This window comes from Lontra canadensis, unplaced genomic scaffold, assembly GCF_010015895.1.
Source record: "Lontra canadensis isolate GAN:19392208 unplaced genomic scaffold, GSC_riverotter_1.0 scaffold99, whole genome shotgun sequence".
In the NCBI taxonomy this organism is placed as follows: Eukaryota; Metazoa; Chordata; class Mammalia; order Carnivora; family Mustelidae; genus Lontra; species Lontra canadensis.
The window spans coordinates 5,019,572-5,162,641 of record NW_022631093.1 but is presented as its reverse complement, the minus strand read 5'-3'; the positions used below and the strand labels follow the sequence as shown (position 1 = coordinate 5,162,641).

The 143,070-nt window shown below is 46.2% G+C and overlaps 4 protein-coding genes across 16 annotated transcripts in view; 1 reads left to right on the top strand and 3 right to left on the bottom strand.

Moving 5' to 3' along the window:
- The window catches only part of LOC116855170 (F-box/LRR-repeat protein 21), an 11,820-nt gene extending 102 nt beyond the window's left edge, over positions 1–11,718 (bottom strand). Inside the window, exons 1-6 of one of the 6 annotated variants that reach the window (XM_032837642.1) lie at positions 11,670–11,718; positions 11,248–11,303; positions 5,676–6,042; positions 5,104–5,226; positions 1,639–1,810; positions 1–563 (exon numbers count right to left, since the gene is read on the bottom strand). The exon at positions 1–563 is cut by the window's left edge and continues 102 nt beyond it. In XM_032837642.1, coding sequence (XP_032693533.1) covers positions 1–563; positions 1,639–1,810; positions 5,104–5,226; positions 5,676–6,041 — 1,224 coding nt within the window. In that variant the 5' untranslated portion in view covers position 6,042; positions 11,248–11,303; positions 11,670–11,718. Of the gene's footprint in view, positions 564–1,638; positions 1,811–5,103; positions 5,227–5,675; positions 6,375–8,113; positions 8,450–9,263; positions 9,768–9,812; positions 9,916–11,247; positions 11,304–11,669 lie in introns of those variants that run through there. The other 5 variants (XM_032837641.1, XM_032837643.1, XM_032837640.1 and 2 more) reach the window with 5 other exon arrangements.
- A 33,850-nt stretch (positions 11,719–45,568) lies between these two features.
- On the top strand, positions 45,569–48,626 carry IL9 (interleukin 9). The gene is made up of 5 exons (XM_032837719.1): positions 45,569–45,685; positions 45,800–45,838; positions 46,145–46,177; positions 47,338–47,469; positions 48,516–48,626. Exons 1-5 carry the CDS (start codon positions 45,569–45,571, stop codon positions 48,624–48,626), a joined length of 432 nt encoding a protein of 143 aa, XP_032693610.1.
- A 12,927-nt stretch (positions 48,627–61,553) lies between these two features.
- SLC25A48 (solute carrier family 25 member 48) lies at positions 61,554–100,497 on the bottom strand. Of its 8 annotated transcripts, none has more exons than XM_032837607.1 (8): positions 100,376–100,497; positions 95,799–95,842; positions 91,122–91,193; positions 88,817–89,075; positions 72,593–72,850; positions 70,101–70,234; positions 62,553–62,682; positions 61,554–61,785 (listed from the first exon to the last, which is right to left on the bottom strand). In XM_032837607.1, exons 1-7 carry the CDS (start codon positions 100,419–100,421, stop codon positions 62,560–62,562), a joined length of 936 nt encoding a protein of 311 aa, XP_032693498.1. In that variant the 5' UTR covers positions 100,422–100,497; the 3' UTR covers positions 61,554–61,785; positions 62,553–62,559. The 8 variants fall into 8 exon arrangements, 5 of the variants coding, with proteins under 5 accessions (XP_032693498.1, XP_032693497.1, XP_032693499.1 ...); XM_032837606.1 differs by having other exon boundaries at positions 61,554–61,630; XM_032837608.1 differs by having other exon boundaries at positions 61,561–61,626.
- A 10,348-nt stretch (positions 100,498–110,845) lies between these two features.
- Positions 110,846–115,050, bottom strand: LOC116855156. Its single transcript, XM_032837612.1, has 3 exons — positions 114,850–115,050; positions 112,223–112,666; positions 110,846–111,426 (listed from the first exon to the last, which is right to left on the bottom strand). Exons 1-3 carry the CDS (start codon positions 114,859–114,861, stop codon positions 111,145–111,147), a joined length of 738 nt encoding a protein of 245 aa, XP_032693503.1. The 5' UTR covers positions 114,862–115,050; the 3' UTR covers positions 110,846–111,144.
- Between the last annotated feature and the right edge of the window lie 28,020 nt (positions 115,051–143,070).

The following is a 143,070-nucleotide window of genomic DNA, read 5'->3' as shown; positions in this document are numbered from 1 at the left end:
CTCATCATCAGGGATCAAAACGTCTTCCATTACAGAGAGCTGGGTTAGTCTTTTCCCACACAGTCTTACAAATTCAATGAACGCACTGCAGCTAACTTCACATTCACTGAGGCCCAAGGCTGTTAAGTTTTTACAGTGTTCAGCAATACAAATAAGTTCAGTATCAAGAGTCTGAAGACCATTAGTACATACCACTAACTCAATTAGTCGTGGACAGTTAAGACCTATCCGTCCTAGAATCGCTTTACTTACTGAGCGACCAAAATAAAGGTGAGTAACAGGGGTTTCTTCTTTGAAGAATGCCTCAAATTCTTCTTCATATAAAAAGAAATACATAACAACATTCACTCCAGGGGAGTGTTTGATAAGTGCATCCCAACTTTGTTTTTTAATAGAATGAAATTCAATTTGCCCAGGATTTTCACTCACAACATCAATTCGAAGATGCTCTAGGTTAACATGAGTTTCACTTGAAAGTGCTAGGAGAAGTTCATCACTTAGAATGTAATAATTCAATGCCAGTTCTCTAAGGCCTTGACAGCGATCAGCTACACAAAGGATTCCTGTGGGAAATGGTGAAAAATTCTTAAGAACAAAGAATCACACTGATTACCAATATGATAGCTTATAAACTTAAATTTGACATCAGTTATTCATTATTTACTAAAATAGATATCAAACAGGCTGCCTGGGTGGCTTGGTCAGTCAAGTGACCCACTCTAGATTTCATAGATTTCAGCTCATGTCATGATCTCAGGGTCCTGGGATTGAGTCCCATGTTGGGCTCTGCACTCAGCAGGGAGTCTGTTTGAGGATTCTCTCTTCCTCTCTTTCTCCCCGTCCCCACCCCACACTCACTAGCTTTCTCCCTCTGGCTCTCTCTCTCTCTCTCTCTCTCTGAAATAAATAAATAAATCTTTTTAAAAAAAGATAATTCAAAATAAAATATAATAAAATAGACATCAAATGACTTCTGAGGAGATGGATGTCAAGATATGTATATAATTACATATAAAAGTAAAAAACATATGTATAATAAAATATACATATGACTAAAATATCTTTAGAAGCAATTTAAACTGGGAAACCTGTGTGGCTCAGTCAGTTAAGCGTCTGCCTTTGGCTCAGGTCATGATCCCAGAGTCCTAAGATTGAGTCCCACATTGGGCTCCTTGCTTGGTGGGGAGCCTATTTCACCCTCCGCCTGCCGCTCCCCCTGCTTGTGCCCTCTCTCCCCACCTCCCTCTGACAAATAATAAATAAAAAAATAAATAAAATCCTTAAAAATATTAAAAAAAGCAATTTAAACTATGTCTACCTTACAGATTAAGATTTCTTTAGAAAAAAGATTACTTTTTTCAATTATGTTTCATAAGCTTGTAGTATTCTATGTGAAATTGCATTGTTACACATAATATAACATAAAGAATACAGCAGAATATACATACATATAGTATATACGTATAATACATATAGTATATTATACATACATATAGTATATATTATATATACTATTCTACTATATATTATATAGCATATAAGAATACAAAAGTATATATTATATGGATTACATATGATATATATTATGCTAATAGTAGAACAAAAACATCATGCTTGCTTAAAAAAGATATAACTTACCATCAGAGGAAACATGCGGATAGCTACTCATTTTTAGGAGTCTTAGGGTATCACTATTATTGGCCACAAGAATTTTCAATGAAGGATCATCCACTGGTGTGTCTTCAATTTTGATCGATGATAATGATTTTGAGTTGACAAAGACAACTGTAAGTGCTGACACAAAATGAGACTTGCACAGCAATAAAAAAAGAATTAGGAAAACGTTATTTAAAATCTACAGATTCAATCAAATAGTTCATTGAAACTATATCAACAGATACTAACAATAACATAGTAAAAACAATCAACATATTAGCATTTTAATGACACCATTAGTCAAAAATCCACCTCAAAGATTTCATATACATACCTTCCAATTACTTCAATCCTAAGGATTTGATTTTCAGTATTAAAAGGATATAATTGCATTTATTTCCTAGAACAGGGGTTGACAAATTGTGACCTGCCAGCCAAATCCAGCCTAGTCTGTTACCATATTGCTCTTGAGTTCAGAATAGCTATTATATTTATAAACAGTTGAAAGAAATTTTGTCCAGAATATTTTATAACATGTGAAAATTACAAGAAACGTCCAGTGTCCACAATTAATGTTTGACTGGAACACAACCTCGCTCCTCCATCTACATACTATGTCTGCTTTCACACTACGATGCTGGAGGGGAGGAGCTCCAGAATCACAGCCTGTGAAGCCCATAATACTTACTGTCTGAACCTTTTCCACCCCTGCCATAGAATAAAGAGAACTTTCATGTTTTATTCTCTCCTATATTTCCAGCACCTAAAATAATATCTGGCACACTGCAAGAGATCAGTAAATATTTCTCAATGAATAAACAAATGATCTTATTCTTCAGTGATAAGCATTTTGCTAGAAAGTCATCTAAATAAATGTTTTAAGATTTTAAAAAAGATTTTTAAATTTTTAATTTTTAACTTTTTTAAGACTTTTAATTTATTCGAGAGAGAGGAGGGAGAGCATGAACAAGAGGAAGGAAGGAGCAGGGGAGAAGGAGAAGCAGACTCTCCACTGCGCAGAGAGCCCAATGAGGGGCTCAATTCCAGGACTCTGAGATCATGACCCGAGCTGAAGGCAGATGTTTAACCCACTGAGCCACCCAGGCATCCCAATAAAGATACATTTTTAAAACTATGTTTTAAAAATTGACAAACGGGTGCCTGGGCGGCTCAGTGGGTTAAAGCCTCTGCCTTCAGCTCAGGTCATGATCTCAGGGTCCTGGGATCAAACCCCGTGTTGGGCTCTCTGCTCAGCAGGGAGCCTGCTTTCCTTCCTCTCTCTCTGGCTGCCTCTCTGCCTACTTGGGATCTCTGTCTGTCAAATGAATAAGTAAAATCTTTTAAAAAATTATAAAAATTGACAAACAAAAGCCTATTTATATTTTGACTCCAAAATGGAAAAAAATTTCACAAGGTTCAGATCTAGTATTTTTTGACACAGATAGAAAATCTGAAAACCAAATACAGGCATGATCATTTTTCTCTTTTCAAAGTCAATGTGGATTCTGCCAAAGATACTAATGCTCCTATGACAATGACCAATTGGTTATAACTCTCATTCATTTATTAGAAACCATACTGATTTATACTAATTATATATTAATATAAATTTTTAAATGGTGGATGGCTAGATCTCTTTGCTAAATTTTATTGTGCCAAAAATCATGAGAGAAATACATTATTTTTTCCTTAAGAAATACAAGGCTTATTTTCCCTTTAATCAATTCTCACTGGACTCTTAGCCCTGCAGGATGTATTTCAGCATTACAGGACCTACAACATCATGGTGTCCACATAATTCCTTTAGCACTCCTTACGCCTAGCAAAATACTCTATTTTTACCCTATCCTTTCCTCAGTTCACAGGTGAAAAAACTGAAATTCAGAGAGATGCTCGACTTTGCCATAAGCTACTCAGTCATTTGACTGTCGAGGCAGAGCCTGCAAGGACATGTGCTCATCATGGCTGCCTAACCCTGGCGACTGCACCGGCTCCCCAGAACCAAAGCTGATGTGTGACATCTGAGATAGCTGAGAATCTAAGAATTTCAGGCTAAGCTGACTCCATCACTCATACACAAGGAAATAACTATTGAGAAGTAGTAAGTTTCCATCTGATTGCTTATATTACACTAATCCCCAAATGACCCATTTTCCCTATCTCTCAAAAAGATAAACAGGCTGGTGGAAATGCTTGAGAGCCATGACCCAGTTTATGAGCGAGAAGATGCTACTATTCCCCTATCGTCTTCCACAGGAAGAGGATAACCTTACTACAGGAAGGTTTCCATCAGACAGTTTTACTGACAACCAGAATTAATGTTTATTATGTATCAGGCACTACTCTAACTCTTGGCTTGTAACGGTAAATAAACAAACAGAGTCTCTGCCTTCAAAGAGCGTATACTTTGTTGTAGGGGATGAGAATAAACGTGTTAAAGAATGACATAAAGAAAATACTGTAACACATCAGAGTGTAATTGGAAGAAGGGGTACTGCTTTAGCAAAGCGGTCAAGGAAGGCCTGCCTGAGGAGATAGGACCCAAGCTGAAGCCTGAATGAAGACAGTTATTAGTTTATGCTTCTGGCAAAGTCGTGCATCTCTCTGAGTGTCAGAAACAGCTGGTGACTTCCTAACACCCATTCATCCTTTCTTTCTTTGCTAATCAGGTCACAATTTTGAGCTGAGCATGTTACCAGTCAGCTAAAAAATGGTTCCTTGTCACCCAGAAACCTAGTGTGGCCACACAGTTAAGTGCTCGTCAGTGAGATATCAACAAAAGCATTACACAGTACTCATGGCTAGGGTTCTTGAAAAACAGTGGGCATACCCTTCTTTCCCCCTTTCCTCCAGCTTCTTGCTGTGATGGCTGGAGCTCAGAAAGCCACCTGAAACACCTACAAGAACATGAGATGCCTCAAAAGAACTTGGAGTCCTAACAACTTCATACAGGCTCTGCTCATGCATGGATTTCTTTAATGTAAAAGAAAGAAACTCCAGCCATGTCATTGAAGCTACTATTGTTTTGGAGTTTCTATTACACAGAATCTGACGTCATCCTAACTGGTATAGTTCATTTAGTATTATGTTGTTCTAAGCTCCAATGGAGAGGCTACAGAATTACAAGAAAAAATCCACTACTGGTCATACATGCTCTATATTCAAAGAAACTAACTGGCACTTGAAAATTCCAAGTATAACATCTAAATTTTATATTAATGATAGCTACTGTAGAAACAATAATTAGAATTACAAAATATGTCGAAAGGATGAAGCCATATATAAGCTATTTCAGTAAAAGTAAGTGCTAATCAATAGGAAACTGCTTTAAGTAATTGTTTGAAGATAAGGAGGATGTGGCCTGTTTTATGGAAAATAATTCTTTTTGCCTAGATTGAAATATTTGAGAATTTTTGTGTCTCTCACAAAAAAGCCTGGCATCTTTACCTTTGACACATTCATAAAACTTGGCTTGGCCGTTGAAATCAAGCCCAAGGTCTGGATAGAACAATTTACCAGCTGAGAAAGTATATCGCAGGCAGCTTCCGCTGATTCAGTACTACTATCCACCTATAAAAACAATTTTAAATCTTCATTTCCCAAAGGTGAATTATCAGAAACTTACTGGCAATTTAACTATGTAAAAGAATCCCAATGCAAAACTGTATTTATTCCATCAAACTATACAACAAATTAGTATTTCTTCTTTCCACAAAAGGTCTCAGACAAAAAGTGAGGAATAGAGCTGATGATAGCATAACTTCCTAAGTGCTCCATACTTCCCAATCCCTTACAATGACCTGAATTTTAGTAGTACCATCCAGATGAAGGAAACTGACGTTTAAGTCACAGCTCAAGTTCCTCACTTCAATCTGTGCAAACGATTACAGAAAAACAGGACATAGGTTGGAGTAAAAATTCTGCAAAATTTACTGACTGCCTCAGCATAAGGATCTAGATACATGAAAATGACACTAACAAAACCTAAGTTGTTTCTATTTAATGTTTATTTTTCTTACCTTAAAGCTGACATACTGGAGATGGGTAGCATGCTTTTTAATGATCTGCTGAATGAGATCAGGATGTGTGGACTTAAAATAGGAAGTCGCTGACTGGTTCAGTTCAAATTCAAACTTTCTCCAAAGGTCAGGAATATGAAAAACTTCATTCCATTTCCTACATACTGAAGACGCCCGGGCCCGATCTATTAAAGGAAGATACTGAAAAATGCGTAATACTACATAGTGAGGCAAACTCCCCCAGTCTAGAAGGACAGTGTGCCTGTGGGTGTAATTGAGAGAAGAGAAGAAGCCAACTTTTGGTTGTTTCACTGCTGGTGAAGACTGGATGATTTTATTCACAAGAGATAAATTGTTCCTCTTCATTCTGTAAACATTAAAAGATTTTGTGATCATATTTTCCACATTTCCATCAGACACCTGTACTCCAACCGCACAGAGTAACATTAGAAAATGAAAACCAGTTAAGCAGATTTTAATAGTAATCTTCCACTATCATGCACTGATAGGTACTCCCACAGGCTATGGATACAGAGGTAAGAGGGAGCCTGCTCTCCAAGAGCTATGGTCAAATGATGGAAGACCATGATAAATGCCTGCCCTGACATTGGGACAAGTCGCACTGGAAGAATAAAGCAATGACATGTGACTGAGTTTGTGTATGGGAGGGAGTGGTTGGGGAGGCTTCCACGAGGGAATGTCCACCGAAGCAGTGTGTCTCGCAGGTTTATTCCTGGTCAATTACTGTATTCTTACTATCTCCTACAGAGAAGAAAGCATCTCCATGCAATTCTGCTAACAACTCCTGAGGTCCTGAAAGACAGTAAAACATTATCAAAAGCAGAGGCCTGGAAAAGCCCCAGCTCAGCCATTTACTAACCATGTGATCTTGTCTGCATAAATTTAAGCCTCAGGTTCCTCATCTGAAAAGCATGGAAAACAGCAGTACCTAATTTCACAAGGCAGTTGGGAGGATTAAAGTCTATAAGTATCAGAACACAGTAAAGGCTTAAGAAATGTTACAGTCATTCTTGTTGTACTAAATTGTCCAGTGAATTTTTCTAAACTAATTTCGTTAATTAATTTGAAGCACAATTTCCAGGTGACACCCAGGACACAGCAGCTCTAGAGAAACTGGGCGTAGCAACACACCTGACCCTCAGTAGCAAATGTAAAACAGCAAAGGGATGAGCATTCTTCCCCAACAAAAAGGCAGGATGACTGTCCAGGGAGGAGCCAGCTTGAGACACACCTAAGTTACAACAAATTTCAAGTCCAAGTATGTAGGGTTACTATGTACATATAGTCTACATAAGAATGCAAAGTGCTTTATATATACAATTATTTGAGAGGCAGAATAATGGTAGGAATGGCTCTCAACTTTATTTAACTTTGCTTGACTACTTAACTCTCTTTTCATCCTTGAATGTTAGAAATATATATATATCTGCCTGACGTGAAATACTTCTTAGCCATAATAGAGAGCTGGATCCCAAAGCAGGGCTGACCTATAATTATAGTTGCTAAACAAAATGAAAGGACATCTTTAGGGTTTAGAAAACTAAAATAGGTGCAAAGTAATACAATGTAGTTGTATCTCAAGCATGAGGCAAAGAGCTACCACACACATTAAATATGACTCAACTAGTTATACACACAACTGAGAAGTGGCCCAATAATATAGAATATATCAAACTGCTGAAACCAGTAATTCAAAGCATATTTAAAACATGCTTATTTTGGCAAAATATGCTTATTTTGAAAGGGCTGCCCTACTCTTTAATTTTAATTCGCTAAAATGAAATACATTGGCCCAGGTAAGGTAAAAGAATGAACAATGGATCCTAAATTCTGATATGAAGCACATTAATGGGCATTTTGCTTGTATGTGTTTCATTTGGTACACTTACAGAATGGATTGTTAAAATTTCACTAAGTGATCACAAAAAGAGTTATCCCTAATATAATCCCTTACTGGAAAAGCATCACAGCCAAAAGGAAAATAAGATTTCAATGAAAGGTCAGGTTAGCAAACTGCCTTGCAGTTGTAAACAAAAGGACTGTGCTGTACATTCAAGTGACTCCATGTAACCTGGACAGATTGTTTCCTTTATTCAGCAAAATATTAAATTGCCAGTTCACTGACAGAATCACCATAAACGACAGACATTCAATGAATACCAGTCATCCTATTAAAATAACATTTTAATTTTCTTTTTCTTTGTGAACATTCATCTTCAGAGTCTAAGGCTCGTCTAAAAGTCAAATGTTTTATATTTAAGTCAGTATCGACGAACATCAGTTAAATATATCTTAGAATGAAAGGCAAATTCATCTTTATTAGCTTGAAAACCTTTATATAAAAAACTCCAACCTAAACATACAAGATCGTTTAAAAAAAACGGACGGTTGCTTTTTCAAACTGCCAACTTTCTTACCTAAAGAAGGCTTCCAAGTTATAGTTCACTCTGAGCAAACAAAATGCTGCCATGGGGTACTCACCAACATCCATTTGATCTCACTTCCTTGCTTGGCAAAATACCACAAAAAGACATTCATCAGAATGTATAAGTAAAAATCCAGTGACTTTTATGCTTAGGACATTTACCTATCATCGCCTTATGTTGAAGGATTTTGTTACGAAATTGTTGATTCCCAAACAACTGTTTTCTACTCGGGAGGAAACTGGTCCATCCAAACAACTGGCTAGGTGAGTGGCAATATGGTAACCTTTGTCAGGAATCAGGCTAGAAGATCTACTAAGAAAGCCATGGATCAAAGGGCTCTGAATATTTCTATTTTAATGAACATGTATGGAGAGATTTTACAAAGCGTCTAAGTAGTTCAAGCTTACATTTATTTGTAGGCTGTGTAAATCTTTCAGTTCCAGATTTTAAGAGCACATAATGCCACTACAGGTACAATAATTAAATAAGAAGACATAAAAATTTAATTGAATATTGTTTGACTCATCTAATAACTATAGATTTCTTAAAAGTTTTTCACTTATGTTGACAGATGTAATTGATTCATTCATACTCAATCCATTCATTCATACTGTCTTTGAGGTCTGACCAATTTCAGGTCAGTTAACTTGCGAGAGTTGTGAGCAGTCTATGGACATGGAAGAAAATAGTGATGGGTCTACACCAGGATAATACTCACTGCCTTGGCATCATGAATAAATGTTGTAAAGTCATAGATAAATAAATGCACTCTACTACCTTCATAAGCCAAATTCAACGGTACAGGGGAGGTGGAGGAAACAACCCATCAACGCACTAAAATCTTGACTGCTGTGTGCTACCTGCCAGGTCTCAATTTCTCTCTGAATCTTACTCCTAACAGAGCTCTGGTAAACAAATAGGGAGAAAGAATTTGAGCTCCAACATCCACAGTTTAATTTCTTCCACTACCTGTATTTACAAGGTAATGTCAAGGTTGGTTCTCCCGTTTTATATTCCACTCCAGAAGTAGGCAGAAAAGGAGCTACTGGCGCCATTTTCAAAAGAACATCACAAATAAGGGAAGGAACAAGTCACATGACTCGTGTTTCCTTCATCAGATGTCACACACAAGTTTACTTACTGCAGAAACTTTTCTACTGGGTAATCGAGACAGCTCTGTGTTTGCAGGCCCTCCTGTATGCTGGAGAATACAGCAGTAATGTACTAATGGTACATAAACAGTAAATCACTAGAAGCCTAAGAAGATGGCGAGCAAGCACCTATCTCAGATCAATTCACTGGAGTTTTCAGGACCAGATGAACTACTTCCCTGGGTACTGAAGAAACTTGATTGCTGTTTCTGAGTCACTATCAGAATTCTGAGCAACAGGAGAACTTAAAACCAGAATATGAGACCTCATCAAGTGAGGAGACAAACTTAGAACTGCAATATTTTAGAGCCTGAAAAAGGTTTATTAGCATTTGGGAGAGAATGTAACAATGACTCAAAGTCCACTCAGTGACTTCGCTAACCATCCTAACCCGATTTTCCTTTTTATTATGTTTACTAAGTTGGTGGAACAGGTGATCATGTGAATTGGATCTTCTGAGTATCTAAGAAACCTCCAAAAGTTTTCTTTAGAATAACATTTTCAAAGAGGAAATGAAAGATGGAACACCCAAAGCCCACCTGGTGCCTGTGGTGGAAACAACCACCTTCTGCAGCATCGCCAGATTCTTCCAGATTGGTTAAATGAAGACAAAGGAAGTACTTTTGAAAAGTTTCAAGTATTCAATCGTCACAACGCTAGAAATGTTGTGCAAATATTACAGATAAGAGAATAAAGATTCAAAGCTACCTAAAAGGCTAGACAAATTTGTTGGAAGCACCAAGATGAAAATGAACAGAAATAATTACCAAATGTCCTTTATTTAAGTTGCTTTCTAAACCAGCACGCTAAAAATCTTAGTGCGGCTACCAAAATCAGAAAGTGTGGCCTGGGCAGGAGAACTGAAGATCTGCTTCAAAATACAGCTTTCAAACACACAACTTTCTAATAATAGAGCCAATCATGTTAAAGGCCAACACTTTCTCCCAATAAATATCACTCAAGGACAGAGAAAAACATTTTTTTTAGAGATACTGTAAAATAAACATTTACATTCTTTGCAGCCGACGTCACCTTAGTTGCCAATCTAAATCTAAAACTGCATTTTTTTAAGAATACAAAAGTCAAATTACAATATCATCAAGGATTCAACAAGACAAACAGAATAAGTGTTATATCAAGTAAATCTTTTCTAAAGCACTGATTTCCAGAATTTTGGCGTTCTCATATTTCACCACTGATTTAGCAATTTTCTATACTGTCTCCAAAGTCTCTCTGTGGTATTAAGTATACTCATTTAAAAAAGTAAAATGAAAAATTTAAATTTTAAAATAGGCGTCTTTCCTTTTAGTGACTCATAGGAAAACTGAAGTTTTCAAAATATACGTAGACTTAAAGCACCTGTAATCCTCTATTACAGAGAATCTGAACCAGGCAATCTGTGAGAATCCCTGAACTGGGGAGGGGAGGCTGTTAGGCTGCTTTTCACTCTCCATTCCCGCTCCCCACCCTCTCCCACTCCCAACCTCACAGGCCAGACTCTGAAAAAGAAAAGGCAGTGAGGACACCAAGCCAGGCCCTCTACAGGGAAACCTTCGGAACTGGGGAGGAGGGTCCCAATCCTAGGGTTGGTCACATTAAGGGATCTAACATTAATACAAGGGATTCAAGAAAGCATTCTGCAACATTTTTCTGAGAATATAATCAATTCATTCAACTTCACATTTTTGGAAGAATGTCTGAGCAGGTGCCAAGGCAAAACTAGTCCACCTTTGAGTGCAGACTCTCCCAAGCCACGGGAAAGGCTGGTGTCTGCCTCTCTCTGGCTATTTCTTTGTGGCAGACATAAACGCCCCGCTACCCTCCTGTTACCTAAAACCCTTCCAGATGTTCTGCAAAAGCGACCCCGTCTATCAGTGACCACCGCTCACTATCCCCAACTACCCTTATTCAAAATATCCGCGAGGGAGCGTTCGAGGGCCGCGTTACGATGCAGACAATCCCCTCAAAGCTTACCCTCCAAAGACGGAAAAAAATGACCGAATTCAGGAAGGTGGGTCCCGCGCAGGCCCCTGTTGGAAAAACGCACACGGTGAGAAGCGAACCACGCGCAGCCATAAAACCGGCTAGATGACACCCCCGCCCCGGGCAAATCAAATGCCGGCTTTGCCAGGCTGCCCGGCCCGCGGTCTGGAGTGGGGCCGCGCCACCGGGCTCCCACCACCCCCATCCTAGGGCCGCGCCCGGGTCCGCAGCGGCCCCGCGAGGAGGCCAGGTCACGCCTCCTCGTGCCCAGAGCGGGCGCGGGGACCGACGGCGCCTCCCCATCCCCACATCGCCACCAGCCTGAGCCAGGCAGGACGCGGGCTCCGACCCCCTCAAAGTCTGCGGAGGTGCACCCCTCTAAGACCACTGCGACCCCCACAAGGAACTGCTACCTTCAAGCCTGTAACCGCGGGAGTTCCGCGGGCACCTGTGTGCGTCCGCCTGTGTGCGTCCACGGGCCGGGCTACTCGGGAGAGACCGCCCACCCCGCCGGGGCTCCAGTGGCTGTTAGGGTGCTGGAGGCGCGGGGACGCAGACCGAGACCCCGGGCAGTGGCCGTAATCCCTTGGGCCGGCCTTGCCTCGGCCCCGCCCCGGCCCCGCCTCGCATGCGCCCGGCTCCCCCTTCCTCGGGAGGTCCAAGTGCGCGGACGCACACCTGCTCCGTGGCCCCGGGGGCGCCTCCTCCGGGCGTGAGTGGGAGGGCTTCTGCCTGCTGGTCTTCAGCTACACCTCTGTGACCCCCTGCGCTGTCAAACTGAGGGCCAAAGGAGAGTGAACTTAGAGTTTCAGTTCCTAGAAATGAGCCTCCCCGGGGAAAGGTCACGATTTATTAATATGCAAATAGATGAAACTTAAAATATCAAAAGTGGTAACAGGTCAGTGTTAAATATGTATATATTACCTCTCTGTCCTGTGCCCCATCTCTTTCCCTGGGGCTAACTACCGCAATAGTTCATTGTGTAAACTACCAGACCATCAATATATACACACACAAAAAGTGTACCTTCATAGGGTAAGGATTTTATTACTTTTTCTTAAACATTAGTTCTTTTAAAATCTGAAATCAAACTATATGTAATGTTCTGGAACTTCTGTTTTTGCTTGGCATGGACATAGTTCCATATCAACACAGATGGTGCCCCACAGACTTTTTTTCTTCTTTAGATGGCTTTATTAAGGTATAATGAACAAACTGCACACTTAAAGCATAGAATTTGGTAAATTTTGACACCGTTGAGACAGTCACTGCAATCAAGATAATGAATATATGTACATCTTCCAAAGTTTCTTTACATCCTTCTGTAATCCCTCCTTCAACTCCTCCCGCATCAGCTTTCTGACACTACTATAAATTAGTTGGCATTTTCTCAAATTTTATGTGAACTGAGTCAGAGAGCACTCAGCATAATTGTGTCCAGATTCATCCAGGTTACTGGTTGTTATACTTTGTTTCTTTTTATTGCCAAGCAGTATTCCATCGTATGGATATGCCACAGTGTGTGTATCCATTCACCTCAAGGCGGACTCTACGGTTATTTCTAGTTTGGGGCCACTGCAAAATTAAGGTGCTGTGAGCATAACTGTATGCATCATTATGTACAATTATGCTTTCATTTCTCTTGGTTAAATACCCAGGAGTGCAATAGTTGCATTGCATATAAGGCATAGGCTTAACTTCTAAAGAAGACTGCCAATGTGTTTCCATCAACGCTATTTTATATTGCTGCCAGAAGTTTACTGGAGATCCATTTCTTCCACATTCTCACCCACACTTTTTAATCCAATAAGTATCTGGGAGATAACAGTGCAGTTTTAATTTACATTTCCCTAGTGAATAATGATGTTGAGCATTTTTTTTTTCATGTAGTTATTTACTATCTGTATAACTTCTTTGGTGAAGTTTATTTAAATATTTTGCCTAATTTTAATTGGTTCATTTTTCTCATTATTGCGTTTGGAAAAATATTTAGATATTTAGATAAAATTCCTCTATTAGACATACAACTGTTAGAAGGTGGGGGAGGGACTAGAAAGTATTCCCCAAATCAAGAAGGCACTTTGAGACTGAAAAATGAAGCAGGCCACTCCATACAGTTTTAATACAGAGTTACTTTCAGGGTAACATACTCACAGGGAAGATTTGGTGGGTGACAATCCAGCTGTGCAATTATTCTCCATAAAGTCTGGACCTTGGTCGACAGATTTGATAGTGCAAGGGGACTGGCAGAAGGGCAGTGTAGTGAGACAGAAGGGTTCAGGTACACCTACTTGACATCAAACATTCCATTAGATCTTGTGGCACCACCTGTACTAGGAAGGCGAGAGATTAGGTTATCTTTAACAAATTTACAGAGGGCCAAAGCAAGCCTCCCCCATATTCTGACCTTGGCTGGGATTTCTAAGATGTGTCTATTAATCCCCAAGGGGTCCCAGAAATCTGCAGTGGTGATGGTGGGAGGAGGGGGCTATCAGTGATCAGACTTGAAGGAACAGACGGATAAAGGTGGAGAGATGGAGTCAGTAGGGTTGGATCTCCTACATATGACTTATAACGTTTCTTCCCAGTCTTTGGATTTCCTTTCTATTCTTCCTTTGAAGACCATAAGTTTTCATTTTGATAAAGTTCAGTTTATCAATTTATTCCTTTATGCATCATGATGTCAAATCCAAGAAATCCTTTCCTAAGCCAAGTTCACAAAGATTTTCTCCCATACAGTTTATAACTTCATGTCTTACATTTAGACATATGATTCATTTGAGTTAATATTTGTGCGTGGTGCAAGGTAGGAATCAAAGTTCACTATTTTTGTATACATATATCCAATTATTCCATCTCCAGCTTTTGAAGAGACATTTTTCTTCACGTAATTGCCCTTGCACCTTTGTGGAAAACCCATTGTTCATGTATGTGTTGATCTATTTTTAAACCATTTATTCTGTGTGATAGATTTGCCTATCTTTATGCTATTATCACACTGCCTTGATTTCTATAGCTTTATATTATTATTGAAATCAGGTAGTTTTCACTCTCCAAGTCTTTCTTTTTTCAAAGTTGTTTGGCTATTCTATATTCATTCTATATGAATTTTAGAATCATCTTGTCAATATCTACAAAATGTCTTGCTGGGATATTGCTAGAGATGACCTGCAATTTAGAAATCTGTATGAGGAGAACTGACTTAAAAATATTGAATCTTTGGGGCGCCTGGGTGGCTCAGTAGGTTAAAGCCTCTGCCTTCGGCCCAGGTCATGATCCCAGGGTCCTGGGATCGAGCCCCGCATTGGGCTCTCTGCTCAGCGGTGAGCCTGCTCCTTCCCCCTTCCCTGCCTGCCTCTCTGCCTACTTGTGATCTCTGTCTGTCAAATAAATAAAATCTTTTTTAAAAAATATTGAATCTTCAAACCCATGAACACAATATATCTCTCTATTTATTTAGATCTTTAATTTCTCTCAGCAGGGTCTATAGTTTTCATACAGGTCTCGTAGAGATCTCTCCTTGTATGGCACATTTTTAAAAAATGTAAATTGTGTTATTTTTAAAATTTTAATTTCTAATTATTGTTGCCAGAAATAGTTAATATTTCAATATTGATCTTGTATATTGCAACCTTGCTAAAATCACTTATTAGTTCTAAGAGCTTCCATTGGAATCTAGTACACTCCATTGGATTTTCTACATAGACAATCAAGTTGTCTGTGAATGAAAGGCTTAACTTCCTCCTTTCCAGTATAAGTGCTTTTTATTTCTTTTCCTTGCCTGATTGTACTGTACTTGCAATACAGTGTTGAATACTAGTGGTGAGCGCAGACATCCTTGGCTTGTTTCTGATCTTAGGGGGAAAGCATTCACTCTTTAACCAGTAAGAACATGGTTACCTATAGGTTTTTCATAATGCTCTTCGTCAGGTTGAGGAGATTCCCTTCTACTCCTACTTTGCTGAGAAGTTTTTTGATTAATAAAAAATAGATTTTTGTCAAATGCTTTTCCTCATAACTACTGAGATGGTCTTATGATTTTATTTTTTCATTTGTTAAAATGGAGAATTACATTGATTGCTTTTCAAATGTTAATCAAACCTTGTTTTCCTGGGATAAAACTCATTCAGTCGTAATTCATTATCTTTTTACCAATTGTTAAATTCAGTTTGCTAAAATTTTGTTTAGAGTTTCAGCATCTATATTCATGGGGAGATATCGGTTTGTAACTTCCTTTTCTTGTAATATCTTTGGCAGAGTTTGATATCAAGTAATGCTGGTTCCATAGAACAAGTCTAGAAGTACTTCCTCCTCTTCAGTATTTGAGAGCAGTGTGTAATAATGGTACTATTTATTCATTAAATGCTTGGTAGAATCAGCTAACGAAGCCATCTGGGACTGGAGTTTCTTTTGCAGGACAGTTTTTATCTACAAATTCAGGTATCTACTTTAGTAGATATACTCAGGTTATATACTCTTTCTTGAATGAGCTTTGGAAATTTGTCTTTTAAGAAATTTCTCTACTTGGGGCGCCTGGGTGGCTCAGTGGGTTAAAGCCTCTGCCTTCGGCTCAGGTCATGATCCCAGGGTCCTGGGATCGAGCCCCATATAGGGCTCTCTGCTCAGCGGGGAGCCTGCTTCCTCCTCTCTCTCTGCCTGCCTCTCTGCCTACTTGTGATCTCTGTCTGTCAAATAAATAAATAAATAAATAAAATCTTTTAAAAAAAAGAAATTTCTCTACTTCATTTAAGTGGTTAAATTGGTTGGCATAACATTGTTCCTAATATTATCCTATTACCCTTTTGTGTCTATCGTATCTGTGAGGATGTCACCTCTCTCATTCCTGATGCTGGTACACTCTTCTTTAGTCATCAGTTTAGCTAAAGAATTATCAATTTTATTGATCTTCTCCGGGAACCGGTTTTGGTTCACTGATTTCTGGAACTGTTTTTTCTGTTTTATATTTCACTGACTTCAGTTCTGACTTTTATTTCTTCTCTTTTGTTCACTTTGGAATTAATTTAATATTCTCTTTCTAGTTTCTTAAGGTAGAAGCAAAGTACATTGATCTAAGACATTTTCTTCTATTCTCAATGGGCTTTAGTGCTTTAAGTATTCCCCTCAATACTCCCTTAGTGGCCTATCACTTATGCCTAAATTTAGGGAGTCTACTAAACAGAGTCTGGGTTCCTTCTCTTCCTAGATGGCAGCCTATAACTCTCTCAAGGCAGTAAAATGGGGGCACTTGTAAGGTCTCAGATCACTTGTGTCTTGAAAGCTCCTATATCATATATTGTGTGCTTTTGGGTGGGTATTTACACAGAGGAACAATCTAGTCCTTGTTTCTCTATCCTGGTTGGAATGAGAGGTTGCCAAACTTTGTAATGGCTGAATGAGAAGTTCCCTGTATGTGGTCACATCACAAGTTCTCTAAGTATTGCTGGACATTTAGTTTTTGTTATTATGAAGTATGCTGTGAAGATGATGTATCTTGCATTTCTATGAATATTACTGAAGAACATTAATAGAAATGGAATTGCTGGTTAAAATATTTTAGATTTTGATAGATATGGTAATATCTAAAATAGCACTGGTCCGATAATTGTGATACACTTCCTTTCAAACTATGGAGCACAGAATTACGCCAGTAATAATTTTTTAAAAACAGCATCTCTGTATAGTCATTTTGTCATGCTTTCAACAAATAGTGATTCTGGTCATTTGAATCAGGATAGTTTATGCTGCAAGAAGGAACAGCTGCAAATCACAGCGATTTTGTACAACAAAGGTTTATTTCTCAGTCATACTACATTTCTCTCCAAATGCAGCTGATAGCTCTGGTCCCTGTTGTCTTCATTCTGGGACCAAGGGTGATGGAGAAGCTACTAGCTAGTAAATTGTCAATTTGTGACAGAGGGAAAGCAAGTGGGATGAATACACTGCAAATTCTGCTTCTAACCACATGTTAATTCCATTCTCCTTGGCCAAAAGCTAGTCAAAATGGCCACATCTACCTTTAAGGGGGTGAGAAAATGCAATCATACCACGTACCTGAAAGGAGAAGCCTGGACTGTTTGAGAACCCCCATAATGACTGCCAAATAGTAAGTTTGCAACCAAAATTTCACCAAAAATATTCAAGCATAAAACAATATCTCATGGGGGCAGTGGTTATATAAAGTTGAAAGAGAGGAAGTTCCTCAGACTGCAGTCACTCCTGATACCAACAGCAGATACCAGGGATCTCCAAGACCCCCTTCAGATTGATAATTCACTGTAAGGACTCACAGGACTCATCAAAAGCTGGTATACTCACGGTTATGATTTATTACAATGAAAGGATACAGATTAAGGTCAGTGAAGGAAAGGGATGTAGGGGCTGAGTTCCAGACAGTTTCAGATGTGAGCTACCAGTTGTCATCTCCCACTGAAGTCATGGACAATACTAAATTGTATTTAGAAGAGCATGCATGGAGTATTGCCACACAGGGAAGCTCACCTGAGCCTTTGTGTCCAGAGTTTTTACTGGGGCTTGTTCACAAGACATGGTTGACTGCCTGCCTACGTGGCTGACTTTCATTCTCTAGCCCCTCCAGAGGTTGAGATGATACCTCCTGGCCCAAACCCCTCACCATAAATCATACTGTTTGACTATTTGGTGTGACCCAAAGCCCCAGATAAATAGATACTCTTATCAGGCAGAACATTCCAAGGACTTAGATTATAACACAGGAGATGAGGGTAAAGATCAGACCTCTCTTTGAGTAAGGATAATTTCTGACTACACAGAGTTAAATCATATTTGATTCAACATGATTTCAGAGCTCTATAATGAAATGGCCTGTGAGTCCTATTGGAAAGAAACATGCCTTCGAATTGTATCAGTAATATTTGCTACCTAATATAAAGTCTTTATTTTTGACAGTGTGACAGGGGAAAAAAATGCCTTATTTTCCTTAATATATAAACTGTCCACTTGGCAGAGAAAAATTCGGGTATGTTTCCCACTTTTTTTTTCCTCTTGCACATTGCCAAACTCAACACCTACATAAAAAGATACTCTAAGATTTGCTTTGTTACAGTTTGTCCCAGTTGACCTCTACAATACATTTAAATATGCTCTGAAGATCTATCCTGCCTTTCTTTTAAGAATTTATTTTCTTACCTACTTTCTTATCTATTTTCTAAATACTCTCAGTATTTTTCTGAAGATTCAGCTTTCACTTCATATTCTTTTAGAATAAGTTTCCCCAAAGGAAAGAAGGGGGCATTTAATTTTAGAGAAACCTTAAGGCAATTCATTTTAAATCATGAACACCAGCTATTGTGTCTATAAACGTGGATGAACTTGCTGCTGTTTGCACTGTATTCAAACACAGTAGGAAGCCCCTGTAAATAGGGGGAATTATGAAATAAGCATTTCTAAATGGGTCAAGGTTAGTCATCACTGACAACATTGATTCTAAGCCATCACCCTGTTTTGAAAAGTGAATAAAATCAAGAGGATTGCGTGGATCCCAACATTTCATTAACATCACATTCTACCTGGTGTGAAGTAGCTTTGTCTTATATGCTTTCATGGGTCTGACCTTTTCATTTATTAAAGCAAAGAAGAAAAATTATTTTTGACCTGTTACTTTTCACTAATGCTTTTCTAACCAGGCCCTTATAAGGCAGTCTTTATAATGAAAGGTAACACTGAATTATGTTTTCCAATTTAGTAGATTACTTAGTTTTAGGAGCTGTAACTAAGTAAAAAATTCTGCAAATACATTTTGCTTCAAAAAAAAAAAAACAAACAGCAAATGGGGGTGCCTGGGTGGCACAGTCAGGTAAGCATCTGACCCTTGATCTCAGCTCAGGTCATGAGTTCAAGCCCTGCACACTGGGCATGGACCCTACTTAAAAAAAAAAAAAATAGAAAAGAAAGAAAGAAAAGAAAAAAAGGTGAATACATTTATTTTCTTGATTAACTAAACAACATATCATGTAAATACTTCATCAAAATCTAGAGATAATTTATTTGCAATTGTTTTATTTATGAAAGGCAAAACCTGTTATTAATTTGATTGTCAGCACAAATCTGGGATCACTGAGAGAAACAGGATGGTCATTCTAGATCATTTAATAAAACAGGTTAGTAGGTCATGTTTTATAGCTGTTGTGGTGATCAGCCATTTCTGAGGGCATTTCAAAAAAGGAGTCGTTAACAAAAATGAAAATTTCTTAGTTTTTTGAACAAAAGAACATTTTAACACTGAGCTATTTTTCTTATACAAAACAGTAAATTCAAGATACAAATTTAAATTTCCTCGTTCATGGCAAGTTTTCCTGTGTTACTTCAAAATCTTTGAAAAATTAATGTCTCTTAAAATTGAAAATTAAGTACACAGATATTTAATTCAACTTAGGGGTTTTAGAAAGAAACTGCTTCAGTGTTTTTTAATGATTACTATTCATTAACATAAGGAATATACTCTCTTGCCAGTCCATTACAATGAGATCATAAAGCAGAACTGTCAGAGGACACAGAAAACAATACTATGATATTTAATAGAAGTAATATTTAAAATGCCACAGGAGAGCAGTAAACTGCCTGCAACACACTAATCAAGCCCCCAAACAGAAACAGGACAGCTCTCTGTTACTGAATTATTAAGGAGACTGTGAACAACAAACAGGTTCACGAACAGAAACAAGGTTTGCCCATCAACAAATATGGTAACCAATCCAGGACAGAGAACAGTGCAAAAGAACCAACAGTGAGTCACACAGACATCTGTCCACCCTATCCAGGTGCGTGCAACCATACAGGAAACTCACATGGCTGTAGAACACACACACACACACACACACACGCATACCTGAGGCTGCTTGACAGTGGTGGTAACTGCATTTATTACAATAGTAGAAGTTACAACAGAGCACAGCACGTCTGACTTTTCCATTTCCCTATACTGAGTGAAAGTATAAAGCTCAACATTCACAGGGAGAATTACATCTTCAAATCTTTCACATGAATATTCTTATTTGAGCCTTCCAAAAACAGGATGAGGTATGCAAAACATGTACAAATAAAAATCAAGTAAAACCATTTTCTTGACCACACATCTTTCTAGTACTTAGGGTGGCATGGGATCTAAGAAGGGCTTTTGTGAAAAGCCTAGTCTTTTGAGAATGCACTAAATTCTAGGTTTGGGGGAATGACTTTCGTCCTGAAGGAAGGAGCAGATCTCATGTGTGAGAGCTGGAGCTGTTTTCTTTCCACAACGATGTGTCCTAGCATATAACATCCCTTTGGGTTGAATCATAGTAAGAGTATATTTAGATCCCTAAATCCTTATTAAGCATCTTTGACATTATGTTTCATAAAAGAGGTTTTCTCTTCAGAGAAAATTTTGTTACCCATCTTCCTTTATCTACGTCAATCACACCATTTTACCTCTAGGGAACTTTTCAAATCTTTGAGAGGATATCACGACACCGTCCACTATTGAATGGAGGGTGTTTCATTAAGAGCAAATTGCTACTGAGTCATATCCTGAAAGTGAATCGTTACTTTTAGCAGGATAATTATACAGATGCTTCAGAAGAGAACCCAGTCAAACTCTTACTAGATTGATGTATTTCCCTTGGAACAGAGTTTTCATTTTCAATCCAGGAAAATTCACAAATACTAAACTTGTAGAATGCCATATATAGATCGCTTTTTAAAAAAAAATATTTTATTTATTTATTTGACAGAGAGATATCACAAGTAAGCAGAGGCAGGCAGAGAGAGAGAAGAGGAAGCAGGCTCCCCACTGAGCAGAGAACCCGATGTGGGGCTCGATCCCAGGACCCTGAGATCATGACCTGAGCCAAAGGCAGAGGCTTTAACCCACTGAGCCACCCAGGCGCCCCCATAGGTCACTTTTTATAAGGGAGTGGTGATGATATGCATCTCCTTCATTGACTCCTACATTTAATTCAGTTACGTTTCCTTAAATTAACTACAGAAATACCTTGGAGATAGTACAGGTTCAATTCTGGACCACAGTGATACAACAGATCCCACAATAAATGGGAGTCAAATGAGTTTTTTGGTTTCCCAGTGCAGATTATTGAGGAAGACACTGAAAAAAATGGGGCTCCCAAACCTGAACATAAAGGTTGGCCATCAGTGATGATGGTCCCCAATCCAGGACAGAGAAGAGCACAAAAGAACAAGCCATGAGCCACACAAGCATCTGTACAACACAGCGAGGTGCTCACGACAATAACGTCCACTACTGCTCACATTGTTTAGAAGTCCTGTTTATACTACCTTGTAGTCTATTAAGTATGTAACAGCCTTATGTCCAAAAAATGTACATGCATTAATTTAAAGATGCTTTATTGCTAGAAAATGCTACCCACCATCTGAGCTTTCTGCGAGTTGTCATCTTTTTGCTGGTGGAGGGTCTTGCCTCAGTGCTGGGTGGCTGCTGACTCATCAGGGCAGTGGTTGCTGAAGGCTGCTGGGGCTGTGGCAATTTCTTAAAAGAAAACAACAGTGATGTTTGCCACAGTAATGGACTCTTCTTCTCATGAACAATTTCCTCTGTATCATCCCATAGATGTATTTCGATAGCATTGAACCTACTAGCAAAACTTATCTCAAAACCGGAGTCAGTCCTCTCAAAGCTTCCACTGCCTCATCAGCGGGACTTCTGTAGTATTCTAAAACCCCTAAGTCATCTCAACAATCTTCACAGCATCTTCACCAGGAATAGATTCTATCGGAAGAAGCCACTTTGAACATCCACGAGAAGCAACATTTCGCTCATTTAAGTTTTATCATCCTATTTCAACAGTTCAGTCACATCCTCAGGCCCCACTCCTAATTCTGTTCTCTTGCTATTTCTACCACATCTGCAGTGGCTTCCTCCACTGAAGTCTGGAAACCGTCCAAGTCATCCATAAGGGCTGGAATCAACTTCTGCCAAACTCCTGTACATGTCAGTAGTTTAACCTATCCCATGAATCACCGATGTTCTTAATGGAATCTAGAACACTGAATACTTTCTGGAAGGTTTTCAATTTGCTTTGTCCAGATCCATCAGAGGAATCACTATCTGTGGCAGCTATAGTCTTACAAAATAATTTTTTTCTAAGATTTTATTTATTCAACTGACGGAGAGAGAGAGTGAGGGCAAATGAGTGCACAATTGGGGGGCGGGGAAGAGAGAGAGAAAAGCAGATTCCCTGCTGAGCAGGGAGCCAGATGTGGAGCTTGATCCCAGGACCCCTGAGCTAAAGGCAAGCGCTTAATTGACTGAGCCACCCAGGCGCCCCATGAAATGTATTTCTTAAAGAATAAGACTTGGAAGTCAAAATGACTCCTTGACCCATGGGCTGCGGAATGGAGGTTGTGTTAGCAGGCATGAAAATCATATTAATCTCGCACATCTCCTTCAGAGCTCTTGCATGGCCAGGTGCACTCTCAATGAATGGTAGTATTTTTAAAGGAATCTCTTTTCTGAGCAGTACATCTCAGCAGTGGAGCATGCGGGAAACAGTCATGCTGACATCCAGGCTTTGTTATTCCACTTAGAGATCACAAGCAGAGTACATTTAGCATCTTTCTTGAGGGTGCTAGGATTTTGAGCATTAGCTTCCACCTAAAGTCACCCGCTGCGTTAGCCCCTAACAAGATAATCAGCCTGTCCTTTGAAGCCGGGCATTGACTTCTCCTCTCTAGCTATGAAAGTCCTGGATGGCATCTTTTTCCAGCTGAAGGCTATTTTGCCTACATTGAAAACCTGCTGTTTGGTGAATCATCTTAGCTGGATCTTCTGGATAACTTGCTGCAGCTTCTCCATCAGCCCTTGCTGCTTCACCTTGCACTTCTACGTTCTGGAGATGGCTTTTTTCCTTAAACGTCGTGAACCAACATTTGCCAGCTTCAAACTTTTCTTCTGCAGCTTCCTCACCTCTTTCAGCCTTCATAGAATTGAAGAGAGTGAGGGCTTTGCTCTGGAGGAGGCTTTGACTTAAGGGAATGCTCTGGCTGGTTTGATTTTCTATCCAGGCCAATAAAGCTTTCTCCATATGAGCAGTAAGACTACTTTGCTTTCCTATCATTTGTTTATGCAGCAGAGTAGCACTTTTAATTTCCTTCAGGAACTTTTCCTTTGCATTCATAATTTGGCCAACTGATGCCAGAGGCATAATTTTGGGCCTCTCTGAGCTTTCAATAGGACTTCCTCACTAAGCTTAATCATTTCCAGCATTTGATTTAAAGTGAGATGCATGACTCTTTTCACTTGAACACTTTCAGACCCTTATAAGGTTATCAATGGGCCTGATTTCAATATTGCTGTGCCTTAGGGAATAGGGAGGCTCGAGGAGAGGGAGACATACAGGGGAGCAGTTAGTTGACAGAGCAGTCAGAACACATACATTTACCAGTTACGTTTTCCATTTTATATGAGCACTGTTCATGGCCCCCCAAAACAATTACAATAGTAACATCAAAGATCAATGATCAGAGATCATGTAACAAATATAATAATAATGAGAAAGTTTGAAATATTTCAAGAATTACCAAAAAGGGAGAGACACGAAGTGAGTAAATGCTGTTGGGAAAATGGCACCCGTAGACTTGCTCAACACAGTGTTGCCACAAATCTTCAATTTGTAAAAACAAAAACAAAACAAAAAACCCCACAATATCTATAGAGCCCAATAACTTGAAGCACAATAAAATGAGGTAGAAAATTGTGATAAAAACATCAATCAATAAATCTCAGAATTTCTTACCCAACATGAATAGCATCTCTAGTACTTTTCCTGATTGTTCTTAGTATAGAGCTAGAACATGATCCAACCATAAAATGGTATGAATTTGACCATGAGGTCAATGGATTTGACCAAGCTTTCTTTTCACAAAACCCCAATTCCCCTATATTCTGGAAGTCATATAAAACCTATTTTCAAATAGCCTAAATTTACTTTTTTTGTTGTTATTACACAGAGATATGTTGAGAATGGTAATGACTTCTTCTGAATTATGCAGAAAAATATACCCAAATAGTTTTTAAATAAAATGCTTCAACTTTAAAACTTCAGTGTGCTATAAAATAGGAAGAATAATGGGAAGGCATCCCTAGTTAGATTTCTCTGAACTGATGACATCATATTATTCTATTCCTATAGCTTTAGTGTATCGGAATCCCAGCCCAAATCCAACATTTTCCTAGAAAGAGGACAATAATATAAAATGAACTTTTGAGTGCACCATTTAATTATGTCCTGTCCCATGGTGAAAGACTGTGGATGCAATATCTAGTCTTTCCCCAGTTGCTCTGGCCACTTCTTTCTTTCTTGTGTCTTTAAGCTCAATCTATATTTTACTGACTCCTAAATGTGTATCTCCAGTCCTGACCTCTCTCTTAAACTCCAGACTTTTATATCCAATGTTCTATTTGACTTCCCTTGGATTTCCAAAGGCCATCAGAAACTTACATCCAAAGCAACTTCCAACTCTTCTCCTTCAAAACCTGCTTCTTTTGTGGTTTTCCTATCTCAGTGAATAGCAATGCCATGTTTTCTGTTGCTAAGGCACACTTCGCAATCATTCTTTACTCCCTTATTTCCATTCATACTCTCTGTACAATCTGTCAGCAAATCTTCTCAGTTAGACCTTCAAAACATGTCCAGAATCTGAATACTTCTCACCACCCCTACTACCACCATCTTGGTCCAAGCCCTATCATCTCTCACCTAGAGGGCACAATGGCCTCCTAACTGCCCCCCTTGCCTCCTTTCTCACTCGTACAATAAAATCTTAATGCACTAGCCAGAGTCATCCTGTTCAGATGTTAGCTCATGACATTTCTTTGTTCAAAAACATCCAGAGGGATCCTTGCCCTCAAAGTAAAAGGCAATCCTTACAGTACCTATAAAATCTCCCTTTAATCTGTTCTGCCCACAGCATCTCTTTGACTTCATCTTCTCCCACCTCCTCCCTCCCTCCTTCCTTCAGCTCTAGTCACAAGGGCCTCCTCCTCCCTGTCCCCCAAGCCCTCAAGGCACCCTCTTGTCTTGGGGCCTTCGTGCTCACTTTTCCCTCTATGCGGAATGCTCTTTCTAAAGGTACTGACAAGACTCACTCCCTCTTTCTCTTTCAGGGTTGTTTTGTTTTCTCACTAACCACTATATGACATACTACGTGTTTTTTTATGTGTCACTCACATTGAAATGTAAGCTGCAGGCAGGCAGAGATCTTTGCCTGATTTGGTTTCTGGTATATGTGCACTACTACCTAGAGTGGTGCCTGGCATGCAGCAGGTACATACTGTGTAATCGAATGAGTAAATGTCTTGTTATTTTACATCATATCTTGTTCCAGTAGAGAGATGATGGATGGGTGTGGATGGATGGACAAGTAAAATGAACCTGCAGATAAGCTGGTAGGACCTGTCACTACCATGCCCCACCCTTTTCCAAGAAAGACAGCCCAAGCACCAATACAAAATTACAGATAGAAATCTCCCATTTTAGCCTAAGGACAGCATATAATCATTATGCATTTTATATTTCTCAGAAATTTAAGTATTAAATAACACCTTTCACTGGAGCACCTTAAAATGTGTTCCCCCCCAAAAGCAGCATAATTACTCGTACTTATACATCTCTATTATACATCAGGTAGCAGTAGAAGGCTTTGCGGATTCAAGATCCCTCAGCTTCTGACACCTTTGTATTGGAACAGAAAATGTAGATGAGCCCAAGAAGTAGTCTGACATTTACAATAAATCCTTTGTGCTTTAGAAAGTCTATTATTGCCTGCCTTATTAGCATAAGAAAAAAGTGAAATGACTTGTAGACTGTCAACAGAGCGCCATGGTGACCCAGGGCCAGTCGTTTACCTCAACTAACCTCACGTGGTTCTTCTAGTCTACGTGGGCATGTCACAGTGAAACACATTAGTCAAGGAAGGCTCTGAGAAGGAAGCAGGGCTCACTCTTGGCGGTTAACCAAGAGTGTTTTCCTGAGGTCAAAGTGTGAGTGCCACAAGTACTCGGTGTTGACCACAGGTACAATGAAAAGACAAGTGTTCCTGAGGAGACCGAGCCCCTGCAAACTTGCCCGCTGTACAGAGGGTGGCCCTGGCCTCCTAATGGCCTGTCCCTCACACCTTCAGTCCCCTCTTCAGAAGCCCAGGACCTACACTCTTCTTCCTTTCAAAACTGGCATACAAGTAAGCCACTGATCACAACTGAAACAAGCTGCCTCCTGCTGGGTTGTGGTATGTCCTTCTGGAGAGAGGGAAGCCAGAAGCAAAGTGCATGAAGGGCCAGCAGGGAAGTGTCAGGCATCACCAAGCCTCTGCTTGAGGGGACAGGACAGCCATGTGGGACAGACACGCACAGCCCCTCTGCCCTGAGCCTGTACCTGCTTTACTTACTGTAATGACTAACATTAAAATTAAAATGAATTAAAATTATTATCTCTGCCCACGGGTCTAAAGTCTGAAGGAAAGTCAACAGACCTCCAAGCATGTACTCACAAACTTTGAGAGGACCTTTGAAGTCACTTTATCTAACTTTCTCATTTTACAGAAAAGGAAATAAAGTTTCCAAAGAGTTGACTGCTGTCTTGCAGTCTCAGTACACATTCCATACCTTGATTTTGTGTGTGCTTGAAAATGACTGGACTGCATTTGTTGCAAAAGACCCAGTAATTCAGCATAGTCATTCTGCATATCCCCTGAGTCTGAAACACTAATATTTGACTGAGCCTGTTGACCAGGATGCTCTAAAAATGCCCATGTTCTAGGAATATAGATTGTATAATAAAAAGTTGTCAAGTGGGACCAAGAAGGAACAAACCTTTCATCTGACCCTAAACTACATTAGCCCCATGGCCACAGACATTATCTGATTGACCAAAGAAAAGCCTGGTGGTATGAAGAGGACACTGGATGGGAGAAGGCAGATGGGAGTTTCAGCCCAGTCATTTAGTTAGCCATTTCACTTTGGGCAAGCACTTCATCTCTTTGGGACTTAGAAATCCTCCTAGTAAGTATTCAAACTTCCTGTCATCTTCTAGGACAGGGCAGATGGATGAGCAAAGCAAGTGGACAATAGTTTTCCTTAAAGGTAAATGCCTCTCTGGTTCAGTATCTCCTAATCCAGCAAAGGTTTGGAGAAACAGATTTTCCAGAAAGGCTAAGAACACACTTGTGCTATCCCAAGACTCTCTAGTTCCTTTCTTTGGCCAGAAGATGAAATGAGGGCAGGAACCAAGAAGATCCTTCCCCTAACCTGATTTCAGTGAGAGACACATGATCCATACTTGGCCAGTGATGGTACCCACTTCCCTAGCAATGCAAATAGGTCCAAAGGATAGATAGAGGACCAAAGCAGACCCAAATTAAGTTCTTCCCTCAGACTGGTATACGAATCTTAATAAATAAAATTTATTAAGATAATAAATAAATAAATAAATAAATTTATTTTCTCTAGAGCTACTAAGCTAGGGTGATGCAAGCCTGAAGTTACAGTGGATCCTTCCCTCGGGCCCTTGGCAGAAGACCATCTATCAGAGGGGAAGTGAGGCCAACAAAGAGATAAACAGAGCTGAGAGAAAGACAGTATTCCTTTTATACTGTCCGATACCTGCATCCAGCCATGCCTGAAGATGCTTGAGTCCAAAAAATGCTCTTTTTTTGCCTGAGCTGGTTTTGGCTGGGTTTCTGTCACTTTTGATGAAAAGAATCCTCTAATTTTTCTAATGAGGAAGGTCAGGTTCATATGAAGGGAGTGACTGACTCAAGGTCACATAGCACACTGGGGACAAAATTAGGACTCGAAATCAGGTCTGAGAGTTTCTATTCCAACGCATTTCCTATTACACTGTGCTTTATATATACTGTCTTGTGAATTATTCAGCATTTTCTGAGTGATAGTACAGGTCTTTTTTCATGCCATACTGCATCATGGCAAAATATATTCATTCATTTAAACAAAAGCTGGAGAATCATTTATTAAGGACTGCATGACACAAGAAGAGAGCTTAGATTAATTGACTTGTGTCTAGGCTAAGTCCAAATAAAGGATTCAATGATGTCAGGATCAAAGGTAGAGTTCATGTACTCAATTCTATCCCTACTGCCTCCCACCCTACCCCAGAACAATCTGCTTTGCTCTAGGCATGGCAATAGGGTCTTCCATCAATGTGTTCATGTGTAGTGACCTCACAGTGGGCTTCATGCATAGGTGAAATTCAGTAGGTACTGGAAGGAGAGAAGGAAGGAAGGGAGACAAGAAAGAAGAGAAAGAGGACATGTGAAGAAAAGGAGAGTGCGTTTCAAGTAAAAATTAACTGTTATTTTCTCTTGTTGAGCAGAGCTTGTATCATATCTTGTCTTGTAGCGGTCTTACAATATGTCTGTGAAACCCAGTCTACCATGCAACCACTGCTTTTTCTAAATTGAACAGAAAAAACCTCAAGCTGGAGCCACAGATCATGAACCCGTCTTGGTAGCCTGGGATATGAGGAGATAACTAACAGTGGTGACCCTTGATACACACCCTGATTCTAGCAGTTCTGTGAACTGGTTACAACGGGGTTTAGTCATGCTCAGTAATCCTCATTTACAAGGGCTACACAGGAGAGTAAACTGTGTGAAAAGTGGCCAGTTCCTGGATTTAGTAACACGATGAATAAGGTTTTAGGAAATTTGAAAACTTGATGATGAATAGATGTTAAGATTATTTTATTTGAATTATTGTTTAGTGGGTGTTATATCATTCTTTGTGATCAGAATTTTTCAACCACGAACAGGATATAGACAAATGGTAAAAAAAAAAAAAAAGTTTCAGAGTCAGAGAATAAGATGATCATCAAAAGAATGTATAAGTTTCCCATGGCCTTGTTAAGGGACTCCACCACCTTAAAACTTGATCTTTCCTCGTTTCGAATTGGGTAATGGAATCACGAAGCTAAGAGGCATCTTTTATATCGTGCTGTCCTCAGCTGAAATTTAAACACCATAAAAATGAAAGGGGAAGATATTTCACTATCACCCTGACTGAATTAGCAAAACAGAACATGTTGTATGAATTATTTATTAAAATTAGGTTTTCTTTAGGTAAGAAATCTTTAACCTGACTTACATGGTAATCTAGAAGGTCTCATCTCACTTTTAAGTGGGTTTTATTGATCTTTCCATCAATAGTTTTGTTTTCTAAGCAGCGTATATTATAGCAATTGTTTTTGAACTTTTGAAAGATCTATAAAAATTAAGTATGGGTTTTGTTACGATTCACTGATGACGGTGACATCAACTTCTGATGTCATTTATTATTGAGAAACTTACAATGTAAGGGGACGATTTGCTGTCCAGCAAACTGTTCACAGGCTTCTGGTGTCTACTGTTTACTGTTCCGTAGAGCCATTATTCTGTCTCTTGGAGAAATACTAAAATCTTAGCTTTGCTGGTGAGCAGTTTGTAGTCCTTTTATGAGATGCCTACAATAGCACCACATGCAATCTTCACTATTGATTCTTTAATTCAAGGGTTTATTCAACAGATATGTGCCATTCACTGTTCAAGACTCTGAAAGCAGAGTTGTATCATACAGAAATGGTCCCTGCTTTGGGAACTTTGATTCTGGTGTGAGCATGGAGAAACAAGCAACAAGCGAATGAACACCTGAAAAAGGAGATTTAGAGGTTCATAACTGCTATCAAGAAAGCAACACAGGTAATATGATCGAGGGTATGGGGAGGATGGCAATATGAATGGGGTCATGGGGGGAAATTCTTACTGGGGAGATGCCAGCTGAGCCCAAACCTGGAAGAAGGAAAGAAGGCAGCCTGCATTTCCCAGTATGAGAACAGCAAGAGCCCAAAGGATGGACTGGCATTGCCCTGAGGGGAAAAAAGTGGCTGTGTGCAAGTGTGACAAGGCTGGAGTTGGAAGCAGGACTCCCACCATGCAGGACATCACAGGCATGGTGGGAAGCTGACACTTTGTCTAAGGGTTTGGGGAAGCTGTTGAGGGTCTTCAAGCTGGGAAGAGATACCCGATTTATGTTTTAAAAAGATCATTCTGGGTGCAGGTGGATAAATGATCATCAGGAGGAGCACAGGAATGAAGAGGGTTACTGGCTCATTTGTAGCCTGGATCTCACACCATGATGCCAGGCAGAGACGGTGAGTAGGGGGTTGAAATCTAGCTTTTGTGCCATGCACCAAGCCTTATGTCCAGCCTGGGGCTACGTTCACCTGTACAGAAGGGTATCTTTTTCTGTCATATACAAGGCACCAGATGGGCACGAAGGAGAACAGCGGGGAAGGTATTGGAGTAATCATTGCAAGGATAAAATGATAGTGGAGAAAGAGAGAAGTGGGCCTACGACATATGTGGGGTAGAGCGGGCAGGGCTTACTGATGGATTAGATGGGAGGATGAGGGGAACAGAGAAATCAACAGTGAACCTTAAACCCATGGGGTACAGTGCTATCACTGACTGGGGTAGGGAAAACTGGGAGTGGACCATGGTTCTTTTTAGGAGAGAGGGCAGGAATTCATTTTGAGCTAGATTCAGTCTAAGATACATGCTAGATGTTGAACAATCAGATGTAGGAGCTGAGGGATCTCTGATTCCAGAAATACAAAGAAATTATTGCCTCTTCTCAGGTCTTCCTCATGATGCCTAACCCACTGGGGACTGGAGCCAGGCAGAGGGAGGGAACTAGAGTTAGTACAGACGGGTATTCTTCATCTAACAGAAGATTTTAAATAGATTCAAACTCTCCATCTCTGAACACTTCTCCCCCTCAAGGTGGTGGGAGACCCTGGTGACCCCCCAGCTGTGCTTGGAAGGAGTCTTTGTATTTTCTGGCATCCCTGCCTGCTGTGGGCTCTACAGCAATACATCTTATGCACATGGACCCGGTCCCTGCTTGCCCTGCTGGCATTCACTGCTGATGCTGGCAGCCAGCGTGGCTTGGTGAGAGCTTGGTGGGGGCTCAGAGACCCCCTGGCTGACTCAGCCTCATGCCAGCTGGCCCTGTACACCTATCTGGGTGTCTGCCATATTCTCTACCCAATTCCTGGCCCAAACACCCACCTTGGCCCTGTTAGTGTTTACTAGCTCCCTATCCAGCTAGGATCCATGGACACATTGCCAACATGTGGGAAGTTCTGAGTTCTATCCTCACCATGTGGGGACTGGGGATAGCTTAGGGAGCTACCACCCAGCTCACCTTTACCTGACTGTGCCGTACCACTGACGTTACTCAGATATGTTCATCCACCATCTGCTCCCCAACACCAAGGTTGGCAGAAAGGCCAGCTAGGTGATGCTCTCCATTCAGAGCTTCCAAAGTAAAATGGGCAAGGACATTCAGCATCGTCCTCCCTCTGCCTAAGTGGGAGTTCAGGGAGGAAAGACCAGCACCCCTGTGTCTCCTTCTGTCTCTTCTGCCCTACCTTCTTTTCCCTATAATCCCTTAATACCAGAAGAAATAGGCTTCCAGTTTTCATTCCTCTTGGTCCCTTCCTCCCCTGCCCTGGGGCAGCAAGCTTCACAGCCCAGCCAGCAAAGTCAGGTGGCAATCTTCTATTTATATACCTAATCCTAATATATTGAAAGATACAAAAATTCCTTCTGGTCTCACTGCTAAACCCTGATGGCTAAGGGAGTGTGAGAAGTGGTGATATGATTCTTCATGGGAAACAAAATCTGGACATGTTTAAATATATTACACTTGTAATGCAAGTTTGTAGTTTGTAGCCCAGTGAAGCTGTCAGTGAAGGAGACATAATTGGAGACTCATCAGCATGTGGATGGGGGAAAGCCAGGAATGAAGGAGACATCTATGTCATGATAAAGGAGAGCTGAGAGCCCAGCATTGAGTCCTAGGGAAACCCAGTAAGGAGAGGCTGAAATGGAGGGAAAGAGCCATCAAAGGTTACAGAGAGAAAGTGTATGAGATAGGAAGAAAGTCAAGAACATGTGGTGTCACTGAGGCCATGAGAGGAGCAAGTTTCCAGAGAAAGGGAGCACTCAGTGGAATCCAATGTTCCCAGGAGGTCCAGACTATGACGGATCCTAACTCGCACTCTGATCCTGACCCTGACCCTGCCACACCTTCAACTCTTCCTTAGAAGGATACTGAAGAGAAATTGAAATTAATAATAATGATAATAATTTTAAAAATACCTTATCTAAAAGGGCCAGTGGTAACAAAATTTCATAAAACCATGTCACTATTTTTAATTACAATGATGCTCTATTCAGAGAATGCTGTGCTCTTTCAGCCAAACTGAAACCCCATCAGGATGACTAAATTAATGAACACTGGTGATTGGAGATCCCCACGATTACTGAGAATTTTTAGAGGTACTCCACAGGATCTTTTAGTCTGCTTCTCATGAAGCATCATGAGAAGCAGAACAATGTTTCTTTCTTTGTTTTGCTTATCTTGTTCTGAAATCAACTTGGAAAACACACTTGTCTCTCCTCCTTTCAAACAGACACCAAAGCACATGGTTTTGTGGGCGGGCCTCTGCTGGGTGCTGTGCTTGGTGTCCCAGGTGCTCTGGAGACAGCGGAAGTATTACAAGAGGTAAAGCCTCCATTTCCACCAAAAGGAGCTTTGAAATAAAGCGTTGGGGTGGGTATGATACTCATGTCCTTCTGCATCTACCCACCATTGTTCTGAATTTCTGGTGCCCACCATCCCTACCCTGACCTTCACTTTCAGTTGTGACTGTGACCACAGTAGGAATTTTATTCATTTTCTCTGGTCCACTTTATCTATTTAATCAAACTGGATAATCTAGAGTATGGAAATAATAAACTGTGAATACAGTGTTCAAGTGCAGAGTTTGAATGAACTAGTTACTTAAATGGTCAACCTCTGAGCAGAATGATAATGCAAAGAGAATGGGTTGAGTCCTGACTCTGTCTCTCACCAGCTGAATGACTGTGGAGGTCTACAAAACAGAGTAGGTTTGTGGATAGGCGGTGAGAAGCCTGGCCTCTAACTTGGGCTGGGTTTCTAGAACCTGTCACTAGTCATGGAGGGGGAACAGAGCTTGCCATGACTTTGGGGAGAAAGACTGAGTCAAGAACTGAAAAGAGAGTCATTTTGAATAATTCCATCGAAGGGAACAGGATACAGAAGTAGAAGTGGAGACAGAAGTCAATAGCTTGCATTTAGGGCCAACTTGATAGTTAACCAGTCTGAGGGGGTGCAAAGGAAGTGGATCTCAGTATGATCCTACAGTGCTGCTGCACAGAGCCCTGTCTCCTCTGAGATGGAGAGCAGAGAGCGGCTCCATGCTGGCTGATGTCCAACCTCCAAGACAAGAAGGAGACCTGGCTCTTGAGATAAGGTGAAATTCCACCCCAGTAGCTGTCCGCACTGTTGACCGCACTATCCCTGTTCTGAACCACCACTCAACCTCTCAGCTGCTAAAGAAAAAGCATACATCTAAATTTGTCTTCTATTTTTGTTAAGGACAGAAAGAAAATGCACTGGTTTACATGGGTTCTGTTGGGACCCATCTCAGTTCAGATTATCTTTCTGAACAACTGTTCCTATGTATCAGCAGAGCAAAAATTACTGGATATATAAAAACACCCAGCCTTTTAAACAGAACATTCAGAGTGAATAACCCTGAGAGAGGGGGAGGAGAGCTTCTTCTCTCTCCCATGTTTCCTCTGTATTTATTTTTTTTAATAATTCTTATTCTTCCATTGCATTGATAAAATGAGAGCAGACTATTATGGCAAAGAAGCATTACAGTTCTTGAAAATAAAAATTATAACTGCAAAACTGAAAAGAAAAATGGAATCCCAGCAGCAGTAAGCACAGCTAGCTTCCATCTTGCTTTCTAATGTCATTCTCCAGTAAAAGGAATCGGCATTCTTTGGAGGAAACAGCTGCCTCCAGGACTGTCCCAGAAAATAGACAACATGAACCTGGAACAACTTGTAGTGCCAGAAAGTAATGTGCTCACAAAACAAAAACAGAAACTCGACAATCACGGGGTCAAAAGGGACACAGGAGACAAAAGAAACAGCTCCCAATGGTCAAAGCTGCAACAATATGAGCCACAAAATAAATAAAGCAGTAATGGATCGCAACCTGAAATATAAAATATATACCCATGAGTCCACACTGATATAAATAATTGAATAAATAAATAAACAGGAAGACAGAGGCGCCATGCAGAATAATCCCTAATAATTTATGTAGATACTCAGCCCACAAGGAAGTGAAACCTAACTCCCCACTCTTTATGTGTGGGCTGTCTATGGTGACTTTCTAAGTCTACTTTCAAAGACTACAGCATGGAAAGAAGGGGAAAGAGAAATCTACTGTGGAGAAATCTGAAAAACACCATCTCTGCCAGACCATCAAGGCCAATATCAACAGGGATAAGTCACGTTAGTGTTTGTATTCTTAAATGATGTGATGAAAATAAATCTTCATTTCTGTGGTCTTCCTCCCTAACCTCAGTTTAATCACGAGAGAAACAGCAAGCAAATCCCAACCGAGGGACATTCTATAATACCTAACCTAACCAGCACTCTCAAAACTATCAAGGTCATCAAAAATAAAGTCTTGAGAAACTGTCGTCCCTTGGAGGAGACTAAGGAGACAAAATGACCAAATGTAATGTGTTCTGGATGGGATGCTGGAACAGAAAAGGACATTAAGTAAAAACGAAGGAAATCTGAATAAGGTATGGGCTTTAGTTAGAAATAACATGTCAATATCGGTGTACTAATTGTAACAAATATGTGGTAATTATGTAACAAATGTAAGCTGTTAACAATAGAAGAAACCAGATGTGAGATATATGAGAACTTTCTGTACTACATTCATGATTGTCTTGGAAATGTGTTCTAATAGAAAAACTTTATTAAAGATCAAAAAAGAAGACAGGAAGACGCTGGTAAAGTGTGGGAGAGAGTAGGCTGCTTTTGGGTTCTGGAAGTGGGTGTCAGATTTTGGAGGAAGAGGAGCTGGATGGCTGAATCCAGGGTAGAAAAACTTCAGTGGAAGTGAAAGTTTCAGTGGGATTTTTAATTAATCTTAGTGGAAAATGTAAGGCCATTTTTAAAAAAGATTTTATTTATTTATTTGACAGAGATCACAAGTAGGCAGAGAGGCAGGCAGAGAGAGAGGAGGAAGCAGGTCCCCCGCCGTGCAGAGAGCTCAACGCGGGGCTCGATCCCAGGACCCTGGAATCATGACCTGAGCTGAAGGAAGAGGCTTTAACCCACTAAGCCACCCAGGTGCCCCTGTAAGGCCATTTTATGTGTCTTTGTGATTTGTATGTATCACCTTCCTCATTTTTATAAAAAATGGTACAAAGTGGGCTACATGAGCTTGTTACTTATTTTTTGGGATGCATATTAAAATTTAAAAATATTAAAACATTCATTAATGAGGGGGGGCAACCCACCCTCAATAGAGGCTTTTAAGCAACAGACTGGGTTCGCAGATAAATGAATTGGCAATTAAAAGACCCAATCCAGAAGTGCCCTTAAAAATCAGAAGTAAAGACAATGGTAAGAAACTTAAGGGAAAAAACAAAGGCATGAGAAATAAGCGTATGAGATTTCAATCTGTGTAATAGGAATTACAGAAGGAGAAAAAAGAGAACTGGAGATCAGTGAACTAAAAGAAAGACTTTTACTGGAGAAAGACTATGATCTTAAGATCAAATGAGCTACATGCTGGTCAGGAATAAAAAGCATAGTAGCCACAACTGTTCAAATTCTGGTAAAATTTCTGAGTCTGCATGAGGATATAGATCATGCAGGCAGAAAGGGAAAGGTTTCCAAAAAGGTTTCCTACAGAGGAAAAAGAAATAGGAATTTCATCAAAGATGTAATTAAAAATTGAAATTACAGATTCTTAAGAAATTAGTGCAAATGAGCCAATCCAACACCAAAAACCACAGGAAGCTGCCCAGGCTGTGCTCCCAAGAAAGTGCGTCATAATCTGCTAAGAGCTGTGTAATTCTGGGAAAGTTACTTAATTTTTCAAATCTTCAATGCCTCGTCTTTAAATAATATCAGTTACTTCCATGATGCTACTTATGTGCCAGACACTGTTCTGGGGCATTTTAAGTACTAATTTATCCTCCACAAGAGCCCTATAATGTAGATGATATGATTAATCCATTGTATAGCTGTAGAAACAAGCACAGAGAAGTCACTTGCACAAGGTCACAGAGTTACAAGTGGCAGTAATTATCTAGCCCAAATCTGCACTCATCACCACTAAGTTATAAAGACTTCTTATGAAGCCTTATGCAGTGTTATGAGGATTCAGTGGGATAATGCAAATAAAACGTGTAGCACTCTGCTTGCCATACAGTGTACTCAGTAAGTGAAGTTACTGTTTGTTTAAAAAATGAAGCAAACATACGACTCAGGGAGCTAGAAGAGGAACAACAAAATAAATCGAAATCCAGTAAGGAGGAATGCAAGTATGTAAAATGCTAATTTGGAAAGCTAAGAAAAATCATGCACAGAATTGATAAATAAAAGCATAACCTGAATATCTGAAAAGAATCAAATATATAAATTTCTTACAAGGTTTTTTTCCCAAGATGGGTAAAATGCACAATCTCACCACTTTGTTAGCATAAATCTGGGATCATTGTCTAGGAAAATGCACATAAAAAATTAAGAAGTAGAAAAACCTAAAAGAGCACTAAAAAGAGAAAAACCAGAAAACTCCAAAAAATTAATGCCCAAAGGCCATCAGATCCAGGTTTTCCAGACAGGTTTATCAAAACTTAATTCATTTAGCAAAAAAAAAAAAAAAAAAAAATTTTTAAGAAACATTATTTTCCATCAAGCTTATTTCCGTATTCTGCTTAAGAGTCTGGAAAAACAGGGATGCCTGGGTGGCTAAACTGGTTGTATGACTCTTGGTTTCTGTTCAAGGCATGTTCTCAGGGTGGTGAGACTGAGCCCTGCACAGGGAGCTGCCCTGAGCTTGGAGCCCGCTTAGGATTCTCTTTCCCTTTCCCTTTCCCCCTCCCCAGACACTCACGTGCACACCAGCTTGTGCATGTGTGTGTGCTCTCTCTCGCGCGCTCACTCACTTTCGTTATCTCTCAAATAAATACATAAATAAAATTTAAAAAAAAAGAGTCTGGAAAAACAGCTTAAGACCATTAGGTGATTGTTCCTACCCATTAGCTGCGGTCCAGTCCTCAGTAGCGGTGGAGGGCTGCAGTCTTCTGCTAGGATGCGCTGAATAAGCATGAGGGCGCACACTCCCTCAGACAAGTCTGCCTCATCTGGGTGAGTACCAGTAAATTTGGTAGCTGGAGCAGTCCAGGCACCCTGGGGTTCCTCCCAGATCAACCCCTTTCAGCAGCTGCAAGCTCTTCCCTCTCAACAATCTCCCAGAACTAGAGGTTAGGCATGGCCTCTCGCCACTGCTCATGGGAAATGGTGCTGCACATGCGCAGAACTTCCCGGGGCCGTCATCCTTCCCCTCAGACTCAGAGAGAGCTCCCCTGTTGCTGCAGGGAATGGCAGTGTCCACAAAACACAGACGACATTATGACATAGATGCCATCACTTCCTTTTGCAAATGTACTATTCCATTTGGAAGTCAAGGTTGGTGCCACCTAAGTGGGTTCCTACTGCAAGGAATTTAAAGACATCTTCCTCCTTCATCTGCAGTACATCAAGAGCTTTGAAGATTGTGAAAGTTTCCCTTTAAGTTACGATGGGTACCCAGAACAATGCCTTATGGACCCCTTTCTGGGTACCACAGAAAGGCCAGGAAATATTCCAGGTGCTGTTCTAATTGCTGTGCCCCAAGCTCTACTTTGTCACTGGGTTTGTGGAGATGAGCAAGAAAAATCCCTTGCTCTTCACAGAGGAGTAATGGCACACACACACAAAAATATTCTCATACTATTTATGCTCATGCAAAGTGCAGAAAAAGATGGAAAACTCCTAATTCACATTAGAAGGATAGAGTAACCCTGGCCAAGACCCTCAAAAAAGGGATAACTAAGGATGAACTCACTTACAAATGTAGATGATGTAGGTAATGTGTTAACCAGACACTTCTAAAAGAGAATTTGGTCTTACCATTAAATTTTTTGGCTTTGTTCCCCTGAAAACCAAATGAAGGTAAAACGTCAACTAGGCCTGATTGGCAAAATGTATCTAGACTGGGAGGAGTCTAAATGAACTATAAATTCCTCAAGGGGACACCACAGCCTTAGGCTCCCAAGTTCAGAGGCCTTAGAAGCTACAGTTATGGAGCTCTCCCAAGAGATATTGACAACGATCGGGGCACAAGGCTTTTAAGCCAGGATCATGCCCATCCCCTCCAAATGGGAGTTTGCATCACACCTGAGCCATCTCATCTAGAGACGTAAAGGCATAGCTCCTGGATGACTGTATGGACCACTCCCACTGAGAGGAACACCTCATGCTGTCATCCTGGCAAACTGTGCTTCATCTACTCTTCTGAGGAGACACATCTGGAGTGTAACCTAAGATGGTCTTATGAGTCTGAATGCTTAGTTGGCCCTATGTTTGGTTGAGTGACCGAGTCTAAAAAGACCTCCCAGTGAGCACTGAAGAGAAAAATCCAAAAGAAAGGAATAGCAAATTGAACACAGCCTTTTTTTTTTTTTTTTAATGGTGATAGAGTATGACCAAATAGAATTTATTCCAGGAATGTAAGCATGGCTCAACATTTGATCACCTATTAAAATAATTCATCACATGAATTACCGAAAAGATAAAACTCATGATCCTGACAGGAACTGAAAAGATATTTGATAAAATTCAGCTATCGTTTCTAATATGCAAAACTAGAAATGCAAAACTATTCCCTAATATGAAATCAATAGCAAACATGATACTTAAATGAAAAATATTGAAAGTATTCCCAGTAAAATGAAGAAAATGTCAGCAATGCTTGTTATTACAAAGAAAAAAAAAGGGAAGGAAGGAAGGATAGATGGAAGAAAGGAAGGAGGGGGAAAAAAGGAAATAAAACAGCATTCTAAAGGAATTGATTACAGCATCAGGGATCAGCAAACTTGGGCTGGCTGCCTGTTTTGTTTTGGTTTGGTTTTGGTTTGTTTTTTGCCTATTTTTCTTTTAAATAAAGTTTTATTGGGACAAAACCGTACACACTGATTTACATTATGTCTATAGCTACTTTCCTGTTACAACCAAAGAGTTCAATAGCTGCAAACAGAGACCACATAGTCTACAAAGTTCAAAATATTTACTATCTGGATGTTTACAAAAAAAGTTTAAAGAGGATCATTATTTTCAATGAAAACATCCACCTAAGGGAAAAAAAAAGAGAGAATCAACTGAAAATCATTCCAACTAATAAGAGGGTTCAGTAGTTGGTGGGTATATAAGATAAAGATATAAACATTAAGAGATCCATTGTGTTAGATTGCATCGTTTGGCCGTAATTCCTCAGTCCTCCCCATAGCCAAATTCTTTGCCATGTAATTAATTGTTCAGTGTGTGCTCACCATGGGCAAGGTGACCTACTTCGCTCACCGATTGGCTCCATGGCTTGCTTTGGCATTGAGATGTTGGCAGAAATGATGCAAACAGAGGCTGGAGATGAAACTGAGTATTGGTCTTACTCCTTTTATACTTCCTCCACTACTGTGAGCATAATGTTTCTGGATTATCTTACTGGTCTTGTGCATATGGGAGCTGAAATGCTCCAACCAATACAGCTGTATCTACAGTCTACCTTCAGGCCCAAAGCCATACTTTGATATATCGATTGCATTCAATGGACTTGAAATATAGTCTATATAGTTGGGTCAGCAGAAACAGAGGTTGATAAATGGCATAGCAGACGAGATCGCAGGCTTTGGGATCAGAAAAACCCAGTTCAAGTCACTAGCCGTGTGTTTAAGGCAACCCTCTTAGCCTCTCTGAGCTTCAGCATCTATGAAGTGGGGCTAATAAAGACTGTGCAGAAGGCCAAGGGACATAATATATATATAAAGTGTTTCATATATTACCTTGCACATAGTAAGGGTTCAGCAAATTCTAGTGCTTTCCACAATGTGACCCAAAACAGGAGTTCTCATACCTTTTTAATTAGATGTACACCAAGAAATTGTCTACTACAAGGGGAAGGTGGGTCCCACATTCTCTAAGAAACACAGGGGCAGGTTTCTGCTAATAATGGGCTGTGTCAATGGGAAAATGAAAAGAGTGCATTTACAAGGATGGCCTAGATTATTATTCACTGATGGTGAGAAGGAGCAGAAGCCAAAAAGAGAGGAATGGAGCCAAGATCTTGGAGCTCTGGAAATTGCTTGGAAGCTAAACTCAGAGCAGTGTGCCCCCAGTCCATGGGACCCAGAATGTGCTTTGGAGCAATGTGAGGGGAGAGATCCAGAGCACCACCTAGAAATCCCCTCCCTGGAGGAGAATCCCCTTCAGGGATAACAGTATCCAGTGGGGTTTGCCCCTTACAGTTGGTTGGGAAATAATGACTTAGAAGTAACTATTTGATTAAGAAATTAGTGCTTGAGGATTCTCATAACTAGCTATCTCTTGGCTATTTAAAAGAAAAGGCAGAATGGGTTTTACTTAGAAATTCTGTGTCTTTTTGTGTGTGTCATTTCATGCTGGGGCTTCCTAGAACAAATAACCATGTTGTTTTATTCCTAGAGCAATAATCCATGACACATGGGTGTTTAATCACAAAAATGTCAAACTTTATCTTTGAAACAAAATAAATGGTTGAGTATCGTCTTTTCTCATTTATTGTAAAATACGTTATCTACACTACATCTTGGTAAGCATCCGACTCTCCAATCTTCTTGATATTTAAAACAGGTGAGTAATTAATTTCTGAGCTTGGTGTATTTCCTCTGTAGGAGATCATATGCTTACTAACATTCTGGTATCACAATAAATCCTAAAAGCTAAACCTCAAAAGCTGTAGACTTCACTAGATAAACATCTGCTGTTGTAATGGTGTTTTAAACTGCAGAGTTGCTATTTAAATATTCTTAATTCTTTTCATTTTTATAATTGAGTGGCTGGGAGGATAGTAAAGAGCTATAAGGAATAGTCACCTAACTTTCTTTCTTTCCCCCCGACCCCGTTTCTTCCTCTACGTAGTCAGAGTTCCCACACCTGACATGCCTTCTTCATGTAGTGACTATGAGAACTGGAAGGGAGAAGAAATTGAAAAGCTCTCCAAAGTTCTGACGGGACTGCCCTGCAGGAGGCTGTATTTTGTTGATTGCTTACTCACTCTTCAAATGCTTCCCTTGCTCAAATTTCATGAATGTTACATCTGTTCTTTGTTAATGATCCACTGGGAACATGTCTTGGTCATTTCATAAATAATATACATTAAATACAGGTTTACAAAATTAAAGTTATTCATTAGTCATTCACTTAACCAGCAATTCCTGAGCACTTAGTGTAGACCATGCCCTGGAAGTACAGTAATGAACCAGAGTCTAGCATCATATCCTTCTCATGGAACTTAATCTCACTTGGAGGAACAGATACAAGACAGGATTGTGCAGATTGCAATGACTGCTGTGGTCATGGAGGGCCACATGGAGGAAGTGGCATTTGAGCTGAAGCCTGAGGGATGAGAACAAGCCATACATGGAAGAGCTGAGGAAGAACATTCCAGGCAGATCTTAGCAAGAACAAAGGCCTGGAGGCTGGAAATAGAAAGCAACCAATATGACTATCAGGTGGGAGCTAAGGGGAAGAGCAGAATATGAGCATAGTCTGGACCAGACCAGATCACATTTCCAAGTGGAAATGTGGTTCCCTCTTGAGGAAGCATCCCAAATTGATACCCCTATCCTTCTATGAGGTGGGGCTGAGTAATCTGCCCCAGATTCCGGTGTGGGTGAGTGTTGGTGGTACATGGATATGTGGAAAGGCTAGGTAACCAGCCCAAGGAGCACTGGTGTCCAATGATGACATTTCCCTGCAACAGTACTTGGGGGCAGATACAAGGGTATGTGACCCAAGGCCAGTTTGTTAGGCCAGTATTTGACCCAGAGAAAAAGTAATGTTAGTTCGCTCACTTTTCTCCTGACTTCAGTATGTACGGCTCTTCATGTAAACCAGGACCTACTTGAGATAACTCTGATGCTAGGTACCAGGCTACACCAAGAGAAGACCTTTGGCTCATGGGGCCAGGAAGCTCACTCTACAGCCCACTGCAGAAGATGACGGGTATCCAGCACTTCAGAGAAGATGGCAGCCCATGATTCCAGAGCTTCCCCTGCCCTGCCTTCTGTACAGAGCCCTGAACTGAATAACAGGAAGGGGAATGGGAAGAGAGACCCTCAGGCCACCAACTCCTAGCTCAACATTTCCCAGGAGGGGAAGATAATAGATGATGTCTACTGATGAAACATTTCTTTCAATCTTTACAAGACTCTTCTGAGGTAGGCCTTACCCGAAAACTGCACTCCCATCCTGCACATCCACGTCCTTGTTTTACAGTCAGGAAATAGAAGGATGAGAGGCCAATCAACTCGCCCATATCCATATGGCCAGCAAGTGATAGAAATAACATTGGAACCCAGGCAGTCTGATTGCAAGGTCACGGGTGTTAACCACTACACTCTCCTATTACCCCGCTGGTAACTGGACAAGCCCACTTTTCTTTCTGGATCTAGCCTCCATCTATCCAGTAATAGGGGCAGTATGGTGTTTTCCTCAGTGTGGGAGGCACATCTGAGGCGATGAGAAAGGATTTCCACGCCTTACATACATGGCATTAAGTAGTACTGATCTACACAATGGAAAGGTGATTGCCTTTTCAAGTCTCTTTTACATCTTCCAATGATGTTAGAAAAAGAAACGTTTGATCTGATGCTGGCATATCTTTGACATTTCTCTGGCACGTGCCGATTTCCATTTTTAGAAGAGATTTCCATTTTTACTAAGCTTCAAGAGGCAGGGTCTTCTGTAGGCAGTGATTTCTAGCTGGAATTTACTAGCACTATTGTATTCTCATTGTTACCTTCTATTGTTGCTCTCATGATTTTATTTTTCTTGGTTTTTTAAATGATTACTTCTACTTCTGTAAAGTGTCCATGTTGCTATTGTTACAATTCTCTTGTCCATTCCTGCATGGTTGTAAGATGGCCTCGGAAGCACTTGTTATCATATCCACACTTGAATTGCAATAAGGGGGTAAGGGCAGGTCTCAGCTACTTTTGCCTCCTGTTAACCAGAAAAGCTAATGAATTATAGAGGCATTGCATTGATCAGAACATGTCATGTGGCGCCCTGCAGCAGCGCAGTAGAGGGACTAAAAAAGTAGGTGTTTGGCTGGGCCCATTGCCACCCCGAACTAGTGAGGATTCTATCAGCAAGAAAAGGAGATCACTACTCTGTAGAGATCATTACTCTGTAATCAAAGAGTTTGCCATAGGCTGGTAGGCCTCTGTAACTTCTCCTTAGTGCCTGCAGAGGACAAGTGTGGAGCTGCAGGAGGATTTGGGGAAGTTAGCAAAAAGCCGATTTTTCCCTTGTTTGCTCCCAAGAGACCTCCCTTCCCCATAGTCCGTCACAGCTCCTAAGGGATGGCATGAACAGGAACAACAATATTTCCACACACTCTTACAGGGCTGGTGACAAAATCATATGGATTTGTCCCACTTGCTAGTATGGCTCAAAGCAAAAGAATCCCCGCTTTTGCAGTCTCTAGTCTGAGGAAGATACATTTTGTTAAGCCCACACACCCCTAAATGCCTGTCCCGAAACTAGCTTTGAAACCTTATAAAATCATAGTTTTTGTGTATGTTTCTTACTATTTCAAAAACTGCTTTTTCTCATTAATGTTTTGATTCAACAAGCATTTAATGATAGACCACACTTCCACAGGTGCCTGCCCGGGGGCTGAGGATATAAGGCTGAACTAGACACATATGGGGCATATATCCCAGTGGCAGAGGCAGACAAAATCACACAGAGAAGCAGGAGAGCAAGATTATGAGCTGAACCTAGGAGACAGCCTTCCGGGCTTCAGTACAAAATTTGTTGCTTCCCAGCTGTGTGGCTTTGGGCAAATTACTTACATCTCTGCTCCTCAGCTTTCCCACCTATAAAACAATGGGGGTAATCATAGTACTTACCTCATAGGGCAACAGTGAGACAACTTTCTGGCTCATAGTGAAAAAAAACAGCCTCATCAGAGGGGCAGGAAGCTAAGATACAGGGTCTTAAAAAATAAAAAATGGGCTCAGGTCATGATCTCGGAGCAGTGAGATTGAGCCCCATCTCAGGCTCTGCACTCAGCAGGGAGCCTGCTGGAGAGTCTCTCTCCCTCTGCGCCTCCCCTTACTCTCTCTCCCTCTAAAATAAATAAATAAATATTTTTAAAAATAAAAGCTAAAAAATGGGGATGACAAATTAGTATCTACCTAATTTGGTGGCTATATGTCGTACATGGCTTAATTCCCATCAAATGCTTAAAATGGTGTCCAGTATGTAGTAAGTGCTCAATAAATGCTAGCTGTTATCCTGTTTCAGGCACTGAGTGTTGACTGGATGCTGTGCAGGGTTACATAATTTCCCTAAAGACACTGATGAATCCTCGAGGCCAATTTTAACAGACACTGTTGCTACATTCTTGTTGGTACAGTTAAAGAGTTCCTCCTTCAGACACCCATTTAAAGGAATATTCGCCCAAAGATGCATTTGTATGAGGTAGAGAATCTGGCCCTAGGCATGAAAAACACTTATGATTTGAGGATAAAGTACAGTAAGGTTAAGGTTGTAGTGGGTTCACCAGCGTGAGCTTGCAAAACCCTGACAGAGCAGCTCACAGGCATGATTTCTCATTCTCCTGCCCCCTCCTGGCCCTTCATTAGAACACCCAAGACTGGCTAGTGGATCAGCATTTCCAATAAAGTAAAAAGGGGAAAATACAGACCTGGTTGTTCATGGAAAATATTCTAACTCTCACAACTAGAGCATCTGTCTTAAAAAAAAAATTATGGTTTTAAGATCTTTAACTTTTCCTTCAGCATCTCGGTACCCAACTTTTGAAAAGCATCTTTTCTGGGGAATGACATTTCCCAGCACAATGTCACATAGTCTTTGCCAAGTGACTCAGTTCGACGTATACATGTATATTTTCAATGTCAAGTGACCCAATCTTACATAGGAAAAAGTGGGCACCTGGTATCAGTTTGATGTCAGGGTTTTCCCAGGTTTGCAGGGGAACTTTAAATACGACTCCATCTCAAGGCATCTGCAAGCCGGCTTGCACCTCTGTGTCAAGATGCTCCTGCCCGTGGTGGTCCTTGCCTCTGCCCTGCTCCTCTGCTCCGTGACCAGCCAGAGTTGTCCAACCTTCATGGGGATCAGGGATGTCACACACCTCATTGACAAACTGCAGGTAAACAGCAGAGCGGGGCGCCGGCAGGAAAGGCAGCTGTTGAAAATTTAGGTGAAACGTTAGAATGAAAAACTCACCACCCATTATGGGTTCTTGTTTTTCTACTTACTTTAGGAATATCCAGCTTCAAAATGCAGCTGCAGCCGCGCCAATGTGAGTCAATGCTCTTTTAAGAACTTTCCAGGGGCACCTGGGTGGCTCAGTGGGTTAAAGCTTCTGCCTTCGGCTCGGGTCATGATCCCGGGGTCCTGGGATCGAGCCCCACATTGAGCCCTATATCGGGCTCCCTGCTCAGCGGGGAGCCTGCTTCCCCCTCTCTCTCTGCCTGCCTCTCTGCCTACTTGTGATTTCTGACCGTCAAATAAATAAATAAAATCTTAAAAAAAAAAAAAAAGAACTTTCCAAACTTACTTCCGTGCTTGCATCGGGCATCCTCACTCTGGAATTTTTCCTTTGCAGGTGACCGATTGTTTGTGTCTGACCATTCCTTCTGTAAGTATAGTAAAACAACATAATCTTGACCTTGTATTCTTTAGAAGTTTCAAGTAAAAATGAATTGCTCTATTTGATCTTTTAAGTAAGATGTTACTCGATTGTAATTGTTACGGCTCAGTGTTTCCTTTTAAAAGCAGCCTCCTGAAATTCTATACCGTCTACATCACTTTGTATCTAGTCAGCTTTATGTCCTTTCAGAAGTTTGAACACTCTTCAATCCTTTAAAAAGAATCTTGTATGTCTTTTAAGATTAGTGGCCATGTGCACAGATAAATCACACCAGAGCTGAGAATATCAGAATATAGCTTATATCATATTGCTTACTGATTTATTCCCTAAAACTCTAGAATTGCAAAATGAGTAAGTAAAAGTAACTCTTTTTCTTTCCTCTTGCATGAACTATCCAGGTGCTATACCTTCTCTCCCCTTCCCTCCCTTCTGATCTGTCTTTTCGGCTGATGTAGGGTGGCTGTTGCAGTTTGAATGCTGGAAGGTTAGGGTTTCTAAGGCAGAGGGGAAGTGAAAAAAAAGGGTTCCGGACGTATTCCCCACGTAGGCAAAGAGGAAGAGTGGCAGAAACTTTCTGGTTTAGGTGAGGAAGGAAGCAAACCCTGGGAGAATCTGAGCTTCTCACCTTAGCTGGGGTCAGATATCACAGCCCATCAGGGGGCATCCCTTCGATGAGATGAGTGTGGGGTGCCTTCTGAGGATGGACCATGCATCTGAGGATGGACCAGACCCTCCGTTTATGGTCCATGATTTTAGTTCGCATGAAACACCGGCTCTATTCATTTGGCACATTCCATCAGACTGGTATGAGAAAGCTTTTCCTCTCTCTCTACTTTGGACCTTACTATTACAAGACATATAGCAGAGGAACATCAGGGGCCAAGGAGACTAGAACTAGTTTCCCATCCATAGGCTTTGTGTTCCTTGGATGGAACCTACTAGAAATCTCCAAGGAGGGTCACTGAGGAAAAATGGTCTCACCTTGAAATGCTGATCATTTCCTAGACTGGGAAGGGACCTGTCTAAATACAATACCAGTTTAGGTTACATTGGTTAAGTTAAAATAGTGTCTGAAGGCATTCTTTTTGTGATTCTTCTCAAAGTGGTCCTCAGAAGGTTTCTTTGAATCAATTCTTTTTATTTACCAGGACAACTGCACCACAACGTGCTTCCAGGAAGGTCTGTCCCAGATGACCAACTCCACTGTGGGAACAAGATACACCCTGATTTTCAATCGAGTAAAAAGAACAGTCCAAGACCTAAAGAAAAACAAGTGCCAGGTGACTTTGTTTTTATCTGTGATACGTTCTGCTTAGTTGTGTTTATGTGAGGGTCAATGACAACTCTATCGAAATGAAAAAGGAAAAGGGATGATGAACTTGGAATTGGTAGCTCAAGGTCAATAAGAGGACTCTAAGAAATTTACCCAGACTGACAAAAGTAAAGTGAGATCTGCCCCAGATAGTCCATTATTCCCTTTAGTTTTAAAAAATACTCACAACCATGTTGCCATTCACTTCTCTTGAATGATGAAAGCATCTGTCCTGATTATAGTAAGAAGCTGAAGTCTGGAGGATCAGAGCTGTGTCTCAAAGGATGCTAGCTAAGTTATACTAGGGCACCTTCTCTTCTTCAGCATATGCCCTGGTCCCTGGAGGGAAAGGTGGGTGGGAACTCCTTGGGATTTACCATCTCCACAACTGTCCCCAGAAGGCTGAGAGCCCTTCCTTCAACTACTTACTGAGCTACTTACCATCAACAGCACTGGAGTTCTAAATGATTAATATTTACTGTTTCATTGCAATACCATTTCAATGACAATTGTTTCAACAATCATTTATCACCCTCACTTTATGAGAGGAGGAAACAGAGAAACAGATGCTCAGTGAGATTAACCAATTTGCCTAAGGCTAGATACTTAATGTGGGGCAGAGTTGAGATTGGAAGTCTGGTTTATCTGACCCCAAAGTCCCACTCTTAGCCATGACCTTGGAAGGACAACCAAAAAGGATAATAAAACATTAAGAATCAAATAATCCTGAGTTTTCCTCTAATGAGATTTAGGACCATTTGATGGGAGTGTGTGTGTGTGTGTGTGTGTGTGTGTGTGACACCCCAGGAACAGTAGCAGAATGTTAGCCACCTGCACTGTCTATGCAACATGCTAGCCCCAGACCTTCCCAAGCATTTGCCCTCTGTCTCAAGCCCCTGCTGCCTGCATACCCCGCCCCACCGCACCCCTACCCCACCTCAGTACTCTAAGCAGGGTGATTCCTGGTCTACACTATTCTAGTCACTCTGTCTTCGCTAACTTTTCTCCCCACAGTTTTTTTCCTGTGAACAGCCATGTAACCAAACCACAACAGGCAACACACTGACGTTTCTGCGGAGTCTCCAGGAAACTCTTCAGAAACAAAGGGCGATAGGCAAAGTCTGAAGATGAAATATTATTTATGCTATTTATTGAATGAAAAAGCCTCCTCTTTAATCTGGGGCCATTAAAAAATCAAGTAAAGCCATGCTAAATCAGAATCAGTTGTAATTAACTTGTTTAAAATTGTATTTTATTTTGGAATAAATATATATGAAGAAAAAGAACACCATCTGGTCTCCAGGTGCTTATTTGCTCCTTGCTGCTCAGAAAAAAAGAAAGCTACAAACACCATGAAGGGACTGAATGGATCAAGGACTCCTGTAATAACAAGATTCCTTATCCTGAGCAGACTGGGAGACCCACTGCCCATGCCTGGGGACACAGAGGTCACAATTAGGAGTGGTGTGTGGGGTTGGTCGGAGGGCTGCTCTCAGGGAGGCTCAGGGCACCCTCCTTGTGCGTGCTGGGGGAGGGAGGCTCAGGGCACTGCCGAAGAGTTCAGGGTACTGAGAAACCACCTGTGTACCTGAAACGGGAGAACACAGTGTGGGAAGCCCAGGAGGTAGGAGCCTACCCGGGAATGTGGGCACCTACACACAGAAGATAGCAGGGTTTGAAACTAAGCCGGGGAGACCCACAGGGCAGACTCTCTGAGTTAGAGCAACCCAGGGATCAACAGTCACCTATTCACCCCCAAAGACCTTCCACTAGTGCCCACCACATGCCGGGCAGCGTGCCCAGCCAGGGTGCAGAGCCTAATGGGGACTCTCCCAAAGGGATCCTTGGACTAGGTTGTTGACTTGGCATATGGGGCTCTCTCTGACATTACTTTTTTTTTTTAAAAGATTTTATTTATGTATTTGACAGAGAGATCACAAGTAGGCAGAGAGGCAGGCAGAGAGAGAGGGAGAGGGAAGCAGACTCCCTACTGAGCAGAGAGCCGGATGCGGGGCTCGATCCCAGGATCCTGGGATCATGACCCGAGCCGAAGGCAGAGGCTTAACCCACTGAGCCACCCAGGTACCCCTCTGGCGGTATATTTTTATGTCAGCTTGACCAGGCCACAATGTGCCCAGATATTTAACTAAACATTGCTTCGGGGTGTGTCTGTGAAGGTGTTTCTGGGTGGGGTTAGCGTTTGAATGGGTATACGGGCAGCGCAGCTCAGTGTGGATGGGCCTCATGCAAATCCACAGGGGCCTGAAAAGGCCAAGGAAGCATTGGCCCTCTCTATGCTGACTCCATGAGCTGGGACACTTGCTCCAAGTGGACTGGAACATACACCATCAGCTCCCTGGCTCTCAGGTCTCTGGACTCATATTACTCCCCCACCATCTGCTTTCCTGGGCCTGGAGCTTGCAGAGAGCAGAGCATGGGACTTCTCAGCCTCCTTAATGGCATGAGCCAATTCCTTATTATCTATCTGTGTGTCTATTGTTCGATTTCTCTGGAGAACCCTAGCTAATACACTATCCACCTGACTTCAATATTCAACTTGCCCCTTCCCCCAGGAGCCCAGATCCTATCTTCTATTCCATGGTACTGACTACCTTCTAAGATGCTCTGGCATTCCTGACTTGACCATGTTTGTTTTTTGTTGTCTGTCTCTCCCTGCCCAGATGTCAGCTCCCTGAGGGGAGAGAACTTCCTCAGCTCACTGTTGCAGCCCAGATGCCTTTCCTGAGCCTGTACTCCTTGTATGCCAGAGCAGAAACTCCATAAATACAGACTGACTGAATCAAAGACTTTCAAGATGCAGAAGCAGAGTATGAACTGGTCGGGCGGTCAGGCATGTACTCACCTAGAGAAGACATGGCGACACACTTGATGTGCTCACAGAGGTGAGGTCCTTTCACAGAGCTCCACGCTGGCCCCAGGCTGGGGTTCACATAACCTGGCCACTTGGGAGGGGGCCCTCTGCCAGTAACTTCCTGCCTGGCTCTGTGGGATTGACAGGGTGGAAGCAAGGTTAAGGCAAGGGTCTTGGGGTTAGGATGGTCTGACTATCACAGTCACCCCACCACCTGAAGGGTTAGAAGCTTGGGAAGAGCTTACAGGAATCTACCATGGGAAGTATTTTTCCAGATACTGTCAAAATCAGAATTGCTTCTCCTCTCTATTGAGCTAGAACACCCTTGGGTACTTTTGATGACAATAATACGGAAAGTTCAGAGCATCAAGATTTCCTCAAGGAGCTTCACTCGGCTTTTTGTTTTTTCTTTTAATCAGATATGATGTTAAACAATATCAGAACTGACCTTATTTCATTTTTTAAAAAAGATTTGTTTATTTTAGAGACAGGCAGAGAGAGAGAGGTGGGGGAAGGATAGAGGGAGAAAGAGAGAGATTCTTTTTTTTTTTTTTTTAAAGATTTTGTTTATTTATTTGACAGACAGAGATCACACGTAGGCAGAGAGGCAGGCAGAGAGAGGAAGAAACAGGCCCCCTGCTGATCAGAGAGCCTGATGCAGGGCTTGATCCCAGGACCCTGAGATCATGACCTGAGCCAAAGGCAGAGACTTTAACCCACTGAGCCACCCAGGCACCCCAGAAGGAGAGAGATTCTTAAGCAGACCCACAGCCCAACACAGAGCCCAGCACAGAGCTCGATCTCACAACTCTGAGATCACAACCAGAGCCACCAACACCGAGAGTCGAGTGCTTAACCACCTGCACCACCCAGATGCCCCAGAAGTGACCTGTCCTTTAAAAAGCCCTTATGGCGCCTGGGTGGCTCAGTTGGCTAAACCACTGCCTTCGGCTCAGGTCATGACCTGCATTGGGCTCCCAGCTCTACGGGAAGTCTGCTTCTCCCTCTGACCTTCTCCCCTCTCATGCTCAGTGTCTCTCTCTCTGTCTCAAATAAATAAATAAAATCTTTAAAATTAAATAAATAAATAAATAAAAAGCCCTTGGCCAAAGTTACGATTCTCTGACACTCTAAGTAGCCCTGATCCCCAGAGTTGTCCAAACACTTTAGGGATGGGAGGCAGGGGGGATGGAGAAGGAATTTTTAGCAAGGACTGCCTCACTCAGGGGGGCTGGGCTATCTTCTGGAGTGCAGAAATTATGGGTCCCTGGGGACATCCAATTGTAATTGTTTTAATCTTAGTTTGCACAGAAAGAAACAAGTCTCTCAATGATTTATTTATAGTGACATGAAGACGAAAGGGCCAAAACCGGATTTTCTCAGTCAAGAGGCTTTCAGAAGGGGACCCACAGTTTAGCCTTTGTTCTCTCTCAGTGCTGAAGGCCATAAGCAGTTTGTAGTGGACACAGACCTTAAGACAAGTAGACAGTCGTCACAACTTGTTGATCCACCTGCTTCCCAAGAGAAGTGAGAAATATCATGTAGCAGTGGTGGGTGGGTGGACCGGGGACATTGGGTCTGCCAAGGAGAATTCCTGAGCATCTCCCATAAGAGTGGGTACCAGACTTCATGTTCCACTCCGACTGTTTATAATAGTATATCCCAGCATCTCCCACATGATTTTTTCCCCGACACTGGAAGTTCTGAGTACTAAACATCCTCAGCACCCTCCCTCTTTCTACACAGGGCTCCTCAAGCTGGGTGCTGTTCCTGCCAGGCACCCAGAGCATGGAATCCAGGTGTGGCTACCAGACTCCCTGTCTGGTCTGGGATCCCAGTGCACAAGGCACTGAGGAAAAAGGTCTATCTGGCTAATACATACATTGTTATCTATTCATATTAAGCATGTAATTACTAAGCACTCACTCTGTATGCACTAAGCATGCATTATCTCATTTAAACCCCTAGTAAGCACAGGAGGTAGGGATTATTATTTCTGTTTCATAAGCAAGGAAATCGAGACTCTGAATGGTTGAAGACCTTCCCAAAACCCTATAACTAGTGAGACCTCGAGCACCACCTCTGCTGCAGTGTCTCATCCCAAACCTATTGCTCTCTCCATTCTGTTCCTTTCTTATTTTGTTTATATCAGCTGTGTTTCCTCTGACGATGGTCTAAGGGTAAAACAGATTCATAATAATATGGGCCCACACTCCCTGATTCCAAAACCTGAGGACCAGATAGTTTTCAGAATTGAAACTCTTTGGCCTTCTAGAAAGGGAACACATAGCTCACATGCTATGAATTACATAATCCCCAGAGCAGGGCCCCCGGGCAGGATTCTATAATGAAATACATTAATATTCTGAAAAAAAAAATCCACTTGAGCTGTCACACAAAGTAGTCAGGTTTTGCAGCCAATGAGTCTCAGCAAATCCTGGGCTTTCAGAACTGTTTGGATTTCAGAATTGTGATAATTCCCTAGTCCTGGCCCCACTTACAGAAGGGGGGGGAAACTCCCTCCCAAGGGCTTATCTGGGGCCAGGCTGGCCATCTCCAGGAGGGACAGAGGCTTTATGGCCTCCCGGGTCTTGGCCACAGGGCCTTCTCTCGTGTCCTCCACTTGGCTTTTCTGAATGGCCCCAGACAGGCGTTTCCCAGTGTGGTTTACAGCCTGAGGCAACTGGGGCCTCCCCCTCAGCAGAACTCACCCTGTACGGGGATCAGAGCGAGGACAGATGCTGGTGGCTGGTGATGACTTCGGAATAGCCTGCCGGAGACGATGGGCCCGGAGATGAGCTGCAATCCACTGTCACAGATGAGTCACCAGTGTCGTCTGGTGGTTTCCCTCAGCTGTTCTGCAAAAGTCACATTAACCCACAGGATACACCCCTGCAGGCCAGCTCAGCCTACAGTTCTCAGGGCCTGTGATGAGGTGTATAGTAATTACTCTCCTGCCTCTGTCAGGAAAGTTGAGATTTATCTAAAAAGCCCCTTGGAGAAAGGAGAAGAAAGAACATGTATTGAGTGTTTACTGTGTACCAAGCATTCTGCTAAGCATATTTTATGGAATATCTAGTTGGATCTTTACAAGAACCTCATGAGGTAGATATACAATTTTTGTATATAGTTATTCCCAGTGCACGGATGAGGAAACTGAGGCCCAGAGAGGTTAGTATACCTTGCCCAGGGCACATGACTCACAAGAAGTGAAGCCAAGGTTCTGACTCATGTAACTGGCTCTAGAGCCCCATCTTCCATCTAACCAACAGGAGAGTGGAAGCTCTCAACACAGCCATCCACCTTGTCCAGGTTGCCCAGCCCCAGGCAGAGTTGTTTCCAGAAGATTCCAGTCCAGGGCACAATAACAATGACCAAAGCCAAGCCCACAGTTTACTGACTGTGACCAGTGCCCATATGTCTGTCTGTCTGTCTATCAGTTTGCCCATCCATCCAATTTGAAGCATGAGGATATGGTGAAGGCTCAAGACTACCATTCCTTTCCTAGCCTGCTCCCCTCACCTAGTCTAGACGAAGAACTCTCTTCTGCAGCAAAGGGAGCTCTCAGAAGAAATGTAAAGACCACCCACCCACTTCAAGCATAGAATTCAGTGGTTTTTAGTGTCATTATAGGGCCGTGTGGCCATCACCACGGTCTAAATTCCAGAAAACTTTCTTTACCCCCAAAAGAAATCCTGTACTCATGAGCAGCCATTCCTCCCTTCCCCTGGGCTTATCAACCAACGATCTACTTTCTTCTCTGAAAATTTGCCTCTTCTGGATTTTTCCTATAAACAGAATCATACATTATGTGTTTTTCTGTAACTGGCTTCTTTCACTTAGAATGATGCTTTCATTCATATTATAGCATATATCAACACTTCATTCCTTTATTGCTAAATAATATTCTGTTGTGTGGATATATTGCATTTTATTTATCCATCTACCAGTTGATAGACATTTGGGTTGATTCCACTTTTTGGCCATTATGAATAATGCTGCTATCAACATTAATGTAAAGGGTTTTGTGAGAACATGTTTTCATTTCTCTTGGGTATGTACCTAGGAGTAGAATTGCTGGGTCATATATATATATACACATACATATACATATATATGTACACATATCATACACACACACACACATTTTTTTTTTTGAGAGGACGAGAGAGGGAAGGGAGAGGGACAGAGGGAGAGTGAGGGAGAGAATCTTAAGCAGGCTCCATGCCCAGTGCTGAGTCTGATGCAGGGTTCAATATCACAACCCTGAGATAACGATCTGAGCCAAAATCAAGAGATATTTAACAAACTGAACCACCCAGGTGCTCCTATGTCATATGGTAACTCTATTTAACTTTTTGAGGAACTGCCAAACTGTTTTCCAAAGTGGCTGCACCATCTCACATTTCCACCGGCAATATACGAGGGTTCCAATTTCTCTACCTTCTTGTCAGTAATTGATATTCTCTGTCTTTTTAATTATAACTCTCCCAGCAGGTATGTGGTGGTATCTCATAGCTTTGAGTTTTATTTCCCTAATAACTAGTGACGAATCTTTTCACGTGCTCTTTGGGCACTTGTGTATCTTCTTTGGGGAAATGTCTATTCAAATACTTTGTCTATTTTTTTTTATTGGGTCACTTGTCTTTTTATTGTTAAACTGTCGGTGTTCTTTATATATTCTAGATAGTAGTCCCTTATCTAAGATTTGCCAATATTTTCCTCCATGTTGTAGGTTGTCACTTTATTTTGTTGATGGGTTCGTTCGTAGCACAGAAATTGTGAACTGTGGTCCAAATTGTATACGTTTTGTCACTTGCACTATTGTTATTCTAAGAAACTGCTGCCAAATGCAAGTTCATAAAGATTTATTCCCATATTTCATTCTGTGAGCTTTATAGCTTTACCTTTTCCCTCTAGGTATATGACCCATCTTGAGTTAATTTATCATATATTGTGTGCAGTAAGGTCTCAACTTCATTCTTTTGGTATGTGGATGTACACTTGTCCCAATACCACTTGTTAGAAAGACTCTTCTTTCTCCATTTTATTGTCTTGGCACCTTTGGCAGAAACCATTGACCATAAATGTCAGGGTTTATTTCTGGACTCTCCCTTGTATCCCATTGATCTATGTCTCTCTCTCTTAATGCCAAGCACCACACTCTGATTACCATAGACTTGTAGTGAGGAAGTGTGAGTCTTCCAATTTTATTCTTCTTTATCAAGATCATGTCAGCTATTCTAGATCTTTTGCATTTCCATATGAATTTTAGGATTAGTTTGTCAATTTCTGAACCTCTCTCTCCAAAGAAAAAGCCAAATGGGATTTTGAGAGGGATTGGATTAAATCTATAGATCAGTTTCGGGAGTACTGCCACCTTAACATTTGTCTTCTGACCTGTGGTATGGAATACTTTTTCATTTAGTTAGATCTTTAAAAGTTTCTCTCAACAAGGCTTTGTAGTTATCAGTGTACAAGTCTTGTGCTTATTCTGTTAAAATTTGCCTAAATATTTGATTTTCAAATGGTATTGTAAATGGAATTGTTTTCTTGATTTCATTTTTAGAATGTTCATTGCTAGGATATAGAAATATAATTGATTTCTGTTATTGATCTTGTATCACGAGATCTTGCTAAATTTGTTTATTGGTTCTGATATTTTTTCAACGGGTTCCTTAGGTTTTCTATGTACAAGATCATATCATCTGCACAGGAGGTATTTTAGTTCTTCTTTCCAAACTGGATGAATTTTATTTCATTTCATTGCCTCATGGCCCTGGCTAGAACCTCCATATCATGTGGAGTGGAAGTAAGAGCAGCCCTCCTTGTCTTGTTCCCAATCTTCGTGGGAAAGCATCTAGCCTTTCACCGTTGAATGTGATGTTGGCTGTGGACTTTTCATAGATGCCTTGTATCAGGTTGAGGAAATTCCCTTCTATTCTGTTTGTTGAGTGCTTTTATCACCAACCAGTATTACATCGATGTCGGAGAGGAGAGGATGACAGCAGATACCTGTGAGGGCTCTGCCAGTAAGTGAAGCCAGGGGATAGTGGTGGCAGGACTCCAAGGAGGGTGAGTACCTGAGAATGGAGGGCTTCTGGATTGCTTATCCTGGGAGACAGCAATCTGAAAAGAGAATGCCTCCTGCCATCTAGCACATGGTGCAGCATAGGGAGCCCCCAAGATGGGCTTGATACATCAAGTATCTTGATACATCAAGCCCCTGAGTAGTTCTGATGGAGAAGCCAAGGCTTTCCCAGAGGACAGAGGGGGGTCTAGGGCTTGACAGAGAAGGCTGTGCATGGACACAGATCAGATGGCCAAGATCAAAGAGGAATAAAGATGCTTCCCCAGAAGCCACCGTGGAGGGAAGGCCAGACCCCAGGACTAGACAGGAAGAACTCCAGCATAGGATGGAGCACCTCCCAAGAGCCAGGAGCCAGCCTCTCCCTACACCCCACCCCCCAAAATCTAGTCATTCCTAGGAGATGGAGAAGGAGAAAACCCTGAACTGCCTGCCTTTAACTTGTTTCTGAGTTTTACCATGAAATGGCAAAATTACTTCTTACCGCCATCAGATGGAATGGGGGGCTGAAAAAAACTAAAAGAAAAATTTTAAAAGTCTTCATATAGGGACCCCTGGGTGGCTCGGTCAGTTAAGTGTCTGCCTTCAGCTCAGGTCATGATCCCGGTGTCCTGGGATCGAGTCCCACATCGGGCTCCTCAGTGGGGAGCCTGCTCCGCCTGCTTGTGCTCTCTGACAGATAAATAAAATCTTAAAAAAAAAAAAAAAAGTCTTCATTTATTTGTTGTACACTGGAGGGTATCGTGGAATCATTCAGCAGACACTGGTGAAGCATGCAGGGAGTGCCAGGGTCTGGACTCAACACAGAGAGAGGATGCAGGGGCGTCTCCAGACTGTATGCGTGTGGACCCAAGGGCTGGTCCAGGGAGCTGGAAGGCAGGAGGTACAGGAACTGAGGACCGGTGTTACAACTGGCAGCAGGGACTGATCTCAGAGCAAGCTGGCCCCACCCCACTCTTAGCCATCGGAAAGAGCTAGCGATTCTCTGGATGGTTTTTCTAACTCTCAGGTACTAATGGGTTGGATTCCTCTGCTGGATCAAATGTTTTCTGGAAAGCCCTTTGCTATCAGCCTGACAACAAGAGACACTAGAAGTCAGCATCCTGAAGGGCTGGCATCCATAATTCATCAGACATCCTCAGCATCAGCAAAAACACATCAGTATCTGTATCCACCCTACCCCAAGCATGTGCATTGACTGCCCCTTTGGACATCCAAAGGCCTGGGGGCCAGGCACCAGTAGTTCTCAGGTTTCACCTATACAGACAAGGTCTAAGGAACACCACTGCAGCCACCCTGTGTGGCAAACCACCCGAACTCACAGAGTGGAAGGGCAGTCTAAGCAAGAAACCAGAAAAATCAGATAAGCGATTGCCTTCCCTGCCTTCTCGAGTTCCTGTTTTTTTACTTTGTAGTTTACAAAACCATGTTTGCAGTTGATTCTTACGAAAGCCCTAGTAGGTAAATAATGGAGCCCCACTGTTAAATTCCCTCATCTTACAGGTGAGAAAACTGAGGCCCAGACGGGGCAAAAGTGGGCCAAGCTCACCAAGGTAGTTGAGGATAGCCTGGACCTGGAATGCCAGACGCCAGGACTAGACAGGAAGAACTCCAGCATAGGAGAGGAATTTACTCTCACCTGAGGTTCATTCCACTACAGAGAAGTAAAAAGACAATAACAACGTAGATGGTGAGATCCCAAAAACATGAAGAGAAGTGTCATGGGATTCAGATACTCTCACCATGGAGGACCCTGGTCACAAGTTACCAGAAGCTGACATCTGTGGATGGTTCTGTTGACCTTTGCTGCCACCAAGTGGCGATTCTGCAGTTCCTCAGCTGAGAGACCCTTTGAGTGATTTTTTTTTCTTTTCTGTAGTGCTGCAGGAGGGAACAGAGAAATCAAGGAAGACAGTCCCAAAGGGGAAAGGAAAATAATCTAAGGATATTTTCCCCACTGGGATTTAAGCTAAGAATGGCAATTAATCTGTATGCCAGCTCTGCAGGCTGGTGGTAGCCACCCAGGGCCCTACACTGGGGATTCTCAAGTGGCATTTAGCTCATCAGGAAAAGGCTCTCTGACTGATTAGGGATGCCTGTTGTCGGCACAGAAGTGACAGTGATGTCATGGATCCATGCCACAGGACAGCCAAAGAGCAATGGCCTTCCCATGTGATTCTAGCAAGAGGGAAATTCAGAATAATGAAACCATCCTGGAAACCAGACTGTGGACAAAACATTTTATTATGTTTTGTTCTCCATGTGACAAAAAGGCCCGGAGAATGCCCATCCCAGCACGCTCAGCACCACGGCCTCCAACGTGCCTTACCAGCGCTTGCTACCCAGGTGGCAAGCCCACGTGGGAAGGCTCTTACAGGGCTGCCTCTCCTTCCTCGGCACCCTTCCTGCCCATCTGGGCCATGAGAAGCCTGACTGCCATCCTCGCTTTCCCTTCTCACCTTCGTGGAGAGGGTCTGTGGGCCAGTGCCACCCACAGAGTTCTAAACAGAGAGAAGAATGAGGGTAGCCAGTGTCCTTGGAAGCCAGGCAGAAACACTGGATTCAGAAATGACCTGAAGAGGTTTTTAGTGTTTTTATCTGACAATGTGGAGACCAGGGAGCTCCTCCTCGAACTCCCAGTGAACACACAGCAGGCACACGGGCAGGGTCGATGTTACCCTGCATTGTACCCAGGGCCAGTGCGGATCGGAATTAGCTGGTGTCAGTCAGCAGTCCACTGCTCTCTTTCCAGGCAGCCGCTGAGGGGCCCCAGACAGGAGGTAAGGAACAGAGTACTCAAATCAGGGAAAGAAGGGATTCTGAGGTCTTCTCAGCACCGATGGCTGAGCACGCACCCGGCCCACAGCATAAGTGCAGAGGAGGCCTTCTTTCTCTTCAGTAAATTCACTCCCATGGGTTTCTAGATGGCTGCCTTCCGCGGTAGCACAATGAGGCTGTGGTCAGGTGACACTGGCTCTGGGGGGAAAGGATGAAAAAAATAGCCTTAACCTAACCAGGTTATCAGTCAGCAAGATCTAAGGGTCAACAACCCACTGAGAAAATCATTTCTGTGAAGCAACCATCGGCAGAGGATCACCAGGAGAACAGATGTGAAGGGCGAGGAGGTGGTCTGGGTTATTCCTAAATGTTAAAAAAAAAAAAAAAAAAAGATATTACAAGAAGAATATATCTTCTTTCCTTGAAATTGAATTTCCTAGGAATTCAAAGTAGATCAGTGAGGTTTGGAGCAAGAAGGTCATAGCAGGAAGTAGACCAGCATTATTCCAAGAAGCTTCTGGGACAGCGGATCCTGGTCTGTGGGTAGTGGATGGCCCAGCTGGCATCGTGGGCTTCCAACAAGCCGAAGAGCTGACTGCTGACCCAGGCCGGGACCCTACTCCTACCAACAAGGGTCGTCTTTCTCATGCTAGTCTGGTATCTCCCTGTGAACAGAGAAAACGAACCATATCCCAGAGCACAATCTCAAGCGGCATTCACTGGGTTTCACACAGCCCTTGGGTCACTCATGTGTGATCCTGGGGGACAAGTAACGGAGAGGATGAATGAAAAGGAAACGTTCTTCCTCCATGGGAGCTGGTGGGGGGTGAGGGAGAACTCTGCCTCTGCTCGTTGGAAGGAGGCTGTAGGAGTTGCAGGTTGGACTCTGCTCCCTGCAGACACTGGAAACAGTCCCAGCCCATCCACCACCTACATCCAAGGACACGAGAAAGTCACCCTCCCACCCCCTCGCAGGGACCGTGGGGGCTCTGTGGCTCTCTAACATGGATCATCTCTCACCCCGACCCCAGTCTGGACTCCCGAGGGAGCCACTGGTTCCCACGCCTTCAGAGACTGGACGCTGCTGTCACCTAGAGCTTGACTTGGGCATGAACTCAGAGCTACTTGGTAAATTCAAATCCAGGGCTTGATAAAGGGCCTCGGAAGCTGTAACTCCTTGGATGAGATGATGAGGTCAGGATGAGGCTCCTGAAAGGTCAATGGGGATCCTTCTCTTCCACCAGAGATCCACAGCCTCCTGTCCTACACCTGTAGGCCAAGGCCAGCCCCTGTCTGTGCCTCGTGTCCCATGAGAGGACTTTCAGAAAGAGGAGCTTCCAACTGGGGTGGTCGCTGCTCTGAAAGGCCAAATCGAGGACCATCAGAATTTGGCCTGCTAGAAACTTCTTCCTTCCTCCTGAAGTAGTTAATCAACAGGGTGGTGACAAGTGGCTGGGTGTGACAGCTCAGGCAAGCTTCCTGGAGGAGCTGCCAGATCTTGGCTCCCAAGCCACCTTGCTGCTGAATATTTAACCACATAGAAAGACGGTCCTGAGCTCTTAAATAGGAAGAACGAGTAATAAAATATTGCATAAAATAGGCGTTTTATTTTGTTCTGTTTATATTTTCTGTTGTTGTTGTTGTTTTTTTTTTTTTTTCCCGACAGTAAAGAGGCACTGATTTTATTACAGGATTTTTTGGAAAGCCACTCTCTTCTGGTCACAGGGAGAGTGGCCAGTATCTGAGCACAGCTTTGAGAACCAGACTATTCCTCTGCCTTGCCCCAGACAAAACCCAAGGACAGTAGTGCTTCACTCAAGATGTTTAAGTATGCAAAATGTGTGACTCCTCTTTTCCTTTTGTAAGAGAGGGAGAAGAGCCAAGAGAGCCGTGAATGGGGGTGCTTTAGTGAAAAGCTAAAGCATTTGATATGAAGCCGCCGTTCCAGGGCTTGTCCTGGGCTCAGTCTTGTTGGCCTCATCCATCATGCCCTTCCCCTGGGTCTAGGGTCTGGTCCCATTCACACATGCCAGCAGGCCTTTGCTGCCCCAGAGGCAACAGCAGGGAGGTTTGCTAGACCTTTCTGACGAAGGCCATCCTTCTTGTCAGAATTTGCGGTCACCAAGGCCGAAGCAAAATGGTTTCTTGTTGACTAGAAAATTCACTGACTCATTCCCCTTTGTCTTCTCAGGTCTGCAGTTACCACTGTGGAGCCAGAGAAGGAGAAACAGGGAGGAAGAGAAGAGAAGGAGCTGAGGGGATACTGGAAGTTGATTGTCCATCTTCTCAATGATGTTTCTGAGTGGCTGTCTCAGTATCAGGTTCCATGCGAGGCACGAGCAATAGAGAAGTGAAGAAACAGTCACAGCTCTCCCAGGACTTTCACGCTGGCTGGGGAGTGAGGAAAGTCATCAGGCAGTTATGATGCAAGGGGATGTGGTAGGGGCTGAGCAGGGGCTGCAGGGGAGAGCCTACAGCAGGCACAACTCATCTTGGCTGAGGCATAAGGGCAGGCTTCCTGGAGGAAAAGACTTGTAGACTAAAGCCTGGATGACAAAGAAGAGTTGGTGAAGGACAAGGGGGATGGGGTGGGGCGTGACAAGATGGTGTGAGGTTGGGAGAGTTTGTGCAAAGACCCAGAGGCAAGAGTAAGAATGTGATTTTCAGGATGCTGGTGGTGACGGGGTTGATGACTAAAACTTTACCTAAAGAGCAATGGGGAGCCACTGAGGGCATTTGACGAAGGGAGTCACTTGCTCAGATTTCGTTTCTTAGATCCCTTGGGCTGCAGTGATCTTTTGCAATGAGAGATGAAGAAAGAAAGGGAGTAGGAGGCAGGGACCCAGGGCAAAGGCTGTCCTCCAGGGCTTTGGGAGCCACTGGTGGCTCTCAGACTCATGCTCTGAGTCCAGAAGGGAGGTGGGGAGATGATGTCTGTAACAGAGGGTGGACAGTGTGGTTTAAGTCCTCACTTCTGGGCCTCACCCATTGAATTTGTATAGTAAAGTGAAGTACACTTCTCTCCAAGGGCTGCTGACACTGCTGGATGGGAAAACAGATCGGTGAGCCCACTATCAACAGGTAAATTTTGTGCCGATCTCAGTTACTGGGCACCCGCTCACTACCAGCCACAGGTGGGCATTTCAGAAGGGTCTTCTGATGACAAGAAGGGTGGCCATTGTAGCCCCAGAAATGACAGAGATTAGAAAAGAAATGAATGACAGGGAGGTTTCAGAAAGTCAAGTGTTCATGGCAAAGCAGAGAGTGTCAAGCCCTGGGGAGGTGCAGCTGGCTGGGAAGGAAGCACACTGACCTGGCGCTCAGGGGCTGGGCACGGTGTGGTCCCCACGGATCGCCTTCAGTGAAAGCTCATACCCAAGGAACATGGTGGCGCTCATGGGGAAGCCACGCACGGTGTTCACTGTGATGCCTCTGAAAAACACCTGTGGCAGGAGGCAGTGTTATCACAGAGAACTGATCCAGACCCCCTGTAGGGCCACCACTGAGGTGTGGAGGAAGGACTGGGGATGTTGGCCACTTGTCCCAGGCTGGGCTCCACAGAGCCCAAAGGACCCTGGTGAGCCAAAACCACCCCAGATGCCCCAGTCATGCCTCTGCCTTGACCCACATCACCTGTGACTGGGCTTTTCCAGCCCAGCCTTGTACACATACACTAAATACTATGGGCAAACTGTTCACCACGGGCACCCACATACACTTGCTTAATTGCTGCTCTTTCTCATGTATATACTCACCTGCACATGTACACACACACAGACACACACACACACAGACACACATGCATGCAAGCACCAAATTCTCTGGAACCTGGATATCGGAGCTCTGGACTGCCCTCACTTTGCAATTGTAGACAGAGCACCCAGTCAGGACCGACCATTTTGACAGGGTGTCCTCCAAGGGGCAGAGTGAGGAAGAACTCAGGCCACACTTTTAAGACTGTAGATACGAACCGGAGACACAGCTTTGGCATTTAACAGCTGTGTTACTTGGGCAAATGGCGAAGTCTCTGGAACTCAACTTCCCAATGGCAAAATAGGGGTAACGATACTACTGAGCAAATATGGCTGCTGAAGGAATAAACGAGATGCTGCTTTCAAAGCTCTTGTACATGCCTGCCACGCAGCCAGCGCTCCTGGAAAGCTGACGGTCCCCTCACCCTCGTTCTCAGTAGCCATCTTTACACAGAAGGGCCGTCAATCTTCAATCATCAGTATGAGTGCTGAGAGTACTGGCCTCTATCGATGAGCTGCTTAACTAGCCATTCATACAAGAACCCTGTATCTGTCTTCCATCCCTTCTGTTGCGAGGGCAGATGATAAGATGTCTCACTCCCTCTCTGAATCTTCCTGCCCAGTGCTGGGTAGAAGTTGATCAGTGTAATATGGTTCCAGCCCTTGCCTGGTTTAAAACCTACCAGGGAGAGATAAGCCCTATGTGGGAATTATTACAATACAGTCTAGAATGTGATAAGAATAGATCAGGGCTTTGGGGTGGGGGGAGGTGGGGAGAGCCTGTCCTTGAATGTCTTCCCTGGGAAGAGACAACACATCTAAGGGAAACACTACCCAAGCATAAATGACCCAGCAAATGTCAGGAATATGCTGTACACCTGTTAGCTGACTCCTGTATATTTACTAGGTGTAATAAATAGAGCTGGTATGGAAATTTTTAAGAAGTAGAAATCCAGCCCTTGTACATTTCCCTAGTTTTCTTGGTTGTGAGGCACTGTGGTGTGAGGGTAGGTACAGGCCACCGTCACCGGCCAGGACAGCAGGATGTCTTCCTTCAGGCGAGGCTTCTGCCCCCTAGTACTCTGTATCAGCCTGCAAGACATAGCCTGGTTGTGATGGGGAGAGAAGGGCCTTTGTGGGTTTGGGGGGAGTCTTGAACCTCACAGGGAAGGGAGTTGATGGACAAGGATCCCCAAAAGGGAGCAAGTGGCTCAGCTAAACCCAGGACTGATTCAGTCAAGGGGCAAGCAGGACACTTGTAGCATCTAATGTCTAACCTTTCTGGAATTCCCAGGCTCACCCAGAGTGACTATATAACAACAAGGAACTGGCCCAAGCTCCAAAAGGAAAATTCCATGCTAGGTGCTCATAAACACTCCCTTGTGGGCCTGCGCTTGGCTCTGCTCTGTGAGGCTGAGCCAGGCAGGGCCCAGATTGGCGTGTGGCCCTCCTCTCCCACAGCGCTGGGCCCTACAGGAACCACAGAACACTCCAGACATATAGACACGACCTCCTTCCAGCAGCCCTGGCCTTCTCTGCTCTGAGGCCCAGAGATGGCAAGGTGCAGACATGCTGGCTTTTAACCTGAGCTTTTTTTTTTTTTAAAGATTTTACTTATTTATTTGACAGACAGAGAGAGAGAGAGAGATCACAAGCAGGCAGAGAGGCAGGCAGAGAGAGGGGGAAGCAGGCTCACCGCTGAGCAGAGAGCCTGATGTGGGGCTTGATCCCAGGATCCCGAGATCATGACCCAAGCCGAAGGCAGAGGCTTGACCCACTGAGCCACCCAGGCACCCCTACCCTGAGATTTGGAACACAAAACCACCAGAGCTGGTCTTTCCTCGTGGAGCCTCGATGGCTCCCCACTTCCCAGGGAAGTCTACATCCTTAAGCCAAGACCCTTATGCTTGGGCCCTGCACTTTCTCTGGGAAGCCTCTTACACCTGAAATTCTGGGCAAGTTAACAACCTGTTATTCCTCCAAGAAGCCAGCTCTCTTCCACCAACTGGGTGTCTTCTGTTCCGTCTGCTGGAATGTTCCCCAGGCCTGGCTATATCCTCTAGCAGTCTTCCCAGGGCCACTCCAAGCTGGACTGTGGCCTGCTGTCTTCTGTGCACTCAGAATCTCTGCCATCACAGCACTTCTCACACTGTCCCTAACTACACATCATCTGTCTGAATCCCTGTTAATCTCAGTCAGGGCAGTGACAGCAGAGCTCTGTGTGGTTTACCTTGGAACCCCCAGCATTTACACATCTGAGTCCCCAACATTTATACTTCAGAACCCCCAGCATCTAGTGCTTTTCTTGGCCCAGAGGGCCCTTTATAAATCTTATAAATGAATCAGTGGATGGACGAATGGATGGATGGAATGAACAAATTCCTTGTTGTGAAAAGGGAATAGTCGCTGAGCTCAAAGAGTCTTGCTGAGGTTAGTGGTAGTGGGGGATTCTGAGAATGGAGGGACAGCCCTGGCCCCCAGATGGCAGAACCAAATGGCAGCCAGCTCTGCTACCTCAGGAAATGGCTTCTACAGATGTTCCTCTCCACCTCTCCTTATTCTCAAGTTCAGTCTCAAGCCGCTGTCACAAGCCCCCTCCCAACAGCCACCTCCGTGCAGCTGAAGGATACCAACTCCGTCTTCTGGCCTCCTGATCTTGATGGTAACTCTCCCAGGGTGTGCAATGGCCCAAGTAACCCATGACGAATGTCACGGCAGGCAGAGAACAGACTTCTTTTTTGATTTGGGAATGCCCCCAAAGTCCTAGACTTCTAATTCCCTTTATCAAAAAGGCTGCTTTCCTGGTAATCATGAAGTGAGTTACAAAGAACTGCCAAACTTGGCAGTGACTGGGTACAATCACCATTATTCTACTCCTTCTTCAACCTTTATCCTCACTGAGTTTTCCTTCCATAGGGAGGTGGGGACAGGTTGGCTTACCCTGCCTCAGTGTGCCATGGTACAAATAGTTTGGGAATGGATGCACCACAGAGCCAGCTGTGACAGGAGCCATCTACTGGGCCCCCAGAAAAGCCATTCCTCCTGCTGCTGGGAAGGATTTGGAGACTAGCCAGCTGTACAGGGCTATGTGGGATGTTGTCGTCACGTTACTCTTTGTGTTTACATGCAAACACATATATAAACATATATAAATATAACTATCCACATATAAGCTTGCACAGTATGTGAATGTTTTTGGAATACATTAGAAGAAACTCACAACAGTGATTGCCTTTGAGAGAAGACTGAAGACCAAGGAGGGCCAATTGGCCTTATATCCTCTTTTACCTTTTGAAACTTCCTATGTTCATACATTATCTATATTAAAACCAACTAATAAAAAAATTAAAAATGACTTGCAGTCAGTGAGTGGTTAATCCAAGCTGAATACTGCTACTTCTATCTAAAACCTGTCTCTGAATATAAACTATGGACCAATGCTACAGAGATTAAGAAATCAATCATCTGACCTCAGTTGCCTACCAGGACCTTGTTCTTTTTTTTTTTTTATTCATTTATTTGACAGATAGAGATCACAAGTAGACAGAGAGGCAGGCAGAGAGAGAGGAGGAAGCAGGCTCCCCGCCGAGCAGAGAGCCCGATGCGGGACTTGATCCCAGGACTCTGGGATCATGACCTGAGCTGAAGGCAGAGGCTTTAACCCACTGAGCCACCCAGGCACCTCCAGGACCTTGTTCTTAACAGAGCACAGTAATTTTTGGATGAAATAATATAAGCAATATATTAAGACTCTGTAGACTTTATAGGATTAGGACACATTAATATTTTGACACATTAATTTGAGTAACTTGACATATTAATATTTTAATTAAGAGCAGACAAGAATATATAAAATAAAAGAGCATCCTGTTTGACTGTCTCTCACATGTCCCTCTGTACCCTTCACAAATTGTGCCTCTACTACAATAATACAAAAAACAAGTGAGGTGAGGATTCTAGGAAGGTGGCAGAATCGAAAATGCTAGCAGTCTCCTTCCTTACCTAGATAAGAGATGCATTGACAGAATCCACCTGATGTAACTATTTTGGAATTCTGGGGTTTGTTAGAGGTTTACAACTTCCAGGAGAAGGTTTGGACAGTAAATCTGGTTAATTTCAGTCCATTTAAGCTCATAGCAAGGTAGGAGCTACCCATCCTCCACCCCCAGACCTGTGGCAGCAGGTGCACACATGCTCTAGGAGCAATCTGCACAACAGACTATGGAAGCCAGAGTGGACAATAAGGACCCTGTCTTGCAAATATTGGAGATATGTGTTTTGATCATTGATTGCTGTTTCTGATCACAGAAGTGCAAAGAGGAAAGTAGCCATGGTTGTTTCTTCTACCCCAACTGATGCAAGTCCTTCCTCCTCTGGCCAATGCCCCTTTCCCTTGTCATTTTTCTCCTTCCTTTTTCTCTTTTCTTTTTGGAAGCTAGATGTTAAATACTAGGACATTCAAAAGCAACTTCATGTATGGGAAAATTGCAAAGTAACCGTGCATTCCCAGAGAAAGGCTCAGAAAAGAACTCAGAAGACCTTAAGTTTACACTTTGGGCTAATCTTTGGCAAAAAGACAGCCTATGACAATCTGAAAAGTGAAACAATAAACAAAAACAATAATAAAACCTACCAGACACTGGGGAAAGAGGGGAGAAATCTGATTTCCAGAGTTAACACATAATTAAATTAAATTCATAATTAAATAAAAGTCTAATCTTCAATAAAAAATAACAAGGCATAAAATGTAACAAGAATGTATGGTCCATTCAAAGAAAAAATAAATCAAGAGAAACTGTCCCTGAAAAAGACCTGACAGCAGATCAAGCTGACAAAGACTTTGGAACTATCTTAAAGATGCTTCAAAAACTAAAGGAAGAGATGAAGAAAGTCCAGAAAATGATACACGAACAAAATGAAAACATCAATATGAAATAAAAAAATCTAGAAAGAAACCAGACAAAAATTCTTTAGCTGAAAAGCACAGTACCTGGAATGAAAAATTCACTAAAAGGATTCAAAGGTATATTTGAGCAGGCAGAAAAAAGAATGAGCAAACTTAAGAATAAGACAATGGAAATTACTGCAGTTGAGAAAAAGAAACAAAATTGAAGAACAGTGAAAAGAGCCTAGGGGATCTGTGGAAAACTGTTAAGAAAACAAATGTATGCATTATGGGAGTCCCAAAAGGAGAAGAGAGGGCAGAGAATGTCTGGAGTAGTAATAGCCAAAAACTTCCACAGTTTGGGGAAAGACAGGACTATAAACATCAAAGACACTTAATGACTCCAAGTAAAATAAACTCAAAGAAACCCACATCAAGACACATTATAATCAAACTTTTGAAAGCAGCAAGATAGAAGGAGCACATTATAAATAATCCTCAATAGGTTTAATAGCAGATTACTTATCAGACACTTTAGAGACCAGAAGTCAACAGGCCAACATAGCCAAAGAGCTAAAAGAAAAAAATGTCAGTCAAGAATCCTGTATCCAGGAAAACTATGCTTTGAGACTGAAGGTCTTATTCCCAGGTTTATTCCCAGATAAACAAAAGCCGGGGAAGTTCATCACCACTCGGTCTACCCTGCAAGAAATGCTCGAAGGGGCTGTGGAGGGTGAAATGAAACAGCACTAGAGAGTAACCTGAATCTGTATAAAGAAACAAAGAGCTCAGTAAAGGTGAATTAATGATGAGAGTGACATCAGCAACAGGACAGTATAAAATGTCCTTATCTTGTCCCCACCCCAACAACATAAATTGGGCATCCATCCACTCACACAGGTGCCTCTGTGGGAGTTCTGGGATCCAGGAGCACATCCCGATGGATGCAAGAGTCCTGCCCACCTGTGTATCAGGGACTAGGCAGAGAGACCTCAGTACTGGCAGTGGGAGCTTCAGCAGCCCATGGACTGGCTCTAGCCCATCTCAGCTGCAGCCTGGGAGCATCTGGAGAAAAAGGACTTGGCCAGCGTGTGTGTGTGTGTGTGCGTGTGTGTGTGTGTGTGTCTGTGTTAGAGAGTGAGAAAAATAGAGAGAGAGAGAGAGAGTCTGGATGTACTGGAGTGGATAGTGAGCCAAGACTGGAGGGCTGGGGATGAGGCAGCCATGTGAAGAAAGGTCCAGCGTCCAGTAGTAACACCAACACTAGTGAAACTACTAACACTAATAGTAAAGCCAAGAACAATGCTTAACTCTTTGTAAATATACTCTGTATGTAATGCATAAAGCTAAGTACTTTTTAGATGCCTAATTTAATCCTACTAGCAAATATCCCTGTTGTTCATGGTAGGGATGATTATCCTTGGAGAAATGGAGGCCCAGAGGTGAAACAACTTGCCTGGACCTCCCCCAGCTCATGAGTAGCCAGGCTGGCTTTAACTTGAGTCTGCTGACTTGAAGGGGGAAGCCAAGAAACCTGGGGAGGGCCCCCAGAGGTAGAATATGCATGACGGTTTCTCTGGAGGATACTAGGAGTTATCACAGGTGGCAATATAGACAGAGAGGATTTTGTTTATAGCCTTAGATGCCAAACTTGGAATTCCGGTTGTCATCTTAGGACAGTTCAGACACCAGAAGGGGCTTGATTTAGACAAGCCTTTTGGTGCAGGGAGGAGGAAAGAGAAAGGGAGCAAGGCCAAGTTGCAGGCTGCCCCATAACTGAGACCAAAGGTGACAGGATGTGGACTCGAGTGGGGTAAGAGAGAAGAAGACAGACCAGGGGACTAGACTATGTGAGATGTGATGACCAACGTGGCTCTGGGACCCCCTACTTGGAGGATGAGGCACCAAGTACTGAGTGAGGAAGCACCTTTAAGCCTTTCCTGATGAGAAAGCAAGCTTTGGTGACAGGGAGATGTGGCTCTAGGTCCTGGTTCTTCCATGCACCAGCTGTGTGACCTCAGATAGGTTACCAGCCCTCTCTGAGCTTGTCTCTTCCACCAACCTGGGGCATGGACTAGATGAGACAAGGATCTAAGTAGGGCTTGATGTGGTAACTGCCAGAACTTCAGTTTCCTGATTCCCCTCTATAATCTCATATCCCCCAAAATGTCTGGCCCACCTTCCCGGGACTGACATGACCCCGTGTCACCACTGTGGGGCTTACTTTAAGACCTTCCTTCTGGTAACTCTGGGAGATACAATCCAGGACACCTTTGTATTTGTTTAAATAAACCCCGTCAGCTTGGAGTCGACTTTTCACGACATCCATAGGAGTTGCCGTCCCCCAAGAAATTGCTCCTGTAAAGAGAGAGACAAACAGGTGTGAGGGACTGACTGGTTGGGATCTGCTAGGGACATGGCTCCCTGCCCCTTTCCATCATTTACAGGCTTAACAGGCTGCTGGGGGATGTGGAAAGAGCTCAGTCAGGACCTGTGAAGGCCATCCCTGAACTTCCCTCACCATTCACTGTGGAACTTTAGAGAAGTCTCCTCCTCTGGGCCTACAGTACCGACCTTCATGGGGTTCCTGTTAGGACGAATAAACAGATGCACACAAAGAATTGAGCACAGTGCCAGGCCCACAGCCAGCGCTTTGTCCAGATGACTTTATTGGCAGCTTTTACTGAAGAGAGAAGAATAGGTCCCACCAATCCTTGGCAGTGCCTTTCCAGGGCACCAAGGGCCACAGCCCAGAGCAAAGGCTGTGGCGCAAGGCTTGCAGCTCCCTAGAAACAGAAGGGACTCTGAATACAGAGAAGCTAAACAAACACTTGCAGATAGGCTGCTTGCCAGTGAAGGGCCAAGTAAGGACTGGAAAGAGCAGGAAGGTCCTTACAAATCTGGTCACTTTTCTGGATATCTGAAACTGAAGCTTTGGGACGATGTAACACTGAGTCATCCTTACTGGAGAAGCTCGGGTGCCCTAGTTTGTGCACTTCTGTAACTTTAAAGGACTCTAGGAAAACAATGCCAGGTTACTGTATAAACATGAAAATTGGCACATCCTTAGACAGGAAGAGAAAAAAAACTGATGCCAAAGTCCAGGGCAGCTGGTTTGCAAAGTTTAGTAATTGCTGTCCAGAGACTCGCAAACGATGCCTTAGCCTGTCCTGGACCCACTGCCCATCCCAGCCTCCAGCCACCATGGCCTCCTGCCCATGATCCTCTGGGAATCCTCTACACCTCTCTTCCCTCTTGCCTCCTGCCAGATAATGGGGCTGCTTCCCCTAGAGTCTGTCCATGTACTCCCTGGCATACTCTCCTGTTCCTCAGCCCATGGGCAAGGGCAATACAAAATGTAGTCTACCTACCAGACCACTCAAACCTGCTCTCACCAGAATGGAGAATGGTTGGGGCCTTGTCCTCTCAGCCAGAGAGTGCTTAGTAAGCACTTACTAGGATCTGGCAGAGGCTGGACCTCACACACATGAGGGCAGAGGGCAGATACTGGTGTTTGGCAGGTAAGAAATGGGCTTTGTTATGTGTTTGCTGAGTTTTGAGCATAGCTAATGATGATGATATGGGGGCGGGGGAAATGGAGGAGGAATATCAATTTTCTTCTTTCCAGAAGATCTTTCCCATCAATATCACACCTGCTGTGTTATCAGTCTTTTTAAAAAGCATCCCTCTCTTGATTTCCCTACCTTTCTCTGGAGATAGCTGCATACCACTCTCCCATCACAGCACAGCTAAACCCCTCAGACATGTTGTGTGTCCTCAGACTGTCCAATTTCTTTCATCCCATTCTCTCCTAGTCCCACTTCAGTTGGGTGTTTCCTCCCCTCTCTTCACCAAAATGGGTCTTGTCACAGTCCCTGACAACCTACCTATTGCTAAATCCAGGCAGCAAGTATAGCAAGTGCAAAGGCCCTGAGGTGGGGAGAAGCCAGGCATGGTCAGGGTGAAGCAAGGAGACCAGTCTGGCTAGAGCAGAGCAAGCAAGGGGAGAGGAGCAGAAAAAGACTGCAGAAGGGTAACAGGCAGCTGGATCACAAAGGGACTGAAAACCACTGTAAGAACACTGATTTTTACCCAAAATGAAGTGGAGATACTGTGTGGTTTCTGAATAGGGAGGGTGAGTAACCAGCCCATGGTCACCAAATGAGTAGGAGAGGATTTGAACTGGGATCTTGCTGACTGCAGAGTCCCTGCTATGCTGTCTTAATTAGCTGTGTGCCCTTGGGTTGGTCACTTAATCTCTCTGAACCTCAGTTTTCTCATCTCAAAAATGGGAAGACCGATTCTTCCCTTAAAGAGTTAATGAAATTCTCACTTTAGAAAGGGTTTGCTGTGTCAACATTCAAAAACGGTGAACCCCAATAACAGATTTCCTCTTCAAAGCTCAGTAATACCTAACATAGAAGAAAGGGTCAGAGTACATCTTCTGACTGGAAGTTCCACAATCCTGAATGGGAACTTGCCATTCCCACAGATCCAGAGGAAAGGAGAGGCAAAAAAGAGGGAGACCATTCCCCATTCCCAGGCTTTTCTCTGACTGGCTCGGTCTGGCACATAGTAGGCGCTGAATAAAGAATTGTTGGATGAGTGGCTAGATGAATTGTGCCCTTTCCTGGGCTGAGAAGGGCATGATAGGCCTCCCAGTCATCCCAGGACAAGGGTCAGCCCAGGGACAGGGGTCAGTACGGCTGTCCTTACCTGCCATGCCACCGGCCAGCCACACGGCACAGGGGCTGGGGCCTGTGCAGGCCTCAGGTGTGATCCACTCATTCAGGAACACATAGGGGATGAAGTAGAGGCAGTAGCCTGGGACATCCCTCAGCAGCATGGCACCAACGCCCCGGTACATCCCTGCCAGGCCCTCAGTCCGCACGATGGTTGTGATGCAATGCACAGGTCCCTGGTAAATGGGCTGTACCCCAAGAGCCACTGCCCTGGGTTTCAAACCAAGGTTGGCTGCAAAGACAGGGAGGAGAAGATGAAAAGTGACCCAGGGGGCAAGAGACTGGCCCATCTCCAGCGCTGGAGCTAGCCTGGCCCATCGACAATTTTCACTCCCATGCCCTGTTGGTTTTTACCAAAACTTCTGACCCTAGCAGTTCATACCGAGATTCTCAAGCCCCAGCAGGAAGGCCAAGATGTGCAGCCAGCTGTACAGCCAGACAGGAGACTATGCCTGCTGGGTGAGAAAGCACCAGGTGCCTGAAGGGCTTTTGGTCAACCACCGCTATGTCTTTGTAGGCAGCAGTGACTGTGGAATGTCCAAGATCAAAGATGAACAAGCTGTACCAAACTCTTCCCCGAAGCACAGGTTGCAAACTCAATGTACTCTGTATGTGTATGTGCATGTGTGTAGTTGTGCACGGTGTGGTTAAAAAAACATATGAATATCTTCTCCCGTTCTGTCAGTTGTATAAGGGCTAGTATCCAAAATCCATAAAGAACGTATCAAACTCAACACCCAAAGGACAAATAATCCAATAAAAAAATGGACAGAAGACACGAATAGATACTTTTGCAAAGAAAACATCCAAATGACCAACAGACACATGAAAAAGTGCCCCACAGCACTAGGCATCAGGGAAATACAAATCAAAACCACAATGGGATACCACCTCATACCAGTCAGAATGGCTAAAATTAACAAGTCAGGAAATGACAGATGTTGGTGAGGATGCGGAGAAAGGGGAACCCTCCTACAGTGTTGGTGGGAATGCAAGCTGGTGCAGCCACTCTGGAAAACAACATGGAGGTTCCTCAAAAAGTTGAAAATAGAACTACCCTATGACCCAGCAATCGCACTACTGGGTATTTACACTAAAGATACAAACGTAGTGATCCAAAGGGGCACGTGCACCGAATGTTTATAGCAGCAATGTCCACAATAGCCAAACTACAGAAAGAACCTAGATGTCCATCAATAGATGAAAGGATAAAGACGATGTGGTATATGTATATTCCATATACAATGGAATACTACACAGCCATCAAAAGAAATGAAACATTTGCAACAACATGGATGGAACTAGAGGGTCTTATGCTAAATGAAATAAGTCAATCAGAGAAAGACAATTATCATATGATCTCTCTGATAAGAGGAAATGAGAGGCAGGGCAGGGGGGTTTTGGGGGGTAGGGAGGGAAAAAATGAAACAAGGTAGGGTCGGGAGGGAGACAAACCATAAGAGACTCTTAATCTCACGGAACAGACTGAGGGTTGCGGGGGTGGTGGTGGGGTAGGGATGGGGTGGTGGAGTGATGGACATTGGGGAGGGTATGTGCTATGGTGAGTGTTGTGGAATGTGTAAGACTGATGATTTACAGACCTGTGCCCCTGGGGCAAATAATACATTACATGTTAACCAAAAAAAAAAAAAAAAAGTAAGGGAAAAAAAAAGCATATGAGATTTGGACCCAGACTGTTCTGGTTCCAAATCCAAAACCCACTACTTAATAACTTCTCAACCTTGGTAGGCCACATTTTTCAGCCTTTGGTTCCTTAACTTTAAAAAGACAATAGCCCAGGAGCACCTGGGTGGCTCTGTGGGTTAAGCCTCTGCCTCCATCTCAGGTCATGATCTCAGGGTCCTGAGATCAAGCCCCACATTGGGCTCTCTGCTCCACGGGGAGCCTGCTCTCCCCTCTCTCTCTGCCTGCCTCTCTGCCTACTTGTGATCTCTCTCTCCGTCAAATAGGTAAATAAAATCTTAAAAAGAAAAAAAGATAATGGGCCAACTACTTATTGCATACAAAGTTGCTAAGAAAGTAGATCTTAAAAGTTCTCTACACACACACACACACACACACACACACACACACAGGGTAACTATAGGATATGACTAATGTGTTAACTAACCTTACCTTGGTAACCACTTCACAATACACATGCATCTTAAATAATCAAGTTGTATACCTTAAACTTACACAATGTTATATGTCAATCATTTCTTAATAAAGCAGCAAACATTTCTAAAGGAAAAAGAAGAGAACAGGTCAGTATGCATAAGGCAATATTATAAAGTGCTGAGCATGGTACTAGGAACACTGTAGGGGGAGAATAATTTACCCACAGATCATTACTGAGACTGAGATGATTGGCATGAATTGGGAGGATACATGGGCTGGAGGGCTGGACATGCTGTCCCTCCAGCCTTGGCTAGCAAGCAGTGACTCTGTCTCTTCCTTTTAATCCTTCCACCAGGCTCCCGTCTCCTTCTCTGATGCTCATCTCCCCAGCTGTGGACGCTTTATCTCAGCTTTGACTCCTGACCAGAGAGGCCCCCCAGTCCCAGGGCTGATGCAGTGCACTCTTATTTTCAACACTCCGTTCTTGAGGAACCAACATGGTACGGCCAGGAAAGAAACAGAATGAAGCTTCCCTGTGACACACACCTATGTTACGACCTGGGTTTAGTTCCCTGTATGTGGCATCTCACTTTGGTTTTGCACATGCTGACAAAGAGGCAATAACTTTCATTACTGAACAGCTGAATTTCCAAGTTTCCCAAACAGTCCCATCCTTATCCAATGAAAGGTTAGGAGCAAAGATTCAGGTTCATGATTCTATAGTCCAAACTGAAGATCTGAGAGTCAAGTACAACCTGTCTTTCTGCTCATCCCAGAAGGAGGTAAGGTAGAGGGGGAGATTCCTATTTGCCTGGGAAGTGTGCTTGGACAAATGAATCCTGTATTTCCTTTTTGTGCAAGGGGAAGAGACTAATTACAGACTTGTGCATTCAGCCAACTACAGCATGGGCAGGAGGTTGAGTCCTGTTCACTGCCACAGCAGATCCCCCAGGAAGGGAGCAAGTGTGGTGGCCACCCCTGGGGGCAAAGGGCCTCTGAGCTCATAGCAAGATCAGACACTGTGGTCTTTGAAAGTCCACTGAGATATCATTGCCCACCCCTTCCTTTCTCAAATCCACTATGATGCTGCCAGTGTCACCCTGGGAAATTCTGGGATGAAACAGAATAGATGTAATTGTCCCAACATCTCAACTTTACCTGGGTCATGCTCATGTCCAAGTAGCACTGACCTGACCCAAGAGTCAAGGTTTTCATGAATCAACTACTGGAAGGATGTGGCTCTCAGAAGTTACTGATTGAAGGAGAGTGTCCTGATAATATTCTGCTTATGTAGAGGTACAAATGTGAAAAAAATACTTGCCCAACCTCCAACATGCCTTATCAACAAAACACCTGTACTTTTTTCCCCTTTTCTTCCTAGGATAAGCAATAAGGAACTTCTCTGATAGTCTCCCATGTTTGTTATATAAGCAATCTAGTATTTACTGCTTAAGAATTCTCCATTTATGGCTATTAAAGCAATATAATTGTCATGGGGATTGCCATCCTCTGGAATACTAACATGAGTCTAACTGGCAGCCAGCTCCTTCTGAACACAAAGCCACTGGAACTCCTTCTAGCTCCCTCATCCCCAGCGTTAAAGCACACACACACACACACACACACACACACACAAACTTATTTGGAAATAATTTCCAGCTTGTAAAAAAGGGCAAAAAAGAAAACTTAATACAGAGAACACCCTTATACATCCTTTCCCTGGATTCACCTAATGTTAACATTTTACCTCATTTGTTTTATGGTTTGAGTGCACTCTCTCTCTCTCTCCCCTCTCCCTTCTCACTGAACAGATGTCCCCGTCCCAGTGCATAAACTTTGCCTGGGCTGTGTTCATCTCCAAGATCAGTGACCTGACCTGGAATCAAGGGTTTCATGAATGAGGTATGGGTATGACTTGGCTTTCAGGAGTTTTACTGATAAGAAAGATCCTCATAAAAATCTTCCTTGTGTGGGAGTGCCAATGTTGGAAAAACATCTGATAAACTTTGAACTGGCTTTGTCAACAAGACCCAAACTTGCGTGTGTGTTTTTTTTTAATCCTTTTCCCCAAGGTAAGCAATAAGGAAATTCTCTGTATACACATGCATATCTTTTTCACACATATGTACATTACATTATTTTCTGAACCATTTCAGGGTTAGATACTGAATGGTTCTTTACCCCTAAATCCTTCAGTAATTGTTGCCTAACAATAAGGATACTGCCTTAAATGCCAGAGTAGTTATCAGTCTCATAATATATGCTGACAATACCTTTACCTAATGTACTAGCTATACTCAAGTTACCACTTGATCTTGTACTGACCTGTTTGGCATTCCTCCCTTCACTAGTGCAGGATCTAGTCCAGCCAGTTACTGCACTTAGTCGTCATGATTCTTCAGGTTCCTTTATTTATTTTTGTTTTTAGTAAGCACCACACCCAACCTGGGGCTGGAACTCATGACCCCAAGATCAAGGGTCACACTCTGCCGACTGAGCCAGCCAGGTGCCCCTAGTTCCTTTAATCTGGATCATTTCTACAGCTTTTCTTCCTTTTAACGACACCAGCATTTTTTATTAGTGTGCTGCCTCCCTTCTTATGAATAAAACCTTCCTCATTTGCCGTTTGTTTGATGTTTCCTTGTTATCACATTGAGATGATGCATTCTTGCTAAACTTCCTCCCCATTCTCACCTCTCCTCCCATGAAGACTGATGACTCTCAGGAGCCCCTGGTCTTCTCTGGCCTCCTGTCCTAGTTTTGATTAGTTTCCTTTTACAATTTGGATATAATTTACATTCAATAAAAGGTGTAGCTTGTAGGTATACATTTGATGAGTTCTGACAACTGCATGCACCTGGGTTACCACACCCTCCTGAGAAAATGACATCTTATACTTGAAGCAACCTGTTTGATCACAGCCCACTAAGACACAGTGAAGATTCCAAGCCTACCTACCCTCTCCTGATTGTTTTTGAAGGTACAGGAACTCTGTGACATCAATGATGTGTCACTCAATGAGAAACAAATCTTCCAGCTAGTGGATGGTTGTTACTGGCCCATCTGCAGTAGCAATAGTGGCATGGACTGTTCATATGGGACCACAAAGCAGAAAACAGAAGCAACTCTTAATCAGTTGCACCAACCAAGAGATGCTTAGAGGCTGGGCCCATCAGAGGAGGCCCCCTTGGGAGGGGGCGTTGTCCGAGAGGCGTGGCCCGGGAAGGAGAGCTTGAGACAGGACCTGGGGAGGTGTGGCTTGAGAGGCGTGGCCCCCCGGGGGAAGTACGGCTTAGAAAAAGTGACTGGGGGAGGCGGGGTTTGGGAGACCAAAGGCAGGGCTTGACAGTTCCACTTAGAAAAGAGCTGAATCAGAGTTCTTGGTAACTCTAGCTGTTTAAAACAAACTTTGGTGACCTTTAAAAATGGACTTGGGAGGTTGCCTGCAAGCAGCTTTTGGAAATAGGCGCCACGGAAATCCATAAATCTGCATTTGTTTGTGCAAGGAACCCAAGGAAGAGGGTGAGGTGCTTGGTGAGTGAGTACTTTGCTCACACTGAACCACCTGTTCTCAGCCAGTTGCTTTTGACCCTTCAGGGCTTAGCTTGGGGGTGTACACGTGCGTGTAAAGGGATTCACATAGGGCATATTTTCTTCTGGGACAAAATGTATTTAGTTTCTCTAATTAGAATTTTTTGTTCCAAAATGGGGATTAAATTACAAATCAAACTTTGATCATTTTTTATCAGGAGGCTTTGCTATTGACAGCATTTTTTTCCTGTACTCTAAATGAAGACCCTGTTACCTTTTTTGATGATATATGGATTAAAACTCTGAAACACTCAGGATGCTTGTGGTTTTCTTTGTTTTCCCAAATTCACTTAGGACCAATTCAAGCTCCTTATATCAAGACAGGCAGGAAGTGGGGCACCTGGGTGGCTCAGATCGTTAAGCATCTGCCTTTGACCCAGGTCATGATCCTGAGGTCCTGGGATCAAGCCCCACATCCGGCTCCCTGTTCAGCCAGGAGCCTGCTTCTCCCTCCGTTTCTGCCTCTCTCTCTCTCTCTCATGAATAAATAAATCTTAAAAAAAAAAAAAAAAAGACATGATGCTCAAAGTCAATGAAATCGGCCCCTACCTAGCTCCTAATCCTCATCAAGGAGCAGAGGACAGCCTATACAGTTCTTAAAAAAATAAATAAATAAAAGCCCTCTGGGGTGCCTGAGTGGCTCAGTGGGTTAAGCCTCTGCCTTCGGCTCAGGTCATGATCCCAGGGTCCTGGGATAGAGCCCCACATCCAGCTCTCTGCTCAGCAGGGAGCCTGCTTCCCCCTCTTTCTCTCTGCCTGCCTCTCTGCCTACTTGTGATCTCTGTCAAATAAATAAATAAATAAAATCTTTAAAACAAAAACTCTCCTCCAAGCTCCCTCACCTCGACCAGCTGGCCTACTTGGTCTATGCAGCTGGGAAGCAGGAGACACAGAAGCTGGGGACCATCATTCCTTAGACTATACGGTGTGGCTGTTTAACTTCACTGCTCTGCCCACCAGTGTAAGGCGTCTTGCTTACTGGCCTCTGACTGGGCCCTCCTGGCAGGTGCCTCTGCAGGAGGTAGGAGTTTTCAGGTTTGGCCTGTCCTAACAGGTACCCATGCAGCCCCCTCTTAGGAGTTCTCCCACTTCGGAGGGCCTGAACCAGCCTAGATGCAGGCTGGGTCCCCACAGATTTGCCTCTCAGAAGCCAGGGGTTTACCCGTGCATACTGATGGGCCCTTCCTAGGCACAAACATGAAAAACTTTCATCTCTTTCCTTTCTCAGATATTGTTCAATGTCTTCAATGGGCCCTAACTGTGGAAACAGGAAAGGCACCTGAAACACAATGGCTGGTCACTGATCCACTGCAGTAAGGGGTCACAGAAACACAAAGGTCCGGCCACTTTCTGGAAGGGAAAGGCCCATGAGACTTCTCCTATGTACGCATTGTCAGGCATGGGATGAAAACACAACATTATTTCTCAACAGGTCACTTTCTACAGAAAATCCTTAATAACTAAGCCATCCACAGATGAGGTCCCGCTGCTCCCCAGTCAGTGACGTACAGGGTTACCACATACAGGTTACACAGGTTATTGTGCTCAAATATTTCTAGGCCAGGGAACTCCCAAATCAAAGTTGGGAGCAAGCACTTATCTCAGGAACCCACAAACTGCTAAGCATTATAGATTCACAGGACTCCTAAAGTATCTCACATACATGTGTAACCGTTTTTCTCCTACGTGGACATGCTATTGGGGGGAACGCAACAAAAATTCACTTAACTATACTAATTATCCAATAGTAACTGATCGTATGTGGCTTCTTCATCCACAGACACTGAAGGTACAGCTGCTGTTCTGCGGGTTGGACACCATTTAACGGATTAAAAGGCATTCCTGGGAAAATCTGGGATTAGAAGCAGCTGGGATTCACTTTGCTGCTGGGTGGCTGTTTACCATACGATCCAGTGCAAGGGAACCCACCACAGTGGCCCGCAGTTTCCGCCGCCGCTTAGAAAAGGGGAAGAATAAATATCCTGCCACCTCTTTCGCTTTTGTGAAAACCGAGTGACAATTGGCAAACGTACTTTACTTGAGGCAAATAGTCATTCCTATTTGATTACCCCTCTCCTGATATGACTCCAGATTCTGGGAGTGCTGGACCTGCCAACCTCAGGCAGCGGTGGCCTGCAGCCAAACCTACTGGGGGAGGTTGTAGATGCCCACACAGGACCAACGACTACCAATACTAGCACTGAGTCCCCAAATCAGGACCATACTTGCTCTCATCAGTTGATATAAAAACCAAATGGATGTGTCATCCGCGTATGTAACCTCACAATGGTGTGTTACGTTGTATGCACCGTCATTTCATCTCTGCTAGCTGTGTGGGACCCCAGTTTGGAAAAGATTCAGCCAAACCACCCAAGACTCAAGGACTCCTCTTGAACTACACGGCTAAATGCCTGGCCTCTTCACAAATTTCTTCCCTTTACTTTTGGGCTGCTATGGCTCCAGCCCTCACTTCCTATTGGCAGCCCACAGCCTACCTGACAAGAAGGCTCAGGCTGTAGGGTCCTGGCTTGTCTCCAGTCCCTCGCCATACTCCAGGGATTCCTCCTGCCCTCCCACATACATTTTTTTCTTCGGGAGTTAAATGGAGCAACATTCAGGGAGGTTAGCATTAGTTATTTCTTGATCTGCAATGGGAAAGTCTTGAAAAATCTGCTGTATCAGAAGGCTGCTCCTCCCCAAGGCCAACCTGCCTGGAGAAGAGTGTTCTTGGCAGCCATCCATCTTTACGGTAGCGATAAAACTATGTTGCCAAAGAGACAAACTGATGTACGTGGTCAGGGCCTCTGAGGCCCAGTTGGTGACCTTCCCAGCCAGACATTGCCAAAGACTCAGAAAAATCAGAGAAATGGTTTCATCCCACTTTTGTCATCCTTGGGCTCAGGCGGGCTTTGTGTTCTGGCGTGTGGTTGATGATCTCTTCCACCCAGATCCACCCCTCATGAGACCCTCTCTGATGTTACCATTCCAGCCCTATTTATCTCTGCACCTATGCTCTGAAATTAGGATCCTCTTCTCTCCAAATCCTGGCCACATTCTGTCCCCTTCATTCTGTTCGGGCTCTTGAACATGGTAGAGGCTGGCCTTGCAATGAGGTCTCCCTCAACCTCCTTTCTCTTGCCTTCAAAATCCTTTCTGGGGGTGCCTGGGTGGGTTGAGCCTCTGCCTTCGGCTCGGGTCATGATCTCAGGGTCCTGGGATCGAGCCCCCCGTCGGGCTCTCTGCTCAGCGGAAAGCCTGCATTCCTCTCTCTCTGTCTGTCTCTCTGCCTACTTGTGATCTCTGTCTGTCAAATGAATAAATAAAATCTTAAAAAAAAATCCTTTCTGAATTGTCTGTTTTATTCTCCTCTCCCAACCCAGAAACAAAAGGCTTGTTCCTTCCCCAGCCCTTGGTCTCTGTCCCTAGTGTCACCTCCCACCTCAGCCATTCTCCCCTCTTGATTCCCTTTTGCCTTACTTTGGTGACAGGAGTTTCCCAGGACTCTGCCTCCTGGGGCACTGGAGGTGGACGGGCCAGGGCCATGCCCTGTTGCAGTGTGTCACACCTGAGGGAGCATGTCACCCAACACGTCACCCAACCTGAGCCTCAGTTTCCCCATTTGTAAGATAAAGAGAATGACGGCACCTCTTTTACACAGTTGCTGTGACGATTTAATGGCAGGGGTGTGTTAGCACAGCACGCACGGTATGGGCTTGGCCACTGCTGACCACGGCCATTGATGCCACTGGAACTCCTCCCTGAGCTCTTTCCTGAGTCTTTCCCTTCATCTCCACCTCTTCCTATCTGTAGCTCACCTTGACATTTGCACCCAATTCATGGCCTCAGTGGTCACTTCTCTGTCACACCCCTGACTCCTCCTCCAGCCCCGACATTCCAGCTGTGGCACCTCCCACATGAACCGAGCCAGACTCAGCATGTTCTCACTCCAGCCAGCCCTCCTGCCAGGCTCCAGAACGGCAGCAGTGACAATAATGTGAATGGGTGACACGCCCCACACCAACTGGTGCCTCACACACTTTCATTCCCGGTGGCGGGGGAGGGGGGCGTCCTCCCTCACAGTCACCCAACTGTGCAGTCCTGGGTCAGTGCAGACACTTCCCTCTCCTGCCTGGCCCACTGATTCCCCACCACAAATACCTCCAACTGGCCACTCCCCTCCATTCCCAGAGACCAAGGCCCTGGGCCCCCTGGTCTGTGGCAGCACACCCAAATCAACCCACCACCACTACTTTCCCCACCTTTTCCACCTCTCCTGAAGGCCACATCCAGCTTCCTCCCACACAGCTCTGCTCAGGTCATTCTGCTGCCCAAGAGGCCGCACTGCCCGCTGAACGGCGCCTAAGCCCATGCTCAGCTAAGTTAATCCAAACTCTTCACAACTCCCCCCTGCGCCTTCCCCTCGCTGCTTTGTAGTTAGAACTCCGACCCTGTGCTACAGTGCTCCCCATTCCCACGTGTCCGTCTCCAAAGCCTCGCCAGTATTCCAACACCCCATCAAAGGCCACTTCCTCTCTGGAGTCTTCCTGACCTGCAGAGCCAGACTCTGAGGTTCCAGAGCCTTCCACGGACCATTCTCATTCTATTACACATCTGATTCCCCACCAGACTGTGCACTCCCTGAATGCAGGGGCTGTGTGTCTGATACCTCTGATCTATCTACTCTGCTTGGATCCCAGCAAGAGTTCGGGACATGTTTGTGAATGACGGAGCCAGAGAGTGAGTCCCAACAGGGCCACACTCAGCCCTCTGCCTCCAGCGGGGCCGGGTGCAGTCTTGGGCTGGTTGGCACAGAGTTAAAGCTGAGTTCTCCTCCAGTGCCCAAACTGCCTTCTTGGGGCATTGAGGCCTTTGTGATTTGCACATTAATTAGGCTCTCAATGAAAACACAGACCAGAAAGCTCCCAGACTAGGGAAAAGTTGAGTGTCACTGGCCATCGGCCTCCAGGACGTGACTTGGCCGGGGCAGAGGAGGGACTGCTGGCCTGTGGGACCACAGCCCTGAATCCCAGTTCAGGCCCAGCAGGGCACCCAGAGAGGCTCATACCCACACCAAGAGTGATGATGACTTCCAGAGGGAGGGTTTCTTTATGGGAACCTTACAGTGCAGCTCACGGCCAACTGAACTCAGGCCAGCCTCTCCTTGGTGCCAAGCGGCAGGGGCACCAGGAGCAAACCTCCATCAAGTTGCAACAGTTTTCATGAGGGGTTACTGCTGTTTAGTATGCAACCCTAGTCGGGGCCAGATGGAACTTCCCTCCCAACTTCAGCCACTGCTGATGGAATGTGGTTAAAAAAAAAAAAAAACAACAAAACCCTTCTGTATAACAATTTCACAGTATGTGCCAAGAATGTTAAAATGACCAGACCCTTTGACTCATTCATGAAGCAAAGAGCCCACACATTTAGGGAAATAACCCTACATGAAAGCAACTCCATATGGACAGATTTCCTGATCATATCATTATGTGTGAAAGAGGATGAACCAGCAACAATGTCAAGGTCCATCCCTAGGAAGGTGTGACCTAAGTTCAGTATTACAGCAAACATTTATGTTTCAGGTGCTCAGTGTGCCAGGCCTGATGCTCAGATCGTCATGTGAAATCCGTCCTCCCATTCCATCCCAGTTGTGAGGTAGCTACCGTCGCTACGTCTGCTTTGCTGATGAGTCAATGGAGCCTTGGTGACTTGAGGGGAATCGTCTAGAGTTCCTGGGTTGTGGGGGAGAATTAGAAGCAGGTAATCAAACTCTGGAAACTGAATTTTTGCCACGTTGCACCATCCCTCTCAAAACGTGTGTGCTCATGGACACAGTGATGTTATAATGCATGTCTATTTTAAATATTAGTCGTCTATTGTTAATCATTTTAAATGCATTTTCATAACATGGAAAATGTTGTAAACTAAGTTAAAAAGAGGATATGAAGCTGGAGGAGTACCACTTCTTAACATGTTTTATCTATGCATTTAGAAAAGGAACACATTACTGTATTCACAGCGACTGGATTTGGGTGGATGGACATCTTCTCCCTCCACATTAAATGTTCTAGCTTGTGTACATTTTCAACGGCAAGTCAGCACGAATAGTTCATCAGAATGAGCTCAGTGGCTTTCTATTTGCAAGCCTTCAGGTAGCTTACCTCTTACCTCGATGCGGCCTCTATTCTACCTGTCACATGTCCCAGATGCCAGAAGCCTCCAGCACTCAGCTTCAGTATATGGGGGCACTCCCTCATGGCCCATCTTCTCCACCCAGGAAGTGGTTGGGGCATTCTAGGGTAAATCCACAGACTATGGACAATCCCACAAGCCTGGCCTGAGGCTGTCTGGAAACACCCATCTCAGCACAGTCACCCCACAGAGTGGGCCTGACCCAGGGCCGAGACCACAAGCTCTCAGGTAGCACTAGCCCCACACTACCAGCTCCATGCTCTGCTAGGCTTCAGGGTGTGGTGTTCGCATCTGCTTTTGTTCTTAATTAAATTATATGACAATTTCCAATTCAGGCCACATGGCATCCATCACCTAGAACAGAGCTGAAGCCACCCCCTCGGACAGGATGTGGGCTTGGCTTGCCACAGTCCCCACCACTCCCTATTATCTCCCCAGCACCAGAGCAGACACGTGTGGGACCTGCTGCTTTTGTAACAGCAGAGTCATAGGGAAGTGAAACGTGTTTTATGCTCACATTTTGAAGAGGAAAAGTGAGGTGCGGGTTAGCAGGGCTGTGGGTGTCAAAATAAATGGAAGAAGTTACTCACTTATGTTACCTCCCTGGTCCCAGTGAGTCTTTGAACTTTCCATCTCTGGCCTAGAGGGTCTCTGAGGGACAAGTAAAAGAAAACCACATCCTTTCTCCCTTCCTGGGAAGATTCCTGGCAAAAAGCACTGCTTACCTGCCCTCCTCCAGCCCCAGTAGTGATCCTGCCCCGCCACCAAAGACCTTCCCCCAAGCAGCTGGGGTGGAAGGTGAGGAACAACAGGTCAGGCAGAGAGGGGCTGCCCAAAGCCATGGCATTCAGACCCACCCCTGGGAATCCAAGAGCTATGCCCACTACCTGAACAATGTTATTTTGGAGACATGTTCCCAGCCTACTTCCCCCTTCCCGTTTGAAGCCGGATTTGGGATGAGTTTGTGCAAAGGCCCAGGTGTTACGAAAGCTGCCATCATCTCAAAATCCCAGGGCAGAAGCAGAAATAGCATCAGTGGGCTGTGAGTCAGAAAGCCTGGGGCTCCATCCCGGCTCCACTTCCCATTAGGGGAGTGACCCGAGGCCAGCTACAGAAGCTGCTGATGCCTCAGGCTCCCCTTTGTTAATGTCTAGGAATTGGGTTGCTAGAAAGATTAAACACTTACAGAGCTCCTAGCGTAGTACCTGGCGCAGGGTAAGGGATCAGTAAATACTGGCTGTTCTGCCCCCACTGCTGTGACCTGGCTTCGCCCAGATCAGAGGCTTGAGGAACACAGCTCAGGTGGACCCTCCACTCTTGATTTCTACTCTCCCTGCACTTGCTTGGGTAAACGGTCTTTGTCTCTAGCTGCCTGCTAAACAGCTGGGCCCAGGTGTTAATGACTTAGAACTCAGCAGGGCTGAGAAACCCTGGCCTACAGGAACCTCCCTTGGCTTCTTGTTGAGAGCCTTCCCTGAGTTCACACAAGGCCAGTTCTTGGCACACTGAAAAGGACAGAATAAACACATGTTCATTTTTTGTTGCTGCCTCAAGGGACTGATGAAAGAGGACAAGTTTCCTTCTGGCACTATGATGAACTGACAAAGCCACGGACTGTGGCCTACCCACACAGGAGCAGAGCCAGGAACTCACCCTCCTCGGACGCTGTTCAATGCCTCCTATGGTGGCAAGGGCGGGGAGAGCACCCTGGACCCCGTGTTCTCACTGCTCATAGAGCTTATCCAGGAAATGAGGCCCCAGAAGGATCTGGACTTCCCAGGTAGGCAGTTGTTCTCCACAACTGCTCAGGCCCTGGCAAGCAGGCAGGGGTAACCCTCAACGTAGTCGTGAGCGTGTGCACAGACCTGATCTGCAACAATCCCTCCACCCTCCTTCTACCTGCCCCAAAGCCCTTCCTGACCCCCAGCCTGTCCTGATTCCTCCCCTACCACCACATCTGGAGTTGCCCAATTGCTCTCTGCTGGAAAGAGCATTACAGGACAGATAGGATGTAGACACTTCTTCACCACTGCATCCCTAGCACCTAGCTCTGTGCCTGGCATACAGCAGGTGCATACATAGCACACTGGATAAATGAACAGGGCTAGCAGCCAAGAAGACCTTATGGTACTGTAATGTGTATTAAGTATCGGGCATATGGTGAGTGGATTGGCAGTTTTAGCAGCTGCCGATGGGGACTGCTCATGTCCCTAACATTGGCTGCTGCTGCACACCCAGCTTTGGGACCCTTCTTGGGTCTACCCATTCTTTGACAGCCTCCCATCCTTCTTCCGAGCTCCAGAGGCTCCTAGCCTAGCCTCAGGATTCCTTGTAGTTCAGGCCTCTGCCTGCCAAGTTAGTTACCATTCTAGCACCCTCTGCAGGGAAGGCAGGGGTGAAGGAGGACAGGACAGAGGATACAATCAATTAATTTACCTCCAACTGTCCCGGGTGTTTATAAGGAAGGTGTTTTTTTGAGAAACATCTCCTTTGGTGTCCAGGCTCACTGTGCCTCACCTCGCCCAATATATGAATGCATGCCTCCCCTTCTTCCTCCCCTTCCAGGGTCAAAGTGTCAGGTTGTGAAGGAGGCAGGTCTGCTCCCATGAGCAGAGGAGACCCATCACTGGTAATTCTTCCAACATCTGGACCCAAAGTGTCTGAAGACTTAGGGAGAGAGATTTCCTCCACACCTGAGACTGACACAAGCTTTTCTGAGAGAGGGACAGAGCCAAATGTGAACGTGGGGGCCAGGCCTCCTCATTCTCAATCTGCTCATGACGCCCTTCATTCCTCAACATGTTTGCTTTTGTCTCTGGGACGGGACCAGATCAGTGAGCTTCAAACACTTCTATGAGGTGTCACCCTTTGGTGAAACTAAACTATACCAAGACATGGCTCAGTATGTCGAGTAGAGGGATGTGGAAACCCCTTGCCCTGTATCTCTCTGAATGGCCCCAAAGACGGTATGCTGTGACCCTCAGGCTGAGCCAGCCTGCTGGGGTCCCGTGTCACCCCACATGCTGACAGTGACCACTTAGTGTCCCTCAGGCATGACCTGACATGTTAGGGCAGCTGGCCCCAGGCTCTCCACGGGCCCCAGTGAGGAGAGCAGCAATAGGGGGTATGCAGTCCTGTCCTGGAAACCTCCTGGGCCGGGCAAGATATGCAGGCTGAATCAAGGCGCTGGGGCTAGGGGCAGGAGAGCTACTGGGCTGGAAAGCTCCCAAGTGCACTCTCTGGGCTTTGGCCACAGAACCCAGATGAGCCCAGCCGAGCCTGGCCTCTGTGGGCAGAGGGCTCAAGGCAGCCCACTCAGAAGGCTGCCAGCAAGAGGGGTCTTGTCCACGAGAGCTGTCAGCCCAGATCAGATAACTGAGGTGTCAGGAAGGACCACAAATCCAGCCCTTCCTTTATGCAGACAGGAGCTGGTGGCCCAGGCAGGAGCAGTGCCTTGCCTGAGGAGACAGAGTGACATCAGAGACAAGAACCAAACTTGGAGAGAGTGAAATCTGTCTAAGACCCCAGCTCATCCTTTCTCGAGAGCTGGCACCTTCTACTCCAAACAGCAAGCACCTTCCCATTCTTTCCATCCTCCTTTAGGCAAAGCACAGCAGACGCAGACACTCCTCTCTCAAGACGAAGGAAGTAACACACTCAGCCTGTAGTTCAGGAGGACTGTTTAACACACCAAGAAATGAAGTTCCAACCAGAACGTCAAGGAGGGGAAGAGGAATGACCCCTCACCCTGGCCACAGGTGGTGCAGGGGTGAGGCCTCCCAGCACACTCCCCGGTGTTGTGGTTTTGAGACCCATGAGTCCCTCAGGGCCCCAGGCCTGATTTAATGCTCTGGGTTGCTCTTCTAAAATTCTTAATCATTTTTGAACAAGGAGTCCCCCGTTTTCCTTCTGCACTGGACACCACAAATGATGCCACTGGTCCTCTGGTCCTCACCCACCAGTCATTCATTATCTGTGTGGCCCTGTCTAAGGGTCATCACTTCCAGGAGCCTCCACTTTCTCCTCTGTAAAACGGACATGGTCATAGCACCCGCCTTACACAATTGTTAGGAAGACCAATGACGAGATCATACCCAGAACGCTAAGCAGGTGGTTGGCATGGAATAAATAATTAATGACTGTTTACTACAATTGATCAAAATGGTAACTGCAGACTCTTAGACAACAATGCAGGTACTCTGCTCAACAAAAAGGAGACAAGCAGCCGCATCCCAGATCTGGCGGACCAGGGAAGGGCCACTGGTGCCCAGACGCCAGGCCCCTCCCCTCCTCTTACCTTCCTGAAACGGCTGCGTTTGCATCTGCAGCCGGATCTTGATGAGGTCCACGGGCGTCCCCACCCCGACGGAGACCACGCCGGCCACCATGCTGGCCAGGAGAAGGTCAGACAGTGTGTGGGACCGGCTGGCCTCAGACTCCCGGCCGTGGTGCTGGCTGAGGAACCGCTGCATGTTACTGAAGACCCCAAAGACCACCGAGTTGTAGACAGCGATGCTGGCAAGGGGAAAGGACATGCCCTTGAAGAAGCCGAACACCTGTGGGAAAACCAGGGGGCAGAAGCATGAGGGCCTCGGGCTGTCTGCAGGCCAGGTGCCAGGCTCCCCACGTGGTGCTCGGCATAGACCCTGCCCTCTTGGAGCCCACAGGCTGGGGAGGTGACACCACGGGAAAACTAAATCATCATGTCGGAGACAAGAATTAAAAAAAAAAGGTTGCTGATGTGATGGGAGGGACCAGGTGGGTGAGTGAGGGGTGGCTCTCCATTCCCCTGAAAGGCACAATCTGGCCCAAGGGAGGAACCCACTTCTGTAGGCAGTTCTATTTCCTGAGTCCAGGTGCCCTGGGCCTGGAACCCATATTTGCCACCAGTGTGGCAGTGTTCTTGGGCTGGAAAGCTATCAGGCTGCATGGAGCCCTCATGGGCGGTGGACTTGCTGAGCACCCCACGTAACTTCCTCATTTACCACTCGACCAAAAGCATTCTCTAGGGCACTTGCCATGGGCCAGGCCCTGGGGGCCAACTGTAAGAACGAAATACTTGCTGCCATCACTGAGCCCACATCTGGGGGTAGGAGAGGGGAGGGGGCAACAGATAAACTGACAGGTGATTAAAATTCAACCTGCTAAGGGTGTGGTAAGGGTCTGAGGGGAAGGGAGCTGCAGAAAGATAGCACCAAGAGGCTTCCTTTGCACATAAGCAGAGACCACAGCAGAGGGTGCTGGAGTCTGAGAGGAGAGGGTCCTTTCCACACTGAACTCTCAGGGAACATCACAGATACTCCTCTGAAATCTGGAATATTCCACATGCCCTTGAAGGAGTCAGGGCAGCACTTACTTTCAGCCCCGTGCCAAAAATGAAAAAGTACCAGGAAGCTATTATACCAACTCCAGGCTGCACACAAACCTGCTAATCCTGACCTGGTTCAGAGGTAGGACACTGCACACATACACACACACCCCTTCACACACATGTGCATGCATACACACATGCACACACACCTCCTCCCCACCTCAGGTTCTTCTTCCAAAACAATCTTCCTCAGATATTGTGGGACATCACTCAGCCTTGAGGTGCTGTGTCTCCAAGGAACACCTGCAATCCCCACAAAATGGCCCAGAGGCAGGGGGGAGGGGGTGCGGCTAGGGCTGGCAGGCACTGTGGAGAATGTGTGCCCAACAGCAGAATCAGGGGCCACCTCTCAGGGAACTGGGGAATCACACACCACCCCGAACAGCTTGTAGTCCATTGTAAAGCAGCCCAGCAAGAGAGTTTGAGCAATGCCCTGACACAAAACACACCTCTGAGGAAAAGGTCCGGGCACAGGCAAGAGGCTCCTGAGCCCCAGGGCACTTGCTAGGATGGAGGCTGTGGAGATGGTGGTCGATAAGAAGGCCACATTTCCAGGTACTTGAGGGAAAGCCCAGGGCTGCTATCAACGATTTCTTTAAATCATCAAGTCATTTCATCGTTAATTAGAAAATGTATTTTAAATTCCCCAAAGCAGGGCCTTAGAAAGTCTTTGGAAAGCACACGCTCATTCTTAAGAAGGGCACATGATACATCTTCCACAAATTATTCGCATTTTCCTCTTTGGGAAGGAAAATCCTAGGTCCCCTGCCTTCTAGCAACCTGAGGGACAAGCCAGCTCTGGGTATCTGGAATCCCAAGGGCCTGGCTCCCGCCACCTGAGGTGAAGGGACACCTGTGAGCAAACGGTTTACCGGTCTCACCTTTGGCTCTGAAAACTGACATGTCCCCCTGTTTCTGCAGGAATTTTCTACTCTGTGATTTTAAATTCCTCAGAATTTCTCCAGAGAGGTTTCACAAAATCAGCCCTCCCGCCCAGTAACAGCACACAAGATGGCTGGGTTAAGTTTAGGGGACATACAATATTTGAGGTGTGGTGTGAGATGAGGAGAGAAGAGGCAACATAGAGCCAGAAGCGATGAGCAGGAATGAACAGACCTCCAGCCTGACGGGCTGGTGTCGGGGTTCTGGCCACAGGGCCCAGGCCCCGGGCAGGCTTCAAGCTGTGTGCAGGAGTCCCTGAGGGGGACAGCCCTGTCCCAGAGGCACTTACACTCTCTCTCCTGTACACCGTGCGGATGCAGCTGAGGGTGTTCTCATAGTTGACGCCGGCCTGCAGGCGAGTCTGTGGAGAGATGCGAGGAGGTGAGGGCCCAAGCCAAGATGGTTCACATCCCCACTGCCCCAGAGAGCATGGGCTTGTGGCACTGAGGCCCAGAGAGGGGAAGGCCCTGTAGGCCCTTCCTGGCCCAGCCAGGAAGGAGGGCAGGATTTCTGTCCCCGCCAGGCTGGTGCAGCTTCCTCTGCTGACACTGTCTCATTCAATGTCCCCTTCAGGCCTTGCTGAGTGTGGCAGAAGCACTCTTGGGCTGAGAGAAGAACAAAAGTCTCTTTGTTGTTCGAAAGCAATGTTTGTTGGGGGACATGATCCCCGCCTCTTGAGTGCAAACACTTTCCAGGGCTCTGCCTCATCCACTGCCCATCACTCTGCCATCCTAAGTATTCCCTGAGTGACCCGCCCTTCGTAGCTCCAGAACCCCTTCATCTCTCACGGGGATGGTGCGCTGGTTGCCGGCGGTTTCCCCACTGGCTCCTGCTCCCTCTCAGCCCTTGGCCTGCGTCTACACAATAGTCACATTGATCACTTCTGACAAGAGCGGATCGCTATTTACAGCTCACTGATGGCTTCCCATCAGATTCAGAGCAAACCCCCCACTCTCTACCAGTGTCAATGAGGCCTGGGTTGGCACCAGGCCTGCCTCTCACCCCTGCATGTCCTTTCCTCCATGCCCCTGCCCTCTGAGCCCACCACGTGGTACATCCCCCAATCCCTGGCCTCACTTTCCCCTCCCCCACCCTGCCTGAACTCTCCACCGGCTCTTCCTTCCCCCAGAAGGCTCTTCCTTCAGCTCCTGCTTATCCTTTGTTTCTGAGCTTGTCATATCTCTGTTTACTTTGGGTTTATTTGGGCTCCCCCTCTCTGTCTGGGCTGTCTCACATTTCCCTCTTGTCCCCATGTGGAGCATGGCCCTGGCATGTATCCCCTTTGCACCGGCTAAATGAGGGACTAGAAGGGAAGACATGGTGTCCTCTATTGGAGGTTGGCTCTCATGACCAGGGGCATCAGTAGACAGGCAAGGAGAGTCTGAGGAGGCTCACAAAAGTGTCAGGGCACCCCCTCTGTGCCTGGTAAGAAGGAACTCCAAGAACCACAGGAGCAGTGACCGCACCCTGCCCACCAGAACCCAGGGGTCCCTGAGGACTAAGACCCAGAGTGCAGCCTAACATGTCACACTAACAGCCTGAGCTCTGTGTGTAAGGAGCAAAGACTCATAAAGGTGGTGGTCTCTGAGGTGAAAATCACAGGAAATGTTTTTTCTGCCCTGAAAGGTGTTTCATGTCTGACTTTCTTACGATAGACAAGGGTTACTTTCATTATTTTCAATTTACATTATTTAAAAATAATGTTAAGTATACAACTAATATGGGAATAAATTTTCTTAGTAAAAAAAAATTCAACATTCTCCCTCCTCAATTCACCCTGCCCCCCTGCCTGAGCTAACCAGCATGGCTAACAGCATGGCTACGAGCTTGATAGGCATTCATCTTCATGGGCTTAGAGACCCCAATGGCCGTGGGAAATCCACAGCACTCTCACAGTCAGGACAGGTAAATGGTAGTGTATGTTTTATAAGTGTTACTTTCATAATCAAAGAAATGTAGCAGATGACTCATTCAACCAGTACGACTGAATGCCTGTTTTCCAACAGCCACTGTTCCACTCTCAGGAGACTTTCAGCAGTAGAGGAAATCAACTTCCTGGTCTCGTGGAACTTAGAACTAAGTGGGGATGGGGGGAAAAAAGAGTCAATAATAGGTAATTCCCAAGCAAATATCTATGTCTGCTGAGGACAAGTACCATGGCAAAAAACAGACCTGGGGGTCAGAAGTGTGGGCTGATTGAAGGAAAATGCAGTATTTAACCATCTGGAGGTGAAGACATGGGGGAAGGCGCAGAGAGATGAGAAGCGGGCTCACACGGATGGGCAGACCCACAGAGCTCTACCTTGGGGTGGGGTATCCCCAACCAGGACAAGAATGTAGGTGAGGAGACTTGAGCACAGGCCTCCCTCTTTCCCCTATTTAATGCTGGTGTGGAGGTGATACTCTCCACTGGCCCCAGTGTGGGCAGGGCTGCCTCTGGGGACTGAATCCCCAAGAAGGTTCAAGTTCCACTGAAAAACTCGAGGGCCCGAGTTACTCAAGCAAATCGTACATGAGGAAGCTCTACCTAGGAGTCAATCCCAGGTCACAGAGGAGTTTTAAAACCATGGAGCAAGGGTCTCCCAGCCATACTGAGCCCTTGGGAAGGCTGCCACGGAGGCCAGGCGCATGGCACATGCCTCCGGGGCCTCGGTTACAACAGGGGCTGGAATTTAGTTGCAACAACTGCATTCTTGGGGAAGTACGGGGCCTCTTCCAGAGCTTATCTCACAGAATCCCACAGAATCCCACAAATGCCATGCAGCCTGGACACGCGCCCCGTTTTACAGATGGAGAAAGCTGACTTCTTGTATTAGTTCTCCTACTGCTGCCGTAACAAATTATGACAAGTTTGGTGGCTTACCACATGCATATTTCATTCCCTTACCAGTTTGCTGCCAGTCTAAAGGCAGCTGAGCCCCGATCAGGAAGTCCTGGGCATCCTGCATCAGGCATACACCCCAAATGCACCAGCTGGGCCAAAAGGCAGGTGAGAATCTGGATCCCAGCTTCAGGGCCACTGCGCCGCCAGGGGCTGGCCCTCCCACCAGTGATGGGGCAGCCATGGGCAGGAAAAGAGCCTCCGACCTAGGTTAGCAGCACAGGAGTTTTTAGCTCGGCTCTTCCCGCGGCAAGCTCTGGGACCTCAGACAAGTCCCAAGGCACTCCCAACATAAGACAAGCTTGTGTGTTCATCAGGATGGGAACGGTTCACTCATGACTCTGTGCCACAGGGACAATCTTCACAAGAGCCCTGCTGGGAGGTGCTCTTTGCCCATTTTTCAGATGAGGAAAGCAAGGCTCGGGGAGGTAAAGTGCTGCACCCTGGTCACAGAGAGTAGGTGGGCAGGCTGAGAATGCACTGCAGATTATTCCGACTCTAAAGCTCTTGCCCGGACCTTTCTAAAACAGGGACTCCAGAGAAAATGTAAGCCAGAAGAAAGGAAGGAGCATGTTCTGGGGAGTAACAAGGGCCCTGGGCCACATCCCTGGGCTGGGACCAGGCCAGCCATGTAAGCTGGCATCACCAGGCTGGTACCCTGCGCGGGGAGGTTCTCAGGCTGGGCAGAGACTGGATTTGACATATCAGGAAGGGTTCCCTCAGAGACTCCAGGGGCAGAGAGGACAGGAGGAGGAGCACTCCAGCCTTTTCAGGTGGCCAGACTTGCCTTTGTGGGGAGGGGGCACCTTCAACAAGCCCCTGGCCTGGCGAGGGGTAAGGGAAGGATGGTCTACCAGAGAGACACAAGAGGCAGCTTGTGCCAGCAATGTAGCTGGAAGGCCCATGGGGCAGGGATTGGATTTGCCTGGTCTACCACTGATGCCTTGCTATCCCCATACCGTCTACACACAGAACGTGTCCAGTATGCAAAAGTATGAGAAAAAGCAAGGCCCATATGGGGCTGATCCCCATCAAGAAGAAAGCAGGCCTAGGCTCTGACCTAGAGGGCCCGCTGTCAGAGAGGGAGGAAGACAGGGCAGGGGGTGGAGGGGAGGTTGGTGTGTGATCGTAGCAGCCATTTGGTGAGAGCCAGAGCGGCTTGTCTTAGCGCACGATCCAGGCAAAGTTTTAGATATGACTGTGCAAGTCAAGGGTGAGAAGGCACTATTTGAGACCATGCCCCAAGGTATGGCTCCATAGTCCTGTTCGCCACTGAGGACAGGGGGCAGCGATGGGGGTGGTGTCAAAGAATGTCCCTTTGTAGAGCGCCTCACTCCCTCACTCCTCAATACTTTGACACCTGGCATGACCTCAGGCAAGCCCTTTGCCCTTCCTAGGCCAGCTTCTCCATCTGTAGAACAAGGGGCATGGATGAGCTCCATGCCAGAAGGCCGTGTTGGGTCCTCAAACCTCCCCCACTTCCTGGAGTTATAATGGCTCCCCATTCCTAACCCAAGTCCACAGACCTGCTCTGACAGTGAAGGCCTCCCAGGATGGAGTGCGGACCCACCTTTCCTGGCTTCTGATCTAGAGCAGCTTTCGCAAACCCACTGCATCGGCCGAACTGGCCATGCTGGCTTTTCCCAAGCGTGGCCTGCACACGGTGTCCCTACCTCAGTGCCTTAGCTCTAGCCTCGAGTATCTGTTCTCATCACCTGAAACCCAACCTTAAATTCTGGACTCAGCTGCCACCTCACGCCTGAAGCCTTTCTTGGTCCTTAGTTACACAGAGACTGGCAAGGGATACTTAGCATTGCCTTGTCTCCCTCCCTCACAGCCCATGAGAAACTGGAGGCAGATATGCAACATTCACAAAAACAAAATCACTGCCAAGTAACCAGAGGAGAGCAAGGATTCCAAACCAGTCCTCCCAGCATCCCACCCCACCCCCACCCCCAGGGTTGGCATAGAGAATCTGCCTTGGGCTGGAGACTGTCTTGGGATCAGAAAAGGCAGACACATTCCTGGAGGCAGACTCACTCCAGGCCGCTTTCCAAGAGGTAAAGGCAAACATGGCTGCAGTACCTTGACTGTGTCTAGAGGGTGGCCAACGATGACACTGGCTGCACCTGTTGATCAAAGAAGAAGAAGACCTGGTCACTGACCCCTGGATTCCTCACATGTACCAGTTGGCTCTTGGGATAAGACAAACAGCTTGGGCACTCATATTCACTCATTCAGTCAATGCCCAATTACCAGAGCCTCCCCCGACCCACTGCAATGTGCTAGGCACTGGCCCAGTCACTGAGGAAGGCAGAGAAAATGAAGTAAAACCTGGGCCCTGCCTCAAGAAACAAGCACCCCCAAAAAAGGGCAGTGAAGTTGCTGGGACAACTGGTGATCCACATGCTTAAGAATGAAGCTAGACCCCTATCTCATGCCATATACAAAAACAAACTCAAGAGAGACTGAAGACCTTAATGGAACCATTGAAACTATAAAAATCATTTGCTGAAACACAGGGGAAAAAACTTCATGGTCTTAGATTGGCAACAGATCCTTAGAACACCAAAAGCACAAGTCACAAAAGAAAAAATAAATTGTATGTCACACAAATTAAAACTTTGTGTGCAGCAAAGGACACTATCAAGAAGGTGAAGACAAGTTATGGAATGGGGAGAAATATCTGCAAATCATATATGTGATAAGGGTCTTGTATCCAGAATTTATACGAAATACTTACAACTAAAAAAAAAAAAAAAGTTTTTTTTTTTTTTTTTTTTTTTAACGTAGGCTTCATGCCCAACATGAGGCTTGAACTCACAACCCTGAGATCCCAAGAGTCTCACATTCCACCAACTGAGCCATCCAGGAGTGCCCCCCCATTCTTTTTTTTTTTTTAAGCAAAGGATGGGAAGAGACATTTCTCCAAAGAAAATATACACATGGCCAAGGTGTACATGAAAAGATGTCTAAAACCATTAGACGTTAGGGAAATGCAAATCAACATCACAGGGAGATTCCCCTTCATACCCATTAGAATGGCTACAATTATTTGTTTGTTTGTTTGTTTTTTTCTTTTTCTTAAAGGTAAACAGTAAGTGTTGGTGAGGATATGGAGACTGGAACTCTTGCTCATTCCTGGTGGGAGTGTAAAATGTTGCAGCCACTGTGACAACGGTTTGTCATTTCTTCAAGAAGTGGAACAAAGAATCACAATATGGCGCAGCAATTCCACTCCTAGATAGAGAGAGCTGAAAGATCAGACCACGGGCACTGAACAAGTACACGAACACATATATTCACAGCAGCACTATTCATAACAGCCAAAAGGTGGAAACTGCCCAAATGTCCATCAGTACGTGAGTGGGTAAATGCAATGCAATGCGGTAAATCCTTGCAATGAATCCTGTTGAACATCAACGGGAATGAAGTGCCGATGCCCTTACAGCGTGGAGGAAGGGTGCAAGAGGCCAGATGCAGAAGGTCCCAGGGTGTCTGATTCCATCTACTCTAATTATCCAGAACAGGCAAACCCACAGAGACAGAAAGCTGGTTAGAGGTTGTCAGGGCTTGAGGGGAGGGGAAATGGGAGTGACTGTTTGATGGATCCAGGGACTTCTTTGGGCAGGAGGAAAATTTGGAACTAGGCAGAGCTGACAGGTGCACGACACCGTGAATGCACTAAATGCCACTGAATCAGATGCTTGAAAATGATTATTTCTAGGTTATGTGATTGGTGCCTCAAAAGGGGGGAAGGGGGTGAAGAGAAAACCCGGAAACTTTTTGGTGACCTATGGTTCAGTTTACTTCACTTTTTTTAGACCTCACTTTTAGCAGGTGTAGGTGGGAGTCATATTAGCATCTACCTCATGATTCCATTGCAAGAATGAAACGAGCTAACGAAGGTCAAGTACGGGCAGAGTTCTGGCTCTAATAGGCTGTCACTATCCACTTTTAGTTGGGTTTTTTAAATTTGTTTTTTGTTTATGTTTTTGTTTTTAAGAAGGCTTCTCTGACATGGTGATGGAATCTCTGGATTTTTCTTCTCACAGAAAAATGCCCATCTGCACACACAGTTGCAAAGGCCTGAACAAATTCCCTGTCCCGCTGATGAGGAATGAAGCCTTTCTGTCTGCATGGGTGATTTAACCAGGTAAGGCAGTCCTGGAATATGAGACGGGTAGAGGGGCAGAGGAACGAGCTAACCCCAGAACAGACATGTGCTCCGTCTAGAACCTCCAGACCCTTCTTAGTCCCTTCTTCCCACAGAAGTGGGAGGAGGCAGAAAGGTGAGAGGCAGAAGGAAATGAGTATTCATTCTATAGGAGCCCCTCCCAGCAGGGAAGAAAGGACTTCCGGTCTCCAGATTCTAGTTGCTTCACTATGGGCATCCCTTAGCCCAGGAAAGCAGCCTCTGAGCCCACCTAGGACATGTATCTCCCTGGTCATTCATTAGTCCATGCATCTGAAAGCAGGGAATACAAAGATCAGAAATGGGACCATCAGGTCAGTGGTTTCCAGACCTGAGGGCCTCACAGACCAGTAAAACTTCCAACAAAATGTAAAGGATGTCATGGTGGAATTTTATCCTGCAAGTTCATTAAGAAGGAAAACAGCTAGAGATGAGTACAGGGGTTAGGATGGCCCTGGTACCAGGCTGTGTGGGTTGGAATTCCAGGGCTCCAGCTGGACGCACGGCCTTGGGCAAGTCACTGAATGTCTCTGTACACCCATTTCCTTGTCAGTAACATGAGGATGTAATAATGGTAGCTACCTCACTGGGGCTACAAAGAAATATACACCAACAGACATGAGACCATATACTGTCTGATTCAATTTGCATAAAATGCCAAGAAAAGGCTAATTTATCGAGCCAGAAAGTAGATTCAGAAAGTTGCCCAGAGGGAGAAGGAGGGCACGGAATTTAACTGTGAATGGGGATCTTACTGGGGAAGAAAATGTGCTAGAACGAATTTATGGTAACGGCTGCACCACTGGTAAGGTCGCTAATAATCACCGAATTGTATACAAAATTGATGCACAAAATAACCTCCGAGAAGTCATTTTAAAATTACCTGTGGCCCTTCAACAGCACCTGCTATTGACTCAGCATTCAGGTATGATCCTCATCCTCACTCCAGGGAAGCAAGAAGACCCCCAAATCAAAAGACAACAACAAAATGATAACATCAACTCGCAGAATAAAGGACAATCCACTATTTACTGTGTGACTTGGGGAGGGTCCCAGGATCATCAGAGACCTATAGCTACTCGGACAGCCTTACCCTCAAATCCAGCCAGGGACAGCCCTTCTGAAGTTGGTCTGGCTATGTAAGGGTACAGCCTTAAGTAGGGACAGCTCTCCCCCAGAATAGCTGATGGTTGTCCAAAGAGGGCCTGAATAGGGCCAGTGGGACCCTGGGTAGCACCCTGACCCCATGGTGAGGTTAGGAGAGGAAGGTCTAGACGGCCTGTACAAAAGAACTGCTTATGGTGAAAGGGACCACCTGTGCTCATGACAGCGAGAAGCAGGGGCCCTGCAGCCACGTGCTGGGGGTCAAAGGCAGGCGGAACCATCAGAAAGGGATCCTGGAATGCTATCTGGTCTGTTGTTCCTTTTATCTGTTTCATTTTCATTTTTCTATAAATCTCCTGGTCCCCATTTCCAGAACACTTGGTGGGGCACAAACACACTAATTATAGCCTCTGCCTCAGCACCTCAGGTTTTTGGTTTTGTTTTTGCTTTTGACTTTGGGCAGAGGTTGCAATTGCCAACATCCCTTTTCTGAGGATCCTCTTAGATGGGGCCAAAAGAAAGATAACGTTCTACAGTAAGTGCTAGTGCTTGTCATCCCCTCCCCGGGCCCCACTGGTAGCTGATAAGAGTAGAGAAATAAACCTACTGTAAAGAGACGATCAGAGAAGCGAGGAAATGCAGGCAACTCTTGCCCAAGCAAACCCATCCCGGGCCCAGCAGACACCAGCTCCAGGAGCGGCTCCAAAGGAAAAAATGGCTCCAAGACGGCCAGGAGGAGAAACCGGACAGTCAGTGGATAAAAGCTGAAAACTGGAAGAGTTCCTCCTATCTGGCAATGGGCACCTGCAGCCAGGCGCTGGGCTCCCAGCTCTGCGCCCCGCACGCACCCTTCAGCCAGGGCGCCCTCTAGGGCCGGCCTGATCGCGAAGCCGGGCTCCCCATCGCGCGCCCGGGACAACTGCCACCCTCACCCAAAAGTTCTTGCAGCTGTGTCCTCAAACTCAGGAGCACACCCGGTCTCTGAAGGGTGTGCGCGCGCCTGGGCGCTCCATTGGCTGTCGGCTTCGACGGCGGGTTTAATAGTTACCGGAGACAGTCCTCGGGATCCTCACTTTGAGGCAAAGCCGCAGCTCAGGGGGAAACTGCGACGCTGGCGGGGCAGCGGGCGAGGGACAGCAGGCGAGGGACAGCGAGGCCAGCAGGCACGGGGCGGTGGAGCACTCCGGCAGCAGGCGGCGAGCACGATGTGCGCGGGGTGGAGGCGCAGGGGTGCGGGGCGCCCAGACGTATCATGGCACGGTCTGTAAGCTCGGCCGGGTCTCTCTTTTTCTCACTGGCCCGGACGTATCCTGCAAGCACACTCACCTCCCGGAGGTTCCCTCCCATCCAGGCTGGGGCTCACCTCCGATCCAGCCCGCCGCGAAGTCCTCCAGCTGGAAGCTGCCCATGGCCGGAGCCGCGGCTCCTCGCGCTCCCGGAGCCCGGTCGGTGCCCAGTCAGAGTACGCGGCGCATGCCCCGCCGGCCCGCGTGTCGGCGGAAGAGGTGGGAGACTGGAGCGCACCCCACAACCTCCCGCTAGCCCTGACTCTGAGCCGCGCGACCGATCAGCCGCCGCGCTCACCTCTTCATGCGTCTGCCGCCGCGGCTAGCACGCCCCCAGCGGACCTTAAAGGCGCCGCACCTCGCCGCTCCGGGACATTGGGGCCCCGCGCGCGCGGCATTCCCTCAGCGCCCCCTTCTCCGTCGCCCACGCCGGGCCACCTTACACCCTCCACGCCTCGAGGCGAAGATGCCGGCCCTGCCTTGTTCACACCTTCCCCGAGACACTGCAAGAGATGTCAGGGACAGTTTTGCCAAATTCATTAGAGGTGGAAAGGGAGGCTTTATCCCAAGTCTAGAAGAACGTGATCGCAAACACCAGGAGGTGATAGGATCGTTTAAAACAGTGCTGGAGGACTTCTAACTGACTGCGCAGGGAGCAGCTTAGCCCCAAGTCCTTAGTTTTCCGAGTTGCTGATTGAAAGCTAGGAGACAGTTCCGCTGTGAAAGACACAGGACACAATTTTACAGGCCCTTTTTGGAGGTCAAGGACTCTTCCACGGCCACACCCTCCACACCCCTCTGGCTAGTCCCAGGCTGCAGAACCCTATCTATTCAAGAATAAAGAGTGAGTGGAAAGCACCTAGCCCAAAGTTAGACTCAAGTCAGCTCAAAATAAATACTTGCTATCTGGATGTCTTCAGGCCAAAGTCTGTGCCCGCCGCCTTGTACATGGTTCCACTTCCTCCTCACAGCAGCTGCGAGCAGGTATTAGGATCACCCCTGCTATGGGTCAGTTCTGTGTGTCTGCCTGGCCTCCCAGCAGTACCCAGTGATTCCATCAAACACTAACTGAGGTGTCACTGTTGAGGTATTTTTATAGATAAAGTTAACATCCAAAACCAGGTGACTTTAAGTATGGGAGCCTATCCCTGATAATCTGAGTGGGTTCCACCCAATCCGTTGAAAGGCCTTAAAGAGCAAAATGGAGAGGAACCTGCCTGGCTCAGTGGGAAGAGCATGAGACTCTTGATCTTGGGTCTGGAGTTTAAGCCCCTGTTGGGTGTAGAGATTTTTTTATTATTTTAATAAGTAAATTATTATTTATTTAATTATTTAAATAAATAAATAGATAATTATTTAAATAAATAAATAAATTATTGTTTGATTATATAAATAAATAAATAAATAAATAAATAAATAAATAAAATTAGCAGCGCCTGGATTGCTCAGTTGGTTAAGCCACTGCCTTTGGCTCAGGCCATGATCCCAGGGTCCTGAGATTGAGCCCCACATCACACTCCGTACTCAGTGGGGACCCTGCCTCTCCCTGTCACTCTGCTGGAACCCCTTGTTTGTGTTCCCTCACTTACGCACTCTTTCCCTCTCTCTCAAAAAAGTCAAAATTAATTTTTTTCATTAAAAAATTTTTTTAAAAAGCAAAATGGAGGCTTCCCTGAGGAAAAAGAAATTTTGCCTGTGGAATGCAGTGTCAGCTCCTGCCTGAATATCTCCAACTTTCAGCCTGTGCTCCAGATTTCAGACTTGCCTAGCTAGACCCCACTTAACATAACATATACATCCCCTGCTAATTACTTCCGTGGTGGAACCCTGTGTGCACCTGACACAGCTCTGACATCACTGATTCCAATCAGCTGTGGGCTTTCTCTTCTGTCTCCCAGCCCCAGGAGCTGATGCTTACTGCCTTCTCAATCATGTCCCATGCAGCACCCAAGCAAGCAAACACCTGGACATTCAGGGTCGTGTCAGATTTTCAGATACAGCTTTCCAGGGGCCTAGCTCCCCTCAGATCCAGGCTCAGCCTACACTGTCTGCTCTGGGCCACCCAGGAAGGCTGAGAGGTTTTCCTCTGTCCCTCAAATATCCTCTCTGCAAGTAGGCTCTGCACCCAGTCAGAACCCAGCTGGAGGTCCATGCTCACTGGGGCCCGTGGCCTGGCTATGTGGAGGTGCTTTTGGTACAGTGGGAGTTCCCTGACCTCCTTCCAAGAAAGAAGGTGATTTGATGCTGGTTTCCAGCAGGACACAAGCCCTGGCATCCCTCATGGTGAGGGTATGGTCTAGAAGGTGCTTCTGCTGGGTCTGCTCTTCTCCCACTGGCACGTCTATGTCACCTCCTCCAGGCCATCATGCAATAGCCACACAGGCCTCCTTCTTCCAAAGCAAGACAAAGTCTGGCCACTTGAGGCTTGCTGATAAGGGCCAAGAAGCCTGCTGAGGAGTCAGGGCCCACCATAAGCATTGACCCCCAAGCTGTGCCCTACCTACCAGGCCTGAGTTATGTGCCAGAACAGTTCCAAGACATGAATGGTCTCCCAAGACGGGCCCTTTTGTGAGTTCAGCACTGAACAAGTCAACAGGTGGAAAGGCCCACTGTCTTGGAGGACCACCAGGCCGATTGTCGTTCCTCAGTCCTGTGTCAGCAGTAACTGGAAGGTCCTGAGTTGGCAGGCAGTGGCTCTGAAAGCTACTGCTTAAACTGCTAATGAGTGCAGCAGAATGGAAGGAGTGGGCTCCTTTCCAGAATCAACCACTGTGCTCCATTCCCAGATGAGTGTCACAAATCTACCCATGAGGCACATCACCCGACAGGCAGGGGGAGGACCCAGGTCCAATGGCAGTCACGGGGCTGGCCTAGAGCAACCCAGACCTCTAGGCTGGGGACCTGGCAGAAGGCTCACTCTGAGTGACTCCTGGCTTCCCTGCTTGGGAGCATTTGGAATGCTGCCATGCACATTTATATTCTACCCTTGCAAGAGAGAGGGTTTGGAAACTGAGGCACAGAGAGATCAGCTCCCTGGATTGCCAGGGCCAGAGAAGTCCCCATTTCCTTTCTCCCTCAACTCTTCCCAGGAGGTACCCTCCTGGAGCGTTTCCCGCTGCTGTGGGGTATGCACGTGGGATGTGCTGCTAACACCTGACAACCAGCGGCCCACTTCCCACCTCTCGTTTGCCTTTTCAGGTGATGACTTTCCTGAGCACCTACTATGGGCCAGTCTCCACTCTTGGGAGCTGTCAGAGAGGAGGCAGTCTGAGTTGCTCACAGGGAGGCAGTGGTGAGAGCCCTGGGGAGGGAGCTGTGTGCCAGGCAGATGTCGGGGAAGCCTCCAGGCCTTGAGTCTCTGGGCTACACCCAGTCTATCCAGCCTCATGGTTCTGCCTCCTTAAGGCTCTCTTGGCCAAGCCCTCCCCTCCCACCCCCTGACACCTGCACATGCCATGCCTGAGCCACACATGCCTGAGCCACACAGTCCTGAGCCAGCTGCTCCTGCCTCATGGCCTGTGGCTGCGACCCTGCCTCCTGCTCTCTTCCCTTCTGGAAGCCCAGCCCTGCTCAGCTACTCTCCCCTTCTCTGCTCTTCCGCCCCTCCTTGATGCTTCCACCCCCGTGTGGACCTCCAGGAGGTCTTCAGGACCCTCAGCACCCTGGCCCAACCATGTCTGCATCTCTCCACTCACAAGCCCCACATCTCATCTCCCACTCAGACCTCACACCTTTCTTTACCTCCAGCTGGGTGGCCCCATGTCATCTCTGATGTGACATGTCCCTTAATGAACTATGTGACTCCCCAAGTATTCCTCTTTTCCCACCCAGCCAGTCACCCAAGCCAGACCCTGGGTGTTGTCTCTGATTCCTCTCTCTGCCCCAGGCCTCTTCCCAACAGCCATCTCCTCCTTGGCCCTGACGTTCAGCCCTTTTTGGCCTCTCCCTATGTGGCTGAGCCCAGGCCTGAGCCACTGCCTGCCTAGATGAGGGTGACAGACCCTCGGTGCCTGCCCCGTCGTCCCCTGTCTAGCCTCCTGCTGCTGCCACAGTGAGTTTCTGAAGCCTTGCATCCGCTCTGGCCCTCCTCTGTTGAGGGACCTCCAATGACTCCCCATGACCTTGAACATAACTCCAACACCCCGCTCGGCATGTGGGCCTGGGTCTGGCAGCCTTTCTACTTCTTACTTCCTACCATCTCCCCTCAGACTCCCCCACTTCCTAGCACCCCCACCTCAAGCTGGGCAATATGTCCTCCAAACCCCACCTGCTTTCCACATATGACTGTGCACACATGTTCCCTTCCTGTGAATGCCTTCCCCTCAGCTTCTCTGGCTAACCCCTCTATCTGACCCATTTGAGACTCAGCTCAGCGCCCACCTTCTCCTGTCATGCCTTCCTTGAAGCACTCACCACCACGCTCCGCCCTGGATCCGCTCCCTCTCAAGTGTATTTCCAGAATATCTTGGGCGTATCCATATCACAGCTGCCACACTCTAAAGGTTAGTCTGTCTTCCTAAGAACAGGGCAGTGCCTTATTCTCCTGTAAACCTGCAGTGCCTGGCACAGGTCTGGTGGCCAGTCACCACTCAGTGGGCTGTGGAAAAGGAAAGGCTGTGGAGCAGAATTCTGAAAGGCCTGCTGACTGCGGACAGCCTGAGAGGGGGTCCAGATAGAAGGCAGAGCAGAAGAGGCCCTAGTCCTTTCTTGGCATGTCACAGAGGCCTGACTTCTTTCAGGCCCTCAGAGCTACCAGATGTTTTTCCACCTCAAGACCTTTGCCTTAACCACTCCTGCTTGTGGCTCCCTCCTCTTGCTTTTCTGGAGGAGAGCTTCCACTTCTTTCAGGCCTGGATGTTTCAGATGATACATCCTCTTCATAGAGGGCTCTCCAGGCCCCTGGGCCAAGGTCAAGTCCTTGTCCCTCTTGAGGCATCCCTGTTTCCCATTCTACCCCTTACCATGTTGGTCAGCCCTCGTGCAATGCCCAGGAAGCCTCAGAGCAAAGGACTCTTCTGAATCACCCACCGCCACTGCGTCCTAAGCCTTGGCCATGGAACAGATGAATGGGAATTCCTGATCGCTGAATGCAAATGAATTAAGTGGAAACACATGTGTATGTTGTATTTTTCTTTGGGCATTTGTACCTGCTGCATCCATCCTGTACTGGTCTCAGACAGTGGGAGGTCTCTGGTTCCTTCCAAATCTAATGGAAAGGGAAAGAGCACATGGTGGTTTTTAAGGTGCTGTTCAAGCTTCTCACTTGGGGCGACATTCCCTTCATTAATGACAGTTGTTTGGGAAAGTCTATTCAAAGCATGTTCAGACTGTATTTTGTCCAGCATTAATTCAATTTGACTCCAAGTCAAGAAACAGAGTTGCAGGGCTGGGAAGGGCTGGGAAGGGGCAAAGCAGCCACTGGGAGACTGGGAAGCCTGGGCTCTGCTTCTGGTGCTGCTGCTGCCTCCCTGGGCCCCGTGGGCAACTCCAGCTCTCAGTTTCTCTTCCTGTCTTTTGGAGAGTACAGATAACTTCCATCGTAGGCAGTAACCAAAAAGTACGAAATTCTGGGCCACCGTGACACCGGCTATGCGTGTCTTATCAAGATGTGCCAGCAGAGAGCACTGCTGTCCAGCACTTGGGACTCCCAGGAGGGAAAAAACCAGCTTGGCCGCTCCAGAGGGAGTTTCCCGGCCCAGATTCCTCTGCCCTGGGGCTGGCAGTGCATACACTTGGGCAGTGAAAGAGGAGCTGAGCTGGGAGGCTCACAAGGATCTGAAGGTGCCAGAGGGGACATCTGAGGGGACTGAAGAGGATCTATCTGAGGCTGTGAGAAGCTGACTGTACTGGGAGGGAGAATGCCCCAATAAAGAGAGATGACACCCCCAATCTCTTCACCTACCTTGATTCAACAAGACAGCAAATGTACCAGGGTCTTTTTTAAAAAAAAAACCAGGGCTCCAATCTGGCCCAGTACTCTATGCTCTACCTCCAACATCTCATTGTATTCTGTGAGTAAATTCCCCATTTTATAGCTCAGAGGAGTAAGGCTCAGGGAGGTTAAGCAATTTCCCCAGAGCCACACAGCCAGTGAATACACCTGCTGTATGACTCCAGGACCCAGCTCTTAACTAGAGTGCTGCCTCTTGGCCAAGACTCAGAAAGTGGAGATGACTTTTTTCCAAAGCCCTTGCTTGTCCCCATCCCTGCCCTGGGCCATCTGCATAAATGTCCTAACTTCTGTGATTAATTTCCCCACCATCAATAAGATGGTATGAATATTTGCCAACCACACTCATATTCTTAGGGCTTCTGCAGCAGATGCCCCAGTAATCATGGGGAATGCCCTGGGATATCCTCTGTCCTGTCCTCCCTGACAGACTCCCCTGGACTGAGCTGGTTCTGTGCACATCTGAGAGCAGGAAAGCCTGGGCCACCTTGGGCTTTTCTTCTCAACTCCTGGACATCAGTGGACTGGTGCTGAGGACACGTGGAGGCTGGGCAGGTCAGGGGACCAGGTAGATCTAGAACGGATGGGTTTCTATGGGAGGAAAGGAAGAAGGGGTGGAAGGATCCAGAACAGCAGTTGTGACCACATCCCAAAGCCCCTGCTGAACACCTACTGGGGACCAACCTGCCAGCGATAGAGGGGGCTTGAGATGCTGACAGGAGGAGAGAAGTTTGTGTGGAAGATGTGTGGCCAAGCACTGCCATTGGTAGGTCTCCCCAGCATGCATTCTTCAAACATCAGATACAGGGTCCTGCAGGGGAGGCCAGGAAACTCTGGATGATCTGAAAAGAAGACGGGCCAGGAGGGACAGAAGAATGTGTTGAGGACACACTCAGAACCCTCAGGAGGGAGGTGACCTCTGGGTGGATCCTAAAGAGACAACCTGGGCTTTGACCCATGAAGGTAGTAGAGAAAGGCAGGCGGGCAGAGGGAAGAGCCTGAGCCAGCCAGGGACGGCGGGACACCCTGAGGAGCGTCCTGAGGAGGCTGAAGGCTTGGGGTCTGATGGCAGAAGATTTTAGCCAGCAAACTGACTGTAGGTGGTCTCAGTCTTCGTGCTGCTCCCTGTGAGGGGACAGAGGACCCGTCTTGCAGCCATCTGCGTCTCACCGAGACAAATCTCCCTGGCCCAGGCTGAGGAGGGCTTGGGCTCCTTGCAAATTAGCTTTTGTTCTCAGCAAGGACCTGGTCATCTTGTCCCCAAAAAGCGGAGGCCTGTGCTGGTCAAGCCTCTCAGAAGGGCTATGGTCTCCCACCCCACACCTGCCTCGGCAGTTCACTGTCATGCCAGGACACACATACCTGAATGCCCTCTTCATGAGGGTGGTGGCCAGGGGACAGGCAGGCAGGAACTAGGACCATCAGTACCTTCCACGCCCAGGGAGAGCACAGGTCTTCCCACTAGCTGTTCGTGGCCTTAAGGAGAGCCACAGGGTGTGATAAAACCCACAGCTCTGAACCCACCCAAATCCTACTGTTCTCTGCTCCAGGGTCCTGTGAATGTGGCAAAGAGCAAACTTCCCACTGTTGAGAGAGGAGAGATTTTAAAGAACTCCAAAGACATCTCAATTTTGTATAAAGCGCAAAGGAAAAATTTAAAAGAACAAAATCCCAAACCATATGGATTAGATTAGAAAAGAGAGATTTGCTAAGTGCCAAAAGCTGTGCCCAGGGAGGCGGCTCAGGGGAGCCAGCCCTAAATGAGGTACAAGACCCCTTGGGGCCCAGGCAGAAGGGAAGCCACCCACTGCCCCACGCCTGCAGCTCTCCTGTGACAACAGCCGGCTGCCTGTCCTCCTCAGGGTGACTGCCGGCCACAGCCCCACCTTCTCCCTCTGGCATGCCAGCCTCAGTGAACGAGCTCGCTCCTGCCGTGAGTCCCCAGAATTGGGCTCTGTATCTTGTATGACAGCATTTCGGTAGCCATGTCCAGGAGGACACTCACATTCGCCATTCATGCCCTTGTGAGGTCTCTCCACACTGAATGACAACTCATCGGTGTGATCAACAGAGTATGCCAAAGGTAACAAGCCGTGACTCTCGAGGCTAGGTGGGAATCAGCATTACAGCTCTGCCTTGGTCTCAGGGATCACTTGCTCTGGGGGAAGCCAGTCACCACGCTGGGAGGCCACGCCAGTGCCCAGCGGCGTGGCCCACAAGGGGAAGGACGGAGGTCTTCTCCCAAATCACCGGCACCAATTTGCCAGCCGTGGGAGTAAGCAAGCAGAGCCTCCGGCCCCCGTCCAGCCTTCAGATGACCGCAGTCCTGGCCAACACACTGACGGCAACTTCACGAGACACCCCAAGCCAGAGCCACCCAACCAAGCTACTGCCAGGTCCCTGACCCTCATAACTGGGAGAAAATATGCGTATGTCATTACTTTGAGCCACTAAGTTCTGAGATGACTTATTACAGAGAATTCAATATCTGATAGAAGTAATATAAGCATCATGTTAATGTTATGACCTAAACGTAACAGTCAAGGGCATGGGGTCTAGATGAGACACGTTCACAGCCAGGCTCTACTGTTTGCTGTGTTCTTCCCTCGGCCACTTAATCAACCTGCATCTTGACATTCTCATTTGTGAAATGGGAGCGTTAATCATACCTAAATGCAATCATTCTTCTTTAAAATTTTTTCAAAGATTTTTATTTGAGAGAGAGAGCACGAGCAGGGGAGGGACTGAGGGAGAAGCAGACTCCCGCTGAGCAAGGAACCCGACGCAGAGCTGGATCCCAGGAACCTGGGATCACGACCTGAGCCAAAGGCAGCCTCTTGATGGACCGAGCCACCCAGACACCCCTAAATGAAATCATTCTTAATTTGTCATCAATGCCCATGAGTGCTCAGCCCCATGGCTGGCACACAGCAAACACTGGAAGTTAGTTGGCGCTTATCCTTTTTATGGCCTCTGTGTCCTGACATGTGTTCGTGCATGTGTCTGTGTCGGCACAGAACTCCCAGATGATGCCACCGGGACCAACAAGCAGCAAGCCACCTGGTCTTCCACATAAGCCCATTCCTTCACCCGGGACCTCTCCTGCCCCAGATCCTTTCTGCGAACCCCTGGCTCCAGAAAACTCTCAGTCCTGAAACATGGGAGGTTCTCTTCAGCATGCGAGCCAGTCAGGCTCCTCCAGCTCCCTTGGGAGTGCTGGCAGGTGGCCCTGCTGAGGCTTGGGAGGCCACTCGCATGGGAAGAGGAAGCCACATGGCCGACCCAGCTTGGACTGCACAAGGAGAGAGTTCTAACACGCAGCCAGACACTTCCCAACCCAGTCCGTTTCTCTGAGGGCAGCGAGAGCCCAGGGATGCCAGCTGACTGGCTCCAGCCCTGTGGAGGATGAAAGGGGAAAGACCAGTCACCCCCTCCAAGAACAAAGCCAAGGAGCCTTCCAGCAAGGGCACCTAAATGTCTTCACCCTAATGTCAACCCAACCCAAAGGGAAGTCATACAAGTGCCTCAGAAAAAAAAAATTTTTTAAGTGCATTTTAAAAAAGAAATTCTTGGATGTGACTGAAGTTCAACGACTGATTTCTAGCATGTGTCCTGTCAACTTTGCCATCCTTGGGAAGACTGGGGAGCCGGTAAGGGTGTCCTCCTGGGTGGAGGAGGAACAGGAATCCAGCCAGCAGGGGTGTATGGGTCAGAGGGGAGGGGAAGTGACATGAGACCAGTGCCGCGGGACAGAGTGGTTGTGAACGTGGGTACCAAGAGACTGTTTCGAACAGGAGCCAAGGTTCGCAGTCCCAGGGGAGAGGGGGGCACGTGCTGTCATCATAAGCAGGTGCTTCAGCCTCAGGGCTATCCGCCATGCTGTGGGGTAAGCCTGGAGTTTGGGGTCAAGGCTGGGGCACCAGAAAACGTTATCCCCAGAGGTCAGGGAGGCCGGTCCTGACCTCCCCTGCTTGCTGCTCCAAAGCGCAGTGAGCCAGGCAAGGGAAGGGGTCCTGTGGGGGAAGGCAAGGTGGGATGGCCTCCAGGGAGCGTGACGGGTGGCAGCTGGCTTTTTCCTTGCTGTGTGAAGACTCACTGAGGAACGGTGTAAAAGGAAGGGTTTTAAGCACTCAGGGCCCGAGAACAGGCATGGGTATGAATCCCAGCTCCACTACTGGTGAGCTGTGTGAGCCCAGGCCTGCAGCCCACCCTCTCTGAGCCTGTTTCTTTAACTGGAGGATAGAGTTGACCCAGTGTCTATCCCTAACCCACAGCAAATACTCTATACATGGAAGCTGCACGTCTTTCTCCAAACTATCACATTAGGGCATCAATTCCAACCCTCGTAATGCGGTGACTTAGCTTTGGTCGGTAGCGCTCCATTGTTCGGTGGACCCTGTACTCTGCCCTGAGCCTGGAGCTCAGGCTAGAGGAGAGTCTAGTGGGGAGGTCTGAGTGCTGGGCTAGGCTGACATCCCCTTTGTGGAGCCGCTTTTGGGCTGCTGCACTCCATTTGTCATCAGGAAGTTTTTCTGGCTAGCAGACCCAAGGGAACCCCCCAGGCTGAGGGGTCACTTCCTGAGGTTGTGGCTGCAAGGGGGCACAGATTGAGCCTCTCAATTCCTTGGAGAGAAGGCAGCTCCCAGACCTGCTGAGTAGGACAGTGGTGTAGAGCTACACACTGGCAGGGCACGGGGTCCCCTTGTTTGCCCCCCCCCCCAAGTAGACTGAGGGGGATAGTAGGGCCTGCCTGCCTTTGGGCTCCTCCTGACCTCTCTGCGGGTCCCAGGCACTGAGGCAGGAGGTCCCAGGCCAGTTCGGGGAGCCTCACCCCCAGCCACCTTCACCCCTTGCTGAGCAGGTACAGGGGCCCATTCTTCGGGGGCTCCTGCTCCCTCACACTGTGGCAGCACCAGGCCTGGGCAGCTCCCCTGCGGGCTCCCGGCTCCCTGACAGAGAGGAAGGAGGCCCAGGGCTGGTATGCAGCTTCTCCTCAGGGGTTCTGTAGTATGGCACGAATCCCGAGGCACAAAGGCCGGGGCCCCTGAAGGCAGCATCACTGGAGAGAGGGACAGTCAGGCTGCTGTCATGAGAGTGACCTGCAGAGACCAGCAGGATGGGACAGCAGGGTGGTGTAGAGGAGGACCCGGGGAGGACGCCTGGGCTTGCCGAGACAACCTGTATGGGAAGGAGACAAGAGGGTGAGCCGGAGATTTTCCGCAGGTTCCGCTGGAAATCCAGGGCTGGCCTTGGGCCTGCAACCGCACAGCAGCGGTAGGGTTAGAAGGCTGGCCTGTTCTGTAGACCGGGTGACACTAAGCAGGGTCATCCGCCCTTCTGGGTCTCCTTGCAAGAAGGAGTGCATCCAGGATTAGAACCCACTCCTCCTGCCTGCTCTGTCTTTGCAGTCAAGGCATTGCACCCAGCTTTGTGGTGCTGCTAGTGGCTGGTAGTGACATGCCAGGGTGCAGGCTTGGGGTCAGATCCCAGGTTTGCTCTCGCTAGTAATGTCTTTGGCCAGTCATTTAACTTCTCCAAGGCTCATCCGTAAAATGGAAATAACAATCAGGCCTCTCTCATAGGACTATTACTAGGACAAGTGAGATGATGCACAGGAAGCATCTGTCTGGGTGCCAAGCAGGTCATGAGGACTAAGATGTTCCTGTCCAGGAACACAGGCTAAGCCTGGTGTAATCAGCATATTACTGTATGTAAGTCTCACTGGGGCTCTAAGAGCAGCTATACTATTATCTCTCTTCTGCAAGGAAACTGAAGCTCAAGGGGCTTAAAGACACGCCCCCCCCCCAAGTGGCTGAGCTGGGATGAAGCAAGGGGTCTGTGTCCAGTCTCTGTACACTTTGTTCTGGGATCCCCAGCAGACCCCAGTAGTGGTGCTGGCCTGGCTTACTGGGTTAGATCCCAGGACAGAGGTCTGAAGGATGCCAGGGTCCCCTCCCCATACTCCCCCACTCACAGAGCACCCGCAGCTGATGGTCATCCTGCAAAAGCAGCCAGTCAGGACCTCCTTCCTGCTGTGCGGGTGTCGGGAGCCCCCATACAACCTATCAGGAAGGACCAGGCTCGGAAAACTCTCCTCCTTGGAGCGGTAGTAAGGGAGGAAGCCGCTGGGCGGTTCTGGGTCCTCAGGGAATGGCGCCTCTCTGATGTTCTGGTCCCTGCAAACCTCGGGCAGCGGGGCTGGCTCCTCCACAGTCAGGAGCTTCCCATAGGTGCGGAAGAAAGGCAGGTACTCCGAGGCCACCAGGGAGCCATGGGGGAGATCTAGGCTGCTGAGACGCTCACTGCCTCTGGAAGTGCTGGCCTGGAGGTGCTGGGACAGGGGCTCTGGGCTGTCCTCCTCCGGGAGGCTCTGGGAGACCGAGACCCAGAGCTCAGACTCACAGCTCTTCTGGGATGACTGGGAAGAGAAAGGGGTTCCACCTGTTATGGCTGCCCAGTTTCCCTGCCCCTGAGCGTCCTCCCCATTCCTGCTGACACTGGAGGTCAGAGGGGTCTTTCTTTCCAAAGTATAAACCTGAGTGCAGCTCTCCTTTGTTAGAACCCAGCAGGGGCGGCCAGCCATGACTAGGTTACCCAAGAGTCCTGAAGGATCTGGCCCACAAGCATCTGCATTCTGCCTTGTATCCCTCTCCACTGATCGCTCCACTCTCTACATACCGGTCTCCTTACCCTTCCTTGGTCACTCCAAGCTTGGTCCAGCTTTAGGGCCCATGCCCAGATCTGCCTTTCACCTATCAGTTCAGAGGAACCTTCCCAACCCCTGCCTCCCCTGACCCCTGCTTTGAGTCCCGACCATTTCCCCCCTCACATCTCCTACACTGGAATGTTCTTGCTCTGTGGTCTGCCTGTTCTGGTGTGTGGTGGTCTTGTCTGTCTGACGCTCCTGGCTCACTGCAGGCTGGGCTAATCTCCTAACTCTCACGCCATCTCAAATCCCCTTCATTGTCCAGTCCAGCCACACAGAACTCTTCGTCCTTCTCACTTGCCTAGCAGCCTCCTGCCACAGGGCCTTTGCTAATGCTCCCGCTTAGAATCCCTTCCTTCTCCCTCCCTGGTTGACAACTTCCGCCCTTGGCTCCAGGCCATTTCCATACTTCCCTGATTTAGCTGCATCACTCTGTTGTTGACTCCCACCACCCTGAGGCCCCTCACCCAGAGCACCCACCCCTCTGCTACAAAACATACATCTGCATGGTTACTTATTAATATCTCTCATCTCACTCGTTACAAATTCCACTGAGGCAATATCCATCTGTCTTCTGTATCCTCAGGGCCTAGAACAGCGCCAGCATAGGGCAGATTCCAAATATTGGAATAAAGGAAAGGAAGGCAGGAGGGAGGGAGAGAGGGAAGGAGGAAGAAAGAGAATATTAAACTGGGTTTGGCCAGGAACAAAGTCCTTACCAGACTCCATGTCATAGGAAGGAGAAAATACGTCTTGTGGGGAGGTTGGGGAGAGGAATGAGGAGTTACTTTCCAGCCCCAGACGGGACAGAGAAGCCCAGAGCACCTGTCAGTAACCTTTGTCCACCTCTGCCTCTCAGGATCAGGCCCAGAGCCCATGGGTACATGGGAAGGTCTGGGGGTACCCTCTGGACTCTGGGTCCCACAGGAAGGGACTTATGGTCTGGCCCTCCTCTTCTCAATCCTTGATGGGGCCTCTGGGCTTGAGTTTCCCTCCCCGACCTCATGTCATGTGGTCATGCTGGTCCTAACTTCTTATGTGCCTGGCCAGAGTAATCCCCCCTGGAAGCCCTAACCCTGGAGAAGAGTCCAGGGCCCCACAGACTGAGAGCTCCTGAAGAGCAGAGATCAGGCCCCCTCCCCCTGAGTGCTGGTGCCCAGTTCAGCACCACCTGTGCTACGTTTCTGCCCCTCCCCAGACACCCCATGGACCCTGTGCAATCCTCTCTCAGGCCAGACACAGGAGCCCTGTCCCAGCTTTGCTGGGCCTAGGAAATAAGATGGGCTAGAGACGGTGCCAGAGTTTGAGGCGAAGTACACCCTACTCCAAAGCCGTGACCTATGTAGTATTGTGGTCTGAACTGTGTCCCCCATAAGATATGTACCCGTGGTCCCTGGGAATGCAGTCTGTTTTGGAAATAGTCTGTGCAGATGCAATCAAATTAAGATGAGGTCATACTAGATTAGGGTGGCCCTAAATACGACGACTGCTGTCCTTAGGAGGGAAGTGTGGACCCAGACACAGGGGGAGCATCCTATGACGCTGGGGGTAGAGACTGAGATGATGCTGCCACAAGCCAAGAGCTCCCAGGGAGCGCTGGCTGCCAGGAACTGTGAGGGGCAGGGAGCACATTCTCCTTGAGCCCCCGAGAAGGAGCCTGCCTTCAGAACTGCGCGAGAAGATATCTGTGCTGTGTTAAACCATCCAGTTTGTGGTGACCCCAGGACACTCACACACACAGGTGGGTCACAGGGCTGGTTGTATGGGCAAAGGGATTCGACACAAGAACGAAGGTTGGCAGGGCTCTCCGGGCACTACCTCGTGAGCAGCTTCTGGAGAGAGGCCCATCTAGGACTGCGGCGTCCCTGCAGGGGCTGGGTCCCCCGAGGCCTTACCCTTTCTGCCATCCTGTGGCGCTGGCCCAGCGGCTCTCCCACACCTGAGTCGTCCCTGCCTGGGCCCTGGATCTGCTTCACCCATGGGTTCTGGATTGAAGGAGACTGGGTACGCCCCACCTACTCTCCAGAGGGGCTAGGCAAAGCGGCCTGTGCCCAATGCCACATATGCTATCCCTTGGGCCCCGCCTCTGGCATCCATTCTGGACCCAGCGGTAACCCCATTTTGTGACATGATCAAGGCTAATCTTCAAACTCTGGTGAGAAAGACAAAGCTGCCCTTGGCGGGTCCCTTCCTCCTGGCCTGCTCTTCAGCCTGGCGAATCCCCCTCTGCCTGTCAGAGAAGATTCTACCATGAAGTCACAAGGCCTGGTGCCAGTCAAGAAAGCCAGATGGCTCTGTTACCACGGAGACTCCAGCTCAAGCGCCCAACACCTGTGATCCTCACCTGCTTCTAATTCCACTTAATCCAGATCTCTCCAGAGACTTAGGGGAAACAAAGGACAGGCAGGCATCTTCAGGAATGAGGTCAGCTCTCCACGATAGGGCCAGTGAGCTCGCTCAGGGATCTGTGCCAGGAGAATCAGAGAGGGCCCAGCACCGCCCCTGGAAGCTGAGGAGGGGTCCCAAGGATCCATGCTGTCACCGAGGGCTGTCTGGACTTCTCCTTCCCCAGGGGCCGTAGTCCCCTCAGGTCTCTGCTCTTGCCTCCTCTCCTCTATGGGTCTTCCCCAGTCACTCGTGAGCACCAAGTGAGAGGGGCTCATGCTGAACGCCCACTTTCCCCCTCGGAGCCACCACCCCCAACTTCTGTCCCCAGCTGATGCTGCTCTTCCGAGGGAAGAGACCAGCATTTGTTGTCAGCTACCACGCTGGGTGTTCTCCACATGCTATCCTCACTACAGCCCTTTGAATCAGGAATGGTACCACTCTGGGGCCATGTTTCAGTCTGGGGAGCTGAAGTTCAGCACTGGGACGGCCTTCAGAGGTAATCCTTAGCCCTAGGGCTGGAGACAGGAGAGCCCCGACACACTGCCCAGGGCCACGAGACCCGGCTATCTCCAGGACCTCAAGCTTCTCCAGTGCAGGATTCCAAGCACAGGGTGACCCAGCCAGGTTCCTCCCTCACCCCCATCCTGGGCCATGAAAGCCTTCTTTTCTTTTTTGATAGACATAACCCTTTAATCCACATGGAATTTATTTTTTGTAAGTGGTAATAGGTAAGGCTCTAATTCTATTTTATATTTTCAGTTACCTATGTTGATGCGACATCATTTATGAATGATGTATTTCTCCACTAACCTGATTTGAAATACCAAAGTAACTGCCTTCGAAATTCTTAACTATTGTAAACTCAAGTCAGTTTCTCCAGTTTATTGTTCTGTCCCTCTCTTTGTCTCTCTTGCTGCCAATACCATATTGTCTTGAGCTTTTTAGTTTTATCATAATTATAATTCATGATACAGTCATATTTTTATTATTTTTAATTTATTTATTGGAGGGAGTGAGCGAGTGAGGAGGAGGAGGGGCAGAGGGTGAGGGAGAGAGAATCCTGAGCAGACTCCACACCAAGCATAGAGCCTGACATGGGGCCTAATCCCATGACCTTGAGACCACAGCCTGAGCGAAAGCCAAGAGTTGGATGCTTAGTGCCTCAGGCTACGCAGGTGCCCCCATTATAGGGACATATTTTTAAAAAATCAGCTTTTCTGAGGTCTAGTTTACATACATCATAACATGTATCATTTACAACCTAAAAATCCACATAACAACCCCAAAATTAATATACAGAATTGCCTCTCTTCAGGTAGTCCCCCACCCCGGCCTCCCAGCCCCAAGGAACCAAATGACTTATCTGCATTTTGATGCCATAGATTAATTTTGTCTGTTCTAGAACGAACGGAATCTCACAATCTGTACTTTTGTGTGTGGCTTCTTTTACTCAATATTTCCTTTTTAAGACTCATCCATGCATTGGTGTTCTGTTTGTGCCTTTCTACTGAGGAGCAGGACATCACTGTATGGTATAACAAGATTGGTTTATCCACTCATCAGTGTACAGACAGTCCAGGTGCTTCCATCATCAATAAAGCTGCTATGAATGGTAATGTACAAGACTTTGTGTGGGCATAGTTTTTGTTTCTTTTAGGTTGATACCTAGGATTTGAATAGCTTGGTCATATGAGAAGTGTATAAAAAACTGCCAAACTGGGGCACCTGGGCGGCTCAGTTGGTTAAGTGACTGCCTTCAGCTCAGGTCAGGATCTTGGAGTCCTGGGATTGAGTCCCACATTGGGCTCCCTGCTCAGCAGGGGGTCTGCTTCTCCCTCTGACCCTCTCCCCTCTCATGCTCTCTCTCTCTCTCTCAAGTAAATAAATAAAATTTTTAAAAAAACTTAAAAGAAAAAAACCTGCCCAACTGATTCCAAAGGTTGCACCATTTTACATTCCCAGCAGCAATGTGGAAAAGATCAAGTTGCTTTCCATTCTTGCCATCACTTGAAAATTTTGCCATTCTAGTGGGAATGTACTGGTGTATCATTATGGTTGTAATTCGCCTTGATGACTAATGACATTGAGCATCTTTCCCTGTGCATATTTTCAATTTATATACCTTTTTAAGTCTTTTAATCTTTTGCCCATCTTTATTGTTCTAATTAATATACAACAAGCTGCAGATATTCAAAGTATATAATTTGACCAGTTTCCACATATGGACACACTTGGGAAACCAAGTGTACACAATCAGAACAACAAATATTTCTATCAGTCCCCAAAACTTCCTCATGCCCTTTTGTAATCTGTCCCTCCCTTTCTAGGCAACCACTGACCTGTTCTCTGTCACAGCAGTATTCTATATTTTCTACAGTTTTACATAACTGGAATCATACGCTGTATATTTTGTCTTCTTTTACACAGCATAATACTTGTGAGATTCCTCTATGTTTTTGCATGTACCAATAGTTTGCCCCTTTTTTATTACTGAGTGCTGTTTCATTCTATGGATATACGATGATCATTAGTCCACTATATGTAGTGGGTCATTTTTTTCTAGATGTTTTGATATTTTTCTTGTCTTTCATTTTCTGTCATTTATAATGTGTCAAGCCATGGTTTCCAATGACCTTATCCTTTTGGGGGTTTGGAGAGCCTCCAGAATCTGTCAACTTACATCTTTCACCAACCCTTGAAAGACTTTATTTCATCAAATATTTTTCTGCAGTTGATTTTTCCTCTTCTTCTGGTATTCCAGTGACACCTCTGAGGAGCAACCTAGCCCCTGTTTCTGCTTTTCCACCCTGAGGGGCATGGACTCACCTGGGGACTAGTCCACAGAATTATTTGGACAGGGCCGGGGGCTGGGTGTAGGAACCAAGCTGCAACAGCAGTGGGAGTTCTTGGTGACTCTTGTGAGCTGGGAGTTCTTTCTGCCCCTTCTTGTGCTCCTTTCTGTGGCTCTTGCGCCTTCCCCATGTTTGTGACCCTAAGCAACCATCTGTCCCTCTCCAAGCCACAGCTTCCCACCTAAAGTCACATGGCAGAGTGGACAGGGAATCCTTGGGCGCTCTCCTCCCTGCAGTGGCTCTAGGACCTCCCATGGTGGGGTCAGATCTCCATCTGCCTCCCCTTTCTGACGCGCCTGTGCCCAGTCCCCCAGGACTGCCTCCTTCCTGTTCCATTTCACCTCCAAGACACCTTCTCCACAGAATTAAAAAAAGAAAAAAATTTAACTTAACAAATTTTGTTTAAAAATGTAAATATCTTTCCCATGGGTCCCTGAAGCTCTTCTCATTTTTTCTGATTTTCTTTTTTCTCTGTTCTTCAGAGTATGTAATTTCCATTGATCTATCTTAAAGTTTATAGGGTTTTTCCACCTCTCATCATCACCAAGCTGCTACTGAAATCAGTAAATTTTTAAATTTCTGATTTTGTATTTTTCAGTCAGCATTTCCATCTGGCTCTTTTTTATAGGTGCTATGTTTCTGTTGAAAACGTCTATTCTTTTATTCATTCCAAATGTGTTTTTCTTGACCTATGGAACATGGTTATAATAGCTTCTTTGAAGTCTTTGTTTGATAATTCCAACGCATGGGCCACCTTAGGGTTGGCATTCATTGTCTTTTCCCTGGAGAACTGGCCACATTTTCCTGGTTCTTTATATCGTGGGTAATTTTGATTTGTCCCAGACATTGTGAATGTTATGTTGTATAGACTTTGGGTCTTGTATACAATCCTCCCAAGAAATCTATATTTTTGTTTTAGCAGGCAAACAACTGGGTTAATTAGGTTCAAGCTCCATGCTCTGCCTTGCCTTCCATATGTAGTGATCCAAACCTAAGTTCAGTTCAGTCCTTGAGCATGCACTATTTAGTGATTAAGCGAAAAAGATGTGTGAACATGGTTTAAACCTCAGCTTGGTTTTCTTTTCTTTTTTTTTTTTTTTTTAAGATTTTATTTCTTTATTCGTCAGAGCATAAGCAGGGGAATGACAGGCAGAGGGGGAAGCAGACTCCCTCCTGAGCAGGGAGCCCGATGCAGGACTCAGTCACAGGACCCTGGGATCATGATCTGAGCCGAAGGCACACGCTTAACCAACTGAGCCACCCAGGCATCCCATCAATTTGGTTTTCAAAGCCTTGCTGTTCTGGTTTGGGTCTGTCTCACTTACGCATAGTTCAGAGGTTAGGCTGAGATTGGTGAGTACTACATTACAGAATTAAGGCACCACTTTCCTGGTTCTCTCTCTCTCCTGGATTCCTCCCACACTCTTTGTCCTCCCTGGCCCCCCATTCAGCTACGGCTGCCTTGCTGCTGTCCAAGTGGAACTTGCCCCTCTGGGCAAAGCTGAGAGACTGCAAGAGACCAAGATAGCCAGAGAGAAAGAAAATGGGCCGGGGAAAATTCCCCCCTACATGGATCACTTGTCTAAGTGTGGTGTCTCCACAATCTGCTCCTATTTAATTTTTAGAGTTCTCTTGTAATTGATTTTTGTGTTTGGCTCAAGGTTTTTAGTTCTAATCAGTGGGAGGAGTAGACTAAGTGAGCTTATGCTACCATGTTAGCACTGACACCTCCTTTCCCCTATTTTTAGTAAGGTTTTTTTGTCTTCTTACTGCTATACTGTATGAGCTCTTTATATCTACTTTATATCTTTATATCTTTTGGATACAGCTCCTTTGTCAGACATATCTGTTGTGAATAGTTTCTACCAAGCTGTGCCTTGACTTTACATCATCTTAACAATGTTCTTCTAGGAAATTTTTTTCATTCTGAGGAAATCCAATATGTTTTTCATTTGTGCTTTTGGTATCCTAAGAAACATGTGCCTACCGTAGTACTGTGATTTCTTTCTGTGTTTTCTTCTAGATGTTCTATAGCTTTAGCTTTTATACTTAAGTTTCCTTTGATTCTTTTGGAGTTAACTGATGTGATTTCAGGTGGTAATTAAGATCTATCTTTCCATTTGGATATCTACTAGGTCAGTTATCATTGGTTGAAAAAATCTTTCCCTGTTTCTTATTGAAATATCTTGGTACTATTGTCAAAATTCAGTACTATATGGTAGCACCTGGGTGGCTCAGTCAGTTAAGCCTCCAGCTCTTGGTTTTGGCTCAGGTGATGATCTCAGGATTATGAGATCAAGCCCCACATGGGGCTCTGCCCTGGGCATGGAGCCTGCTTGAGATTCTCTCTCTCTCTCTCTCTCTGTCTCCATCTGTCCCTCTCCCACTCGATCTTACACTCTTTCTCAAATAAATAAAAAAATCTTAAAAAAAAAAAAAAGTCAGTACTATATACATGGGTCCATATATACCAGACTGTCTGCTCTGTCCTATCAACTGATAAAACGATGGGGGGTGAGGAGGGTTTGATTATGATGATCAGAGTTTCTCAATCTTGGCACTATTGACATTTTAAGCCAGATTACTTTTTGTTGTGGGAGCTGTCCTGTGCCCATTATGATGTTAAATAACATCCCTTGCCTCTACCCAATAGATTCCAGTAGAAACCTCTCCTCCCAAGCTGTGGCCAACCAAAACTGTCTTCAGACATTGCCAAATGTCCCTTGGGGTTTAACCACTCTCAGCTGAGAACTGCTGCTGCAAATTTACCATATGCCTTGAAATCAGCTAGGGTCGTTGGTCAGTTTTACCCTTTTCTTTCTTTCTTTCTTTCTTTCTTTCTTTCTTTCTTTCTTTCTTTCTTTCTTTCTTTCTTTTAAGATTTTATTTGTTTTCTTGAGAGAGAGCAGGAGCAGGGGGAGGGGCAGGGAAGAAGGAGAAGCAGATTCCCACTGTGCAGGAAGCCTAATGAGGGGCTCTATCCTAGGACCCTAGGATCATGACCTGAGCCAAAGGCGGATGCTTAACTGACTGAGCCACCCAAGTGCCCCAGTTTTGTCCTTTTTCAAAATACACTTTAACATTTAAAAAATAAAAATATTTTTAAAACCCTATTGTCCACATTTTCATAGAAATGTATGTTAAATCTATCTCTATATTTCAAGGTTTTTGCACGTTTCTTTTTTAGTAAGTAAAATCTACCCCTTTGAATGTACAGATCTATGAATTTTAACCAATGCATCCCATCGAGTAACCACAACCTTGATCAAAGTAGAGAACACTTCAGTTATCTCCCCAAGTTCCTCCTTGCCCCAGTGGTGTGCTGGTAAACCAGCTCTCAAAACAAACAACACAACAAAGCCTTGACTATATGCTAATTTCCCTGGTGTAAACCCTCCTGCCCTGGCCAGTTTCAAACTGCTGACATGGTAGCACTTAAATGTGCTGCTGGGAGGAGATGCCCAGACTGGGCTTGTGAGCTGCGACAAGCTGCCTCTAGGGCAGCATGCACTGTGCCCTCTGATTGAAAAGCCTTCCCACCCCCACAACCACCAGTCTATACCTGAGGTTTTGACTTTCTCCAAAACTCTCCTAAGTAGAATCATATGCAAGTTCTAGTTACTCATCCTCCTTGAACATGGACCTCTGCCTTCTTGACTCCCAAAGGCCATGGTGCTCTGCACAAGCGTCCCTTCCCTGCTGCATTCTAAATCCTGCAGAAAGCTGGGGGCTTCTAGGGCTCACTTCCCTGTTCCCTTTCCCTCCAAGACCCCTGTCCTGCATGTACTACCTGTTTTCCACTGTCTTAAAATAGTTTCCTATTTTATGTAGTTTTCTATTCCTTAAAATAGTTTCCTATTTTATGTAGTTTTCTAGTTGTTCACAGCAGGAGAACAAATCTAGTACGAGCTATATTCACACATCTCTATAACCAGTTTTTAATAACAGTTTTTATTTCAGTAGTTACTCTACTCCAGGAACTGTGCTAATCAGTTGTCATTGATTATGTCCTCTTAATAATCCTATCAGGGATGTACCATTATTACCCCCATGTGAAGATAAGGAAATGAGATTTAAAGAGGGTAATCAAAGGCCAGTAGTTAACGGCAGAGCTGGAATTCAAATTTAGGCAGCTTGGCTCTGAGGCTGAAGTATTTAATCACTTTGTCTTTGAAAATGATTTTAGGTGACACAGGTAAACAGTTTTTATTTTAACAGCAAATATATTTAATTTGCAATATATTAGAAAAAAATAATATCATGACACCAAAGTCATGATTTTTCAGATATTTCTGCCTGGGACAAGAGTAGATTTTTTTTTCCCCCAACAAAACGCCGAGTCTACTACTGACATATTGACTGCAAGCTGTCATCAGACATGGCGATGTGAGAAGATCTACACTCCAGGCTGCGTCCTAGACGCTTCACCCCTTCTGGTCTGGTCCCTGCGTCCGCGAGCATCTAGAGATGGGGATGACGCTAACTCATTTTATGTCAGAGGAATCACACGTTGCAATGTGCTTTCTTCATGCCACAGTGTGTGCTGGACTTAGCCCTTGCCCTTAAATATAGTTCAAAGCCAGCCCCTCAGGCCCTTCTGTGGGGTTGACACTCCTCTTTACCTGCAAGAAGTTTCCAGTGACATTTAAAGAACCACCTCTTCACGGCTGCTGTGCAAGACCAGGGCCCCAGCATTTCAAAAACCTTTGGTGGCTCCATCTTGCCCAGGAAAGCAAATCCAGACTGCATGGTCCAGCGCCCCAGATCTTTAACAATCCAACTACCTCTCTACTATGCGAAGCAAGCTTCCCCTCGGGCACCCCAGATTTGCTAAGCCCCTAACAGCCCTGGTGCATCCCCCTTCTGTGCTCCCTTTCCCAAGGGAGCCCCGCTCTCTTCCTCCAAGACACGGTCCAGGTGGCCACAGATGCTCTCTTCACTTCTAGGCTGCCCAAACTCCGCACCCCAGCCTGGGGTTCTTAGACACTGAAAGTGACCTTCTTCCAGTTCTGGAGGATGGAAGTCTGAGATGAAGGCGCTGACAGGGCTGGTTTCTTCCGAGGCCTCTCTCGTTGGCCTGTACATAGATGACGGTCTTCTCCCTGGTCTGCACATGGTCTTCCCTGTGTGTATATGTGTGTGTGTGTGTGTGTGTCTTCAACTCTTCTGAGAAGCACACCAGTCGTATTAGGATAAGGCTCATCCTAATGACTTCATTTTACCTTAATTACCTCTTTAAGAAAACTGATTAACATTTAGAGGTATCTGGGTGAGGGCTTCAACACATGGATTTTAGAGAACACAATGTAGCCCATAAAGTCTTCTGAGGTTGACTTTAGATATTCCAGATCCTCTTCTCCATCCTCAGACCTATTCTTTTGCTTCCTCTCAGCCAAGGGTTGGAGGAGTTTTCACTTTGCTTTGCTTCATGTGTTTCTTTGGGATGTGAGGTGCTCAGACCTCTTCTGCCTACATCTGTCAGGCTGGGGTACAGACAGAAAGGACACGATCTCCCGGGGACAGGAATCTGGCCTCCCGCTTCACCAGCACTGAGGCTGCCCTGGTGTTACGCTGCTTCCCACCAGGGAGTTTGCCTCGTGCCCTCTGGGTGTGTCCAGACATAGGCTTTTATATCTCAGCTCTGCCACTTAGCAGTATTACTTTAAGGAAGAAAACCCAGGTCTCCCAATTCCTCAGTTGTACACCGGGGACAATAACAGCCTAAGCTCCTTATGAGGATTAATTTAGAGAGTAAGGTTAAGAAGAAGTACCTGAGGGGCGCCTGGGTGGCTCAGTGGGTTAAAGCCTCTGCCTTCGGCTCAGGTCGTGATCTCAGGGTCCTGGGATCGAGCCCCGCATCGGGCTCTCTGCTCAGCAGGGAGCCTGCTTCCTCCTCTCTCTCTGCCTGCCTCTCTGCCTACTTGTAATCTCTGTCTGTCAAATAAATAAAGAAAATCTTAAAAAAATAAAAAAAAAAAAGAAGAAGTACCTGACATAGAGTAACCCGCACCCAAATGACAGTGGTCGTTATTGTCACCTCTCCTGTGAGTCCCCAAAGCTCTTGCCCAAACCTTCCAGTTTACAAGATCCAGACAGGGACATTAAGACCAACTTATCTGATGTGGTTGCCAATAATCTGGGGATGTGGGAGAGGAAACCAAAATTTCAAACATATATACATAGCTGAAGACATTCTATTATATGTAAAAATACCTATGTCTCACACTACACCTTGTACTTATTTTTTTCCTGTGGTTTGTGTTAAAATACTAGTTATAAAAATCAGCTATTACAGAGACGTTTTGTGACTTTAACAAAATTTTAGATAAAGTGTACTCACAATTACTTTTAAATGAGGAAAAAAATATCACACACCCTAGAGTTCCCTCAACACTCTCACATGTAACTTTAATCTGGGAAGACAGGCACTTTCCTAGTTATTCCACAAGGGGGAAGACTGATTCCATTCCTTCTGAAAGATACCCACTGGGACATCATTAAAGATCATTTAAAACTGGTATTTCTGGGGGGGTGTGTGTGTGTGAGAGAGAGAGAGAGAGAGAGAGAAAGAGAGACTATTTCTCTCAAAGAAATGAAATTTCCCTATGCAAGGAAGATGCCATTCTTTTTTAAGCTGACAACTTACAGATGGCCGTTGGTTTGAAAACACATTTCAAAATCACTTACACAATCTCCCTACAGTCAATCACGGAGGATTCTAACAAATGCTACATCCAGAACATAAGAACACTGTGGTTATTCCACTAGAAAGTCAAGCAAATTATTTAAATTCACAGGGAAGAGAAAAAAAATCATCTTTTTTCAACATCAAACAGAAAACATTCTCTCTTTGAAAATGTAAATCCCTTAAATGTATTCAAGAATTTTAATAATCATCCTGGAAGACTATCCTATTACTCTTTGAAGCCCTTAAAGAATTTTTCTTAAAGTAGTCACACCCTATTCAGGGTAGGGGGGAGAGGCTTTTAAGCGACAATGGAGATGGAAGGGCCCCATGAGTTCCCATGTACCTTTTTCCAGAAAGGAAGAACAGCCTTCAGAGAATCACTAGGCAAACGTGGTGGTGGTGGTGGGGGGGATCTAAGAGTAAGGCACAGGATCTATTTCCCATCTGTTTTACATCTGGGGTTAAAAATAGGACTTGGAGCTCTGAACTTCAGGGAGAGCCTCAAAGATAGTTAAAAACAGAGAGCTGAGGAGATCATGGATCCCCCATCTGCAGTTTTGGTACAGGTGGGGGTGAGGGCATTCCAAGCTAGGGTGCTTTGATGCCCAATCTTTTTGTGAGCTAATAACCAAACATGAGCTTCAGTTCAAGGAACTGGAACTCCATCTGTGAAGAGAAAAATGGAGGAATCAAGAAGATACCAGCTATTTGACTCACAGAAGTTTTCTCTAAGGAAATAACTGAAAATATTTACAGAGATGTGGCTTTAAGATATTTATCACAGTGTTGTTTCTAACAAGGAAAAGTAAATAAACAAAAAAAAAATATTTTAAGGGAAAACCTAAATATCCAACAATGGGGGATTGGTCAGATAAATGATACTGTATCCACACAAGTAAATATTATGAAACAATTAAGAATTACAACATAGAAATATATTTGTTGCCATGGAAAAAGAATCTTAATATACTAAGTAAAATACAGCTGGTTATGAAACAGTCTCTACAGGATATATATGTATTGTGGTAGATTTGCAGATGTTCTCAGTTCTCTATTAATTATTTATTTTTGCCCTATTAAAAATACTATATAAAATACACTATAGATGCTATAGAAAAGTTACATAAAAAAGACAGAACCCCGAATTCCTATCAAAATCCCAGCAAGATAATTTGCAGATACATGTTAAGAATATCCTAAAAAGTATATGGAAAGACAAAAGAGCTAGAATAGCTAGAATAATTTTTGAAAAAGAATAAAATGGAAAGATTCATTCTACCTGATTTCAAGACTTAGTAGGTACCTACAGTCATCAAGATTGTGTGGTATCACAGGAGATGAATCCAGATACCCAGAAAAAGACTCACACAAATGTGCCGGACTTTTTACAAAAGTTTAAAAGCAGGGATGCCTGGGTGGCTCAGTCTGACTCTTGATTTCAGCTCAGGTCATGATCTCAGGGTTGTGGGTCAAGCCCTGCATCTGGCTCCTGCAGGATGTAGAGCCTGTTTAGGATTCTCTGTCTCTCCCTCTCCTCTGCCCTTTGCCCCCAGTTCCCTGGGGGCAAACTTATTAAAAAAAAAAAAAAAAAAAAAAAAAAGATCCTCAACCTAAGTCTCACGTCTTTTATGAAAATTGACTTAGAATGGATCACAAATGTAAACATAAAATGTAAAACTATCAAGCTTTTAGAAAAAAAATAAAGGAGAAAATCTTCAGGTCCAGGAAAGATTTCTCAGATATAAGATTTAAAGCAAAATCCATAAAAGGAAAAACCGGCAAACTGGGCTTCATTAAAAATAAAGACTTTTGCTCTGAAAAACACCCTGTGAGGGGATGAAACACATACAGGACCGAGGACTAGTATCCAGACCACGTAAATAACTTGCAAAACCAAAGAGTAAATAAACCCAGAGAGTCCAACCAGAACACGGACAAAAGACAAAAGCCATTTCACAAAATGGTATCTACTGATGACCAATAAGCCCATGAAAAGATGTAGGTTATGAGCCATTACAGAAATGTAACTTCAATCACAATGAGATATCGCTATGCATCTGTCAGAAGAGCTAAAATAAAAAACAGTGACAACACTAAATGCTGGGGAAGATACAAGGAAACTGGATCACCCATAACAGTGTGAGTGAGACTGTAACACAGGACATTCCTTCCTGAAAACAGTTTTCTGAAAAACTAAACATGCAACGACCACAGAAGCCAGCAATGGCACTCCTGGGCATGTATCCCAAAGAAACGAAGACTTACGTCCCCACCAAAGTCTACACATGAGCGGAAACAGCAGTTCCATTCACAGCAGCCCCAAACAACATGGATATCCCTCAGTTGGTGAAAGGTCAGGCTGTGGTACATCTACACCTCAGAACAGTCAGTCCTCAGCAGGAAAAAGGGAAGAACCACGGACACACCCAGCAATCTGGATGTGACGTTCCAGGGAATTACGCTCAAAGGTTACATTTTATAATTGCATTCTGTAATTCTGTGTTTCCTTCTCTAGAAAATTTTCAAAATGACAAAATTACAGAAATGGAGAACAGTTTAGCGGTTGCAAATGGTTAAGGAGGGGTAGAGGCAAGAGGGACTGGGTATGACTATAAAGGGGAAACATGGGGGATCCTTTACGGTGACGGAAATGTCTGTATTTTGACTACCAAAGTCAATATCCTGGTTGTGATCTCGCACCATAGTTTTGTAAGATGTCACCACTGGAAGAAGCTGAGTAAAGGATATGCAGGGTCTCTCTGTGTTATTTCTTACACCTCTGTGAATCTACAGTGATCCCCAAATTAAAAGTTTCATTAGAATAAAAAGGACAGAGATGAGACGCTCCCCAAAGAACGGGCAGGCATGGGCCTGGGTGCTGAGCTACTTGGGGCTGCACCGAAGGCCTTGTATTCAACATGGAGCCCAAATCACTCAGCACCCAAGTGACACCAGGATGGCAAGAATGAGGGTCATGGCAGGGGGTCCCCCAACAGAGGGGCTAGGATGGTAGGGCCTCTCTCCAGTCAGCCCTGGGCCACTGGGCAGGGCCAGACTCCAGCAGCAGACCTCAGTGCAATGCACATGTGGATCAACCCAGCCCAAAGGCAGGATGAAACAGTGACATTGTCTCTTCCCAGGTGAGATCTGGAGTCGGTATCCATCAGCAAGCAGAAAATGAGTAGGGATGGCTTGTTCAGGGCTGTCCCTCCCAGAGCTAATGGCCTGTTTAGCTCAGTGCCCATAACAATGTTAGAGCAGCTTTCTCCAATTAAATAACCACAGGCAAGGGCTTTTGTTTTGCCTTTTTTTTTTTCTTTTTTCTCTTTGGCAAACCCTAGTACTTTGCCTAGTAACAAAAGGTAAACATAACATGATTTATTACTTTACAAAGTCCAAGAAATGCCATGTTAATTGCCTCTAATGAGGGCATAGCTATCAGATGTAAACAAGCCATCAGGCTGAGGGTACTGAGAGATTGGAGGGAGCATTGGTCTAGAAGAGCTACTGTCTGCATGAGAGTCCCAGCCACGCACCACTCCCTGCAGCATGCAAACACAGGCATTGATGAGGGGAAACAGTAATGACTTACAGAGACAAAGGAAGAATCCAGTCCAAGTGGATGTTCTGTCTTGAGGCAGGCCAACAATCCCAGTGGGCTGGCTCTCTCTTTGCTCTAAACAGCACCAATGCTGAACCTCAATAGAACTGTTGCCATCAGTCTTCTTTCTCTTCCTACAACTCACTCAACTGCCTGCCTCTGGGCCCCAGCACTTGCTGTTTGCCCTGCCTGAGGGCTCTACCCCCAGATCTGGGAAGATCTGGGTCTCAACACACGTGTCTCTTCCTGGGAAGAGCCCTCCCTCCCTGACAACTTCCTGCAAACTGCAAGGAGTCTGCCCCCACTTCCACCCACAGTCCCTAGCATATCTCCCCACTTTCGCCCATCATAGCATTCACCTTCAGGAAGTGTCTTGTTTATTTGTTGGTTTATTATCCCCACTAAAGTGGGAGCCCCACAAAGATTAAGGAGCTCATCTGTCTTCTTCCCACTACCTGACACAGAAAGTTTGGAAAAATACCCATTGAAAGAATCTGTAAAACTACCTCCTTTCCTGTGGCAGCTTTAATTCTGGGTTAATTCTGCTCAGAAAAGGTTGTAGTCACAATAAAGCCCTTTTCAAGGGGTGTTGCCACCCAGAGGAGACTCAAAAGAGCAAAGAGCCTCTCCCTTTGTAGAAATCCCTTTGGTAGGAGTTTCTGTGGTAAGTCTGACAAGTTGAGTCGGCAGGCTGAGGCCCGGCTCTTACACTTCTAAGTCGGTTCCGTTTGCCGTCCATCTCTGCCTACCACCTGGGCTTGGTCATTGTCTCCTCTCTGGTCATCTCCTCTGCCCCGTGCTATCTATGGGACAACACCAGCGTTTTCTAACAACAGAAGACTGCTGTCAGTCAGTCACATAAGTCATAAGTCAGAAGACCCCAGATGCAAGCTCAGTTCTGCCAATAACTCTCCCCGTGACCTTTGGAAAGGCCTGGTCCCATTCCTGGAATCTCTGGAAAGGACCCATGACCTCTCAGCTTCTATTTTAGCCAGGAACGTGCCATTCTGCCCAGGATTCTTGTGGGGTTGGGGGAGGCCTCCTCTCTCCCCTGGAGAGAAAGATCCATTGTGGTAAATGCTAGGGACCGAATATTTACATCCCCCAACTCCTGTGCTGAAACCTAATCCCCAAGGTGATGGTCCTAGGAAGTGGAGCCTTTGGGAGGTGAATGGAACCCTCAAGAATGGGATTAGTGTCCTCCTACGAGGAGCTGATGGTATAAAGGCCCCCCCACCCGGAGGCAGGCTTCCTCTGACCCTGGAGAGCTATTAGAGTTCTGACAGCTACTTTAGCATCGTAGGCCTCAGTTTCCCCATCTGTAACTGAGGACAGCAACAGCAAGAGCAGTTGATGGGATGGAATAAAGCCATGATGCGAGACTACAGTGCCTGGCATGGAGTAAGCACTCAATAAACAGCAGCCCTGAGTAAGATGGCGAGGAGGATGATGATGGAGAAGTTGAAGAGAGACAAATTCACACTGAAGAAAAGCAGTGACAGGAATGATCTCTGGTTGTACTGTTGAGAGACAAAAGTATGTGTGCAAGGAGTCTGGGCCTGAGTCTCCTTCAGAAATGAAGGCATTTATTCACACATGAAGCAAAGATAAGAGTTCCCATCCTGGAACAGTCATGCACCTGCCCCAAGGAAGCATTTTCCTGCCAGAAACTTCTGGAGTTAATAACACCGAGAGATTGCACAAATGACCCCCATGCTTGTTTCCCAGCTAACGTGACGTGATGGCCATTCAGGGGGATGGTCAGTAAATTCCAGAAGGCACAACTGAGTGAGCAATTAAAAACAATACCTATAAAGACTGTGGTAATGGGAAGCAAGACTTAGGAAATAAGGGGAAAAACAGAATACAGGATTGTGTTGCAATTACAGCTGCTTGGAAACATGTCTGCGTACAGGCAGAATAAAGAAACAAAGATGAACAACAGTTGATTCACCTGAGTGACAGGACTGGGAGTGATTAAAGCAACATTTGTGCTCTGGTGGTTATACTGTGGTCTCTGTCGTTTTTTAAGTAAAAGGAGCAAGTGAGGAATTGCATGGGAGTGTATTACGTGGGGGTCCCTGGCTCTGATGCCCCCCCTTCATTCATTCTCCCTCCCTGATACTCAGTCTCTCCCACTTGCTACCATTCAAAATGGCTCTAGCCAATAGGGCCTGTTGAAGAGGGATTTTTGCAGATTTACAGTAGCTCAAAGAATAACAAGTTGATTAGCCAATGAGAAAAAAACGTTGGGCTTTGTTATCAAGGTTTGCAGCACACTGGGCAGTTGAAAGAGTTTAAGGGTAGGGGGGAGGAGGACATGAAAACATGTATTTGCCAGGAGCCTTGTGAAGGAGGGAAAGCCTCGAGCCCTCAGGTGGAGCCCCAGGGGCCCAGCTAGGACACCTAGCCAGGCAGGACCTCTCTGAAGAGGAGCACAAGTCCTCTAGTGATCAAAGCAGTCACTTGGGGACCTGTGCTCTGGTTCCCGGAGGCAGCCGGGTGGGGGGAGAGAGGCCTGTAAATAATCACTCCTGTTGGAAACAATAGCAATGACCCCCATCATTATCCCTATGGTCAGTGGGTCTTAGAGGACTATGTCCTGGAATGCCAGCCCTGTTCTCCCTTCTTCCAATCTGGGGCCCAGCCAGGCTGTCCCTCAGCTCAGCTGGGATGGAGTAAGGATTTCCCCTCCTTCAGCCTCGCCCAGGCAAAGTCCATAAACAGTAAAGCTGCATCTCTCCAGGTGAGGCCGCTGAGTCTTCAAAGAAACAAGTAACTTGCTCCAGGTCAAAGCCACTCATCCCTGTAAGTTACGGGGTATGATACAAATCTGCATCCTATTCCTGCCTGTTTCCCATAATGAAAAAACACGGAGGGGCAGCCAAGTGCCTGGAAAGAGGAAGGAAAGAGAAATTGCAGGCAAAATTCCCCCTGTACTCACACACCCACACCAGGTTCCTCAGACAGCAGGTTGACACAGTCAAACTGCCTGGAACGTACCAGCTGTGGCCAGCAGATTGAGAAGCATGGGGACAGGAAGCACGGAACGTTGGGTGGCTGGACCAGCAGACAGAGCCAGATGGCCTGACCCAGTGCTCTTTCCATGGAGGGCAAACACAAAGGAGCAATGTTAGGGACGCAGAAGACAAACGAGAACAATGAAATCCGGATCCCTGACTGTTCAACCCGCAGTTTGCACACAGACTCAGAAGATACTTGACTATAAACTTCGGCTCCGCCCCAGGACTTCTGCAATCATTGATAGCAAAGGCAAAACCACAAGACACCATTTCCCAGAAGCACGGGGTCCAGAGCCCTGTGGACTGAAACCTGCCCCGGGTGCTTTGGAGCCAGCTTGCAGAAGGCCCATGTACCTGGGCTGAATGCCCTCTCCGCTGCTCTCTGCTGGTTTCCAGCAACACGCTGTCACCACAGCACGTCTAATAATAATCGAAGAACGATGCCAGGGTAGCACAACCGCATCTTCCCTGGGCTGCGTCCAGAGGAATGTTCCCAGGGCTTTGGCGTCATCCCGGTCAGTGAACGAGGCTGTCAGCGGCCTGCGGTGGATGCGCCATTCTTCTTGGCGTCCTTCTCTCCCTTTCCCTGACCCACTTCCTCCTGCAGGAACTGATTTTCTCCCTCTCACCTCCTACACTTGGTTCTGGAGAGCAGAAATTTGCTCAGACCATCCAGCTGGGGGCTTGCAACCCGCTTCAGCTGTAGAATCCTTCCCATGAGCAACTTTGGGTGGCCCCCAACATGCAATCCCGTAGAAGTGGAACAATGCTGGTGAAAATGGGGATGGCAGCGCAGAGCCCGCTAACCAGGCTCCCTCTGCACCTGGCCCCTCGGAACACCCCTCTGTGAGCAGCATCTTCACGTGCATATGCCCAAGAATGTGAGGATAATGCTGCAGGGCAGGGTCAGAGGGAGGGCCTGAACCCAGGCTTTTTGACACCAACCAGAGGCTTCCACCACATCCATCCCCCAAAATAATCTTCCTTCCCTATACCACCCTGCTTCACTTCCCATGTCGGTTGGCGAGAGCCCAGCAGTTTTTAGGCCTGGGATGTTTTTCTCCTTTTCCACCTGGCATCTCCACGCAGTGGATTGTGGGAGACAATCCGGAGAGCAGGATCTGCCAGGATTGTGCGGGGGCTGTGCTGAACAGAGGCTTTTGGAACCGTCCTGGGGCATCAAACCATTCTGAGGAACCTGCTGTCATTTCATACCAGCAACAGCAAATACTGGACTCACAAGGACCACTGATTCCCTTGAAAAGCCACCACACTCTTCCATCGACGTTCTCAGCCATGCAAGTCTCCCAGGTCATGCAATTGAGGGGTCGTGCAGTTCAGGAGAAGCATACAGAAGTGAGTGTCGGGGGCCTGAGTCTGCTGCCAGCTTTGGTTGTCTCTGGACATGTCACCCTCTCTGGGATCTGAGCACCTATCTCTCGAGGTGATCATAATGCCCACCTCCCTTGCCTCACTGGGGTACACACCAGTGTGTGCAAGGCCCCGCAGAGTGTGACATGTGAATAGTAGGCAGTCATCTTGTGTGCAGCTCCGCTCGGGAGTCAGATAGCACTGAGCTGGAGTGTGATCACGGCCAGCTGTGGGGACTCGGGCAAGTGCCCTCATCTCAGTGGGACTGGTGTGTAGCAGGAGACCAGAGGGCCATGTTGAGGCCAGGGGGGAGCTGTGTAACCTCTGTGTGAGTCCTGTCAGTCATGAGTCGCTCAGCACACGGCCTGGCCTTCATCACCCAAATAGCATCTCCATCTCACAAAGGCCAGGCCCAGCCAGTACTTCCAGACCAACAGAGAATTTCAGGCTTGCTTTAAAAGCCTGCCTGCCATGTACTGGCAACAGAATGGTGAACAAGGGATGTAGAGGCTTTCCCTGGGCCCAGGCAGCTGCCCACCTCAGCCTGCTGGGAACAAAGAAATGGGGTCCATCTGTGCTTTGCCAGCTTTGGCCCCAGGGATGAGTCTGGGTCATGTGACACAACTCTAGGTCAGGGAGGGTCCCAGGGGGAAGTGCCCCCACCCCATATGAAGGAGCTCAGCTGCTAAAATGAGAACCTGCAGAGCCTCTTCTCAGGTCTCCTCAGTGAGAGAGCTGATGCCCTCAGCCTTTGGCCAGGCCCAAGGTGGAAGCCACAGTACTTTCTCTCTTCTTCCTCCCCAGTACTACCTCCCTACCCCTCCCACATCCCCTGCCACATTCCTGAGCAGGTCTAAGCATTGCCCTCACAGAAGCTTCTTCATGTTCTCAGATCCCTCTTCATGTAGCAGCCTGAGCACCTTCCCTTCCAACCCTGCTGCTCCTTTGAAGGGGCATCCCCAGGGGGAATGTGGGGCGCATTCTCTCCTGTCCCCCCACTGACTCTCCCCACCCTTTCCCTTGGGGCTCCACAGGGAGGGATGGAAGCCAGGTTTCCATTCTTCCCACCTTTCCTGCATGCCTGCTCCACACCCCCTGCCCCCCGCCCACCCCCTAGGACACTGGGACACGCCTATACTCGCTGCCTCTGGTACACAGTGGGCTCATTTACCTGTCTTTTAAGTCAATTTGACTGAATTTGACAAAGAGACAACAGGACCTAAGAAAATCCCAAAGGGTGTAATAAATCCTAGATCTGCAAATGAAAATATAGGCTCTTTAATTTATTTTGTTTACTTTTCTATTTTCACAGTTAGCTATCTTTAATTTTTTTGTTAGCTGTTTCTTAAAGGAAACGTCATATTTTGACGGAATTGTAGATTCGCATGTGGTTTGAAGGAATACAGAGAGATGCTGTGTGCCCTTCACCCAGCTTCTTCCCTCAACAGTAACACTCTGTGAGACAATGGCCAGGATGCTAACCTTGATGTAATCCACGGAGCACAGTCAGACATTCCTCATTGTACTTGTCCCAGGCAGTTTGGTCACATGTGAGGATCTGTGTATCCACCACCACAGTCAATATACAGAAACGTCCCAAAGCCACAGGATCCCTCTTGACGCCCTTTTATAACCACACCCATGTCCCTCCAGCCGCCCCCCTCCCCCCCCCGTCTTTGGCATCTACTAACCTCTTCTCCTCTTCTGATATGTTATTATTTCAAAATGTTATATAAATGGAATCATACAGTATGTAGCCTTTTGGGATCAGCTTTTGTCACGTGGCATAATTCTCTGGAAAGTCATTCAGGTTGTGTGTATATCAAGAGTTTGTTCCTTTTTTTTTTTTTTTGCAAAGTCGTATTCCAAGGCTATCCCAAGAAGGAGACAGATAGTGAGCTCCCTGATACAAGGGTGGCATCGAAGCCAGAGCAGGCTAGCCATTGCTCGGGGATATGGTCTAGAGCGAGTTTCCCAAGGAGAGTGATATACACCTAACAGGACAAAGCTTGGTTCTTGGAAGGCAACAAGTCTGAGCTGTTACAGTGGCTGTGCCCTTCGAGGGCCATAGTACATAAACAGATATGTGGTATTTCCCTGGTAGTGAAATTTCATAGGTGGAAAACATCTAAACAGACTGAGAGACAGCACAGTTGAGGGTATCCTTTGCTGGCCGGAGCTTGGGCTGAATGGTCTCAAAGGCCATTCTTCCTAGTCCATAGCTTTTGGCAACCCAAATCCCACATTCATAATTCAAGGTTTCAGACTCCCAAACTGCCCCCTATTAAACCTTTTACAGAGATAGAATTGGGGACTGTCTTTCTAGCACAGTATCAGGAAACACTCATTGGACAAGGACAGGATCCTCTCACAGATGCCTGGAAGCTCTTAAAGAAGAATCAAGGCCAATCAGCTACCACAAGTGAGGCTGACAACGCAGATACTCCCGAGGAAGTAGCTGACTCACGCACACAAAGGTGGAAACAAACAAAAACCAATGGGATCAGAGAACAGTCCCTCTGAGAAATTTTATCTCCCCTCCGCAACAGCACAGGAGACTCTGGGGGACCTCAGGTCAGCAATAGGCTCACCTTCTTCAAACACACTACCTCTTGCTGGCCCACGAAAAGGTGCTCATTGAAAACCCAACTGTCTAAGCCAGTATACCAGCCACAGGCACAGTGGAAGGGCTGTGGGTCTGAGTGGCTCTCATCCAGTTTTCTCAGGGATGGAGTCTGTCCTGCTTCTCTCCCTGCTGAAGATCCTTATGGATGTCCCAGAGCTGGGGCCCGGGTAAGATCGAGGCTCACATATTTCCCTATAGGTGAGCATTCTTTGTTAAGAGGGGAACACACCACCAGGTCCAAGCCACATGCACCCAAAAGCCTTGGGACAGACTCTTGCAAACCATGTATCGGGGTAACTGGCATAGTTACTAGGGCTAGGAAGCAAAGAGGAAATCTCAATAAGAATCACTTGTTCCAAATAAAAGGCAGGAAATACAAAGCAGGAGTCTCAGCCCAGGGAAACAGGACGACACCACGGCAGGGGCACAAGAAAGGGTTTAGCCCCAGAAAGCCATGCATGCCCTGGTCAAGCTGGATCTTCCAGCTTTGTAATTCTGGGCCGCAGCTTTAATGAGACCCAGCTTCCTAATTACAGGTACAAGTGGTTCCAAGAGAGAAGAGGCTGTTATCCAACTTGCAAGTTCTCTTTCAGGAGGCATTAGCACAGAATGGATGGATTAGTAATTTAAGAAATTTGTTTTTTCCTACAAGTGCGCTTTTTATGCCAACACTCCTAGGTCCAAACCTCTCATCTACTCCCTGGGGCTTTGGATAGAGTCCTGAGAGATGAAGTCACCTCTGGCCAGTTACAGCCTCCCACTACCCACCTGGGCAGCAGCCCACCCAGCAGCTAGGGTGTCTGTACCAGCTCATGAAGGGACGATGGCTCAGGCCATGCTGGGGTGACAGAGGAGCCTTTGAAAGAGCTATCGAAGTTGATGGAGCCATCCCAATGCACATCCACCAACTCCCTGCGCCCTCAGGAAGGGTTGTGCTACCCCAGCCAGTGTGAGGGCCCAAAGCCAAACTTGGGGAACTTGGACACAACCCTGACACTGCTCTTCTCTGCCATAGTGACTCACGTGGTTCACACAGAAAAGTGTCCCAGCCAGGACTGGAAACCGCAGTCTGGAAGAGCAACCAGTATAAAGGCTGTGGCTGTGTGGCCTCATTCTAGTGGCCGCCCCTCTGCTACTTCTTTTAGATGTAGCCCAGTGGCTCTGCCCTGCTGAAAGAGCCTCTGTGCAGCCTCCAGGCCTCTTGTCTCGCCAGCCAGGCCCCCGGGAAGCTACCTCATACCTTCCTGGATCACACATCAGACTTTAACTCCCCTGGCCAACAGGTTGAAGCTCACACTCCTTAGCCCGCCCCTCTCGGCGTCATCGCTCCCCACCATACCAGGCCTGAGCTCAGAGCACTGTGTGGTTTGCAGGTCCCCTTTTCACCGATCCTTCCACTGCACTGTGCAGAGCCACAGGGATGCACGCCCCCCGCCCCCCCACCCGCAACATCCTTCGAGCCGCTTGCCTTCCCCTAGCTAATTAACCCAAGAGGTGGTTTAAAACAGTTCTTGCAATCATCAGTGTGTGACCTGGAGCAATCACATGGCCATTTTACGTTCCCTCCGCTTCGTCTGTAGAATGGGGACCCTAACAGGACCTTCCTATTGCCTCGTTTGGGGTGGGGAATCAAAGGACTGAACGCAGGTCAAGCGTTCAGAAGCGTACCTGGCGCGGGGAGTGCTCACACAGCACCAGCCATCATGAGGGGTATGACCTCTGCCCAGACTTTTTGCAGCCAGGGCACCTGAGCCCAAGCATGCAGGAGAAGACAATACACCATCCCCATTGGGCTTGGCCTCCCCTGCAAGCCAGAGGTGGTGGGCAGACTTGCAGTCTGCTGACAAGCTGAGCAGTTGCGGAAAAGCACGAGGTGATGGGCCTCCAACTGTGGAAAATGGCAGTGAGAGACACCGGCCCTCCTGGCTCCTCCTCGGCCTACGTACCCCCTCCTGTAAAGCCCAGGACGGGGCCTGGGTCAATCTGTGGAGTAGCCGAGGCCTCATCTGCTTCTGGCCTTTGTGGTGATCCCTAAGGGAGGCTGGGCACATGGGTGTGGTCTGGAGTGCAACACACAGATCCCCTGTCCCCTGACTCCGTATTCTGCCCCTGGTCTCAGCACAGGGTCCTGTGAGCATTTCTGTGGATAAGTGCCTCTCTGGCCAGAACCCAGCGTCTTTGGGGAAGAGGCTCCTAGGGAGACGATTCCAAGTTAACAAGCTTCACAACCGGAAACTGTTCTCGATAAGCTTCACCAGCACTCCTGTCCTACCCTTCCTCCCTGCACCGGCTCCTGTCCTGGGGGAGGGGGGCGTGGTAAGCAGCAGGTGTTTCCATCCCCTGGAACAGCTCCCTGCAGGGTTTCCCACCACCAGCCACAGGGGCTCCAAGGGGACACCCCCACCCCCAGGGCCACCCCACCCCCAGGGCCAGAGGGCTGTGACAGTGTGCCAGGATGGAGACTCGGGTGGGCTGTGCAGGGTGCCCCCTCCTGGAGGAGGTCATTCCACCCAGAACTTTGCTTTTGAACTTGCAAGCAGCCTCCATAACCACAACAGGGGGACCACACAAATCTCCTGCAATGGAGCATGAAAGACAGCTTGCAGTCACCCGGAGATGGGAGGTCGGGAGAATTTCAGTTCGGACACTTAGGAAATAAACTGGAACAAGCTTCGATCTATTTGAGCCTTAGCTTCCTCATGTGCAAGAATGGAAATAATGCCTGCTGCCCTGTCTCCCTCAGGGGCCTCTACGTTTATTCATTTGTTCAGCTAATTAAGCTGCAGCCAAATGCCAGGCCTGAGCTCGGGCTGTCAGGAGAAGCCTGCCGGTCCCTGGGGCCTCCAGTCTAGCTGCTCTGATAACCATACAAGTCCCTATTTGTGAAAAAGCTCTGTGAAAGTGTGAAATGCCAAAGCACTGGCATCAGTGACATGGGATGCCTTGTGTTAAAGGTTATCATCTGCTGCAAAGGGGAAAATGTGTATTAGGTTAGTGCTCTTCTGACTTTAACATGCACTAGAATAACCCGGGGATTTTGTCAAAATGGAGAGTTTGATTCAAGGTTCTGGGGTGGGCCCGAGACTGCATTTCTCCTAAGCTCTCAAGTGACTGGAATTGGGGCCACATTGCGAACAGCAAGTTAGGTTAATGCTGAGTGATTACAGTTCCTTAAATATAAGCTATAACTTGGCTTATCAGATCGGCTAATTGCAGGATTTGTTGGGAGGGAAACATAGGATAGGGAAGTTTTGATAGGACTGCCTGGCACTGGGCAAGTTGTAGAATGCAAGGCCTCTCGGAGTTGTGGTCACTGAGGATGGTCTATGCATCTATAGGGCAGAGCGAGATGCAGGGACACTTGAGAGAGGTAAGGTCTGGAGGAAGAGATAGGTGAGCACAACTTCATGGGTTCCTCAGGGTGTCCAGAATGCTCTGCAGAATGATAGGTTGCCCTAAGTGTGAGGGGTTGGCATGGTTTGGGCACAGATCTTGGGCAGCTTCTTCCAGGGGTTCTCTTCTCCCTACAAGTGTTCAAGGGGAGGAAGATGGTCTTTTAGTGGGTTTCAGTTGAGACTGGATTCTAGGGCAACTGACAAGCCAGAAAATATCCTCAGGGCAAAGCGTCAGCTCTGGGAGCTGCCCGTGCCAGGGAATGCTGTCAGACCTCAGGAGGAGTGGGATAGGGGCTGGCCTTTTGCTCAGGCCCTCTCTCTCTTGTTTTTGTTCCTCTCTGTATTCCCCAAAGTGCCTACTGCAGGGACACAGAAGGGGCCTAGGGAAGTCAACAGAAAGAGAAGGGGTAAGTACGTACTGGGATCATAAATTTGACCTTACAAGTGGTCGCCCACTCAGACACATATGCTTTACAATAAGAATGGAGTTGGGGCACCTGGAAAATTCTGTTCCTCGCTTGATGAACTCTTTCCTCCAAAAATAAAGCCCATAAACTTGTTCAACAGCTGGAATTTTCCCTCTGAAGAGAGTACCTCGTCTGGCAGTCGACTTAAGCAGTTATTTGCAGCCTATAATTTTCACAAAAACAGTAGGGTGTGCCTGGCGGGAGATGTTTTCTACAGTCCCATGGAAAGAAAACAATGAGAAAACTTTGGAACAAAGGACGCCTCTGATTCCATCCGAAAATCATCGACAACTCAGGGTCAAGGCCAACAAAGACGTGGAAAGTTTTGGAGCAGACTCGCAAGGAGTCTGGAGTGCTGTGCTTTGGGGTGCTGGAGCACAGCCCGCAGGATTCCTGGTAGGATGAGGCGGCAGGACATGCTAGAGGCAGGGACACCAGGAAGAGGTGGCTGCAACAGTCCAGGTGACAAAGCTCCAGGCCCAGGGAGGCAGCAGCAGTGGAGGCTGAGACGAGGGATCCGTGTAAAGCCTACACAGGGAGAACCAGCAGGGCTCAGCAGTGAATAAACTGTACAGAAGGGGAGTCCAGGACACCAAGGAAGTCTTGAGGTACCAACTCCAAGCAACTGAAGAATATGGTCCGGGCAATGAGGACAGGGCACAAAGGATGGACAGACTTGAACGTGCTGGGGAGAGTTCTGTGCAGTCAGTAGTAATGTGGAAGTATGCCTGTGTCCCCGGTCCAGACGGCTCCCCTAGGTTCCTGGGCCCACAGGAAGGGAGGGAACTGAAGTGAACCAAGAGGACTGGTGAGAGAACGGAAATGGTGGGGTCTCTGCTTCTTGGGGATACTCCTTGAGGCCCTTGGCACTGATGCTTTCCTTCCTTCCTCCCAAACAGCATGAAAACAGCAGCTCACGGGGCCTTCCTGAGAACCGACCAGAGTCCATTCAAGCCTACACATGAGGCCGAAATAACTGGAGAGGCAGGGTCCTGGAAAGGCTGCAATTCTCCCACAGGCCGGGGACACTAATATCCACAGGGAGCTGAGTATCACCAACTCTAGACAACCCTCATCTCTGCCACCTTGGCTCCCCCCGGACTGAAGAGTAGGAGGGCACACAGAACAACAAAAAGACCTTGACACGTAGAACTGCCCATAGGAAAAGCATCTGCAGGGCAGAACTTGTACCCTGTGCCTTCCAAGTTGAAGTTCATGTGTGACACTTCTCTCTGGGTCTTCTCGCTACTGCTCCATGTCTGCACAGCAGCAGTGACACCGAAGCTCTCCGGTGCCTCAGAGTAGCCGCTCTGGACTGGATCTGACCACCTCTCTGAGTGCTCCCCAGGCTTCTCAAAGTGTCTGCTTACTATGGCTGTATTAGCCAGGGCTGGCTAATGCTGGGGTTGGAACAGCAATGTCTCAAAACTCGATGGCTTAATACCAAGGTTAAGGACTCCAGGTCAGCCAGCTCTCCTCCAGCAGGAACCCAAGCATTCTGGCTCCTTCCACTGTGTGGCTCCACCATCTCTGCGCCTGTCACATTTTATGACCAGGCCTCTAAGTGGCATGGAACTGCTTATATTTTAAATCAAAGCGTACCAAAGATTTCTCCAAACTTGGCAAAAAATAAATAAATAAATAAATAAATCATCCAACTTCTTTCACATGCTGGAATAATTGGAAAGAACTTAATATTTCTTTGTGTAGGAAAGGTCCCTTCGAGGAGGAAATGAAACTTGCCATGATGGAAATGACCTCTCCTTCTCAACCCATACCAGCGCAGCTGGATTGTCACCGAGCTTCTAAACTCCTGGATGAAGGATGGCATCAGAAAAGCCATATGGACAGCACCTCTGAGACAGGATTAGACACGACACGGCACCCCTCCACCGAGCCGCTCCTCTGCCTGGCCCTATCCTGAGCACACAACATGTATTATGTCTGTGTGTTACCACCCCATGTGACATATCCATGAACACACCCACTTGACGGAGGATCAAACTGAGCACCAGGGAAGCTAGCTAACTTGCATCAAGGTCGCACAATGGTCACATGCAGTCCTAGGATATGATTCTAGGACAGTCTGGCTCTACGACCCATACTTGCTCCTTGTCATATGCCTGCCTTTCTCAGTGATCAACACAAGACAAAAGCAGAACCAGCAAGGAGGCAACAGTGGCTTCAGAGGCCTCGCACCCTTTCATGCCATCCATGGCAAATGGTAAATATTAGCATGTTGGAGCCATCGCTGCCCTTTGATAATCATTTCTTCTCTCGATTCCTAACGCCGGTAATTTGAGGCTATGATTCCCATTTCCTGCATTAGCTAGGAGGACTCAAGGATAGCAAAAATGTGCAAAATCCAGTTGCCCCTTGCAGCAGGAGGTAGCAATTACATTGGACTCTGCCCTCAGCCCTCTGCGTTTATCAGATCCAGCTGAGGCAATCGCGTACTCCTGCTCCACAGTGAACAAGGACTCCGTGCCGGGACACCAGAGCCCACATCCTGGCCACACATCCTGGCCCATTGAGCACATCTCCTCTCAGCTCCATGTTCAACATCATTGCATTAGAAGCTTGCAGTTGGCCCTGGGGGAGTATACCACAGAAACTGGTAAATGCCCCAGATCAGGACTTTTCTTTTAAATGCAGAGATCCAGTTGATAGTGTTCTTGGAAACGGTGTGTGTTGGGGGAGGGAGCCCATGTGCGAGTGAGGAATGGTATTTACTATTTACTCAGTGTGAAGTGGGCACTTACAATGTGCCTGGCACTTGGCCGCATTCTTGAGCTATTCTCTTGAATAACCCATAGGAAACACGCCATGTACAAATTACCATCGCCTTCATTTAAACCACCCTTGAGCTGCCTCACTGTACCTCTCAACATAGTGATGCCTCTGAAATATGGCCAGGTCCCCCTCCTTTCCCCCTTCTAGCTGGTTTATTAAAATGCAGATTCTGGGGCACTGTCCCTTCTGCGCCAAGTCATGATGTTTGGGGGAGGGGAGCCAGGATTCTGGATTTGTACCAAGCTATCTGGAGATTCTTCTGCTCACTACAAGTTGCAAATGAGGGCTGAGGGGTTAAAAACTGGCCCCTAATTACGGTCTTCCCATAGCTTCCCATAAAATTTACTGGGAAACCTGGCCAGAGAGTTGGTCTAGGACTTGAGTGGGGTTTGAGGCTGCAGCCCAAAAGCCCATGGCTGGGGAGTCTAGATGCTGATTCCAACTCCTTCCCAAAGAACCAGTGAGTTCCCTAGCTTGGCAGGCTTTGCAGGCTGTGGGTCCCCAGAGGCTGGGGCACTTGGAGCAGGTGGCAGGGTCCTTACTTTTACTGTCAAGAAATGAGTAGTGGGTTGAGTTCTCACTTTTACAACAATTTTCAGTATATGGAGCAAAATCTGCTTTGTATTATTTTCTTCTCAAAATAAACTTTTCCACATTTTATAATAATAAAATCACCTTGGCAGGACAGTCGTGCGACCTAAATAAAAATACTCTCTAATGAAATGGCACTTGACCAACTTGAAACAAAGCAAAGGTCTTATTTTAGGTGGGAAGGGATGGGGGTGGGTGCATGGGCGCCCTTGGCCATAGTTGTTACCAGGGCCAGCCCAGTTCTCCAAGGCCACGCTGGCCCACCCACCCCACTGGCCTTCAGAGCCTTCAGGCCCTCTCTCTCCCTCTCTTGTGTGTTTT

What these genes read in the sequence shown, in the direction of transcription:
- IL9 (XM_032837719.1), top strand. Translation starts at nt 45,569, where the DNA reads ATGCTCCTGCCCGTGGTGGTCCTTGCCTCTGCCCTGCTCCTCTGCTCC. An exon ending in ACCTCATTGACAAACTGCAG is followed by an intron (nt 45,686 to 45,799) that starts GTAAACAGCAGA and finishes TACTTACTTTAG; the next exon opens with GAATATCCAGCTTCAAAATG. An exon ending in TGTGTCTGACCATTCCTTCT is followed by an intron (nt 46,178 to 47,337) that starts GTAAGTATAGTA and finishes TTTATTTACCAG; the next exon opens with GACAACTGCACCACAACGTG.
- SLC25A48 (XM_032837607.1), bottom strand. Translation starts at nt 100,421, where the DNA reads ATGGGCAGCTTCCAGCTGGAGGACTTCGCGGCGGGCTGGATCGGAG. An exon ending in CGCGGCGGGCTGGATCGGAG is followed by an intron (nt 95,843 to 100,375) that starts GTGAGCCCCAGC and finishes TTTGATCAACAG; the next exon opens with GTGCAGCCAGTGTCATCGTT. An exon ending in ACCCTCTAGACACAGTCAAG is followed by an intron (nt 91,194 to 95,798) that starts GTACTGCAGCCA and finishes ATCTCTCCACAG; the next exon opens with ACTCGCCTGCAGGCCGGCGT.
- LOC116855156 (XM_032837612.1), bottom strand. An exon ending in CCATCAGCTGCGGGTGCTCT is followed by an intron (nt 111,427 to 112,222) that starts GTGAGTGGGGGA and finishes CTTCCCATACAG; the next exon opens with GTTGTCTCGGCAAGCCCAGG.